Source organism: Astatotilapia calliptera, chromosome 18 (genome assembly GCF_964374335.1).
Source record: "Astatotilapia calliptera chromosome 18, fAstCal68.1, whole genome shotgun sequence".
Lineage (NCBI taxonomy): Eukaryota > Metazoa > Chordata > Actinopteri > Cichliformes > Cichlidae > Astatotilapia > Astatotilapia calliptera.
Window position 1 is genome coordinate 17,004,617 of NC_137439.1, and position 144,179 is coordinate 17,148,795.

At 40.0% G+C, this 144,179-nt stretch overlaps 4 protein-coding genes and 1 long non-coding RNA gene across 11 annotated transcripts; 3 read left to right on the forward strand and 2 right to left on the reverse strand.

The window, feature by feature from the left end:
• The first annotated feature begins 243 nt into the window (after window positions 1-243).
• Window positions 244-40,368, forward strand: st18 (ST18 C2H2C-type zinc finger transcription factor). Of its 6 annotated transcripts, none has more exons than XM_080293158.1 (22): window positions 244-495; window positions 18,436-18,551; window positions 21,525-21,576; window positions 22,432-22,462; window positions 22,641-22,828; window positions 26,650-27,360; window positions 28,048-28,182; window positions 29,082-29,172; window positions 29,268-29,360; window positions 29,893-30,101; window positions 30,387-30,586; window positions 32,459-32,704; window positions 33,748-33,857; window positions 34,451-34,513; window positions 34,826-34,894; window positions 35,162-35,224; window positions 35,562-35,642; window positions 37,086-37,307; window positions 37,461-37,549; window positions 37,701-37,804; window positions 37,903-38,049; window positions 38,189-40,368. In XM_080293158.1, exons 1-22 carry the CDS (start codon window positions 267-269, stop codon window positions 38,327-38,329), a joined length of 3,390 nt encoding a protein of 1,129 aa, XP_080149284.1. In that variant the 5' UTR covers window positions 244-266; the 3' UTR covers window positions 38,330-40,368. The 6 variants fall into 6 exon arrangements, with proteins under 6 accessions (XP_080149284.1, XP_080149285.1, XP_026005250.2 ...); XM_080293159.1 differs by having other exon boundaries at window positions 37,906-38,049; XM_026149465.2 differs by having other exon boundaries at window positions 245-495; window positions 33,745-33,857.
• Window positions 40,369-49,093: 8,725 nt separating this feature from the next.
• pcmtd1 (protein-L-isoaspartate (D-aspartate) O-methyltransferase domain containing 1) lies at window positions 49,094-69,596 on the forward strand. Its single transcript, XM_026149499.2, has 6 exons — window positions 49,094-49,324; window positions 59,908-60,364; window positions 60,706-60,808; window positions 63,296-63,467; window positions 66,216-66,339; window positions 66,684-69,596. Exons 2-6 carry the CDS (start codon window positions 60,058-60,060, stop codon window positions 67,055-67,057), a joined length of 1,080 nt encoding a protein of 359 aa, XP_026005284.1. The 5' UTR covers window positions 49,094-49,324; window positions 59,908-60,057; the 3' UTR covers window positions 67,058-69,596.
• Window positions 69,597-71,798: 2,202 nt separating this feature from the next.
• Window positions 71,799-114,439, reverse strand: sntg1 (syntrophin, gamma 1). 2 transcript variants are annotated; one of them, XM_026150064.2, is made up of 19 exons: window positions 113,869-114,439; window positions 102,785-103,104; window positions 102,084-102,133; window positions 99,373-99,507; window positions 97,342-97,398; window positions 97,097-97,154; window positions 96,965-97,008; window positions 96,585-96,626; window positions 96,114-96,240; window positions 95,480-95,562; window positions 95,047-95,177; window positions 92,367-92,496; window positions 86,466-86,504; window positions 79,790-79,906; window positions 78,088-78,159; window positions 77,495-77,647; window positions 77,217-77,309; window positions 73,769-73,879; window positions 71,799-73,638 (listed from the first exon to the last, which is right to left on the reverse strand). In XM_026150064.2, exons 3-19 carry the CDS (start codon window positions 102,108-102,110, stop codon window positions 73,456-73,458), a joined length of 1,602 nt encoding a protein of 533 aa, XP_026005849.1. In that variant the 5' UTR covers window positions 102,111-102,133; window positions 102,785-103,104; window positions 113,869-114,439; the 3' UTR covers window positions 71,799-73,455. The 2 variants fall into 2 exon arrangements, with proteins under 2 accessions (XP_026005849.1, XP_026005850.1); XM_026150065.2 differs by having other exon boundaries at window positions 96,138-96,240; window positions 113,869-114,437.
• A 3,496-nt stretch (window positions 114,440-117,935) lies between these two features.
• On the forward strand, window positions 117,936-120,213 carry snai2 (snail family zinc finger 2). The gene is made up of 3 exons (XM_026149620.2): window positions 117,936-118,208; window positions 118,447-118,968; window positions 119,260-120,213. The coding sequence occupies exons 1-3, from the start codon at window positions 118,130-118,132 to the stop codon at window positions 119,439-119,441; spliced, it is 783 nt and encodes a 260-aa protein (XP_026005405.1). The 5' UTR covers window positions 117,936-118,129; the 3' UTR covers window positions 119,442-120,213.
• Window positions 120,214-142,351: 22,138 nt separating this feature from the next.
• LOC145421931 (uncharacterized) lies at window positions 142,352-143,997 on the reverse strand. The gene is made up of 2 exons (XR_013903308.1): window positions 143,860-143,997; window positions 142,352-143,774 (listed from the first exon to the last, which is right to left on the reverse strand). It is a non-coding gene; the product is annotated as an uncharacterized LOC145421931 (long non-coding RNA).
• Window positions 143,998-144,179: the final 182 nt, after the last annotated feature.

Genomic DNA, 144,179 nt, shown 5'->3' on the forward strand with positions numbered 1-144,179 from the left:
AGCTTCCATCTACTGTTTACTGTGTGGGTACTTTGCAAAGTATTGTTTTATACTGTTTCAATCAGTACGACTCTCTCCACACAGGATTGCAAAATGTCAGGAGAAAAACAATGTCCAAGCGCTCTCTCTACAAAAGATGCCAGGGCAATCAGGAAATTTTCTGGAATGCTTAAGAGAATGCATATGCACACAATGCCCTAATTCTCTCTTACTTTGGGTTTGGAAAAGATGAGCCCAGGTTTATTGAGAGCCAAAAAAGGGGGCAGATGGCTCACAAGAGGGATAAACCTGGGAAGTCATGCTGTAAATGTGTTTTACAGAAAACAATGAAAGGAGCGGACAAAGCGATTGTGGCAAAGTCCTTTGGAAAATGGAAAAGCAGCTCTCTAAGGTCCAGGACCATGGAGAAGCCGGATGAGCCGTCCGAGGAGAGTAAGGAGAAGAGCCTTTCCAACTGCACCTGTGAAGCCCCCCAACTCGGCAAGAAACCAGTTGGTAAAAGTACACTATTTTCTTATTTCTAGTCTATTCATACTAATGTGTCTATCCACTTGTTTTTCTTGTGGCAATTTTAATTATTACTGCAGTGACTTGGGTTTTTTTGTGTGTGTTTTTTTTTTTCATTTGACTCTCTGGCCTGCCATATCCGGTGAACAAACAAACCACATTGTTGGGCAAGAGAATTCCTTTTGAGGGAAAGTGTGTCTCCGATGATACAGTGTTGCCAGAAAAAGACAAAGCAAAAAATAGCAAACACAAAAACAGTCACAGGTGCATGGGAAAAAGAGAGAACCGAGTGAATGGTCACTGCGGTCCCCAGGAGGTCTTTCAGTGTTAGCCAGTGCGGTGGGTGGACTTCTGACAAGGACGCTGGTTAGCAGCCAGGTGGAGTGTGTAACTGAGAATGCTCCTGTTTATTCTTTTCACATGCTAATGCGGCTCCTGTGTGACTTTAATGCGGCAAAACTTTTTCTTGGAGTTAACATTTTTGTTGTTTCAATACCTGCTCTTGTATCACAGCAGTGGACTGATTCAAAAGCTCCACACTCTTTTATAAAGGATTGGGACTGTGCCAGGGAGAGAGATACATTAAGTATGGGCTACATGGGGGGGGAAAATACACTGGTTGAATATTTTCAATGCAAACAGGTACCGACATTTTACTTTAAAATAGGCAGTCATTATTTGTGTTAAAATTATAAACGTGGACAATATTTTCAAGTTAAAGTGTCTAAATGGACAGCAGAAAGTGTCCATATGGGCTCTTTTGGTTTCGCTTATCTTGATTGCAGCATATTATCTCCCATACACTGAGTGTTTACATGCAGTATTATGGAGTTTCATCTACCCAAAAAATAAAAAATAGATACCAGCTTTCCAAAACTCTGTAATGAAGGACTGCATGAGGACCCACGTTTTGAGCAAATGCACCCCTATGTGGTCAAACTAAGAATTTGAAAGAAACACACAGGCCGTGCAGGCATTACCAAGCTTTTGTAGCCATGATATCTAACGTGCTCTATCAGTATTGCTCTAAATATTCAAAATCACATCTTAAGCTTTTATTAGTGCTTTATTAGTATACAGCCAACACAATATCTAATTGAGGAGCACAAAAAAGCAATATGGCTTCACACTATGGGTCTTTCCATACCTTGTAGTGTACAATCTGTAAATAGCTTCAAAGGCACTGCATCTGCCATCTGCACTTCTAGGAACTCTTCTGCATAACCATTAAAACAAGCTGTCTCAGAGGACATCATTCGTATTTCAGCCTCAACCCTGAATTACAGTGTGTTCATTATAATTATAAGGGAGGAGTGTTGCCAGGCTAGCCTGCAGAATGCCAGGTGCACACTTCCATAATCTACCATTTTAAACAACTCGGAGCATTAACAACAGTATCTACATGCTATTCAGCCATTAGTTCTCTTTGGCTTTCATGCTCAAACTCACATCATGCATCTGAGCATTTTGTATTCTGCAACAGACATACGAGCAGAAGAAAGTGCAATACTTTGTAGTGTTCCATTTTTCCTAAGCCTGCTTAGGTTATGTGACTGAGCCATGCCGCTGTGTGAAATTTTATCCCGATACTGGCACTGTATCCTTGTGAGGGAGTCTTGTAAAATAGGTTTACTTAGCGCCTTTGCTGGCATTTTCCGAAGATAGCAAATGCACACACACTGTCCGTGATCGGATTAACTCTTCAACAAAATGATGTAACTCTTTGTCTTTCTTGTGTGGCATAGGTTTCTGTGCTTAAGTTTAGTGGTCATCCGGTAGAGAATAGAAACACTTGAAATCCAGTCACAGCATTATAATCCATATATTATATATATAATAGATGACAGCCTTGGTTAATCATTCTTTGTCAGCCAAATGTGATATGTCACTGCCCAGAGTGAGTCATTCACCAAAAAAAGAAGAAGAAAAAAAATATCCCTAGATTTTTTTCAGATACTGCCTCAAACCGCACAGCCACAATCCTTAATTAAAAGCAAATTCTAATTTGTAAAGCATTTATATTTGAACTTTGCCTGGTGTTCCTCTGTCATGTTGAGGCACAGGATTTAAATTTCATGTGATAAGTGTGAACGATTTTTTAAGCATCCAATACAGTAAAAAGTATGCGATGCCAAGTACACGGAGAACATGAATTTGCACCTGAGGACATATAGCTTTACATCCGGAGTCGCAAGGTGTGTCAAGACAAAATGTTAATTGCACAATTTATGAGAGAAATCAGTTGAAATATCTCCACGGATCCCATTTATTTACATTTTAATTACTACTATTACTTATTCTTATTTTTTGGATGTGACCATAGCAAGCCCAATTCCTCCCCTACACTAGAAAGAAGCAGAATGACTGTTTTCCACTGGAGGTTTAGATGCTTGTTTATCACTTTTAAATACCATCATCTTTGCTGAAATCCCCTCTCAAAAGAACCTTTCACTTGCTGGAATAAATTCAAATTAAAATTTAAATCCCTCTTTGCATTTCTTCAGCCTTTTTTAAAATAGCTGCCTCCTTTTAGAAAGCTGTTTATGTAGTGATCTGTTCATAATCCAGTTTGTTTCTCAACAGCGAAAAACACAGAAATCGTATTATCACTATCTTGGAGAGATGATGCGAGAAATCAGGAAGTATAAATGTCTGGATCTGTGGAAGTTTTCAAAGTTGTAAAGCTGAAGAATATGGCAAAAGCCTTTAAATAAAGTAGTCAGTAACACTCCAATTTGACTTGTAAATATGCTGCAAGTAAATTGTGCCGCAATATCTCAAACATATTTCCCCAACCTTTAGCAAAGCTAATATAAGTGTGCTCATTCAGTGAATACAAAACGTTTTAGCATGTTTCAGACAACAGATGAACAACATTTCTCTTACAACTTAGATAGATTTGATATCAGAAATCTTGATATGTGTTACAAACAGCTACTGAAGAGAGAACTGGGGGATTAACCCCTGGCACTGTAGCTGACAAGTCATGCAGATCTCTGTAAACAGCTCTTTCTAATCTTAGGAAGTGCTCACCTTCCAGTATACCGAGAAAAACAATATCTAATCAAAAATGTAACAAATATAAACAGAAACAGCAGACATTTACATGCAATGCCTTTTGATAACAATCCATTTCAGATGTAAAATGACGCAGAAGAGGCCATAGGGAAATTTAATTTGCTCAAGCTAGATTGGATTTATTGTTTGGAAACAAATTATAATTGTGTCTCCAGAAAGTTAACCAAGATCTAAACAAAAGGAAATCAATGACCCACCCCCATTAATCACTCAAAGCCAGCTACTTGTGCTGTAGAAACTTACTTCATAATCAATTTCTTTGTTTTGCTCAAAGGGCATTTGCATTTTCGTTCATGTCAGCAAGCTTCCTGTATCTGGCGCAATCAAAAATTGCAAGCCATCCACATTAATGGAGTTTTTTTTTCTATTTATTCAAGTGCATATCTCTGAATACTCAAGATGATTTTAGCTTATTATGCAAACAGCCCTGCAAATATTTTGTTGAGTGATAAAGTAAACTTTTCTGATACCTAATTTTTCCAGTGTCATGGAAAAAAATCTTTTATTTTAGTAGCCTACATACATCTGACACATTTTTCCTTTAGTTTTAATGACCAACAATCTCTAATGAATATCTTATCCTTAGGATCTTGCTACGGAGCACCTCTAGGACTTCTGAGACCAGACACAAATGCCTCTTGTTAGTTGTGTCTAGACATACTATTACAGCCACCAAGGTCATTATCAAAGCATGCATTATACACACCTGTTACCATTGTGTAGATGCTCGTTTTTGGCTGAACATCCAAGCTCCTATCTCGCCATTTATAGGCGTGTCTGCTTCATTGTCTGCCTGCCTGAGTGAAAAAGATGGGCACTCATATCTGGACCTAACCTCTCAATGACACAACAAAGTGAGTCTACAGGCCTTTGAAAAAGAAGACATCGACTGACCAATCAAGTGCTGATTTATTAAATGTAACCAATCAGACACTCTCAGTTTAGGCTGGTAAATGTAAGAACCAGTTGTGATTGTTGCCACTGATACTTATAGATGTAAATATATTTAAACCAAACTCTTATTTTGTTATTATTTTGTTTCTATGACTGCACTTTATAGATGTGAAAATAATGTTTGCTTGATTACCTGCCCCGTTTTGTAAAATCTGATCAACATGGGAAAAAGAGAAAGAGGACAAACAATCGCTGACTAATGAGGCTTTTCACTGAAATTGCTAAATACATTATATAGATAATTGTGGACTCTTTGTGTTCTCACTTTTACATTGTTTGGGCTTAAGCTTACAATGGTAAAACGTCTTGGTAAATAGCAAATTGTGAGCTATGCCATATAAAACATAAAATAAAATGGAATCAATTAGAATTGTGATGCAGTCTTAATAATCACCGTGGTTTCTGGATTTTATGATCCCGTGTGCAGCTTTTCTGCCATACAAACCTTAAAGTTTGGCTCTTTGGTTAATTCATCAGTCAGATAAATGCAAAGCTAATAATAAAAGCTCCTTTTCATTTTGAATGTACTGGATATATGGATGCTAATGCCACTGTAATTATGTTAAACAACATTTCTTCCTATGTAGTTTCAGTAAACATTTGCAAGTGACATACAAGCTCACCTATAACCCTTTTCACCTCAAAAGTTTGGTCACCTGTTTCTTTTTTAAAAAACAGAAATTTGGCTACAGAGTAATTTGTATTAGTTCATTAAAAAGAGTATTTCACACCCTACTAGAGGAGGATTTATCAAGTTTGGAGAAACTTTTTCAAACTCAAATATAACCGTGGCCCTACAGTAGCTCCAAAGGCATTGGTTCAATGAAGAGATAAATAAAACCAACCTACATTTGTTCACAAAACATTCCAAATGTTATTGAAGTCTCTTCAAAGGACACTGAATAAACATATTGTAAGGTTGCCCACGGTCACACATAAATCGCCCAAAAGGGGATTGCTGGGAAGTAATCTAATCATTTCCTTTAACTGAGACACACTGACATGCAGTGTAGATAATGATCCCCATGAAAAATGCACTGTATTTTCAAAAGAATATTCCCTGTCTGTTGACATTAACATAAAGATAGTTCTACATCCTGGAGCCATATCAACAACATGTACTTATGTTTGGTTACCCATATTTGCATATGCAAATAATTTATTTAAAATTTAATTCAGTCCTTTTATGTGACTTTGTGGCGATGAACAAGCGGCATCAAGTGGTTGCACAATGAGGGTTCAGTACCACCAAGAAATACCATTTGTGTCATTTTAGACCGAGCTTGAAGCATTACAGCCGAAATTAACCACAGTTCAATATAGATTTCTACGTGTCTATCACATTCAATGGGACAGTGAATATGCATTGTTGTTTGGCTGTACGGGCTGCCACGCAAAATTAGTCGTGTTGCTTTGTTGAAATTACAGGGCGGGGTGTTGAGTGAGGGGGTTTGTTGAAGTTATACCGCTGACATTTTGATCCTGCAGTACATTAGAAGAATTCAGTTAAACATATTTGTGTAGGTTTCACAGGAGGAAGGTATAGTGCTCAAAACAACAGGGTGCTGTGACACTTCACTTTGCTTACATAATTTGCAGCAGAATGCAAAAAGCTTTTAGACACAGATGTGACCCATTGTAATACCTTTCTAAATGCAATCAAACACTTTCTACAAATATGAGCAGGACTTTTTAAATGTGAACCCTTGTTTGACATGTAATTTTGTCCAACCCACTCCTCTTTCATTTCTCCATCAGCTCTCTCCAGTTATGCCCACATTTTCAGTTGATGAAATAGCTTGACAAAACACTAGTTTATGTTGCATGTTGCCTCTGAATGAGTTCTCTCTTTTTCGAGATCCGAACAGATGTTATGGGCAAAAGAAAATGTTACATTTTCGTAAATGGTGTTGTTGCGCGGTCTTCAATATGCTCTCACAATTTGCCGGGACTGCTTAACACGAGTTGATTGTTTTTGTGTTTTCTTCAAACAAAGCTGATGTCTGGTCGTGGACATGAAATAATCATCCCTTAGAACAAGCTTGCCATGGCCTCACAGTGAGATTGTCTACATCAGGAATGAGAGAACATGCCATGTGATGAGATGCTTACATAGATGATCATTTACTTTCATATATTTGTACGATTATCAGGTACAAATTGTGGAAAAAAGAGGGTAAAACAGAGCATGTCTGCTCTCTTTGTATGTCTCTTTCACAGTGTACCATGAATTGGCTCTTGAAGACAGTTAGAAATTAGACTTTCAAATGAGGCATTAAACAAGGTGATGATCAACTGCCAAACCTTAAGTAATGATATTCTCCATCCTCAAGTCCCCAGCCTTGCATAACCAAATGCACAAATCACAGGAAAAAGAACTGAAAATTCATTATTATTACATATTGTGTTCACACGTCAGTCCCCGGGGACTGGGGGGACATCACCATCAGATAAGTGTGTTTGGGTGGCCTCTACCATCAGCTGGGGAAGGGCTAGGCTTGGATCTTGAGGGGGGGCCCCCTCATGGGTATCACTTATTTTAAATCCTGAGCCTCACCAACCCACCCCCCTCTTTTGCCCCCCTCGCCCCAGGCTCCACCCAGAAGTGTGGTTGCCTTTGTCATTGTAATCTGGCCCTGTTTGCTAAATGCTTCCACTGTTTACTCTCTGCTATGGGGGCTTGTATGAACAGGAGTCAGCAGGATGCAGGGTGACATCACTTTGGCTGGGGGGTGGTGGTGGTGGTTTGAAAAGCTGCATTTGTGATTTCTCGGGGCCCCTTTCTTCTTTTATTCTTCCCTGTCTCTATCCAGGCCTGTCGAACGCATGAGCTAACTCAGGAGGCTAACATGGACTACAGGGAGGAATTACACCTAATTACTTGAATAACTGCTAGGCAGCAGCTTTCCGTAGTCACCAAAAATCATTTCCAGGTCTGTGCCTTTTAGTGATAGGCAGACTTCTGATGACAGAAAAACCTCAGACAAAGCTTTTACATTGAAATGGTCCAAGAGAAACAAAACAGGCTGACAGGTACAAACACTAAAAAGGAGGAGAATCAAATTAACAGACAAGGATTTCATATCATCTATTTTTGTTGTTGCCGTAGCGATAAAGTCGCAGACATTGAAACTGGTCTGTTCAGCCATTGTTATCATCCCTGGCCATCTGCTGCTGAGGAGTGACATTCCCTCTCATTTGCATGATGAGTGATGTATGAGGAGCTTGGGAGGGCATATGCCCTGGTCTTATGACAAACCAAGGGAAAGTTTTTTGTTTTTTTAAACACATAAAACGAGGATCAATATATGAATAAGTCTGGATGAAGGAGTTAAAAAAAAGAAAAAGGAATAAATCATCTGTGAGTGCACCGTGAGTGTATATGTGTCCACATGTGTGTTTGCCTGCATGTAGGCTGCATCCTCAGTAAGCGCACACAAATCTGTGGTGCCTGCGTGTGTGTCTGTGTGAGAGTACGCGCGCATGAGTAGAGCCCAGTGCGCGCATCTGCCTTCTTGTGTGCCTGTTTGTGTGTTTTGCGGATGTGGGAGTAGAGCGAGGAGGGGGGTTGGTGGCTGTTGATGTGCAAATGTGCATCATGTTGAAGGGCTGTGAATGGGGAGGTGTGACGTAAAAAGGGACCCGAACGCAGGTGCTTATCTCGAGGCTGTCAAAGGCACAGTATGTCATATTCCTGGGGACTACCTTTCAAAGCCACAGCACCAGCTAAGCTATCAAGAGACTGGGAGAAAATCAAACTTTTTGGATCACAGCACTAGGTTGGTGTCAAAGTTCTTTTTATTTAATATACTGTCAGTTTGGTCAGCATTTGTCATCAGTGATATGCTGTATCGCAAATGTGAACGACAAGGCTTTTAGCTCACGCTGTTAGATGCTGTCCTGTGCGATCCAAAGCAGCAGCTGAAACGCACAAGTGTTAGAAACTTATTTAGATTTACACTTAGATTTTTGAATTTTGATTTTTTTTACTCGGCTGCGGAACTCGCCTCGTCCAGAATTTGCATGACTATGTGAAAAAGAATTGTGCTGGCAGTTGTTTTTAACTGTGTCAGGGAGTGTTTGTTGTAGAAAATGTTGCACAGATGAACATGAACACTGCTTTCCTGATACAAATCAGTGTTCTTAAAATCTTTGCTGGAAAGCGAGCGCAGCTTCTGTCCAGGTTTCAGACAGTTTGAGAGGAGATTAAATGGCTCAAACTGCTTTTTGAGAGGCATGACCTATTTTTGATCATCCAGATAGCATGAGATACTGTCTACCTAGATTAAGTTCACAGCATTTGTGTAGAGTATAAGCTTGTCTTAGGAATAACACATGTTCGTATTGTGTGTAGAGACAAAGCATTGTCAGGTTGCCTGTGGCTTTGACAGTGACAGCTGTACATACAAGACCACTGAGCCTAATGCACTTAAACATTGACTCTGTGTTCCAATAACGTGTTTGAGCAGTCAGTCAAGTATTTTATTGCATCCTGTCCTGGCTTTCTGTAATTTGTATTACAAGTCTGAAAAAGATATGTTAATAGTGATCATAGTTTGACAAAAAAAAAATATCCACAAATCAGCTTTTGTGTTATTGTCTGAGGACAAATCTCAGATTTAGACAAATTCACAGGGCCGAAGCACTACAGTCTGTTTTGAATTTATGTTATCATTTGCATCATAACTGTGGCAAAGTTACAAAACTATATGCTAATGCCAAATGTAGTGAGACAGTAACACAGTCCACTAGCGAACTTTTGTGGTAGACGTGGGCAAGACTTAGCTTTGACCAAATTGTAAGGGGTCAAAGCACTCAACAGTCTCCAGAGCAACTATTGATTTAAGAGGATGAATGCTGGTTGGAAAAGTTCATCATTTACTAGTAAGTTGGAGCACACTAATGCCTCAGAATCTGCTTGTATGACCCATCTTCAAGCTGATCCCTGTTTTTTTATTTTTTTTTTATTTTTTTTAATTTAAGGAGCATTTTCTTTTAAATGAGAGTCAAGAGTAGATTAGTGTATGAATTATTAAAACGTGAATATTATTTCTCTTTTTTTCAGCAAAAAAAAATCTAAATGATATAAGCTAAATACTTCAGTATTTCTATACAACTTATATAAATGTAAACTAAATCTCTTATATTTGCCAGTGATTTTTATTTTTGTGAGGGAAATGATTCTTTCTGTCATTGTTACATTAGAAGAATTCCCACTGATATGACTCAGTGGTAAAATATATTAAATGCCACTTGTCATTGTGCCTGTTTGTCTCCATTTGATCATAAGTTTTGTCATCATCTCATGACAGGCAGCACTCATCTCTTAATAAACATGAAAAAGACATCAGATGATACAGTATTGTGTAACACATCTGAGTAATCCTTTGAAAAGTTTGCCCCGTTATACAGAGATTAAAACATATGAGGAGAGCGAAGTTACAAAGTTGCACCTCCACACTTTGTTTTAATTATAAAAGCAGCAGAGTCTGTGGTAGGGCTGTGTGCTAAAGCAGTGATAAGTAAGAGGCATTATTCCTCTCTGCTCCACACCCTCCTCTTCAAAGCACAGGGAAGTTAGTTGCTACACAACACATTAACGTAACCTCTGTTTGCCTCCAGGAACTGTCCATGGTACCTGCTGCTCAACAAAACTGGATTCACAAACCCATTCACATAGCTGAAATACACTTTAAATGACCGTGATGGCAAATTTGTTTTGTACCTATTTTCATGTATTTAGCACACAACTAAATGAATGTTATTTAACTTCTGGCCTCCTTTAAAAAAAACACGAAGAGCTTGTCTTAATTATAAACAAATTGCCGTCGGGTCTTCACATTGTCAAGTATAAAATACATTTCAGACGAATACACAATGTGTTACCTGTTTTTCCACTGCTCAAACTTTCAGTTAGTTAATCCAGGAAAATGAATTATGTGGATTTAATTCAACAAGGTCTCAGAAATGATCCATCTGCTGTTGAGCAGCTGGTGAAAGGATAAATGTAATTAATTACTTAACTTTTGAAGAGTATTCCAGAAAAAAACAGTGATGTTTGTTTGTCCTGCTGGAGAAAAATGTAAAGCAACAGTGTTAACAGTACCTTTCAATATTATTATTTATTTCTCTGAACATTTGAATATAATTTGCCTGCAGTCTGAAAGTATTGTTTAAATATGCTCTTTTATAAATGTAAAAAGCCACAGTTTGTCACAGTGGAAATATGTCCCTTAAATTAAAAGAGGTGATATTGCATTGATTCAAATTGAGCCAGTAATAAAGTCAATATTATAATATTTAATGAGTTGTGCATAATTACTGATAAAGGCAATTTATGTTATATAAATTAAAACAGGTTTGAGCTGTATTTTTACTGATTGGTGCTTTAAAAGTGGAATGATTCTAACCAAAGCACTGTAACTGGGCATTTATTCCAAATCTTAATAAAATATTTGGAGCTGCTTATAATGTCACACATGTTTTTAAGCTTGTTGGTAGCATACAATAAAATGATCTAAAAACGTTAATGTTGAATCAGGTGGGATTTTCCTGAAAAGACAATAAAAGACAAGAGAAAAAAAGGAGGTTTAAGTGAATACATATATTTGCCTGACAGGGGCAAGACTATGAAATGTTCCCAATTATTACTACATGGGATTTTTTTTAAATGCCTTTCTTTCCTTCTTTTTTTTTCCCTTCTAAATATATTTCAGAATTTACCTTGATTGTAATGTACCTCATTGGCTGTGGTTTTGTTTGTTGGCCTAACTATAAAGGATCTGCTTATACCCTTGTGGGTTGGGAAGAATTAGGATTTATGAATTTATTTCCTCTGTTGTATTGTTTAAACAGCTTTGGTTTAGTTTTGATCCCTTCCTCTTGCCTTTGAGGCTGTTCCACGGTGTCAGCTGTTGACTGATAGTAAGAGAACTGCCTCACAGTGTGAATGAAAGAAAACTAGCGGTTGGTAAACACTGATAAGGGATAAATAGAAAGCGGTCAGGCAGAGATAGTTCTGTGGGAGCCCAGATTGTGTGCGGTCTGTTAAAATGAGATTCTGAGCCTGTCCTTTTTATTCTTCCTCCCCTCCCCTCCCCTCCCCTGTGCGGCGTTTGTCTGGAAAATCTCCAGTGACCCGGCTCGGCAGTCCCAGGCTGCAGTATTCTCTTTTTTGTATTTGTTTTGTTTTCTAACAAGGGTCAAGTTGGCCAATAGACATGTCCCTGATGCTTATAGACAGCTGTCATGACTTCAAGTACTTACAATAGTTACATTTTACATGCATTCAGGGTTCGGCAACAACACACCAGCAAGCGAAGTGTTAAATAACTAAAGCTGTACCCAGTTTTAAGACATCTATTTCTTTTTTATTCAACTATGGTCATATAATTAATCTCGACAGTCCTCTTAAGTTTTTTTCCCCCCTTTAAGTTGGAGCACAAATTCTAATGCATACTGTATGTATACCGTCAAGTATCATCATTCACTTTTGTTACAGTAAAACCACTCTAAATGACTCTTGCGTTTAATTATTTCAGTTTATTTTTATTATCCATTTTTTCCCCATTTTATTAATTATTTTATATATTTTTGTATTTATTTATTTATTTATGGGCTATCTACCTTTCTTTGGTTTAGAAAAAGACCTTCAGAGGTCTTACCTTGAAGATCACCATGTGGTGTATTTATACAGAAAATAATTCAGACCATTGTAGCCCAGCAGCTAATGAGATTGGTTGTTAAGTGAATGACACAAAGGCTACAAAAAAAGAGGGGGGAAAAAAGCTTAGCGTTTCGGGTGAATATAACAGTGTCCCTGCACACACGCACGCACACACAACACACACACATACACACACACACAAACCCCAACCAAACACACTCTCCTCAGCAGCGAGACTCTGGACTACCCTGTACCCCACCTCGGTATCCTTCTGCTCCGTCTACCTCCCCGATGTCCCCGAGAGATGCAAAACAAAGGCTAAAGGGGGCATGGTAAGTCGAGCTCGCGATTCTGCCCTGTCGGACATGTTAACACGAGTGCATTTAGATGCAGAAGACAAGTGATTGTGGCTGTGTGAGGATGCGATGTGCTGTGTAAGCCTCGGGCTCAGATAAGTAGATTCATGGCCGGGTCAATAACAGTGATGCTGTTTTATGTGGCTCAGAGTAAGATCACCACATTTCACTTCACCATTCTTAACTTCTCAATTCCTGCTCAAACTTTTTTTTCGTCTCTTTCCATTCGCCACAAGGCTGCTTGAACTTTATGTTAGTTTACATCGGAGCTATGACTTGGTTGTTATTCACGAAAAAATAGAGATGTTTATATCTGTGAAGGTTCTCAGTCATCAGAGATGTTTATACATATAATGGTTCATTTATTTTTGCGATGGTCAGATATCTTAATGTTGTTGTTTTGCTCGGTTTTGCCTAAAATGCATTGAGTGTTTAACGTAAAAAAGAGGCAGGACAGCACGAGAGAGGCTCGGTTGGTATCGACTGCTTTACTGCTTAGCTCGTTCAAAGTGAACGGACGTTTCAGTGCAAACACGCACATCTGAGCGCCGTGCAGATATCGTTTACCTTTCCTCCGACTCCTTATTTTGATCTTCACAATAGTAGCAGGCAGCGTCAGTAGTGGCTGCTGTAATACGAAATTTGAAGTGCATTAGCTTATCGTGCTCTTCTGTCAGGCTGGGAAGTGGGTGAAAGTCCATCTTGTATATTAAACCCTGGACTTAAGTCAAATTTACATTTTGTTAAAGATTACTCCTTTTATTGATGCATATAATCATATTCATGGACCATCTGCTGATTTGGCAAGCGTGGATCAAACTCACAAAACAGCCCTGCTAACCTTTTAAGTACAAAATAGTCTGGCTTAACTCTGCTATCCCAGAAGTCTGTGTGTGTGTGTGAGTGCGAGAGATTGTATGGATATTGGATAATACTTAATTTAGATCCTCCAGGCTGCTCATGCCATATTTTATTTTATCATGATCGCTTTGGTAGCAGACCAGGACTTGTGTTTGAACAACTGAGCAAATAATGTTTGCCTGACAATAAGCAAAGCAAAAGCTTGGAGTGAGGAATCTGATTAAACTCTTGACCACAGTGTACAGCTCTGAGTTTATATCTCTCACCATGGTTATGTGGATTTCACAGTGCAGCACTGCACACTTCCACCTGGATGCGAGCGGCCATACGGGTCTCACCTTTTGACCGTACTAAAGCACAGCTTCAGGCTTTTCTAGTTGTTCTGATGACTGATTTAGTCCTGAACTGTGTCCCAGTGTGTGTTTCACAGAAATAGGAATTCACCACTGGGCATCCTTACTGCATGAAATACTTATGTTCGACTCATTCCAAACAAAGCTTACGCAGATTGAGAATTCATATGCCAGAGGTAAATCCGAGTTAACACGGATTTATACTGGCATGAGTTAAAGGACTAGAGTTTGTAATCCAGGTGGCCGAGGGATTTTACCATACAGTGGCAAAAATCACTTAAAACTCCCCCAACATCCTGAGCCACTGAGCCCAGTGAGTAGACAGATTGTTCAGAATTGATGACAGCACAACTATTACAGAGCTGGACTCTGTCTCTGTGTGTGCATGTATGTGTATCCGCATGTTTCTGTGTATGTACGTATGCTCGTGTTTGTGTGTGCGCATATGTGACCATGTTTGCTTCCTATATGTGCTCAATTAATACTAAAGGGTCTGTTTAGAATAAGACCTTGACAGATTGGTCTTATTTTTCCTCAGCAGGGTAGGGGAGGTGTGTTGGGACTACTGCCTTCTATCTGCATAAACATCCATAGCATAAATAAAAATACAGCAACCTCCATTTCTGTGGCCACGACTGACTTGCAGTTAGACCAAAGTCACTTTAATATCTAAATAATGTTTTAACACTCTTTGATCACCGTACACAATGCACTAAATATAATGGGTAAGAAAAACAAAGGGGCATGTCCGTGTGCGTGTGGCGCAGTGTCAGTGTGTGCGTGACCGTGCACACCCGTGTGCACTTGTGCACATGTGTGAGGAGGACAGAGGAGCAGAGATAGAGTGGAGTTGTTTAATGACAGGAACAGCTGACTCATTTAGAGAGAGCAGTGAAAGGTAATTAACCCTGGGAAAACTACAGCTGCCATGCGAGCTGTTCACTTGAGCGCAATCTGATTAGGAATCACTGCTCGAGTCCTGACTCCTTTCAGACACTATGTGTTCAAGGTAAACTTTTCCCTCTGCCCCAGAGAGGCCCAGAGCGCCGGAGACCTGCCTTTTGTGACGGGGGATTAGCTGGAACGGTTACTACGTTTCTCCAAATTGCAGACCACCTGGTAGCATTCATGCAACCTCCTTCATGAAAGGGGCTCCTTGGGCAGGAACAATGAGCAGGATTACTCTGCTCATTGTTACACCGGGGCTGGAACTTCTCTCTCCCCAAACACCTGTCCCCAAATTAGACAGGTTTGAAAAACCATGTACATGACAGAATTCAAAGATTCAAACTAACATGAGAGCGGTTTGGCAGGCTGGAGACTTGCCAATGGATGAATTGTTTGCCGCTCCATTTATTATCCTATTGATGGATAGTGCAGTGAAAGGAGATACTAATTTTATTTGTCTCAATATTTTGGTGTCCGTAATTGGATTGAAATTCACAAATAAAATAGCATATCATCTAGCCTTTCATACGATGAGGGAACTAAAAGCAGCAGAAATTTGGTCAAAAACAAAAATTGGCTCTTTGATGTCAGAAGAAACAATCTGGACTTGGTGCCTCTGTGTGGTCCGGCTCCAGATGAACTCAATTTAGAGGGAAGGCTTTGGGATGACTTTGGAAAGCGATTACAAGATTCATAAATCACCTCGGCAAAGGTGTCACCATCTGACTCTTTTATGGGACTCTTGCTAACTCTGTCCAATAACAAGTTTCCCCTGTAGTTATGCCATCATAACAAATCATTGAAGCGTTAGTGGCTAGCCAGGCTCCTAATTGTCTGTTAAGAATTCTGTGAGCTGTGTTCTTTTATTGAAGCATCTCTGTCTTGGAGAAGTGATAAGATGCCAATACGCTTCTCTATAAAAGTACTCTTTGGCAAAAGGCACAAACACTTTGCTTGGCCGTCAGGGTAGCTGTGAGGCTGTTATATCTGAAATCGCAGTTGACTTCAAGATTTTGACTGTGTCTGCATGAATCCAGAAACCTCCATTACACAGAGGAATGCTCATAAATTGCTGGCAGATTCTTTCTTTTTTAAGATACAGTATTTTTTTGCACATACATACTGCACATGTAAAAAAGCCTAATACTTTTCTTTTTCTGAGCTCTTAAAGTAGAGTTGTGCAAAATATTTTTTTGTTAATATAAGGGGAAATGCAAGACTGTTCATCCTCTTTTGTCCCTAGATTCAGGTGAAAATATGTAATAATATTATGAACAAAGCAAATCTGCCAGCGCCGTGAAGTGTTGATAAACTGTCAATTTTACCATGAAGGTAACTGACAATTACACATTGTGAAATGTTAAAAAAAAACAAACCTATAAATTGCACTTCTAAAAATTATGATCACTTCACCTTCTAAATTACATATTTTTTCTTGTGTTCATGGAAATCTCTCAAAAAGACATAAAAAGTCGCTTTGAACAGAAGTTTATCCATTTTCCATCTGACATAATTAAAAAACAACAACAACAAAATCTGTCATTTTAGCTGTGCATACAGTTTTACCTGCTTCTACAGAGATGATGGGATCACTTTCCAAGCAGGTAGCTCACCCTTTAGCTTCAGCTAGGCAGGCTGTATGTCTGGCTGGTTCTCAAACCTCCTATAGGGTCAGTATGAACTGAGATCAGTTCACAATTTCCTCGCAGAAATTCATTACAAGAAAATATGAAAGTAAAAGGTGCTATCGCCTGCCGTTCACTCTTTATTATACACAAACAGAAAACACTTAGCATGTAAAATTAATGTGAAAATTATTCCCGGGGTAAACTATAAACACAGAAGTTACCCCGCACATTTACCCTTTTTTTCTCCTTCCCCTAGATCAGAGTGTAATTGCCAGTAATCAGGTCTGTTTGCTGCTGATAAAACCACTCTGAATGCGAGGAACCCTCTTTGTGTGATGACTCAATTATGCCAGAAGTGGCTCATCAAACCTGGCCCATCAGCTGCTTTAATAAATAAGGAGGAAAACTTGCTGCAGGCGCATTATAATTCCATTCATTCCATAATTAAATCCATTCCAGTTTTAACCCTTCACTCAGTGTGCTTCTGGAAGAGGAAACAAAAACAGGGAGCGATGGGAGGAGGGGGGGGGGAGTACACACCAGACAGTGACCTTGCACAGAGCACCCATCCGTTCCCTATAATTCAAAATGATACTGTTGAAGAAAGGTTAAGAGAAAAAGACTCGCGGAGAAAAGGATGGGAATCAGTTAAGACGCTGCTCCTGTGTTTTATGTATGCATTGTTTCCACACACGCACAGCCTTAGACAGTAATTATATTAAAAGAGTAATCTAATCATAACAGTTGGTTGGTTGAGTGTGCAGCACTGACATTTTGAAATCTTATTTTGTGTAATCTCATTTGCCTCTATCATCTCGCCTGTACCCCCCTATCTAAAGGAAATGTAAATAATGTAATTAATTTTATGGTCTCCAGAATCTTACTTTGCTACTCTGGCCCGCTTTATTGGTTTCAAGATGAGGTATCTGCTCAGAGTTTTTTTTTTTTTTTTTTTTACTCCATCACAATAATGTCTGCGTTAATTACACGAGAGCGTCCCAAGTGCACGGATAAGCTGGGAACAAGGGGACACAAAGACTCAAGGTCAGTGATGAATATCCACAGCAGCTGCACAGTATTAATAAGGCATTATTTGAAAATAATAATAATAGCATCACTTACAACAAAATGCGAGAGTGCGGTTTGAGTAACGTCAGGAGCGTTGGGGTGTTTTACAGACATTTGCTCTCCACCATCTCAGCTTGGATCCAGCCTCTCTGATAATGGTGCGAGGCAATGGTTATTCATGATTGCTGGACTGGGAAGGTCTCTCTCTTTTTCTATCCCCAGTCGCAGCCCATTCTCTCCTCTGTGGTGGGAATGCTAGCAGATGGGGTTAGGGGGGAATGGGCTGGGCTCAAGGACAGCTAGCAGCCAGATTAACACATAGAAAATCTCATGGACCCTCAGCATCAGGCTGCCTCCTTTCCCCCTGAGAAATCTGCCCTAGACGCAGGGAAACCATCCTCTGAGAAGCATTATTTATGTTGGACTTGGGGTGTGTGTGTGTGTGTGTGTGTGTGTGTGTGTGTGTGTGTGTGTGTGTGTGTGTGTGTGTGTGCGGGGGGCATAAATATGATTCAGCAGATGACGAACAAGCCCGAATAGTAGTGAGTCTTTTTCATATGCTAATGAAACTGAGTGAATAACCCCCACCCCCCTACTTTTTCCCCCAGTTTTGTTTTTCCGGGGAAACGCTCTGTGAGCTATAATTAAGAAGATGTTTTTTTCTTTTTTTCAAAGCTAACAGAAATAAATAATTCCATAATAAGATCTGTGAAGTGAAGAGGCTTAATGTACTCATTGTGTTCATCCTTGTTTTCCCTCTTGGATGTTTTGTATTAATTAGAAGCAAGCAATTTGATCCCTGTCAAGCAATCAATTTGCATCGTGTTCCTTATTCCATGTGAGATGTTAATATGCTCTTTCCACCTGTTTTCTGAATACATGTTCATGTTCACACAACAATTTAAAAATTTATGAATACAAATCCTCCAAAAGTTGGTTTTGGGATATGTGAAAAAGTTACAGATTGTGGGGTAAGATTTTAAACTTGTACTTATGTCTTTATTTTTTCTTCATAGATAATGAATTACATGATCATTTCCTGAAAGATAACAAGCGTGAAATCATCGACCAGGGTGAACAGTGTGGATCTGGCATCTTAGTCTACAGAGCGCTTGGGAAACTACAATCAAAGGTAAATAATCTGTCACAGACGTGGCACAGACAGAGCCTAGAGTGTAAACACAAAGTAAAAAATAAGTTTTGTTAGGGACAGAAAGGGATAAATGCTTGTGTAACAGTGTTTTGGATAAGTAGCATGCTAAGTGGTGGAGTGCCACTGCCCCTTTGACCACAGTGATCATAAAGTGAGATTGGTTTTTACTTATGCAGGGCTGTGGGTGGCTGGCAGATACTATACTCTTTACAGGCTATTGCTGAATCCGCTTTTTGTTAAGTGATGATTGCCTTTTATATGTCAGGTTGTCTCAACTGGATTTGTAGCCTAGTAGAAAGTTTAGAGAGAGATTTACTCAGCACTATTTCAGTGCAAGGACTTTAAAGACACACTAGTGTTTCACCAACATTAAAGTATGCAAAATGTTGATCACTTGCTCTTTTCCTTTTTGTGCTGCTTTTTAGTGTGTAGGTGTGGAACTCACAAATATATCAGTAAAGATAAATCAGTGACTTCATATAGACAAAATATAAATACAGTAAAAGCTTATTAAGCTTTAAAATTTACTGTTGTCGTTATTCTTTCCTATATTCTGTTCTAATCTGAGTGCATTTACAGCAATCCCATTTATTCCTCTATATTGTGTGCACAGTTGGAAGAAATTAAAAAAAGAAAGAAAAAAAATATATATATGTGTGTGTGTGTGTGTGTGTGTGTGCGTGCGTGCGTGCGTGCGTGCGTGTGTGTGTGATATAACTCTCTATATATTTATCTTTCTTTATAGATTTTTATTTTTAGATTTAGATCAGTGATCTAAACTTTTTCTGACTTGCACACCTTGAAAATCTGAAAAAAAGTCTCACCACCTACTTTACAATTTTTACAAAGTGGACTTTTTCATGAATTTAAGATCAGCAGAATAACTTAAACAAATTATATTTATTTAACTTGGTTCGACTGAATATCACTGACCAATTAATTTGATTTTTAGCAGATAATTACGGTGGTTAATATGTTAGAATTAGAATATTATACAGTAAAAATATGCATATTTTAAATTCCAGGGGTAAAATTTTATATTAACCTGTCCCTTTAACATTTTTAAGGACAGTCTATGTTTGCTAACATAAGATGTTTGTGAACAATTGTGACTTTTCCTCTCAGTACAGACAAGACATTATTACACCTGCCTGTCTTTGTGAGTGTAGAGGGTTTGGGGCTGTACTTCCTGACAAATATAAATGATAAATTACATAAATGTGCAAAATGTTGTTTATAAATGCCATATGTGGAGGTTTGATATAGATTATTATTATTACCCTGTACACCATCACAAGTCACCCTGTAAAATGTATAATCCACTAACGAGAAGAACTGTCATAGGAGAAAAAAAATGAAAAGGTAACTTACATAATGATTTTAGCCAGATTGTTTAGGGGATGTCAATAAAAGCTCCCATTTGACCCTGATTGTATCTATTTGTTCTGCTTTTGTAAACACTCCACATCACATGTTTACCCATGTTGTTGCCATGCCAGGAATACCTGTTAGGAAACCACAGATACCTAACAAGGCCTTCCTTGTTTTATTGTTACGTGTCACTCCTTGTTATATGGATTTGATACAAACTGTACTGTGTCACGACGACTGCTAACAGTGCGTCAGAAATGCCTGTGTGTCTCCATTTCGGAGCAGCGCTCACAAACAGACTCAGACTTCTATACGTGAAACTGATTGATTGAAAAAGAAGCTCTAGTTAAATATACAAAACAGCCACTAAAACTATTTATATCAAAATAGTTTTTACTGGTTAGGCTCACAATACTTACCATCTATTATTCTTATTATTCCTATTAATATAATCATTAATGTCATGAAGCTTGCTTACTTCACGTACATAACACACAATACTCTTGACTGATCAGAGAAAATGTAGATACTATAAAATAATATAAGAAAGTTATGTAAATATTTACATAAGATAGGCACATCTAAAATGTCACATAAAGAAAGGGGGGGAAAAACACCCTGGTAACATTATGAGTCAGCTGTGATATTTCAGTGCACTGATAACATCATTTGAACTTTGATTAATGTCCATGTTATAATCTCAGGTTGCATGATGCAAGACCAACATTTTGCCTTCAGAGCAACACATTTATACAAAATGTTAAAGCATGTCTGTGTGGAAAAGTGTTACAAACTAATGAGGTACATTCATTTTTACAGAATGTAATCTATAGTGTTTGGGAGTTGTTTGTCTCAATAGGCTCTAGTAATCAAAAGTAATGAACCTATTATGAGCAGGACCTCTGAGGGCCCGGCGTGGCATTAAGAGTGTGGCACATAAAAGGTTTATTAAAGGAAATTAAGGTCCATCACTGCCACACCTGCTCCCCTATTATAAATGTATGACAGGTCAGTGCCTTCAATCACAACAGCAAACGAGAGAGAGGAGTCATGTTTCCCATTACCAGGGAAAAGTAACAGCATATCCTATGACTCACAGATTTCACTGGCCTGTGACCACTATACGCCACCATCAGCCTGGAATAATTATGTTTAATAGGTTTTATTTGGGACCCACAAGCAACAGCCAGCGAGAGTGGATGGATTTTAGCAACTATTTTTGTCTAAACACACTCTCTGAGGTGCTGTCCGTACTTTAATGTCATTATTTAGTGTCATTACATTTTTACTCACCTTTGAAACTTTTTTTCCTGGCATTATACTTTATGTGTTTGCATATTACTGGTGTTTTTAGAGCTCTTTGTGATGTTGCCCCCCCGCAAAAAAAAAAAAAAAAGATTTTGAGGCTCAGTGGCTCTGGTTACCCTGCTTACCTGCCAAACAAGGCAAAAAAAAAAAAAGCACATTAATCTATTAAGTATTTAAGCCTTTTGTAATTTAAGAGAATTTAATTAATACACATTAAATGGATTAAAAAGGCTCTTTTAGTTGCTCATCTGTACATTTAATGGTTTATTGCAGATGGATTCTGAAGGTGAGGAGCAAACCTTGAAAACATGTGACAGTAACACAGGTGAGTGCAGCTTTCAGGTTTAGTTTGCTTTTAAATATGTGCACACACACACATACACAGATATGCACGCACACACACACACACGCATTCCACTTATCACCATGGGCTAGGGGTATCAGTTCAACAATCCAACTTTATAACTGTCAATTTTATGTATTATCTTACCGGTCTGAAGAGCACTGCACCGCCATTTCATTATTCAGAGGGGAATAACTTCATTAAATTGGAACACTGGCTCAAATTAGTTAAGGAGTGTGTATATATTGTGTGATTGAAAACCTCTAGACTGGATATGTCATTATGCAAGTGTTCAGGGCCTCTGAGGCCTTCCTGCTCACGCTGGAGCTATTACTACAACTGGGAAAATTCATGAAAAGTGTTATTATTGGTCGTGCTTCATGGGAGTAGGGGTAGAACTTGTGAATGAGATTTATGCAGGCCTCTGGGAAAATTGATTTACCCTTTTAGATCATGTTGTCAACACTGTCAAAAGATGAGCTACTGTTGGTTTCCCAGAGAATGAGCAGACTGAATGAAAAGCTTTTCAGATCAATGAAGAGACCACTTCTACATCCTTATGCTGATTATACCCGATGGCATTGTAAAAGGGAGTAAAAAATCTATGCTAAAAGCTTGGATAAAGCGCGGGTAGCCCATGTGGTATCACCCCTAAAACATTATCTACAAAACAAATATTTACAGTATGTTGTAAAATTTCGTGACTAATAGCCCAAAAGTAGTCAGTTGCCTTAAACCCTTAGATGAAAAACATGTTGACAGATGCTGTGCTGCTGCAGTGGAAATGTAAACACAACTTTTTTTTATCTGTTATTTCTTGGCCTTTATTTTTCACAGGGCTGGCTGACTCCATCACTGAGACTCACAGGTAAGCATTTTATGAAGTGCGCGCACATTTTCGCCTTTAAGCCAGAAAGGAATCACGTTCTTCCCAAATCTTAGATGTGATTGCTAAAAAAAAACTGTAGTCTGAAGTTTAAAATAGGCCAACTGAGGCCTCCGCTGACCCTGCTGGGTTTTTCCTCTATTCCCTTGTTCCCCTCCAGCCCATATGGGTCCATGGCGAGGAAGAGGAGTGCTCAGGAAGGGGTGCAGGGTGCCCCCATCAACAAGAGAAAGTCCCTGCTGATGAAGCCCCGCCACTACAGCCCCAGCGAGGCATGTGAAGAGGAGAGTGAGGACCTGGCACCGCCACAGGACAAAGAAGAGCTGAGGAACATTGACACTCCAGCAGGTAAACAGATGTCCTGTTGTTTTGTCTGTTTTGATGAACAATTGACGCTGAATTTTAAAATCCCATCTGTTGCATTCATATTTCCCTCCCTCTACCATCAGCCAGCAGCCGCAGTCATTGTGCAGTGGAAGTGAAAGACTACACTGCTGGGTCCACATTAGTTGTGTCTCACATCCACAAATTGAAGTTTTGACAGCTGATCTGCCATGATATTTTTGGCGTGGCTTTACCCTCTTTTGATGAGGCCAAATTTCAGACCCCTCATCTGTCCTTTTTCAATAGCCAGTCCAAATCAATTGAATCCATAGAATGAGAAACTGAATGGAGGCGTGCACCAGTTCACTTTGATTTAAATTAAACTTCCTCCATTCTTTTCTACAAAATTTTTATTGAAGTTGCCTTTTGTGAAAAACAGATGAGCTGTCACCGCTGCTTGGCTGGCGTTCCGCTGTTTTACTCTCTTTTTTTTTTGTTTTATTTCTTTTTCTTGTTTTTTTTTTTTTACTTACCCGCAGGGACACTTCATCTGCAGCAGTTAAAAATTGTTGATTTTCACTTATGCCGCTGTCCTTCTCACAAGCAAAAATGTTTTCTTTTTTCCTAATAAATTGAATTTTGTGCATTTTGGCAACAATGCTCGTGGTGTACATGTGCATTCTCGCCCACTATAATCTGCACTGATTTGGTATATTTTTAACGATGTAACTAAGCAACAAACGTAATTGTCCCTTTCAAAAGCTTTTGTTAGGCCCTCTAACACAGTCTAATACATAATTAGGCATAATGTCTACAGCTCATTATAGTACACATGTGTGTAGTTAAATGGACCAGGAGAGTAGCTCACTAAATTGTGTGGATTCATTGGAAATGGAATTTATTTGTTTCCTGGGTTCATATTACATTACAATTATCTAAGTTATTCACTGTGCATCACCAGTGTTTCCTTTTGTTGTTGTGTATTCCAGATACTTTTTCTATTTATCATTGATTGACTGCTTTATATATTTTTTCCCCTTATTTGAACCTGATATTCACTAAAACAAAACAAAATCAAGCCAGAATTTTTTTAAAAACTAAAAAAAATCTGAATGTGTCAAAAGAACACGAATATTGATAAACATATTCAGAACATATTTTGCTGTGATTGTCAGATGTGGGGGCTATTTTCCTGTGGTAAAAACAAAAATTGGAAAAGTGGACTGGAGGCAGTAAGAATTTTTGCAGAAGGGAGCTGGTCATATCTGCATTTTAACAAAAAGGGAGAAAAATAAGCCTCTCGTTTGGTTGAGCCACACTGTGTTCAACTCCAGCCAACTGCAGCCCTGCTGCAGAGTGCTGGTAATGGCTATTCTGGAGTACAAACTGTTCACCTGTTCCAACACACAAACCACCGGAGGGATCCAAGTTTTTTTCCTCCGTGTCTTTCCTTTTTTCATTGCACTGCTGTGTATGTGTGTGTGTGTGCATATATATACGTGTGTTTGTGTGTGTGGATGTCTGTGTGCTTGTCTGACTGTATGCGGCTGTGTCAGGCCTGGGAGTCCATCTGGATGAAAAACAAAACCCTTGTTGCTTGCCTCATAAATGTAAATATGTGTAACTGGCTTTAATTTTTCATTCAACAGGGTTTGTCTTTAGATGCCTCTTTCGAAATATTTTTCACAGCAGGGAACAGATAGTAACACACCGTAATGTCGCCTGAGCAAAAATGCATGTAAAAGCACAGACATGTCAAACCAGACATGTGCACTTAACAATGCAGGAAATCGTATATTTAGCTTTTTTTTTTTCATTAGTGCCACATAATTTCTGTCGTTTTTTAAAGCTGTTTTGGCAAGGATTAGGTTTTTGTGTCGCTCCCATTAATGAGTCGCAGCTGTCTGATAATGCCTGTATCTGTACCGTCCTCTGCACTGTGTGATCTGATTCTCACAATCCATCTCTATCTATCTTCTCAATCTATTGAATCCTACTTTTTGGTTTGGCCTCTAATGTGTGGCTACTTAAGAGGATATAGACTTCCCGTGCAGCCTACTGAAAGTAAAACCCCTCACAGTCCAAAGAGCTTTAATAGCGCATAAGTTTGTATGATTTTCGAGGATCAAGAGAGATTTTGTTGAATCAATCCAGATGATAGCTTTCCATTGTTAATCACTGACCATGACTTAATATGATCAGTGGCGTTAATAAAACGTTGTCTCAGATGCATTTTGAGGGATAACCCTAACCCTCTTTGTCTGTTCCACTGATCAGACTTTCAGTGCATAAGGTTTCACACAATCTTGTGGCTTTCTGTGCGTATGACTGGGATTTTTGGATTTATTCAAAAAGATGGCAGGCCAAAGGTCGGTGCAAATTGAATTATTTAGAGCACTCAGCAAAATAAGCCGGAAAAAAGAGATTATATATAAGAAGACATGCGTGCATATTTTATTCATCTGCACTTGAAACATTATATGTGGTTTCTTTAACACCCACATAGGATACAGAATGCCAAAAGCTAAACACTGAGTAATTTGCTTGATTTAATAAAAATCTGAATTTGTTGAAGAGCTTTTATTCGTTAAAACTTTTTCGTAATGAATCTACCTCCTACTGCAGTATCCCGCCTTTGATTTTAATCTCAAATAATATTATATGTGGTTCAGCTTCCCAGTAAGCAGCAAATATGTCGAGGCAAAAAAAATAAAATAAAGATCTTAATAAGCTCATTATATTACATGCACAAATTCAGGCAGCAAATAGCATGTAGAACATAGGAAAGGCTCGTATCAGCAGCTATTCTGTGCTCCGCATACAGTACACAATCACACATTGGACATGTAATTTCAATATTTCACAAACACCTGTTTTAATTTAACAGTTTCAGTCAAATTTACTTGTAAAAGCTTGATAATTTTTTTATTTTCAGTTCAGCTTTTGACACTTTGACAACCATTAATTTTCCATGTAAATGCCCTGAAAATTATTATTTTTTAAAGTGCTGTAATGGCTCTTTTTTTTTAATCTAATCAAATTAAGCCAAAGATTTCATATTTTCAGCAAGTTTGGGTCAAGTTCACTAAGTCTCTCATTTTTGTGGGCAAAGCGGGCTCCCGTTTGTACCCAACAAATATTATCATCAGTTTTGTGAGTGCGGTGTATGGCTGGCTTTTCCTAAATCAGGTTCTGCCACACACACAGCACCATCTTACAGAGATTTGTCTCTTTTATCTATTTTCTCTATTCTCTGTTTGCAGGAATCCTCTTCACTTTTCTTGCTCTTATCCCTCGAAACAAGATGTACATTATGTTTTTCAAATCGGTTTTTCGGATGACAACATGTTGCTGCTTGGCTTGCACTTTAAAATACACATAACTAATTATAAACTGATGTTTTCCACCCAACACTGTGTAAATCCTTTCATAATCTTGTCCTAAATCTATATTGGGTTGTTGCTCCAATTGGAAACAACAACAAAGTGAAAAAACAATTGTCTTCCTCATGTCTGGGTTTCATGTTGAACTAGCAGAATGAAGGTTTATGTATGTTATCTAAAATATGCTTGAGGAATTGCTTGGAAATCTGACAACCTTGTGATTATCTTTCCAGTGCATCATGTACTCTTTTAAATCCCATAAATGGTTATAAAAACATGTTTTTCGCAAGATATTTTTCATAGAAAAGTAACACAAAATCTAAAACCTTAAAAGGATTTACAGAAGATTACCATGGGCGCACAATTCTTATCATGCTATGTGACTAAAGGGTCACAAATGAGCAAGTTCAGCATGCAAAGACTTGAACGTGTAGAATAATCAGTGTTGTCTTATTGTTTTAGATGGAAACTTAAACACAGTCAATGGAGTGACTAACAAAAATGGCTGCCATGATGTGGCAGCAAAGTCCAGCAGTTCCCTTGGCTGGTCTGAAGTTACGTCTGTTGGCTCGCCACAGTGTGAGCCGGACACATCTGAACCTCTGATGGATGAAGATGACGAGGAGTTTCTTAATAATGAAGAAGACCAAAGTCACGACAGGATGAGCAGTACGTCCTCGCCACAGAGTCAATATGGAGACATGAGGGAAGCCGAGTGGGAGCCTCTGGCTCTGTCTGCCAAGGTGAACAGCTCAGACTGCAGTCCTTCCAGACTCTCTGAAGATGTTACAGGCAGGAATGGGCACGTGAAAGAAGAGCCTCACTTAGAATTAGGTGGTCCACTGGGCAGAGCGAACATTTTTCAGGCTGAAGCTTTACGATACAGGCTGCTCCCCACGGAGGCGGACAGTGAAGGGGAAGCAGAGGCAGATAGGCCGCCTCGGCTAGACGCCTGGGCTCTGGGCCTCCACGAGAGAGGCCTTGAAATGAGCCGAGGGAGGGTAAACCTGAGCCTGCTGGAGCAGGCCATAGCTCTGCAGACAGAGCAAAGGCAGGTCCTGCACCATGCCTACAGAGAGATGGACCGGTTCCTCATGGAGCAGATGACCACCGAGAGGAGGCACCACAGAATGATGGAGATGGACGGCAGACTCACCTATCATGGAGGAAAAGGTAATAAGAAATAAAAAGGTTGATCTAAAGAAAAATCCAGTTTCATCCAGTTTAAATCAGATGGACCACTTGTGATTTGGATGATTGGGCGCTCAGAAAACATTAAAAGGAATAAAAGAAGCATTTTCTTTTAGGGGGGTGGGGTAATCAGAGGGAGGAAATCCTCTTAAAGACTAAAAACATTTTGGCAACAAGTGAAGTAATAAATAAACAGTCTAAAATAAAAAAAGAACAAAATTTTCTGATGGAATTGCGTCTACTCAGAATATTGGATTTTGATAGGAATCAACTGGATATTTAACCATGACCATAAGTCTTAAATCCTCCTAAAGTACCTCTCATGTTTCCCTCTGATTCTTCAAATGACTGCAGCTAAATGTGTAATCCTAGATGTAATCTTTCGATGGGTGGGCATTAAGAAGTGAATGCTCTCCGTTAAACTGCAGCCATAACTAAAATGACAGATTAATAGATGGTATTGTGAAAAAAAGAGAGGCTGACTTTGCATGATATTTCAGTTTCTTTACCTTTGTGTAATATGCATTCAGAACAATATATACAATATAATATGACACTCATATTTCTTTAGTTCTACTCTTAAAGACAGCGTAGCTGCATTCATTTTGCCATCACTTAGTGGTTATGGTGTTTTCTTTATTGTAAAATCTTTCTTTATTGACTCTACAGATTCTCCACGGGCAGATAAAAAGGATATAAAGTGTCCAACTCCTGGCTGTGATGGCACTGGTCACGCCACCGGCCTGTACCCTCATCACAGGAGTCTGTCTGGGTGTCCTCATAAAGTCCGAGTCCCCCCAGAGAGTAAGTCACTAAGCGGTTCTGTGTGTGCAAACAGTGTAATGGATGGTTTACACTCACAAAAACGACCAGTTTTACATTTTACAATCAGCCAACGGTAATTGAAATCCTCTTAGCACGAGCCCAAAACAAGAAAGGCCTGCTTATACATTTAGCTGAATTCAAAGACGTGCACAAAACTTTTCAAATAAACTTAAAGGATTTTCTCTCTCCCCCTCCCTCTTTTTCTCATAATGTGTTGTAATGTGTGAATATTGAATTCTTTTTTTTTTTTCCCCCGCATTGGCGATTGTTAAGTCATTTCAATGTAACTCAACAAACATTCAACATTAAACAGTAATGTTACAAAAGGAACAGAAAAAGTAATTAACTTTTTCAAAAAAGCACATGCTCTTAGACTGGAGGCCGTATTTGCAAATCAAAGGGCTAGCTAACGCAGTATTCAAAAATAAATAGACAACTCCAACAAACTAATTGGAGGATATGTACAGAAGTTTCTAAGGATACAGAGCGGACCTTTAACGACGTGTTTGTTTTGAAGAATATAATCAGCTGTCTTGTTACGCTCTCTCTTTGCACTAAGCTATTTACATTTCAGCCACATTACAGCATTCCTCACAATGAGAAAAGCCGTTTGTGTGTGCGTGTGTGTTTTTTCTTCTTCTTCTGTCTCTGTAGGATCTTTGCTGTGTAGGCTCTAATGTGCCGGTTATATAAATCTTCACTTAATGCAGGAAAATGTATTTGTTTTATTTCCAAAATGCTCGGCATATATATACGTTGTGTGTTTACCATCCTAATCTTTAAGCTTGATTATGTCTCGCATGTTGCTAATTTAGAAATGTTTATCTTTGCTTATCTGAGCTTATGTCATGTCTGTCTGTTCTTTGTCATCCCCTCAGTCCTGGCGATGCACGAGAACGTCCTCAAATGTCCTACGCCTGGGTGCACAGGAAGAGGCCATGTCAACAGCAACCGTAGCACCCACCGGAGGTACATCCACAGGAGAAATCCATTAGAAACTCTGCACCCTGTTTATACATGAGTTACAGTATTAGGCTAATGTGTTTGATTTCCTCCCCAACCAGTCTCTCAGGCTGCCCCATCGCTGCTGCAGTGAAAGTCTCCAAACCTCAGGATGAGAGCCTGAAATGCAGACAAACACCTGACCGCTCACCGAGGTATTATGCCACATGACGTTTTCAGTGCTCTCAGTGTGGTCAGATGCAGGAAAATAATTACAGCGAGCTCTGTAGTGGACTGAAGTTCTACAGACATAACTGAGGTTATGCAAAAAAGTGATAAACACTATTACTGTTAAGGGCGGTGTAGAATATTTTTATTCAGCAATCCCAGCAGAACATGCCTATTTTGAGCTTTCCAAGCAGACATAAGCAATGGTTGCTGGTCCCTGTGAGTTCCTCTCTATTAGAGATGATAAAAGAGCAGAACTCTTTGTTCCCTGTGGATATATCATGGGCAGGATGCCCACTCCTACTATATTAATTAGTCTGGCAACCTGGCTGTGGATCTACAACACACATCAGATCCCAGACTCTGAGTGTACAAAAGCACTGGCATCCCTCAATGGTTAAAAACAATGTCTGCTCTTTACTGCTTTATATTAACTTTCTAAGCACCTTTCTCACAAGTTCCTAGGCGATTCTTTACCACGGTAAAGCATTTTATTGTCATCTGTTTTCCTCCTCGTAGAGCCCTCGGCCTAATAAAGAAATTTGAGATGAACCAGCTGAACTATAGGCTCTCTCACCCGGTAGCAGCCTTACAAACTAGCCTCACAAAAGACATGGACAAGTACAGCAGAATTCGCTTTGATTACGCCAGCTTTGATGCACAAGTCTTCGGCAAGCAGCCTCTGATGGGGACCAACCAGGACCCAGAAATGATGCATTACCCTGATTGTAAGTTTCACACATTTTTTGAAAAAAACAAACAAAAAAACACTTGTAAATAAGGATGTTGGATAAATGTGGATGCTTTTTTTTAGCCACTAATTACAACCTCTATCTACAAACGACACAGATCTACATTGTATATATTTGCAAAGACTGCCCTTTATTTAAATATCTGTGATTGATGCTAAAACAACAACAAAAAATCTCCTCTTTTTTCTGGGTACTTTTAAGTTTGGGTTGAACACCTGGTGTCTCAATATCTAAATGATTTGCTAATTATTTGTCTTTTAGCCCCTCAGCAGTATCCTGGCTTCCTTGGTGCTCCAGGTGGCCGCCTGCCCACCTCTGGTCAACACAGCCCGCCGAGTCAATTCAAAAAAGAAGACGGTCTCCAAGCCGCAGCAGCGACAGCCGCCATCCTTAACCTCTCCACCCGCTACCGGAAGAACATGGAGGCTGTCGCCGACCGGCCCTTGGCAACCTCCACAAAGGTAATCAAATTAGACCACTTGGAAAGGTATTTAATGTGGTCATTTTTAAAGGAACTCTGATTTGTGTATAAAAAGGGAAGACATCAAAAGACTGGATTTGGCAAAGAGAGCCTGGCACTCTGGTGGCACAAAAACAAGGAGGTTTCCACTCTATAAAGCTTTAATGTACACAAATGAAAATTTGTGTAATCACATCAAAAGAAGAAGTACAATCAGCCTTCTTTCTCAATTACAACTACTCGCCTTTTTTTTAAATAAAACATGTGGTATTGTATTTTGTTTCGACATCAGCTGGCATGTAAAAACCTTGAACTGTTGTCTGAGAATGCATCTTGCCCGCTGCAGATGGCAGAGGATATTTTGCTTAGTTATATGATCCAGCATAGGCTGTGTGTCTACACCAGATAGTCTTTAAAAGCATTTGAGTGGATTAAGCCCATCAGATAAAGGAGTTAACATAGCAAAAGTTTAATTCACACAAAATCCAAACTCTTTTTGGAGAAGAGCATAGATCCAAAATCTCTTCTGCTGTCATTATCTGTAATATGGCATTGTAGTCAACTTTTTTTCCAAGTCACTTCATGATTAATATTGATCGCATTCTGTGGGTTACATACATGCACACTGTACTGTAGATGATTCAAGGTTTCCACACCTACACAGCACAGATCCTTGTCTCCCAGCTTGTTGAGCTGAGAATGTGGCCCTGTACCAGGTACCAGCCCACTGAATGAATAAAACAGTGTTAGCAAGTTAATCATCTGTTCTCGTTTACAGCTTAGTTGTCTTGGAGAGACGTACAAAATAAAGAACAGCTTTCAAGTCTGAAAAAAAGGGGGCCATATTTAGAGTGTGATATGTCGTCTGGTGCTTTAACTTATACGCTTTGAAATATCAAATGCAGAAAAACGCTCGCTGAAAACGGAATAATTTTGCACGTTTAAAGGCCGTATTTACATGTCAGTTATATGGAAAAAAAACACATATAGATTTAGAGTCTTTGTTTTTAGCTCCAGCTGACGTTAGAGGGAAAATAAATCACAAAAAGTCTGCGCATCCTTTAGTTTTACAGTGATGTTATTTTGATTAGGTACACACACCATCAAATGGCTGGATAATTAAACTGGACGGCCTCATCCAGTGTTCATGAAAATTATCCCCTTTAATTAATTTGAAAGATCTCACACACACACACTTCTCTTTGTTACAAAAAATAATGATGTATAGGGTCTAATGAAACATATGGATTGAATAATTGGTTCCATTTATGGGAAAGGATTTTAACATCTAATGAGGTACAACTTTTAATACCATAAAACAGCCATAAGTCATCATGCTATTGCGTTTCAGCACAAAAACGACAAACACATCTGTCAGCGGGGAAACTTATGCCACATTAAGCTTTTTAATTTTTGCTATAATAATGATGACCTAAAACCAGCAGCCACCCCCCAGCTGCCATCTTGGTTGTGTGTCCCAGAAAACAGATGACACAGCTGTCACTGAAAAACTACACACCAGTGATTATATTTTTTTTTGTGTTCAGCAGAATTAACGCTGGCTTAGTTTGGTACTTTGTCTGGTGTGAGATAACCACCGTATGTATTATTTAAATACACTGTTTGTTTGCGCTGCTTTTCAAGTCAGTTTTCGTGTTTACAGAGAAATGTTACTGGGGTTCAAGTCTGCCATATTGCCTCATTGTCATATTAATGAGGTATTGTGCTGTCTTATTTACATTCCTGAGGCTGTAATTAGAGAATGCCTTTTAATTTTATCCTCTGGCTTATTTGTTTTCATAAGCCACATCCGATTTATTGTACTCTTCTGTAGCACATCAGATTTTGTGCATTTCACCTTTGTTGTCTTTAGGACATGCTCATAGAGGTGGATGAAAACGGCACCCTGGACCTGAGCATGAAGAAGTGCAAGGAAAACGTAAAAGCCCAGAGCAGGACGCCTCCCGACGACCTGCTGTCTCCCCCTGAGTCCGCTGTGGCCAAAGGTGGGAGTGTGCTCATCAGCCCCGCCTTCTACCAGCCGCTGTGTGAGAGAGACAGCTGGGAGAGCCCCATCCCTGTCAACTTCAGCAAAGCTCGCGTTTTACAGGACAAAGAGGTAAAAAAAGAAGTAAAATAAACAAGATTTGGATTATCCAAATCAGAAATGTTCGGGTCAAACGATGAATTTATATGCGAGACAAAATATAAATAAGAAAATAAACCAAATAAGTTAATGCCTGAACTCCCTCCAGGACTAATTAGGTTCTTTTTTTGTGTGTGTTTTATTCATGTATTTAGCTATTAAATATACCGTCTGCAGTCATTTCCCAAAATCTACCCGCTGAATTCTTAATTCTTCAGTTTCTCTGTCATTGTCACCAGATTACACAGATCTTGTAAGGAAACTGGGGGGAAAAATGAATTTTCAGGAATTTAGTATCCTGATATGTGTTACCATTTCATTTTCACCTTGATTGTTGTTTCATAGCATTTCCTTACCGACAGGAATTAAAACAAACAAAAAATGTATCAGTGCTGCCAGATTTACTCAGTTTTGCTCAATAGTTTGACTAAAAATAAACTTAAACCTACCTAAAAAAATTTTAAAAAATCCAAGTGTAGACCTCGCCCCCAGGCTGAATGACATGCAGTGTTTCTAAGAGCATTTATGGAGACATGTTCTAAGGCCAAGCAGAAGCTCGAGCCAAATCTGTTAATCTATAAGATGTATGAATTATATTTACACTGAGGACGTGCTTATCTATTGCCCGAGGGTCTGAATGAGTCTAATCTGGGCTCTAAAGGTTTCGTTTCTTTTGATCTCACAGGTGGTATTCATTTGTAACACGTATTAAGAGTTGTCAAATTTGCCCTGCTTTTACATCACACACAACATCTGGTGATGGCACAGAAAAGAAGGCCCATACGTCGAGTTTGTACATCACAAACAACACGTGGATTAAATATGACTTTAAATGGATGTGTGGTTTACTACTGCAAGTGTAATCTCGTCTGCGTCGTGCACCGCAACCCCCAGGACTTGTTTTAAGAGTATTATTCAGGGATTTTGTTAATTATTCACTTTCAGGTCATTGCAGAGTGATGTCTGATACTTCGGACAGTTAAGGTCATGCTGTTATTTTATTTCTGCCTCAGCAGGAGGATTATGATCAGGTCTCCTTGGAAGACCAACACTACCAGGGAGATAGCAGCATGTTAAGCTCCAAGGCCAAGCTGCCATTACGGGATTCGAAGAAAGAGCTTCTGAGGTATGTGGGATTAAACAGCAAAACATCTCGCAGCAGCTTTATCGAGCCAGACACGTGTGATGTGATCATTCCTTTTAGCTGGCAGATGGTCAGTATTAATAAGAAAAAGTGTCACTCCAAACCATACATTTGTTCCAATAGTGGGTCAAAACACTGGAATGAAACTCACTGTTACATATGATTGTAACTGGTATGTCTGCAGGTTCATGTGGAGAAGAAATGTATCTATTTAAAAAGTGAGTTTTCTCCCCGTATGTCCGACCTAAGCTTAACACAACTCTTGACTCTTTGTAGTTAGAGTGCATGCTCTGCTGGGTCTCCTCACGAGAAACGTAGGATCCTCTAGTTTCCGCAGCACAGCACCCCCCCCCCACCAGATCCCCTCCCCTGTGACATTCAGAGACATTATTAAACTGAATGTTGAGCAATGTAATGAAAAATTTCTACTAAACTTTCCGCTGTACTAACTCTTTTTTTTCTCTCTAATGAACATAAAAAGGTTCCCCCTGTATAAGAAAGATTCAGTTCAAGCTTGGGAAAGTCTGTGGGAAGTGGAGTAATCTGCGTATTAAATGCTTTGTGTTCTCATGCAGCTGTCCGACCCCAGGCTGTGACGGCAGTGGCCATGTGACGGGGAATTATGCATCACATCGGAGGTACTGTAATTAATTACACTCTCATTAGTACCAGCTAGCAGATATATAGACAAGGGAAACAATGCTTATTGTTTAATTATGTTGATTATTACAAGTGAAAACTTGTCACTTGTAGCTCGTAGGGTTTTTTGCAGCATATGTCATGTGCTAAAAATGTGATGACACAAAAAAGCTTTCTCGTGACGAACAAGCAGAATTGTGTTTTTTTAAAGTAATTTTGTATAAATATGCAGTGCATTGTATTAAGATTATTTAATTCAGTCGTGATCAAAGAGTGAATTAAAATGACTGTTAGCTCTTTATCCTCTCTAGTGTGTCTGGATGTCCCCTCGCTGACAAAACACTCAAATCACTGATGGCAGCCAACTCTCAGGAACTAAAGTATGTGTTCTGAAAACTGTTATTGTTGCTAAAGGATTTTTCACATTAAACTAGGCAGCTTGTTTTTGCTTCAGCTTGGGTCATCTTGTTTTCCTTCCTTTCCTTTTCCTTTCCCTTTTCACTTCACATTATGCATGATTTCCATTTACTCAACATGAAGTTGTTTTCTATTTGTGCTACTTTTCTGCATATTAGCATGAATCCCCAGCTCTGCTCCCAGTCTTTTGCTGTAAAAAGCACCTGGTCTCTGTGTCTCTCAACCTGCAGGTGCCCAACACCTGGTTGTGATGGATCTGGACATGTGACTGGGAACTATGCTTCGCACAGAAGGTAGCTGAGAGAAATCATCACAACTGAGCATGAAATACATTTGTCAGATGCATGGCATTCAAACAGATGGTGAAAGTCTCACTTTAAAAACACGCTGCACTTTTTGATTTCTTGTTTTTCTCGATTCATTTGACTGCCTTTTTATCTGTCTATCCATCTATAGGCACATTTCAGCTACATATGTGCTAATGCAGTAAAACTTATCTTTTTTTTTTTTTTTAAAACATGAAAAAATTGCAACTTCCTAAACCTCACGGCTGCCTGTACAATTCCAGCCTTTATTGTACCTCATGAATAGATTCTTTCAAGTTAACTCACTGTCTCCAACCATTTTCAGCTTGTCAGGATGTCCACGTGCCAGAAAAGGAGGTTTGAAGCTCACACCAAACAAGGATGACAAAGATGAGCAAGAGCTTAAGTACGATTTTTTCTTCTTTCTTTTTTCTTTTTTGCTCATCCTATGCTGTCATGTTTGTTTGTTTTTTGTTTGCTTTTTTTCTGTTTTAAAAATAAAACAACAGAAAACATTGGGAAAATGCGTCATGCTTTTGTGCCCGGGGGTATAGTACCTGGAGGCCATTAAGTTAAACAAAGAAAATAATACTTCTCTTGTCCTAACATTAGTGAATTATTTTCAAAGGATTAGTAACATGTTTTTTTTTCTGCAGGATTTCACCAGGGTTTTTGTATTTTTTTTCTATTTTCTGAATGGGATATCTGGCTTATCACTCTTCACAGAGTGCTTTCTTTATAATTATAGTATATTAAGAAAATGTTGAATTGCCGGCTGTGATGGCATTGCACTCATTTGGAGCTTAATCACTGTTGTCTGTTAAAGTGTTATTGGAAAAAAAATATAATGGAATTGATTTGCAGCTTAAATCCAAAGTCTGATATATGAGCCCTTGTTTACTTATACATCTGGACACTGATTTTTTTTTTTTTTTAATTACTAATGCAAGGGCACGAGCTTAGGAATTAAACTGGAATAGATCTCATACACATTAAGAGAGAAAGGAAGAGAAAGGGGGAGGGTAGCAAATGTCCCTAGATTATTGTAAATAGTGGGCCATATGGCATGCCTCCATTGTCCGGGTGCCTTGCATCAAGCTACCTACCTGTGGTAGATGTAAGTAATGGGACCGGTGTTGTTTTGTCCTCTAAGTGCTGCTTTGCTGTTGAGTAACAAAATGCTGAAACAGGCTTTTTGCAGCAGCACTCCACAGCATGTGTGCCATTTGTATCATCTCAGGTGACCTTTCACCTTTATCAATAAGGGAAAGGGTTAGCCACCTCCAAATTACATTCTTTCGCATGAGGGGATACATGACAATTATCTGTAATTCATGTCACTCCATTACTGACCTGCAGAAAACAGGCCTGAAAATGCAACTGACAAACTCTTAATGATATTCAATGTGAGTTGTGCTTATGTTTTCAAACACAAATACCATCCACCTGGAAATGTATACAGTGAACAGAGGGCCCATTCAAACTCAAGTTTAGAGGATTAGTTACTTACAGTTAATGTGATTTTTCATAGCCCATCTCTAGTTTTTGGCGACTTCATTTTTTAATCAGCATTTAGATGGATTAATCAACTTAATGGTTAACAAATCTTCCGGTCTAGTTATTGAAAGAGATTTTTTTTTTATTTTAATGGTCCCAGAGATTTTTTTTATTTTTATTTTTTTGCAGTTTGACAATAAAGCAGTTGCTGTTGTTTTTGCGCAGCTGGATGGATTTTGTTCAGTGGGTACCACAAAAAATAACAAATGTTATTAAATGCAAGCTAGTTAGATTTTTCCGTAGTGTATGCATGTTTTCAGCGCCTCATCCTCTTTGTTTGTCACTACGGTAGGTGTCCGGTAATTGGATGTGACGGACAGGGCCATATATCGGGAAAATACACATCCCACCGCAGTGCAGGCAGTTGTCCACTCGCTGCCAAAAGACAGAAGGAGTCGTCCATCAATGGGATGCCCTTTGCCTGGAAGTCCAATAAACAGGAACTGCCCCATTGTCCCTTGCCTGGCTGCAATGGCCTTGGACATGCCAATAATGTGTTTGCCACTCACAGAAGGTGAGGCCGCCTGTCCTCCATTTTATCTCTAAACAATACCGCTAGTCGACATGTTGCAGTCTTACTCTATCCACAGTCTTGAAGATGTTAAAGTTTAGTAGTTTCGGTGATTTTCTGCTGTCTAAAATTGTCATTTATGGCCTGCTGAACTAGTTTGTCCGGTTGCCCGCTGAACGCACAAAATATCAAGAAAAAGTACTCCGAGGAAGAGATGATGACTATCAAATTTAAAGCCAGCAGTGGTAAGCTACTCTGACATTTTGTGTGGCATGGCAAGTTTTTTTCTATTAGTGACACATATGCTGGTACAAAAAAACCCAGTGAATGAATAAAATAAAAAAATCTGTGATCTCTGCTGGAACATGATAAATTAGACTATCTCCTCTAACCCAGGTGTTGAAAACAAAGATGATATTCAACATCTGGATCATGAAATAAAAGAACTGAACGAATCCAACATGAAAATAGAAGCAGACATGATGCAGCTCCAAACCCAGGTAAGTATTTACTCTCACAAAAATCATTGGTTAAAATAAAGGCGCGAGATCTTTGCCCGCTCAATTTGATGAGATCCCTGTTGTTTTGTACCCGAAAGCAGATCTCCTCTATGGAATGTAACCTGAAGACAATTGAAGAGGAAAACAAGATGATCGAACAGCACAACGATAGCCTACTGAAGGAGCTGGCTCACCTAAGCCAAGCTCTTATTAACAGTCTAACAGACATTCAGCTGCCTCAAATGGTACAGTAAGCCTTGACCACAGTATCCACTCCAGCTCACAGTGTTTAACCTGTCCAGAAAAAAATAAATAATCATTTTCCTGAAATTGTCATTTCTGCTGTGCTGTTTTCACTAATAGTCAAACATGTTTTTGTTGCAGGGGCCCATCAGTGAGCATAATTTTGAAGCCTATGTGAACACATTAACTGATATGTACAACAACTCGGAGCATGAATACTCTCCAGAGTGCAAGGCCCTCTTGGATAATATCAAACAGGCTATTAAGGGCATCCATGTTTAAGCTGTGGAGCTACCAAGAGGTTTCTTTGACTTGGGATAATGACACTAGATAGCTCTATTTTACTGAAGAGTGCTGGCTTGGCTGCATGTATAAGACAAGGCTTTCGGAAATGTGTTTGGCATTTTCTGGTAAATACACTGCACTGAGAAAATTACCAGCCAGATTTGTAATGCTTCTACTGTTTCTGCATTCACTCGATATGTTTATCCTGGTGAGATTTGTTTTTTTAACCCCTCTTGCACTTAATTATTTTGTATGGTTTGCTTGATTTTAATCTGTATGTGTTCATGTCACTCTTATATTATTGCTATTTATTACTATATTTGTTCATCAGTGTATTTATTTCCTCGATTTTTATTTATTTCTAAAAACTGTAAATGCGTAATATTTGAGAAATCAGTTTGACTTTCTGCACATTGTAAATTACATAGAAGCACATTCCAATTTCATGGCATACTTTCGCCACCTAGTGTTGAAAAACCTATATTATTGTTAGTATTATTATTATTATCATTATTATTATTATTATTAGAACATAAGTTGAATCTCCCTTCAAAGTGAAAACCTACCAAAACTACTAAGCATCAATGTTTTTAAGCATTGCTTTCTTTCCTTATTGGAGACTGAATGTATGGTAAGACAAAGTGAACACCAAGATTTAAAAGAAAAAAAAGAAATTGCAATGCAAATGTACTGTACCTTTTTCTACTCAACCAATAACAGCTGAATGCAATGAGGAGGTGACACTGAGCAAAAATGCAACATCATTCTGTGAACTGAATGTCGGATACTGCTTTGCATAGTGTGACCACAAAAAGAGTGCAACAAAAATCAAAACGATCACTTTGTCAAGATGTCTTTCTTTTTTTTAAAAAACAAAACGAAAAAATATAGATATTAAACTGCCTTCTGTGCACACTTTTAGTGTGCATATAGTATGTGCCTAAATGTATATGAATCCATAAAAATATACAAGTACTATGTTTTGTGGTAGGACAGTATTATGTGAATGGTGTCTGATTTAATATACAGTACAATTATTTTCATAGGCGGAAACGTTCCTGATGACTGTTTGAAAGCCGTTGTCTCAGTAGCTGTAATCTCAGAGTCAGGTTTTGAAATATCATGACTGAGATTGAAAGTCTGGTGTTAATTTGTTTTGTTTTGTTTTCTTTGATAGCGCAGAGAGGGGGCAAATAAGAAGGAGTGGATATCTCTTATCTGCTTAAAGGCCTTAACATTTCAGCCAGTCTTACAGTTTGAACATCCTTGGGCAGATTTGAATAGTAGCTATTTCAAAACCGAGCTGACGACCACTGCAACCTGCATTTTAGTTTCAATCATTACAAGCAAAAAAATAAAAAAAATATAGAAAAATGATAGTTGTTGGCTAATCAGTTGTTTGTTTGCATCAATTGCACTTTTGTATATGAGTTATTTTGTGTTTTTAGTTGCCCATACTGACCTTTGATAAAAGAAAAGGACCGGCTGGTTAATCCCCAGATAATAAAAAAAAAAGAGAGCTATCCATTTCAGCAATACATTTCTTTTAATTTCTGCAAAAAGACATCAACAACATGTAGCCTAGGACATTTTGAAGATGAAAATGTAACAGCAGAAGAGCCAAATTACAGAAAAACAAGACCCTGTTTTATCCAAATACTCGACACATTTTAAACAATTTTAATCTTTTAAAAACTGAATCACAGTCTTTAAATCTAACGATCTTTTTCTTTGTAACTTCTTATATGTAATTCCTATACCACACATTGTTTGCTCAGGAAGTTTTGTGAATAATATTTATTTTTTTCCCTGTTAGTATTTGATGTTTTGTAATGTGAAATGCTTTTTTGTGGAACGATATTAGTATGATATGAAATTGTACTGTATTTTTCTTTTCTTTTACATTAAAATGTAATGCTTTTTTCAGTTAAGGTAGTTTGTAAATTTAAACTTCCTATTACTTTTAATATTTCATAATAAAGATATGCGCTGTGTTGTACAGTTTGTGTATGGTAGAAATAAACTTTTCAAATGGTTGTGTGGTTTCTCAAACGTTTTGAGTCCACCGTGAATTGACTGCATCCCGTTTTCCTCCCCAATAAGTCAGCAGGCGTCAGCTTTCACGATGCATTAGCATCACCTAGTGGTGAAAAACAGGGACTGGATCAGCAGACGCTGGCAGTTCTCTGTGTGCAGTTTTTGTGCCATTTGGGGCTAAAATGAAAATAAAGGGATATCATGGCTTTAGAGCTTTTAGCTGTTGACTGCCACAGGTTCAAGTACAGATATGTATCTTTGCTACATGCCAATCCTACCAATGAAAAACACTGTAGACCTCAATAATGTCCCATATGTTCAGCTTAGAGATGCAACTAGTGATCATTATTGAAGAAACGCCCCCAATATTCAATTATTTGTTTAGTATAGTGTATAAAATGTAAAAACAAAAACAGGTGAAAAATGCATTTCCTTTAACCAAATGTGACATCATCCATTGCTTTTATTGTCTGACCAACAATCCAAAGCACAAAAACACACATCTTCACACTTCATAACTTACATTAATTCAGTTTTACTTTAAAAACAACATAAAAGGCCAATCAATTATCGAAATAGCCAGCTACACAAAAAAAAGGAAAATATCAAGGTTATCCATCTGGACCAAGAGTCAGCCTTTTATTAAACAGAGATGTAATTATTTTAATAGAGTTGTGTCATTGCTGTGACAGCCCTCCTGTTGTCTCAATGAAAGTCCTGGCCTGTTTATAATGGTGAGTGGCTGGCATAAGGGAGACCTCAGCTAATGCAACCCGCCTGGGCTTTCCAGGTTATAACACCTGGATCAGAAAAACTGGTCAATCTCGCTCTTCCACTGCACTTGGCATCCACCCCATTTGATGTTTTATGTCTTGGTTAGCTTATGTTTGAACAATTATCTATTGTTCAAGTAAACCTTTTGTGTGGATCCCCTTTTTGTCACATAAATGCGACATTATGAAAGTTGTTATGGTCCACTGAAACAGTGTAAAATGTTTTGTGGACTTCAGGAAGAATACCTGCTGGATTGCTGTAATTAAAAGGCTATCATAGGGTGAGAGGCTGGGTACATCTTGGACACGTTGCCAGTCTGTCACAGGTCCAACATAGACAGACAGACAACCCTTCATGCTTACATTCACACCTTTAGTATCCCCGTTTAGCCTAACATGCATGTCTTTAGACTGTGGGAAAACCCAGAGACAACATCAGCTTTCTTTGAACACAAGATTTTCTTACAGTGAGGTGACAGTGCTAACCAGTGCACCGTCGTGCCACCCTAAACAGAAAACTCTTCAATTAAAAAAAAAAAATAATAATGATAACAAAACAAAAACAAAATGCAACTTTAATGAAATAATGTACATTTAAGAATGTCACTTTTTTGATTACTAAAAACAAGACAAAGAGGAAGGCCTTGAGACCGAAATAGGACCTGATCATTCCTAAAAACTTTAATCATTCAACAGAAAAATAAAAATATAAGTAAGTAAAACGTAAAATAGGCAAGTAAAAAAAAAAATTAAAATGACAAAATCACTGTCACTATTTTTCAACTTCAGTGTCAATATTATTGGACTTTACTTTTAAATTTTACTATTTCACTATTATTATTTTATTTTCTATTGCTAAAGTAAAGTTAATTCCAGCATTTAGGCACAGGAGACAAAGCGGGTTGTCTATCGTCAGAAGGTCAATGGTTCGATTCCCAGCTACTCTAGTCTGTCCCTGTAGTGTTGTTCTGCAAGATACTGAACCCCAAGCTGCTCCTTATGCATCCATTGCAGTGTAAGCGGGTAAGAAGGTGCTTAGGTAGAGAAAAAAGTCCTTGTATGAAAGTGTGGATGAGGCTTGTAGTTAAAAACACTTTGGGTGCTCAGTTATAGTAGAAACGCGCTAAATAAGTACCAGTCCATTTACTGTTTACTGTGATTACTATCAGTTAGATGGATCAGAGTTTATATCTAAAATGCCTTCCATATTGAAATGTCCTTGTTTAAAAATAAAAACCATCATATGTACGCTTATGCTGCACCAGTAAAAGAAATATGAGCTAAAGTATAAAACCAAAGTTCAATATGTGGTGGGAGAAAACCACATACAAAGTTTGAGGTAGGCATGCAGACAGACACACACACACAGTGCATGCAAACACATTTCCTGTCACACCACACAAGGTGCCGTCTTCCTGTAAAGGACATGTTGTGTGTAAACTGCGAGAACGTGGCAGATATCTAAAGCCTCTTGATGGCTACGTACACTACAGTCGGTTTGAAGTGAGTATAAAATTTACAAGGATTGTGTGTATGTGGAGAAGACGTGTGGGAACACTGTTGCTAGTAAACACTTTCTAGGATGATCACACTGCTGTGCACAGTATCACTAAAATCGCGAGCTGCAGACACAAATCATGATGCTAAAAACATGCTCTTAATGGAAACGTTGTTTGATTTACTAGTCAGGCCTATTTAGTGGCCCATGAGTGACATGACTAATGATCCTGAATGAGGTATTCAATTACTAAAGACCCTCGAATGAACCCAAATTAGAGACTCAGCTTCCTTGTGTATTTTGTACTTTTAATAATTTGTGGTTGTGTAATTGGAGATCAATACCTCCTGCTATATAATTAAATCACTGACTGAGAAAGTACACAATTTCTACACAAAAGACGAGCATCTGCAGGAGTGAAGGAGCTTGCACCACAGTAACAGAAAGTAAATTCAGCAGAGTCCAACCAGATCATGTCTTTAAATATATTCTGTTATTTTTTATTTCTATTTTATGTAAAATCAGGGGAAATCTACTATTTTTTTCATGGTTCCAGGTCTTTGACCCAGTGTTTGGTATTCTGGACTTTGTGAATCTTATTAATTTATTATTGCTTTGATCGTGAAGAGTGGGTTACATTTTCTAGTTTAGTTTTTTCTTATGAGTTTTCTCATTATGCTATTTATCTGATTCAGGGTTATTTTAGGTTCTCCGGTTTCCTTTAGCGCTCCCCTCTTTCTGTCTTTTCCTCAGAGTCTCGTCTCTGTTTATTTACCTTCCTGTGTCGCTCTCTCTCTCTCTCTGTCCCTTGCTCTCTGTCCATCTCTCTCGCCCTCTCTTGTGCCCTCTCACTCTTTCCCTGCATCAAGTTGTGTGTCTTAGTCTGCATTTCAGTGCGTTTCCTGTTTTATTTTGATAGTCCTTGTCTCTTGTGTTTTACGATCAGTTTCCTTCTCTTACTTGTTATGTCTAATTTGTTCCCACTGTGTTTCCCAGCTTGTGTATATATTGTCTCAGTCTCTCCGTGTCCCTTGTCGGAGTGTCTACTCGTTTGCCCTTGTGTCTCTCAAGTTTCGTATTTTTAGTATTTCCCACTTTAGGTTCTCAGTTCATTTTGGTTTTTCCTTGTTTTGTATCAACTTTAATAAATGGTTCGTTTTTGTTTACTGGTTCCTGTTGTCCTGCGTAATCTGATATTGGGTTCTCTCTCTTCCTCACATGACCTGCGGCCGCAGATATTGCCACTTTTTGCTTACTGTTAATTGAAAAATAAACAAACAGGTGGATCCCAGCCTGAGCAAAGACAATAAAAACATAGAGTTAAGCCCAAAAGTGAAACAACAATTTTTAGGTCAAGGGGTCTAAGAAATGCACTGCATTAACTGTTTAAGTTCCCATGTTCAGAGGCTCAAATGTAAATGGACAGTGGTGTCATGGTCAGGTGAGTGCTGGTCTTCCAATATTTTATGTAAATTAAAGCAGAAATAATATTTGAAGATAATGTGTCAAACTTGTGTTTTGTAGCTCTTCACTGGAATTCTTAACAGGAAACCCAAAGTGATATAAGTGATGGAGATCATCATTAGGTTGAAAAATTAAAATAAACCTACCACAGAGAGAGCAACAACTTCAGAAGTGGCCAAATCAACTATCTGGTTCAGTCTCGACAAGAATGAATTCACTGACCAGCTCAGCAGTGCCAAAAGATCTGAAAGATGACAGAAGACAACTGAAGTGGATGATGACAGATTATTTCCTTTGTTAAGAAAAACAATTTTACATCAACTTTGTTGATCTGACTGCATGCTTTCCACAGTCTAAAACATTACAAAGAGACAAGCATCCTACTATGGGAAGTAAAACCTTAGTACAATACAAAGCGTGTTTAGAGAGAGCAGACTTTAGACTCATGTGTGTCTGCTGACCACAACTGCTTCCTTATTAAACCTGAGGACCTTCCACTCCCACACACTTCCCCAACAGGCCAGAAACCATCTGCAGGCTAAATTTAGGCCTGCATATTAAGGGAGCTCCTCTTAAGGGAGCTGTGTGAGGTTAGAAGGTGTGTGGAGCTTTCCAGGATCTTTCTAAGTTTAGATTCTTCCGTTAAAGTCACGGTAATGAACAAGAACAGTGTATCATGAGTGTAACTTACATGCTTTAAGATCAAAACATCGATGGAAATTATATTGCTGTAATGCACATTAGGCTATGGGATGTAGCTTACAGTAAGTTTCTTATGTAATAGAAAGTATATCTCATATATTACACGAGCATCTTATCTGGTTTTGAAAATTTAAAGCTGAAAAGAAAAAAGAAGTTATAACCAATTTAACATGAGTGATGGCAATAATTAGTGATGATAAGGGGAAAAGCTCATTTTCGCGAGGTGTAATAAATGATAGATTTCTTGCTGTCTGGGGCAAAGAAGTGTGTCAGACTTTTTAGATAATAGATTTTTTTCTATCGACTTTGATATCTGATTCCTTTTATAAGGGCACGAGGAGAGGAATATATATATATATATATATATATATATATATATATATATATATATATATATATATATATATATATATATATATATATATATATATATATATATATATATATATCAGTTTCCTATAATGTTGGAGCCTGGCTATGATTGGAGGCTTTAGGACTCTTTCTATGAAGTCCTTGGTATAATCTACCAATTATACAACACCTGAGTCTGAAACACCTCCAGAAACTACATACACAGACACTTGTGAAAACACTACAGGCAGCTACATAGAACTAATTAAAAAATAAACATTGAAGGTGATTAGTTTTCTTTGTCACGTAAAAAGGATAAAAGTCATTTTAATATAAAGCATGACGGATCTGGGGAAAACAGTGTTTTCCTACTTGGACATGGAATACTTTCCAGAAAGATCCGTTGATTTTCATAACCATAAATCCATCCAGCCGTTCATTTTCTGAACAGCCTCTCCATTCGGGGTCACGGGGGTGGGTCTGCAGCCTGTCTCTGTCGTCAAAGGGCGAATGGCAGGGTTCACCATTTACAGGTCGCTAATCTATTACAGAGCCAACACAGAGGGACAGACAGTTTAGCATTACCAATTAAACTAGCATGCATGCACCTCGATTGTGGGAGGAAGGTATAGTAGCCGGAGAGAATCCACACAAGGTCCAGGTAAAACCTGAACCCTCCACCCAGAAAAGCCTCAGCCAAGAATCCTCTAGCTGTTTGGTGACCGTGCCAACCACTGCACCATAATGCCACGATTTCAAATAGACCTAACCTTAGATATGTTTTGCTTATATCTATTAGTGAATTTAAAGGCATCATAATCAGTGTGGTGATTGTTTTTGTCAGGGGTATTTGTGCATTACTAGTGCATCTAAATAAGTTCTTTTTTCCTAATTTATTTCTAAAAGATAAACTTTAATATGTTTTATATTTATTGCATGTAAATGTAAACATTTCAACCTTTTTTGCTTTAAATTTAATTTGATTATTATGGTTTGTAGCTCAAGATATTTAGCTATATTTCTTAAGATAGATCAAAAAAGGATTTAGAATAGAACTTCTGGAAAGCATGCTCATTTTATATGCTCAATACTTGATTATGACCTCTTTGATGAAGTGCTGCATCAATGAGGCGTAGCGTGGAGGGGATCAGGTTCCAGCACTGCTGAGGTGTTGGTCTGATAGCAGCCTTGAGATCCTCTGTTTTTCTGGGCTGGGTGATTCTCATCATCGGTACTCACAGTACTCAACAGAAATCATAGATTCTCTGTGGGATTCAGGTCAGAAAAGTTGGCTGCCCAATCAGACATGCCACACCATTTATTACTAGTTTTGGCACTGTGGGCAGGTGCTAAGTCCAGTTGGAAAAGGAAATCATCATCTCCATAAATGTTGTCAGCAGATGGAAGCAAGAAGTGGTCTGAAAGCTCTTGGTAGAGGGCTGTGTTGACTTTGGACTTGATAAAACACAGCTGACCAACCATCACCACCACCAGCAGGTGACACGGCACCCCTAATCATCACAGATTGCAGAAATGTCACACTGGACTTAAAACACCTTGGATTCTGTCCCAGTCTTCCTCCAGACTCTAAATTGTGTTTAAAACTTACTTTCATCTGAAACCTTTGGACCACTGGGCAGCAGTCCAGTTCTTTCTCTCCTCACCAGGGTCAGATGCTGCTGCTGATGTCACTGGTTCAGCCATGGCCTGATATTAGGAATGCAACATTGGATATCCTTTCCTGCAGATGTCTGTGCGTGGTAGCGCTTGATGCACTGACAACAGCCTCAGTCCACTCCTTGTAAAGCCCAAGCTCTTCAGTTGACTTGTCCTGACAATTCTCTCTGGGCTGCGATCATCTCTGTTACTATCACACTTTTCCCTTCCAGGCAACCTTCTATTATTACGCTTCAATACATCACACTGCAAACAGCTAGCCTCTTCAGCACTGACCTTCTGTGGCCTAACCTCTTTGTGGAGGTTGTTGTGGATTTTCATCTTGACAACTGTCAATCAGCAGTCTTCCCTATGATTGTGGTTGTGTCTAATAAACTAAACTGAAAGACACAAAGCAAAACTCCAGTGTCACCTCTCATTTCTTTAAATTTAAGATCTTTTATATTTTTATATTATATTAAGAAAATGGGAAATAGGTGCTGGGATTTATTGAAACATGTACAAACAAACATGGAAATACAGCATTTAAGACAAAAACGGAGGTTGTACAATTCTAATGAGCTTGAACATCAATAATTAGTATGACCACATTTATTCTTCAACACAGCCTAAACTCTGTCAAGATGATCCCGCCTCCATCATGTTTTACAGATGATTGTAGATACTGTTTTATCTCTACCTGACTTCCTTTGTACATATTGATGACAATTTGAACCAAAACATTTAAATTTGGATTCTTATTTTCAGATCAGTTCTCATGTGATCTGGCATATAACAGCATTTTCTCCCCTTTCCCCTCATTGAGAATGGCTTCTTGACAGCCATTCTTGAAATGAGACCATTTCTGAGCGGGCTTCAGTGAACTGGAACAGCTGAATGAACAGCTGCACCCCAGAAGGGGTGTCTGTAGCTCAAGAGGTAGAGCAGGACACCTACTAACTGGAAGGGTTGTGGTCCAGTCCTTGGCTGCTCCAGTCTGCATGCCCAAGTATCCTTGGGGAAGATACTGAACCTCAAGTTGCTCTCTGATATATTACTTATATAAAAGTATCAATGTGTGTAATTGTTAGATGGAAAGTCAGAAGTGTTAAGGAAAAAAGGACATGTGTCAATGAGTGCATGTTGTGTAAAGCACTAAGTGCTAGAGCAGAAAAGTGCTGTACAAGAATCATTGACTGGAAGACTACATTTACCATCTCTGAGGTGCTGTGTCTTTGCTAATTGTTTTTTTTTTTTTTAAGCACACGACTTTCAGACACTCTGATGCATTTTTTAGGCCTGTTACTTCTTTTGTTCTCGACATGTCCAGTTTCCTCAATATTTTAGGGAGGCATTGCACACCATGCTAAGATATGCCAAGTTTTCTGCACATAGCACTTTGGGATTCACCTTGTTGGTGCAAAAATGATAACAAAATTTGACACAGTTTATCTCTGGCATTTTCCATAGATTCAACTAAAGAAATTTGAACAAACGATTTTTGTGACAAGCTGCTAGCAACAAAATGCCTAAAAATGCCATTTAAAATTGTTTATTTGCTAAGTCATCTGTTATGTGTAAACAACACCGGTTCTTCCCTTTGGTAAGGTACTTTTTAATGCTTGGTTCATAGGTCAGGGTCAAGCGACTCAACAAAGAAACAAAAAACAAAAAATATTCTTCTTAAAATTATGCTTGTTTAAAGTTTGGAAGACCTCTAGAAAACCCAAAGAACTGTTATTTAAAATCAGCTTTTTGGAAGTAAAATACAAAGAAAGGTGAAAAGTGACTCAAAACCTTTGCACACTACTTTTTGCTCAAAACCATGATGAAATATTCTAAAAATCTGAGATACTGAATTTCTGAGTTTCACCAGCCATAATATTTAAAATTAAAACAGCAAAAACTTTAAAATACTCTGCTTTATATGTATTAAATATAGACTTTTTTTAAAATAAAAATGTGAAGCAAAACAACTTTTTTCACGACATTCTACATTTGTGAGATGCACTAGGAGATTTGATGTTGTGTATCTTGCATAAGTTGTATTTTGTTGCATTTATAATATACTAAATTTGTGCTGCTACTATACCTCGAATACGTCTCTCTTCTAGAAGAACTTTGATTTGAGCGCAACGTCCTGGTGAAATAAAGGTAAACAAACATAATTTAAACGCGCACACAAACATTAATAAAACAAAATCCCAGTTGGTTTTGCAAAGATAAACAGATAGCATAGATAGCAGCGAGAGCAACAGTGCTTCCTTCTAACGACGTTTTAAAACCACGTGACCTGTGTTTACATCCTCTTCTCAGCTGTTTCTTTCTTCTTCCACTTCGACACAACTGCTTGCTGTTGCTACTTTATCTCTCCAACCAACCAGCTGGTTAGTTAGCGCAGTAAACTAGTACTTAACGAATTGAAGAAGCTGCTGGTGTGTGAAAGTAGCTGTCACTGACCGTCGCACTGAACAGCACTTTACGAGGAATGAGTAAATGCGACACGGCATTGTGAGTATTTCTTATTTGGATTTCGTTATTTAGCCAGCGGCTGTTTGTGTAAGAGTTACACGCTTTGTGTTGTCGTTGGCAGCTGTATTAGCTTTTCGTGGTGTGACACTGTTAAGTAGCTGCGCTGTGTGTTTGCTAACTGTGTAACGGCAGGATAAAGAGGCGAGCTTACCTAACCTGCTTTGTCTGTTTTTAGTGATGGCGCACTCAGGCCCACAAAAAGCTAACGTTAGCCCGCTTTAACTGCAACTCGCATAGCGTTGTGTTGCACTGAATGATAACTCAAACCCTCAGGTTCTACCTGGAACACATAATTTCACATCTAAATTCGTATTCTGCTTTATTTCTATGTTGAGGAGCGCACACGCTAAAGCTGTGAGTGGGCCTGGGGTGACTTTTCTAACAGAAGTGCGAGCTTTCTCGGGCGAAATTATACTCCGAAAGATCTCTGATTTATGATCGTTTTTTTTCCTGTGAGAATATTTCTGTTATGCTACACGAGTCTGATATTTTATCCTCTCCTTACCAAACCGGTTTAGCTAGTTGCTGTTAAAGACTGGGGTTAATCGCACTGCAGAGAGCTGGCCAGCAACTGCGTTTTGGTCGACAAGTGGGAACAAAAGCTGCATGAAAGCCTCAAACACACCACAGCCTCTCGCTGTTTGACAGCTGCTTTAATAAGTGCTTGGCGTATGTTTCTCACAGGTGCGGACGGCTTTGATTGAGGGTGAGCCGTGATTAATAACGCTTGACAGGGTTTCATGAAAACGCCGTTGTTGTTGTTTTGCCCCATCGTCACACGCAGTGCGAAGAAAGTCTGACTGGCCGCTGATTGGCTGACGAGCTGCGGTCTGTGTGGCAACCGCGAACACGTGACCAGGTTGCGCGCGGATTGGCTTCACCAGGTGTCAGTTGTGGGAATTTGGGGAACATCTGTGTACACCATTGCATGTAAAAACCGAGAGACCAGAAAACGGCGCAAACCTGGGGACTGCATTCCTCCCATAAACAGCACCTCGCTGGGGAGGTGTCACTGATCATATCTTAGTCCATTCAACAGGCTAAAAAAACCAAATATATGTAGGTTGTGATACCTATATAGATATACAAGCACCACAACTTAAAAACTAAAGTATTTTTTTCTGAATTCTGATGAGTATGACTGCAACTATCTTATCAAATAACCTCATGATTATTAACTTAATACTTATATGAGCAAGGGACCAGAAAATGGAAACCTTCAGGCTAAGCCCTTGCCATAAACCTCATCTTATTTCATCGGCGTAACTTTGTGCTGAACATTGGGGGGTCAAGATCTCTGTCTAAATAAATAAATAAATCTGGGTAAATTCCCAGATGATTAAACATGCATAAATAGTCTGTTGATTTTCTTCACTCATTTCAGTTATTACCAGCAAAATAATTGCAAGATAATTCATAATTTTATTGGGAGGGGGTTATATTGGTTGGGTCTGATTATTGGGGGGAGGGGGGGGGGTCATAACCCCCCTGGAAATTACGCCCCTGTCTTATTTTAAAGTTGTGGTCAGAAGTTTGCATACAGGTGCGACTGTTAAAAATAATTTGGGGCTTTTAGTGATTTCTTTCAACTGTTCTTTTTCCAGGATGGAGCGATTGCACAGCGCACATGTAACAACTTAAAAAAAAAAACACAAATTGGTTTACATTTGTTTTTAATTTTCTCTTATCCATAAGGTCAGAAGTATACACACAGCTTAAATATAAATACACTATAACATACCCTCGATATAGTTGTTTTGGTCCGCAACGAAGTGCGATTACTGAGTTCACACCTGCACCAAGGATGAAAATGTACCAGTGTTGCTGCGATGAGAGGAAATGGGTTAGGGTTTTCAGGAACAACCCAGGAACCACCAAGGATGCAGACCAAGAAAGAAGCCCCTACTCTAAAATCAACACCTTCAAGCTTGACTGAAATTTGCAGCTGCCCACATCGACAAGGCAAATGCTTGGAGAAAAGTTTTATGGTCAGATAAAACAAAGATTCAAGTATTTGATCACCACGACAAGAGGCATGTTTGGAGAAGTAAAAGTGACGCTTTCAAACCTAAGAACACTGTAGCAACTGTCAAGCACGGTGGTGGTAACATCATGTTCTGCGGTTGTCTTGCTGCCAGTGGTACTTGTACATTGCACAAGGTAGATGGAATAATGAAGGACTACAAAAGTTTGAACTTCACCTTAACTGTACCAGCAGGCCATCGCTCAGTATCTGCATTTGCGCTTGAAGCCATTTATAATTCTTAACTTGTTTGATGTGCTGCTTACCACAACGAGCACAAGCATAAACTTTGGTCTTTTAACTGTATTTTCATAAGTTTTACTGTTTCACCATAAATAAATAACATCAATGTAACTAAAGACAATGCAGCACCTGATCCATTTATTAATTTCACACAGATACATACAGGTCATTTCCTAAAAAAGGGAAATGTACTATTAACATTCTATTACATGTATGTGATTATTACAGATGTAATTCATATTTCAGAGTAGCAATTGCAAATTACTTTGTGTAATCAAGATGAGAGACCACGGCTATAAAAGCGAAGGTGGATTTGGGAAGCCTGTCACAGCCATGTCCTGTCCGTATACGCGAGCCACCCATTGCGGAAGGTGCAAGATTGATAAGGAGAGTTTTCAGAATTCAGCGTATATTGCGGGACAGACAGGATCCTTTAGCTCAGCGCGACAGTGTGCTCATAGAGAGATATCGATTTTCCCGTGAGGATTTTATTTACTTAACCAACTTGTTGACGAGGGGGTGCAGGACCACCACCTGTCTTCTTTTGCTCTGCCCTTTTCTTGGTTGCTGTTTTAAACAAACAGATTATTCCAGGGTCTCTTTCCAAGAGACGAAAAGCAATATAAGTGATAAATATTACCATTCTGTAGAATATTCTTATATTTCACTTTTACCTGTTCCCATGTTCTAGTGGGTCCTGTTGTGGCTCTAATGTGAAAGGGGATATAATATAACATATTATAATATAATGTAATATAATATTGGATAATATAGTGTAATATAATAAATCTACCCTACCGCCTACTGGTGTTGGCCAGAGGGGCCGATGGCGCGATATGGCAGCCTCGCTTCTGTCAGTCTGCCCCAGGGCAGCTGTGGCTACAACTGTAGCTTGCCTCCACCAGTGTGTGAATGTGAGAGTGAATGAATAGTGGCATTGTAAAGCGCTTTGGGTGCCTTGAAAAGCACTATATCAATCCAATCCATTATTATTATTATTATTATTATTATTATTATTATTATTATTATTATTATTATTAAATTACTTACGAGTTTAATTTGTCAGCAACTTTCTGCCAGCCCTCTCTCCTTGCTTTTGCAGCCTTTGCAGTGTTCCCTTGCGTTCTGATTAAACTCTGAAACTCCTGAAATCCCTCACTCAAGAGTTCTTGCTCTGCTGCCGAAAAATACCGACATTTTCGCCGACCAATCAGAGGGTTGCCGATCAATGTTTCCACTATCGATGCGTAGCCCCTTTTACGACACCCAGTGATGTCACATTACTGCGTCCAGCTGTACTAATCGTCAACAGCAGGTGTGTTCGGGGAACCGGATTAGCGCGCTCACGGTTAGCGCGATGGTTTGGTCTTGGATGTGTCATTTGATCTTGGATGTAGTGAGCGACGTACGAAGAACGGGCCCCAGGTGGCCAGAAGGGGACAGGGGGGGGATGTCTCCCCTGCACCCTGGTGACACACCCGCACCCCAAGGCCCTACCTGTGTGGGTGGGTGTGGTGGAGTGGGAAGAGGGAGGTAGCCGGGGATGGGGAGGAAAAGAAGGGAGGGGAGGATGCCCCTCCCTAGGGCCAGCTCCCCCGCTGACCCCAGTAGGCACCCCCGTCCTCTGGTACCCACCAAGGCAAGGGAGCCCAGGCCCATCCAGACCGGGGCCTATGGCAGCAGCACTGCCAAGCCCCACAGGACCTGGGGCAGCCCACCCTACCCCACCGCAGAGGAAACTGTACCCACCCCAACATTCAATCATCTCCCAGACTACACAAGACAACAGACATCCAGGTTAAGTTTATTCTCCACCTCTCCTATGTCTCCCCCACCTGCAGAGTGGACTCCTGCAAGGATGGAACAACCTCCCTGCCAGTTGAAGAGCCCCCCAGTTAAGCCGATGCACAAGAGGCCCCCTGTGCCAGGGCTGAGCCCCTGTGCACCCACCCGCCCACAACCTCGGTGCCACACCGACGAGGACCGAAGCCCCCAAGGCCCAGCCAGAGCCCCAGCACGGAGGCGAAGCACCCCCGAACCCCAAACCCCCACGCCTGCCCCGGATCCACTCAGGAACACAACCCCCGGGTTAAGCCCTCCAGGGATAACGTCTCTAGGGGTCCTCCAGGCGCCCTAAGCCCGTCCCAACTCCACATCAACCACAATAGCTAAGGCGGGACCAAACCACGACCCCCTACCCCCGCTAGGTGATGGAGCCGATCAAAGGAGCCCAGAGGGATTGATCTAATGTGGTGGCAGAGGCTATATCGAGACTAATGTGATCTATTAGATGGTTTCTATATTGGCTAGAATTAAGATTATTTTTTATTTTTCCAGTTCATGAGGACCGTTTTCTTGGCGATGCATAGGGCAGTAAAAACCATGTGGACTGTATTAGTTTCTGTAGTGACATCATCCAATTTTCCTGTGCCGTTGTGTTCAATATAGTTGTTGATACAGTCATAAAAACAGACAGCAGTACTGTGTTCCAGGCTGATAGACCATCAAAAAGTCTGTGTTCGGGGTCCTGACCAGTGGTAAAGCTGCCTGTTGATGTTATTGCAATTAAGGTTTAAGCTCCACTGACCTGGAAAAAAATTAAAAAAGAAATATCTTGAAACAAAAGTAGAAAAACATCATTTCAGAGTATAATAGGAGCAGTTACAAAACCAGGTGTATTCCAAACCAACAATGGTAAATGCTGATAGTTCGACAACAGCAAGTTGCAGTCATAGTTATCTATTGATTACATTCTTATGTTTGAGTAAAAATCTATAGATTTCCAGAAAATATCCTTGAATATCTTGTATTTTTTTTGCTCTCAAACTGCTATTTTAAATGTGTTGTTTAGGAAACTGTTTAATGGATTTCAAAGGCAACATACAAATAACTTCATTTTAACTTCTTTTTTTCATCTAGCACCAAACTGAGATAAAGTAATTCCTACTTGAGTAAAAACATTGCTTTGATTTTGACCCAGAAATTCACTCTTGTCGTGGAACTGTGTGACTCCTAATCATAAGTACACAAAGACGGCAAGGGCAAAAATTAGAGGATTCAAGTAAAAATAGCTGGTGGATTTTAAAAAATATATATTAATAAATCTGAGCGGGTTCGCACGAACGAAGAGTCGGCCCCTGTTGTTAGTCTGGTACAACACACACCTTTACTGTCATGTCCTCTCGCTGTTTGTGGCTAATTAACACAGAATCCCGTGGTGAAATTTAGACACGTAACAAAAGCACTTTTTATTTGATTGCTACCACCACTAGCCTGATGGTGGAGCCATAGGAAAAGCCTCTCCATGACCTGCATGTGCGCGGGTTGTACATTGGTCAGCAGGTCGTCATGGTGAGCAGCACACTGGACTCCAGGATCTTAGTTTGTCATGCAAATAAAAGATTAAATCTTAAAGAGCGATTACCATTTGCACCATTTAGTGTAGAAATGCTTAGATCTGGCCTTTTCAGTACAACACGAACAGGCTCAAATCAAAAGTAATCCTAAATGAAAATTCTCTCACCATCATTGCAGCTTCTCATGGGACTTGTGCAGATCTTGCAATGAAATGTATTTACTGTATCGTTAGGTAAACTTCACATGAACTAAGCAGATACAGACATGGATATGACACAATTAGGTTGAATCTTATTGGGTGCACTCTTTAAAATGGAAAGGTCCTGACATTGGAGTGCATTGGTGGTCTGCAGGTCAGAAATATCATAAGAGAGATGTGGCAAATTAAACAATCCTGGCATTAAATCTAGGGGAGACATGACAGTGATGGTGGTAGAAGTGCAATTTCCCAGCGGGGGAAAAAGATTTTTATTGCCTTTTTATTTTGGGGAAAAATTGACTGATTTTATACGTGTAGTTCTGTATTGGAGACCACTGAAATTAAGTGCATCTTGCTTCCAGGAGGACTTTGTGCAGATGCTACGAAGCAAACCTCCATTTACATGCTGTAGTTATGTCTGACCTGGAGTCAAGTATGTTGAACGATCAGTAACGTAAGAGATCAGCTCATGCCACAGGGAAGATGGTAGTCATCCTATAGTGAAGTGAAACTCAGTGGAAAGACTGTAAACTGTTCACTGTAGCCAGTTTAATGTGGGTTTTTTTTTTCTTCTTCCTTGCACTTCCACTGTTGCTTTTTTTCCTCCTGTTCAAGCCAACTTTGTAAACTAATCAGCATTCAACCTATGCACAGCATCATTACTGTTGGGCAACGTGCTGTTAGCTTTGTGGAGGGCTGCATGCAAGTCCAGCCTCTGCCTTTGGTTGAATTCCAAAAATCTCTCTCTGCAGAGCAAAACAGACATCAACATTGTACTAATAATTACTTACATTAATTATTACATAAACACACAAAACGGGCAGTAGATGTTTGATCCTAACTTTTTCTGCTGCAGTAAAATTGAGACACAACTATCATAAATTTGCCTCAAGAAACTTAAATTAAAACAAAAGTTGAATCATGAATGTCCTCATCTGTCACCAGTACAAATGAAGTACTCGAATACCGCTTCTTATGCAGGTTTAAAGTCCAGCTTTACAAGGTAAATAATTATGTAGTTACATAGTGACCTTGAAGTTGGACTGCATTTTATGTCCAACTTTAGGAGCTGGTAGAAATTCAGTAAACGGGTAATAGAATTAACTTCACTATGAGTGTCAGCGAGCCTTAACATTATAGGTATCATAAAAGTAGACTTTATAGGTGAACAGCTTTAAGTCCTCCTATTGAACCTTGTATTTATTTTCATTGCTTGAATCCTAGCTTTACAGCATCAGAATGACTCCGACCTGCTCTTTATAGCACAATTGAGACTAGTTTCTGTACCTTTCTTACAAGATTTACCGATTAGTTTTCTGCAAATACAAATTCTGTTGGAAAAGTGCCGCGGTATTAAGCCACAGGCACATAGGCATTTAGTTTCTTGTTTTTTGCCAACAAGGCTGTAAATTGTCTGAGTTTACACACTAAATGCTATTAACCATCGGGATTATCAGTTTACCTCACATTGTCTGCTGATCGGTCGAGTGCTTGTGCTGGTGCACTGCCTAAACAGGCCTGTCGTATTTGGTTGCAGCTCCAGAGCTGATCCTGTGTTGCTGGAGGATCTGTTACACGTTCAGTGAGGTGTTTATAACCGGGTCAAGCAGACACTCATGACCTGATACACTGACGCACTTTCAGTTTGTGGGGGGCCCAACTCGGGACGTCATGTGTGTGTTTACCAGTGAATACTTGTTACAAAGAGGTATTTTTCTTTGCTTAAAATAAGCTTATTGCCTGGCTGGTCTTTCTTGATTTGTCTTTAAAGGACTTTGTTAATAATCAGAGGTTTGAGTGTACAGCAGTGCCCAAAAGCACTTTTCTTGAATACCTCCACTGACCCATTTTTCTGGATTTTCTTTCAATGCTTACAGAGTGAAAAGGAGGATTTAAAAAAAAAAAAAATACACCGCTGTGCATCAAGTGATGGTGAGCGAATCAATGGTTCCTTTTTTGCCAATGGAAAATTACCTTACTAGGCCTCCCACTACAAAGTCACCTCTGAATTTAATCTTTATTAGCTGAGTCAGATGTGGAGATGCTGAGGAGGCAGAGAAGGAATTCAGAACCTGTCTCCGTCGGCTGCATCACAGGGTGTGAAGGGTTTGATATTTTTTGTCATCAAAGCATTTATAAAATGATGAGAAACTGGCACATGTCAGGAGTTTTCTCTTTACAGCTACTGTGCTGTATTACATAGGAAATCCATCAGGTCATTATTTGTAATGTAAGCACCAAAACAGCAGTTCATATTTCAGCTGAAGCTCAGCCTTAAATGGCAGGTTTCACAGCTGTTTGACATCTTTCCTTCCTTATTCCTTTTTTTGACACCTCATCTTTAGTCTGAGCTTAGTTGTAAGAAGTTCAAATAAACAGCAGTTTTATTTGTGTAATTGTGTTAAGTGGCCAGAAGCAGCTTAAGTATCTGGTCAATCAACAGTAATAAAATATTTAAAGAAATTAAAATTAGAGCTGTTTTTTTTTTTTTTTTTTTTTTTTTTTTGTCTTTCTTTCTAAAGGGAAAACACTCCCACTTAATTTGATTCAAACTTGAGATACAAATATTTAAAACTATTGACTCTTTGTGTTTGATATGCTGGTCCTGTTGTGTCTTCACAAACTTCTTGAAACACTTTTGTTTTGCTTAATTATTTGACTTTTACCTTTTTCGTGGGCATAGAATCTCAGTCGTCTTGGCTAATGCTGATTGTAACCTGCTCGATGGTGACTGGGTGATGCATTTTAGGGCAGGGCAAAGATGCACCTGTACAAAAGATTTAGAAGACAAAAAATCCCTCCATAATATAACTGAAAATAAAAGTGGATCATAGGCAACATAACTGTATTATGTGCACATTCTTGCTTACAACTAAAATATTTTTATAGCCCGACTGATAGGCCGATATTATCAGTCGATATTGGCTATTTGTTTGTGATTTATCTACATAGAAATTTAAGTAAGTTTAAGTAAAGATATGACAGGATTTGATGCTGTGTAGAGGGCGCATGCACAACCTCTTGATCCAAGCAAAGTCAGGGAGAACAAGTGAATGAATAACTCCACACACGTTTAAAATTCTATATTGGTTGAGCTCTAAATGGCTATGTTTACAATGTCTGTCTTTGTAGATATCCATCCATTCTTGTTTGTTTATCCTTGTTAGGGTCACCGGGGGCTGGAGCCTATCCCAGCTACCATAGGGTGAGAGATGGGGTACACCCTCGACAGATCGCCAACCTGATGCAGGGCTAACACAAAGAGACAGACAACCATTTGCACTCACATTCACACTTATGGGCAATTTAGATTCTCCAACTAACCTAACTACTAACTGCATGTCTCTGAACTGTGGGAAGAAGCTGGAAGCCTTTGTAGATATCTCTTATCATAATCTATCATAAACAAACCTGTAATTTAATTAGCATCAGGCTAGTCTTTGGGCTTTGACATTTTGGTGATGTACAAACTGATAACTCTCACATTGCAGATTTTGCTGGAATGGTTGCATTAGGGAAGTTGTGTTTGGGTTTTTTTCTTTGAGATTTCTCAGCGTGCAGGCTTGTATAGCCAGTGCTGAGGATCAGGAAGTCTTGCACAAGATTTGGATATTATTTTTGGCTTGGGAAGGAAAAAAACCTCAAACTGTTGTGTTTTCTCATAGGGCTTTGGAGTTGACGTCACGCCGCAATGTATTGTGGGAGCGCGGCACCATTTTCGGGGTCTACGAATCAAAACAAACACACTGTGTTGGAACGACGATTACACGATGCTTAAAAGCAGCTCAAAAGAGAATGGACTGTATAGAGACCGATTGCGTCCAGAGGCGAAGCAGCGGTACTTGCAGAAAATAGCGTGCATCGGAAATGTGGACCCGTATGAAATACGGCTGTTTTAATGCTGTTTCTAGAAACTTTCATATGTGCTGTGATGGAAGCTTGTGTCCATCTTGCCCTCCTCTAATGTCAGCTTTCTGTTACATCACTCCACATCTGCCCTGTGGACATAACAGACTGCACAGTAGAATATGACATGACATTGGGGGCACAGAGTCTCAGCTGCAAATGCCTCGCAGCAGGTTTTTATTGTGAAAATATCTGAAAGTCAAAGGATCCAATGTGATTCTGAAAATATTGGTGATTATTTTTACTATTGATTTACTGGCAATTCTTTCTGTCCAGCACATTTTTGCAGGGCTCTAACAGTTTATAAATAGCATTTAAAACCTTAAATGATGAACTGTTGGCATTTGTCTTTTGGCAACAGCGAGCCATGTGTTATTCCACAGCCTCTGTAACAAAATTTAATTTAGGGTCACTAACTGTATTTGTGCTGTGACATGCCTGATATGTGTTGGGGAAAAGGGTCTACATACATTAGATAAAGCATAAACCACCAGTAGAGGGGAAGCCTGCTTGTCACTGTACTACTGGATTTGTTTCATCATTACAGCTTGATGGCCATTCTTTCACAAAGGCACTGCAGATTTAATACTTTGTAAATCTGTTTCATCCTGAAGGGATACTTAAAAAAATGGTAGTAAAATACATGTTTCATTCTTTTAGTCCCTTTCTCTCACTCATCAATTTTTCATCATAAGACAATCCCAGTTGTGGATTAATAAAACTGTTTTTATCAGCACTTTAAATCTGCACTTCACTTGTAGATTTAACCAGACACTGCTCCCTCACAGGCGTTAATGTCATAGTGTGTTCATCTCACTTTTTTGTGTTTCTCAGGTCACTTGCTGCCTGGACATGAACTCTGTCTGAACTGACACACGAGGAGCCACAGCGGCAGCACAGCCGTTCATCTCCATGCACCTCTGAGGACGAAACAGTCATCCTGAATACGAGTTCGCCCCTTAGGGTTCCTCTGCTCTTTTCACCATGGGGGGAGCTGTGAGCGCCGGAGAGGACAATGACGACCTAATTGATAACCTGAAGGAGGCTCAGTATATCCGCACAGAAAAAGTCGAGCAGGCTTTTCGGGCCATAGACCGCGGTGACTACTATTTGGACGGCTATCGGGACAATGCCTACAAAGATTTGGCCTGGAAGCACGGTAACATACACCTGTCTGCTCCGTGTATATACTCCGAGGTGATGGAGGCACTGAAACTGCAGCCGGGACTTTCTTTCCTCAATCTGGGCAGTGGAACCGGCTACCTGAGCACAATGGTTGGCCTCATCATAGGTAATCTTGGCTTACCCTTATTGTGGGAGGTGTTTAGATGTTCTCTAAAGTCTACATGGACAAATTTAGAGGAAATGATTAAGTAACTTCAATAAATGACATCACTGATGCTACTGAATATGGTCTTCATCGATCAATTGGTTTATAATACGTTCCCCAAAAATAGCACTAAAAACCTAATAAATGTCAGATAAGCAGTGTATATTTGCATATGTTCAGATTTGAGAAGCAGAAATCAGCAAGAATTGGTTTTTTTTTTTTTTTGTTTTTTTTTTTTTTTTTTTGCTTAACAGAGGCCATGAATTAATATGCCACATTTTTGTCCCCCCCCTCCCCCTTAGGGCCATTTGGTGTAAACCATGGAGTTGAGCTCCACAAAGATGTCGTTGAATATGCCAGAGAGAAACTGGATGACTTCATAAAGAATAGCGACAGCTTTGATAAGTGAGTATATGCTTATGTTTTTTTAAGCTCACTTTCTGACTACACATTCACCTGAATCGCTGGTGGTTGCCTGGTGAACGGCTCTCGGCAGGAAACCGCTATGCACATGACCGCCTGTAAAACGACGAGTAAGTGTTCAGGCAGTTTTTAGGCTGACGTTAGCCCTGCACCCAAAAAGCAGCCTTCTCATTCATTTAAACGAAGCCAGTGAGTCAGTGCAGCGGGGTGCCAAAAAAAAGGACTCCAGCAAAACAAGTCATTTGGCACAAAAAAAAAAAGTTGAACCAAGCTCAACTTTTGCTGCAAAGCATTGTCCTTGGCAAGGTGCCGCACTGGTTCCTCTCAGTATGCAAGTACTCATCCCTGGTAGATTTCTGCCTTACTGAAATACGGAATTTCTGTTTGTGATGCACCAATTTATCTGTCAAACATCAGAGTTGGCCAATTTAGTCTTATTGACTGCTGCTTGCAAAAAAGATTGAATACATTTATGCTTATTCAAAGATGGTAAGTTGAGGCACTAAAAGAGTCATGCAGTTATTTTGGTTTTTGGTGTGTGGGGGGGTTATAGTGCAGACTTCTTTGATCTTTTTTTTTCTTACAGAAAAATAGATTTTAAAAAACCCAAGTTTTATTCATTGCACATAATTTACTTATAATAGTTGTGGCTTTTCACAGTTTTTGAATGCTGTGTGTGACTTTTACAAAGTGCTCTGCTCTGTTGTGGCATCTCATAAGCCTTTAAATGCATTAATCTGTTACTAATTGTCACACCGGTGCAATAAATGGGTTAGCTGTGCTAACCACCTGCTGGCTCCAGCTGCATATTTATCATAAAGACATGAGAGTGAGAGTCAATCCTCTTATCTAACGCCCTGCCAAAAAAAAAAAGCTAATAAATGTATCCCCCAAATAGAGCTGGGCGATATGAGATTTTTTCATATCACGATATGTTTTTTTCATTTCAGGCGATAACGATATCTATCACGATATAAGCCAAATAACTATATTTGTAAGATTTAAATGTGCCGTTGCTCACAAGTAAAATGTGAAATAATCAGCAGCTTGTTTTTATTTAAATATTTATTTCCCATAATAAGTTCAACAGGGTAGATGTACTTAAGGAACATGAGACTTTTTCAGATAGATAAAGGCAAATATTGCAAACTACACAAAAGGCAGCCGCTAAAGCGTTTAAGTTTCAAAATAGAACAAACGAAACAGACTAAATTGTCAATTCCACTTAGAAACAAAATATTAATTCTAAAAATAAATCTTAGTTTGTTTTACAGAATAACAGACAAAACTGACTAACTTTTGTCAATATCAAATAAACTGAGAACTAAAAGGAAATTCTCAATCTCTCCTTGTTGTATAGCTTAGCTTTTCAAACAGTTTTAACAGTTACTTTAGTCTGACAAAAGCCGAATGACGAATTAGCGCTTCCAGTCAGAGACTGAGGCTACGTCCACACAGACACGGGTATTTTTGAAAACTGAGATTTTCCGTTTTCGTTTTAAAAAATAATCCCGTCCACACATAAAGGCAGAAATGAAGGAAAACGCTGCTATGAACATGCCAAAGCAGCAGGTGGCGCTAGACTCCTAACCGTGCAGAAATGTTGGCCAATCAGAAGTCTAGAAGCCTCGGTGGGAAAAAGTAAACAAAGCTGGGGCATAGAAGCAGAACAGAGTCGTATGTGTGGACGGACAGTAACTGTGTGTATATGTAAGCATTTAAACACTGCAGAGAGTAGAATTAACAGTAACAGTATTGTAGAAATTCATTTCACCGAAACAATAACGCGGCGCACAGTGTGACGCATGCACCAGTTTATTGTATTTCCAGACTTGCTTTCGGCACAATTTACAGTGCACGCTACTCTGTTTTTTGTCAGACTTGAAATAGCCGAAATACCTTCACACTACGGAACTTCTTTGGCTCTTCCGTTCGACAATCTCTCCGGCATTGGAACCATCATCTGTTTTCTCTTCGGTCACGCTCGGTTGATTTTTCTAGTCGGCACACTCATTTCCTCCATTACCCGCTGGCTGCTTCCCAAACAAACACACGTGCGGCTTGGCACTTGTGCTATACGGTAACAAGTCACGCGACGTGACGCTGCGGCTGTGATTGGTTCGGCTCCGCGCTACTTAATTTGGATTGGCTGACCTTTTTTTTTTTTTTTTTTTTGAGGACAAGAGCGGCGAGGTCTATCGCGATAGCTTAATTTCTCTATCGAGTAAAAGTTATATCGCGATACATATCGTTATCGTTCTATCGCCCAGCTCTACCCCCAAAACATAAAGTGTCCTCTTGAAAAAGAAGTAGCTGTTACTGAATAGGAGGCACTAGTGACCGTTTGCCGTCTTAAATAAGTAATCTCTCATGTATATTTCTGCCACAATCTACAAATGTGATGGGCTTTGCAAAAAAACCCCAAAAACATGATTTTATTCCTTACCTGTCTGATTATTTCTTTCACAGGTTTGAGTTCTGTGAACCTGTCTTTGTGGTGGGGAATTGCCTTGAAATCTCCACAGACAGCCACCAGTACGATCGCATTTATTGTGGCGCTGGAGTGCAAAAGGACCATGAAAATTACATGAAAGTACTGCTCAAAATTGGAGGCATTCTGGTGATGCCTATAGAGGATCAGGTAAGTGCTGCAAGTCACCGGACTGATACGAAATCAACACATTGTGATTGCTGCTCAAAATGCTAACGCACAAGGGAAAACAAGGGAAAATGGCTTTGACCTAGTAGGCTTAGTTATGAAACTTTCCCATGCATTATTGAGCCGCGGCTGCACCTGGATTTAAGCAGCCGTGTACAGAGTACACACAGTGCTGTATAAATAAATGTTTTATTTAAAAAGTACGACAGGTGAGTGTGGACAGTCTGCAGGGCATGTGAGAGGGCACTGAGGATATTTCGGGATGTTGGTGGGGAAACGGTTGACAGCAACCTTTTCCAGTAAGAAGTTTAAAGATTGTGACGGATTCATGGTCAGTGCGTTTGAGCCATAAAAGGAACTGAAGTAAAGCGAAGCTTGGACTTGATAAGATATCGTGACCCAAGGGTTGAATGTTTTATGTTAGTAGTTATACAGGATGGCACTCTGAAGTCAGACCATAGAGGGAAAACATGCTTAAAGGAAATCAATCAGATTTTATACTTTTTTTTTTCTTTTTTTTTTAAATAAAGTAAAAAGGGAGGGGAGAGGGGAGCAGCAAAGTTATTAATCATGGCAGAGAAAATAATTAACACAATTCTGATCTAACAGCTTGAAAGCACTAAAGCCCCAGATTTACCCAGGCCATGTTCACACTGATGTGGATAATTTTCAAAATGCATCTTTTTTCCTCTGTTGTGGCCTTTCATCAGCACCAAGCTGACATCCCCCATCTCCATCTCCTCTGGAGCTTTTTGAAATTACTCCCCAGAGTGGACAAATATGAAACACCCATTCAGTAACCGGAAAGGCGGTGTGGAGCTTTCTGAAAATGACACCCTTCAGCACTGTTCAGATATTATGCTGTGCGGAAGCAGCATTGAGAAACTTTATTATCTGTATCCATCCACCCCCCCCCCCCCCCCACCCCCCACTCATTTTATACATTGACACAAGGAAGTGAATTTTATGGATGTCCAAAGCAAACCATAAAAATCTTCATGCGTTCATTTGGGAATTACTGTTAGACTTGGAAAAATGTCAGAGTAAAGCCAAAGACTGCTCGGTTATGGCAAAAATACAGACATTGGGAAAATTGTGGATTTATTATGCTATCATAAAGAAGATGGTTGTCTTAATCACACAGAGACTTTGCAGTATGTCTGTGCCCCTTACAGATGGCTATGAATGGATGGACTTCACAGCCTCTTCTTTATCAGCTCCCCTCCAAGCCTCATCACACCTCCCCCTGCGAAGTTCTAACAGTGCACACTGAGTCAGCAACTTCAAATGACTTTAAACGTGTTTTGAGAACTGTCACAGTGCAGACTCGTTATGACCCGAGCCAACATAATGGGTGATTGATGTCTCATGTAATCATTTATGTCTCTTGGATTAATCTTCTGTCTTTTCATATTGATATGTCATGAAGCAAAAGGACAAAGACTTTAAGGCTTTTAGCTTTTCAGATGCAAAATGTTACTGTTTCAATTTTATCTTTCACATTAGAACCCGGCTGATTTATCAGCAGGTCGATGTTATCGGATGATGTCAGCTATGTGCTGCTACAGCATTTACAGTAGCCAATACATAAAATTTGGAAAAGTGTCAGGAGAAACTGTTCAACCAGTTTTGACATTGAATAGTTTGTCCACTAGAGGGCACGCCGCAACTTTCCTGTTGGCAGTACTTGTTTGGAACAAGCAGCTGAACCTAGCAGAGTCGTCAGATCGTAATCAAGTAAATATGTTAGCGAAATCTGTTTGTGTGTCATGTGTCTGCAAGAAGGTAGAAAGTAAGTATAGGCTTATACATCGGATTTTAAATTGACAAATATTGGTATCGGCCAGATTCTAGTAAGAGCAGCAGTGGAGTGCTTGCATTGTGGCAGGCTGTATATTGCTGCTTCTTTTCTCTACTTAACTCTTCTTTTGCAAAAGAGATCTGATTAAAATAATTAATTAATAATTAAGAATTGAATTTTCTGTGTGTTAAATGTCTTTTTTCAGGAGTTTAAATGCACCAGATTAGCGGTTGCTTTTAAATAGCCAAACAATTTTATGCAATGCTCAGACATTTTTGAGTCTTTGCTGGAAGCTAATTGTATTTGGAAACTTTCATGTTAAATTTTTTCTTCTGTTTATTTAAAAAAAAAAAAAAGTATGGCAATGAAGTTTAACCCACAATGTAAGTCCATTAATAGCTCATTGGAAATAAATGCTAAAAGTCATAAAACTAAATGATGTTTCTGGCTTGAATACACTGGGTAAAGGTGAGAAAGAACGAGGAGCACAGACAGAAGTCGTCTCCTTGGTCCTCTGATTTTTATTCAGCGCCTGCAGGTTATAGCCGCTAGAGAAAGAGATTTGGGGCAGGGATGTCTAAGCCTGCAGCTAAGTTTACAAGAATAAGCCAAATTTGGAAGGTATATGCAAAATGAAGCTACCTTTAGCTTGTCTGTTCAATTCAAATGAGCCTAACAAGCATGCTGTGGTTGTGTAAGACTTGGCGCGTGTGGATGGAAGCAGTTAGAAGGATGACTTTTCCCCATGGTGGTGTGATAGAGGCCTCTTATTGGATTGGGATTTATTACACCCACAGTAACAGGTGTACATGTCGACTCGAGTAAAAGTCATCTTTTGATTCACCTGAGTCCAATGTTTCCACTCCTTGCTAAATATGAAGCATTTGATGTTTTTCAGTGTAAAGTTCAGTTTTTGTCTCTTTATACAGCTGACCCAGATAACCAGGACTGGCCAGAGCACGTGGGAAAGCAAAAACATCTTGGCGGTGTCCTTTGCCCCCTTGGTCCAGCAGAGCAGAGCTGATGGAGAGAAGCCCGACACTGTCCATCTGCGTAAGTTCCCACGCCTCATCAAACAAACAAACAAAAAAAACCCCTCCCAGTTTTTGTGTTTCATTATCTCTAACTCATCTTGAAATGCAAAGCAGGCAATATTTTAAATTCAACGCGTGATGTGTCGAGTCCTGTAGCGATATTGGCTTTGACATATGAAGCTCGCCCCGAGGCCGCTTCCTAGACCCAGTTATTCCTCTCCTTGAAATACCGAGACACTTTTCTCTTTCACGTCCTCGCTCGTTTATGCTGACCTAGTTGAAGGACTGGTGCGGCTGTATGGATTATTCTTATTTGTGTGGCGCACCGCCCTGAAGCACCGTGTCATCTCTCTTTGTCCTCAGCCCCAGTGACTGTCCGCAGCCTTCAGGATCTCTCTCGGATCTACATACGCCGCACTCTCCGAAACCTGGCCAACGAGGACAGCCAGGGAAAGGGGACGACGCAGAGAGTCCCCCAGAAGCGCAAACGCAGGCGCTGTCGCAGGCGACGCATCAACACTTACGTTTTTGTAGGCAACCAGCTGATCCCGCGGATGGTGGAGAGCGAAGAGGAGGAGCACACCGAGGAAGAGCACAAAGAGGTGGAGGAAGAGGAGGACAGAGACATTGGCGACATTGAAATCCTCAAGCAAGTGAACGTGTTGAGAGACCAAATAATGGCTTTACCGCTGCCTGAGTCACTGAAGGCATATTTGCTGTATTACAGAGAGAAATGACTTATTCACTTGATATCCCTTCTTAATGGGTGCAGCGAAATGCTGAAATGCTTTTCTTCATCTTTTTTCAGTACAAATGTAGCATTATTTCCACTTAATCTTGATGGCAAAACTGTAACGGAAAGAGACGTCACAGATAATATTGGATAATAATGTTATGATTGTCCTGAGTGTTAATTTTTTTTGTTGACATGTTTGTTTGTTTGTTTGTTTGTTTTTCTTTTGGTTTATAAATGGAAAAAAATATAAAGTAAATGAAAATAGTTTCAAAAATCAATTTTGAGATTCAGATTTTATCGCAATGTCAGAATTTCTGCAGAAATGTGCAGATTAAAAATTGTATTAAAAAAGAGTTCTTACTATATTTGTTAAAATACGATCATGCTAAGTTGAAGACTTTTATTGCACCTTTTTTAGAAGCTTTAACTTACTTTCAGTGTGTGATGATTTAATGATACTGAGAGGAGACACTGAAAGGCAAATAAAGCCACTTTCTCCCATTTTTTTTTCTTTTTCTTTTTTTTTTTTTTTTTTTGTTAAAGAGAGTTAAAGAGTAAGATGTTCGATAAGCCCGAATGGGGCACGTATGTCATTACTCTTCTTGGTATTTCATTTCAGGTTAATGTGTTTTATAACTTCCTATTACAAGAGTTCACTGAAAGACCAGAGTGGTTCATAATTTTTTCTACAGGGCACCTTTTAATGAAACTTTTTCTACAGGGTGCTGACATTCTTGTTTCCTCACTACTACCTGATATGATTGGCTGTCGTGGACCTCCTTCTCTCTTTTTATTTTGCCCTGTTCTGGATTCTTATAATATAATATAATGATGTAATTCTTAGTATTTGAATAAACCACATCAGAGGTTTAAAATAAGGGTGACATGGATACGATGGTGATTTAAATATTCACCTAATTTCGAGGGGAACTGGTGAAGGCATGATGTTCATCCATAATGAATACATGCATGAATATATTGTATATGGGTGTTCCTGACTTTGCTCCTTGTGATTGGTCACTGGAGGTGATGTCCCAAGTGATCAAACTTTGAAATGTTTCTTTACAAATGACAACAAAAAAGGTTTCAAGATGGTGAACCAGATTGATGGCCTTGACACAAATCTCGAATTCTGTATAGTACTTTTCTTTTTTTCTTTTTTCTTTTTTTAAACAAAATCAACGACAATGCAAAATCTGACGCCTTTTGTATCACGGACAACAAAGCACCTTAATCTGCAGTCCTCAAGACAGAGAAAAAAGGAAAAAAAATAAAAATAAAAAGATGACTTTTTTTGGGCTTCATTTGTATTGTGGACTGGACTTAATGTAATGTAAATCCTCTTTAAGTACAATTTGCTTGCAGAACCTTCCTGATAGTGATGACTTTTAAGTGCCAACATCCCTCGCCCCATCACATTAGGACTTCTGTGAGTTTTCCAGCACAGTAAATTTCCCCCATAAAGGATGATATATTTCTACAAAAACATTCCACAGTGAAAAAAACAAAAAACAAAGAAAAAAACCAACAAAAAAAAAAAAACAAAGAAGAAAAAAAAGGGGGGGAAAACCCTAAAAACAAAACGGCACATCACTGATCCGACAGGTCACCGTTTTTCTTCACGCTTTACCATCACAGCATTTGGAAAGTTCCTTCATCTTACTTTGAATGCATAAATTTAGTATTCCAAAAGCTGAGTTGAATGTTGTTGATATTAATTCTATTCAATATTAAAGTGATATATCTATATATGTATTGTTATCATATGATTCTGCATACAGTTGAATTAAGTTGCAGTTGATTTGTTGTAGCGCCCTCTTGCTGTACTGTATCTTGACACTGGGAACTCTGTAGATCAAATCTCCACTGCTGTCTGTTAAATAGATAAGATATATTAGTGCTGTAGGTCTTCATTTTGTTCTGGTGTAATGACGAATATTTTGTTTGAAAACGGGGCTGGTTATTCTATTTAGTAGTTTTTGTGTGTGAAGAGGTAACATTTATTTTCTGTAAGGCTTTTTTTTTTTTTTAATAGATTAATTCATTGCAGAGCTGTGCAAGTAAGCAATAATGGAATAATTTCTCAGCTTATAATTACCAATAACAACATAGTCCCATTTTATTTGCCTGGTATCCATTAAAATTCACATGACCAATTACAGCCATGCAACAGTTTATATACCATTATCGAAAATGTAATTGCTAATTAGCGAGCACATTAAGTATTGAAAGCAGGGGACCTACAACCTCGACTCTCAGGTCGCGCCTTGCACCAAAGTTAATGGGACTGCTGTGATTACATTTAATGTGGATGAGATTCGACTACAAAAATGGCAGCCGGTAAATACCAAGTCATAACCAATTATGTGCTCTTATATTAAGATCATTTGTTCAGAGCCAAAAGAGTTCTATTCCTGTTTTTTTGTTAGCTTTTTTTTTTTCTTCAGGCATAGGTTGATTACTCATAGTGTGTGCAGTTCATTTTGAAAATGTGGTGTTTCTCCGTAACGTTTGGCACAAAAATAAAGGTCACGATCACATTATGTGTCTTCTAATCATTCTAATTACTCTGCTTTTCCAATCTTATTTATTTACCAATGATGTCTAAATGTTGTCTGTTAGTTACAATTTTTTTTTTTTCTCCTCGTTAGATTTCTTGCCGCTGCTCTTGTGTCACATTGTAGTTGTGGAGTGAATAATATCTGATGACCCACTGGACCATGGTATATTTAAGCTAAGTCGGCTAATGTTGGGTTTAATGGACTTTGGAAAGTTCGGTAAATTTATTGGCAGCAAATTTATGAATGTGAAATTTATGAAACTGTAAACTCTGCAATTAAAAAAAAAGTGACATGAAAAAGATCCATCCATCCATTCTCTTCACCTTATCCTTATCAGGGACTGGAGCCTATCCCAGCTACCACAGGGCAGGGAACACTGTCGCAGGGCTAACACAGAGAGACAACCATTCGCACTCACACACCTATGACCAGTTTATAATGACCTATAAACCTCCAGTTTCCAGTTAGATTTCACTGTCACATATGACTCCAGAATACTTGCAGAGCAGTTCGTGGTCAACTGAATGACTGCAAGGTGTCCAGATCCTGTGGATGCAAAACAAACACAAATAATTACCCCTTCACCAAAGTGCTTGACATGTGGTATAAAATTTGTGCTAACGTGTCGTGTTCGGTTTCTACTAAGCATGGCGCTGTGCATTATGGCCAAACATCTCTGCTTTAGTCTCACCTGTTCAAAAGAAATTGATCAGGAAAGTCATGCAGTTAGTTCAGATGTAACACTGGAAACTCAGCTTTGCTGCCATGTTCTTTTTATAGAGAAGAAGCTTTTCTCAGAGACCCTCCTAAACAAGCTATCCTTGTTTAGTGTTTTTCTATCATATGTGACTGAGGCCTTTAAAGTCTATGATGTACTAGAGCTCTTGGGTGATTTTTGCAGCTTCACTGAGCATTGTACAATCTGACCTTGGAGTGAATTTGCTGGGATTGTGGTGTTGTATTAAAACACAACTAAATGCTCCAGAGGGGCAGCACGGTGGCACAGTGGTTAGCACTGTTGCCTCCCAGCAAGAAGGTCCGCCATTTGTGTAGAGTTTGCATGTTCTCCCTGTGTTTGTGTGGGTTATCTCTGGGTACTCTGGCTTTCTCCCACATTCCAAAGATATGCAGTTAGTTGGGATAGGTTAATTGGCAACTCTAAATTGCCCATAGGTGCAAATCGTTGTCTGTCTCTATGTGTTAGCCCTGCAGCAGATTGGCGGCCTGTCCAGGGTGTATCCTGCCTCTAAGACAGCTCTAATAATATAATAATGTCTATATTTAAAATATGTGTTAATATAATGTGTTTAGCACATTATAGTTGACATTAATAGTAGAAAGTAATGTGGATTTGGCTGCCCAGTTTAATTATGCAGCATCACAGTGCTGCTTGTTAAGAAAATGTACACTTTATGAATCTGCTTTACCCAAGGATTTTTATATCTAAGTAACACTAGGCCAAAAACAGTGTGGAAAACTGTTTTGGTTAACCAAAATAAAGGAGTTTAAAGAGAAAAATGAGAAGTGTATTCCCAAGACTAAAGTATAAATATGTACAAAGTGCCCTCAGTTGTGTGTGTTTGTCCCATAATACCTGATGTAAACGTCTCAAACTTTGGGTCTGACATACACCATCTGCATTATAATAACGAAAAGCTAAAGCTAACAATGGAGCAATGTGAAAGAATAAAAACTAAAGTAAATGTGAGCTGAACTGAACTGAGAACAAAAGTTTAAAATAAACTAAAACTACTGAAAAAAAAGTCAAGTATATACCATTTGTTTAAAACTGATTTTTTAATTTGCACAAATATGAAAAAAAGGCTTCTCTGACTTTAAAGGGAGCTCAGCGGCGCACTGTGGGGACAGACAAAAGGCAGACACAAAGAAGAATATGTGAAAATGGAGCAGCGGCAGAGAAATCTTGACTTTGAGTACTCAATGGCATCTTTTATTCAGTGTTAAAAGTTTTTTATGAACCTCAGCAAAGATGAGTATAATGACATCTCTATTGCTGACAAAAAAAAGGAGAGTTGACAAAATTGCTGTATGCTGCGGATATGTACTAGAATTTTAAAATACAACTTTGAGGACTTCTCAAGAAAAGTAAAGTGAGTTCTCTTCGTAAAATCAGCGGCGTAGCCAGAAACTGTAAAAAAGTAAAGCCGACCACAAGTGAGCCATGATATAAAAGGTCTCATTTATTCATTTATTACACAGGATATTTGTTAATAAAACATCTGCAAAAAATAAAATCAACCTCACTCTGTAGATCTCGTGTTATAAGGGTATATGCGACCAGGATAATTTTAAAGCACAAAAGCTCAGACTTTCTTTGCATAGACTGCACCACCATTAGTTCCCATCAAACACTCGTATCAGCTTAACAAGGCCGCACAGTACAAAGCACTGACCCCGTTTAATTCGCAATCCTCTAGAGTTTACTTACCAACGGGCCCCTTGTGTTTGGATTCCTCTTTGTAAATGGAAGGTAAGAGCATCACTAATTGCGCTAATTGACCTGAACTCTTTTTGACTATGATAGTTTAGCTGTCGCTCTGCAGCATTACAAACAGTTTGTGCAGAGTTTAAAGGGGTGTCTGGAACATCTGGAGGCAACGGTGCTACATATTTCTATTTTCCTCCTACTTTTTTCTCATTTGTGAATGTAAAGTTCCTCTTTGTTTTATTTACAGGTCAAAAAAACAAAGGTAAAATATTTTCAAAAATACACCATAGCTGATTTTATTCCTCTAAATTGGTCCATAGAGTAAATGATGAAGAGAGCACAAGGTTATGAGCTATCTACCTAGTTGTCTAGGGTGCACATCAAATTAACAAATGCCTTAATCCCTACAAGTAATCCCTCAAGTAATCACCATAATTCATAATTCTTTGAGTTCATTTGAATGTCAGTGTTTATTTACATAATCAGGTTTGGGGGTAAAAAATCAAAAGTGCTATAAACATCGTGGAAGGTGTTTCTAATCATGTTTCGAGTGTTTTCGTCCCTTTATGGCTGAGCTGATGGTGAAGCTGATCATCAAAGTGCCTTCATAGTCAGTAATCCAAGACATAGACATATTCTTACCTCACACAGGTATATAAAGAAAAGAGGAAATTAATATAAAGAAATCCATTTCATCCAGCAACGCTGCCAGCGAACATCTGTGTAATTAAATTTTGTCAAAATTAAACTGATTTTGTGTTATAAGACCAGACTGATGTTGCCATTTAGCTTTTAGTTAGACTCTAATCTGAAAAATGGTTTTTCTTTCAGCAAATTGAATTATGGATAAAAGTTTCCACCTCAAAAACACACCAAAAAAAGAAAACGTAAGGTATCAAGTATCACAAATTACACACCATACCATCATATCCAGTGTCCACGCTTTACCTTGCAGAAATTCAAGTGATGTACCATCTGAAGTGGGGAAAAGGCTAGAATCTATGTTGCTTAAACTGCAAGTGGTCAATAAAATTACATAGAAAAGCAGACTGGCTTGGGAAAAGAACTGCATTTTCTTTTGTAAATGATTATAAGGATGTCTGAGACAAAATCACATTTAAAAAAAACCCTTTTGAGTCACACCTTATGTGTCCATTGAGTCTTTCTGTGAAGTTTCAGCCCACAGTTGTTCCAGAAATCTGAGAAATCTGCAGACACGTCAAGTAATCTCTCACAAAGAGGTCTTTTATTCCAGCAGTGCGCACAGCTGCCCCCCATAATGTCCGAGTTTGTACGTGTTCCAGGTCTCCTGTCCACCATCGACACAGGCCACATTCATGATTAAGTGCAGCGTCCTTTTTTAAAAGGGGTCAGTGAAAGCAGCACCTGTCAAGTGGCGTATTTCAGCTTAGGTGTCTGTGAATTACAGGAGAGACTGGAAAGAGAAGCGATCCCAGTGGTGGTCGCGGTGCCTTGGCTCTCCACAAACATCGGGTCCAGGCAAGCGACTTTGGCAGCGAAAAAAGCGTGAATACAGTGAAGCACTGCGAAGAGGTTTGAGAACTCCAGCTCCTGAGAGAGACAGAAAATCAATCCTCAAATCACACACGAGCGATTAATTTTTATAGAGCCGTGCTGCTTTGAAAATCTTGTTGACTTATTTTCTGGCATGCAACATTAAACATCCGTCAAATTTAATTACCTTTGCTTCGATAGATTTGGAGTCTTGATTTTGGAATAAAAACTTGATCTTGCTTTTCCCGTCGTCAGACGACCCTTTTAGTTGGGAGAACTTGTATCTCCACAGCACTGCCTGAAACGCAAACGCAACAACATAACTAAAGCAAAAACAATATGTCTTTATTTTCCGCGCTCAGATTTGTGAATCATTTCTGGTGTCACTTTTTTCATGAATAAGTCACGTTAAAATCCACGCGGATCCGGTGAGAAATGGGGCACGTCAGCAGATCAACCAGAAACTGGAGTGTTATTTTTACCACTGGGGAAATTTAACCAGCCACAGTAATTTCACCTGCATAGCAGAGCTTCGGTGATTCAATTAATGCCGAACCGAATAAACAAAAGCTGTGCATTGACTCAGTTTCATGGCTCCTCTTGTAGACAGCTAGCCAAGTTATTTGCACATTCCTATACTGTTGAAACAACTCCCACCAGCCTAATTAAAACTGCAACATCAGTCTGATTAAATCTTTTAGCCCTGCAATACAGATGAACATTTTTCATTTAACTTAAAGCAGATATTCACGAAGCATTTTCGGTGTGCAGCCACAGAAGTGTCACCTCTCCTCTGCTTTGCCTTTAAAATTCAATCTGGCTCCCGCTAACCTTGTCAGAGGTGCCGATATCACCATCTCCTTCATGTCAATCACTGCATTTCATATTCTGTATCTTTCTTGCATGAAAGATAAAGAACAAAATCAGCTTCCTCCTAAAGCCACACCCGACCAGTGCAATGCTCATTTTTATTCCTGCTTTTACTTTTCCTCTATTTTGTACCACAAAATCAACACATTAATTTGCAGTTCATTTACAGATGAAAAGAAAGAAGTAAATATTGATACTCTGATATGATTAAATTACCACAAATCCTGAACTAAATCAAAGCATCTCCATTTTGACTGCATGAAGCATTGAACCAAGGCTTGCACATTACTGTGTCAGTATTACAATCCAAAATATAGCAGTACGAGTGCTTAATGACCTGTATAATGAGAATGTTTGTAACAATCATTTATATTGCTTATTTGTTTTAAATATTCAGTTTATTGAAATCAGATATTATTTTTCATTCACAGGGCAACTGTAATGCTAGATAAGGAAAAGCTGCTTGCGATGAGTAGGTCATATACAGACTATATGAAAACCTATCATTTCAGTCTTGCTGTTCATTTCAGGGACAAATGATCTAATTAACTGCAAAATAACTCACCGCCCACTTTATTAGGCGAGTGTATACCCTCCTAGTTCCTTTCAGTATTGCACTAATTCCTCAGAGATTTGGTCTGTATTCACATGACATCATCACACAGTTCGGCAGAGTTGTCGGCTGCGCATCCATGATGTGAATCTGCCGTTCCACCGCCATCCAAATGTGCTCTATTGGATTGCGATCTAGTGACTGTGTTGTGGCCATTTGAGTACAGAGAACTCACTGTCATGTTCAAGAAACCAGTTTGAGCTTGTTTGAGCTCATGGTGTGTTATCCTGCTGAATCGATCAGAAGATGAATAGACTGTAGTTATAAAGGGATTGACAGGTTTAGCAACATTACCCAGGAAGGGTTTGGTGAGTAAATGATCAGTTGATATTAAGGAATCCAAAATGTGCTGAGAAAATACCCCCCAGACCATCAACACCACTACCACCAGCCTGAACGACTGATACAAGGAAGCATGGATCAATGCGTTCATATTGTTTACGTCAAATTCTGGCATTACCATCTGAATGTCAGAGCAGAAGTCGAGACTCTTCAAACCAGGCAACGTGTTTCCAGCCTTCTCTTGTCCAGTTTTGGTGAGCCAGTGTGAACTGTAGCCTCAGTTTCATGTTCTTAGCTGACAGGAGTGACACCTGGCGTGCTCTTCTGCACGCTGGTTGTAACGCGTAGTTATTTGAGCTACTGTTCCTGCTGCATCTGCTGCATCCTTTGATGCTCTTTACCCCAAAGAACTGCCGCTCACTGGATATTTTCCTCTTTTTTGGACCTTGTACTATAATCTCTAGAGACAGTTCTGTGGGAAAATCCAGGTTTTTGAAATACTCAGAGCAGCCAATGCTCAAAGTCACTGAAATCACCTTCCTTTCCTATTCTGATACTCAGTTTGAACTTCTGCAGATCCTGTTATGGGCTGATTAGATATTTTAGCTACCAAACAGCTGAATCTAATTAAGTGGCCGGAGAAACAGAACAAAATAAACAGCAAGAAGATTTTAAAGATGTGATGTTTTCAACGTTTCTCATTGATTGCATACTTTGTCTCCAGTAACCAAAGTTATCTAACATAGTGACCTAGTGCTTGGTATTTGCTCTGATTATTTTCTATTGTTTTGTATAGGTTAAACAGCTCTATAAGTGCCTCAGTTTTTTTTCTCCAAAAATAAGCACCAGAGTGACTGCATCAGTCATCAGTTTAACAAGAGAAAGAGTGTCAGCGGGAGCCATGATTTCTTTGTTTCCTATATAAATCACTGTTACAACTGTTTCTTCCAGGGTGTACTTCTTTTTTATGATACACGAGTGGCCCTTTGATTTAAAATCTCCAAAAAAAAAACAACCATCAAGAAAAAAATGATGTTTTTTTCTCATGTGTTTTTTTCACTCAGCCTGCAAAAGTGGAGGATGTGAATATTTGTGTTGCATGAGTGTAATAGTGCACTGTAGGCTGAAAAGAGACTGTCTTACACACAAGTTCTAGCCACATTTACATTATACATGTTCCTGTGTTTGCCATATTGTCTCCATATCTTATCTTATCTACTGTACTGATATCATACTGATAGCTTTCACCTTTTAATTGTATGTTTCATTAAGATTTTTTATGGAAAGGCAAATTCTGATGAATAAACACCTCAGTTATATTCCTGCCTTTTTTCTTCCTCACTGAAATTCACATTAACCTGGTTTTTAAATCCTGCCTTTTCCAGCTTTCAATCATGGAGTAATTCTGCTCCATGTATTTGTCTGCACTTGCAGTTTACATTTGGATTGTAATTTGTGCATTTCTGCCTGTAAACAATATTCTGGCAACATTTTTTATCATCCCTGGGGGACACTGGAGCTTCATATTGCAGGAATTAGGGCCAAAATCTTACAGAACAATATGTCAGTGCTTGTGTCCTGCTCATCCACATAATGTGCACCAGTTGAGTAGTCTGCTCTAAGACCTGGTGAAAGGCCAAAATGAACTGCAGGCAGGAGTGAGACGTTTGAGCTTGGGGGAACCAGCTGTCAAAACGAATGTGCTCAAACTCAAAATGCACACAGTGCAGAATAAGTTAGCAGCACCATAAAAAGGAAAAGGGGAAGCTGGGGTGCCGTGATTAGGTTCATCAAACTGGGTAAAATAATGAATCTCCTATTGTAAGTGTCCCATTTTTGTATTGATGACAAAACACTGTCCTTCACTCACCTTTGACGCAGCATCAAAGCACACAAAGCCCATGCCGAAGTCAATAGTGAGTCCCATAAGGTGGCTTTCCATAATACAGGCGTACGTTTTACACTGCATAACAAGAAAAGAAGATGTCAACCACAGGAGTTACATAAGGACACAAGAGCATCTTTGCTCTTCTGCTAAAAGTCATGTGGGCGTTATCAATCTCTGCACTAAAACAACTGAGAAGGAACCGCATGCAAGATTTAAACTGTCACAATTCCCGGTACATTTCCTGCCGTTCAGGCGCAGACCTGTATCCTCTCCACCTCCAGGAAAGTGGCCATCTGGAAAGCTTTCTCCCAGATCAGCAGCTCACACTCCAGCTCCACGCTGAAGAACATGTCCTCCCCACTCTCTGTCTGAACACTGAAGCAGTGCTTCCTCTTGTCCAGAAGGTCACTGTCCTAAAATAAGTACAGCAAGGCAGTCTCCTGAAGCGAATTACTAAAGCATTTTAGCAGACAATGTTTTCCTCTTATGGGTCTTTGCATAGCTTTACATAACCTAAATTGTACAGGCAGTCTAAGGTCAGCCTACTGTATATCTGATTGAATATGTGAATCTATATGAATTAGGTTTGCCATAATGAGTTTCTAGATAATGAACTCAAGATAAATTCCCACTATGAAATTCAAAGTGACCTCGAACCTGGAGAGAATGAACAATGAAATGTGAACCTTGAGTGTCTCTGTGGGACTGGAAAAGAACACATGCAAATTAATAAGTGAGTTATATAAGGGCATTCCTCAGATTCAGTTTGCTACTTAGTATTCTCAGTGTATCCGATCTGAGAGATGCTTCTGTAAATGTTCAGGGAAGCAGATTAAAAGAAGGACCGACATACCTTTAAAATCTTGCACATTATCTCGTACACAGTAAAGCTTTTCTCTGCTCTCGTCCAGTCCCATGTTGTCACCTGAAAATGTCACATCCAATTTTCAAATTTTATTTGAGGAATGTATTTGTTTTGGTAGAAATACTTTTAAATAATATTGCAATTATTTGCAACAAAAAAAAACAAAACAATGTCAGGACAACATAAAGATAAGTTTGTGTTTCATTCTTGAAATATAAAATCAAATAAAGAGCCGCTATATTTACTATAAACTCCAAAAACTGCAGTTCCTCTAATGACCACTTGAGGCTATCTCCAAAAGAGGGGCCAATCCCCATAGAAAGTTTACAACAGAAAGACACATGGATATTGACTTGGCCATTTTTCAGCCATCCTGTATTAGATTTGCTGATGTGATTGGGATCCCTGTCCTGTTACATGATCCAGTGTAACAGGACAAACTTTAGCTTCCAGAGTCAGACTGACATTCACGATGACTCAGTGACTGCAGGGTACCCAAATCATCACCCCTCCACCACCGTGCTTGACAGTCAGTATGAGGTGTTTGTGCTGATATGCTGTGATGTTGCACATTGTGGGTAACGTCTCCACTTTGGACATTGTCCCAGAAGTCTTGGAGTTTGTTCAAATGCAACTTTGCAAACCTAAAGCTGCCATGTTCTTTTAGAGAACAGAGGCTCTCTCCTTTCATACTTACTGAGTCTTTTTCTATTTGTATTATCATGAACATTTTTTGCAGTTTCTCTGAGCATTGCATGGTCTTATCATGTAGTAAATTTGCAGGGGCATCCACTCCTGGGAAGACTGGCATTGCTGATGATCAGTTCATTGTTTAGCAGCACCTGGCTCCTACCTATTCTATAGATTCCTACAGTGATACTAATAGGTAATATCATGCTGGCTCTAAAAAGTTTATATAGTCTGTTGTACTGAGCAAGAATTGTTTTTACTGTAATCTTTTACCCACTGATATAAAACAGTTGGTTAATGTTATGTAATTTAGAACAAATCCGAGGTTACACTGTAAGTAATAACACAACAGATAAACTCATTTATTAATCTTTTACACTTTAACGTTTACATTTTTGGTTTTGAAAAGTCTACAGAAAAGAAGCCACCAACCTATACTCTTTATAGTTTCATAGAAATGTTTGAAATCCAAAGCCCTCAAGGCTTGCCGTGCCCATCCACAGATTTCTAAAACATGACTGTACAATAGCCATTTGTGTCCACAGTTATTGATGAATGGTTGTCGGACTCAGCTGTCTCCTTGCCACGTGAATGGAAATATTTGTCACAGGTAACTTCAACAATAAAGAATCTGGTCGTCACTGCTGAATAGGCAGGCTCCTACATCCCACCATCTATTCACATTAGCATTTTCCATTTATATCAGCACATTCACATTGAGAAGGCAATTTCAGTTATCTATCAATCTTTTCTCATCTCCCGGACCATCGACAGCTTATCCCTCTTGTCATAATCACCTAAGTGGCTGGCAGAATGTAAACAGATTTAATGATCGCCATCAATCAAGTGAAAGATCAATGCAGCACAAATGATTATGAGTGAGCTGCTTCCTTTTTGCCTAAGCATTTTCTCCCTAAACAATACATTAGCATCAAATGAAAATCTCCCGATGGAGCTGAATGACATCCATTCAAATGCAGACGCTGGCAGGAAAACTTACAGGAGGTGCTGAAAACTTGAAGAGGGAGGAACCCCTCAAAGCGAGGAACTTTGGTGAATACATTCGGTCCTGAACGGAGTCCTGCTCCTTCTCGTCAACCCAGCCCATGTAGATAATCTATCAGAGGGTAAAGACAACAAAGGCATGTTATTTTATGCCACTCTGTAAAATCTAATGAATAGTTGTTGAAAAGCTCTAAAAACAGACTTTAGTCAGTTTAGTTTAGTGGTTATTCGGTGCTGCTATATTTGACCGAGTACAAATGGCTTGTACGGTAGTCATAAAAGCAGTGCACTGTAGTCTTTAAGAGAAATACTGATCTAATATTAAAGTTGAATAAACTTTATGGGTTTTATGATCCTTTAATAACAAAAGATTTAAATTAAAATCTATTTTCCATCGAGTTCAGATGTCTCAAACGTGTGGCTCCATGGCTACATACAGCTCTTTTTCCCATCTGCCTTTGGTTTCCTGTGGCTTTCACAAAAAATTAGATGAAAGGGAAAATAGCAGAGTTAATTGTTTAAAATTGTATTTCTCATCAAAGTAAAAAAAAAAAACTATAAAAAAAACTTTTAAAAAACTTAAAAAAGTATGTCTATATTCAAGGGTGTGTCCAGAACCCCACCATGGGGTGGCACCAGCCCCCCTGGATTACTTGGTGTATCCTTCCCACCAAAGCACTAGATCAGAGTACTGTTAATCTTGTGATCTCCAACACCATTAGAATGGAGCATATTAGCTCTTTAACGAGTACTTCAACGAGGTTTTATTTCCACGTTATTCTGCTTTTATTTTGAAAGCTTTAATTACTTGTTGTTTCGTTGTTAAAATGTATCATAACAGATCAACAACAATATAAGTGATTAAAATCAGTCATCAACAGCAGCAATATGAAGATTTACATGTCAGTAATTCAATATTCAGTAAATATTACGTATATGGCCCAGAAAGCGGTCATTCCACCTAATGAAAACATTTACTTTAGCTACTTTAAATATATTTTGAATATGTGACCTGTGCACTATTAAGCTACGTAAGTAGGATTGTAGCTTTTCTTCTTCTTATTATTATCTAAATACAGTTTTTTCACTTTACAAAACAATTTCCCAACACAAAATTATATTTAAACCCTTGTGCAGTGCCACTTTTCACATAATAATACATTTTTAATATGCCACAGAGATGACGGGGGGGCTGTTTCTACACTGACTCAGTTTAAATACTCGGATTTCCTGTGGGCCCCCCTGCTAACTGAAACAGCCTCTGCCTTTAAATTAATTTGTTTTGCTAACATAAATTTATTTGCTGGCTTAGTGCATCTGTCGCTGGGTTTTAGTCAAAATGCGATTAAAACTGGCTAACCCCACCTAACCCCCCTTTTACTATTTTAAAGCTATTATATGTTTTATGCTATATATTTTATTTTTGAGCATTATTGATTATTATTGAGTCGTTTATACAAAAACGTGCAGGACTCATTGAAGGAGTACACCCTGAACCTAGAGTTGCCAACGTCTCACAAAGCTAACTCTATAATTTCTTAAAAGCAAATAGAACATGTTATTATTCTAATAAAAATCCAAAGATAAAGTACCAAATTATCAATTATTATAAATAACCCAGTTCAGAATTTCCAAATTGGCCAAGATCAGTGAACAAACTGGTGACTGGTTTTCAGGGTCCCTGCATTTTGGACCCTGAGCTCTTTCTGAGTTCATGATTTGTTTTGGTTTTAAGAGATGATTTATCAGGTCTCTCCACTCTGCCTTCTTCCCTCATGTGTGTATTTAAGTCCTCAGTTCTTTGTCACGTCGTCCTCTTGAGCTGCATGTTCCCTTTTACCTGTTTTCTCTTAGATTCTGAGTCTCCTGCATTTTTGACTCCTGGGGCCCGTTCTTCGTACGTCGCTTACTACATCCAAGATCAAATGACACATCCAAGATCAAATCATCGCGCTAACCGTGAGCTCGCTAATCCGGTTCCCCGAACACGCCTGCTGTTGACGATTAGTACAGCTGGACGCAGTAATGTGACATCACTGGGTGTCGTAAAAGGGGCTACGCATCGATAGTAGAAACATTGATCGGCAACCCGCTGATTGGTCGGCGAAAATGTCGAAGGGGCGCGCTCGGTATTTTCCGGCAGCAGAGCAAGAACTCATGAGTGAGGGATTTCAGGAGTTTCAGAGTTTAATTAAAACGCAAGAGAAAACTGCAAAGGCTGCAGAAGCAAGGAGAGAGGGCTGGCAGAAAGTTGCTGACAAATCAAACTCGTAGGTAATTTAATAATAATACTAATAATAATGGATTGGGTTCATATAGCGCTTTCCAAGGCACCCAAAGCGCTTTACGATACCACTATTCATTCACTCCCACATTCACACACTGGTGGAGGCAGCTACGGTTGTAGCCAGGCTGCCATATCGCGCCATCGGCCCCTCTGGCCAACACCAGTAGGCGGTAGGGTAGATCTATCATATGACACTATATTGTCCAATATCATATGGCATTATATTATATTATAATATGTTATATTATATCCCCTTTCACATTAGAGCCACAACAGGACCCACAAGAACATGGGAACAAGTAAAAGTGGAATACAGGAGTATTCTACAGAATGGTAATATTTATCTCTTAGATTGCTTTTCGTCTCTTGGCAAGGTAATACTGGCCTGTAATACTCTGTTTGTTCATAACAGCAACCAAGAAAAGGGCAGAGGAAAAAAAGACAGGTGGTGGTCCTGCACCCCCTCGTCAACAAGTTGGTTATGTAAATAATACCCTCACGGGAAAATCGATATCTCTCTATGAGCACACTGTCGCGCTGAGCTAAAGGATCCTGTCTGTCCCGCAATATACGCTGAATTCTGAGGACTCTCCTTATCAATCTTGCACCTTCCGCAATGGGTGGCTCGCGTATACGGACAGGACATGGCTGCGACAGACTTCCCAAATCCACCTTCGCTTTTATAGCCGTGGTCTCTCATCTTGATTACACGAAGTAATTTACAATTGCTACTCTGAAATATGAATTACATCTGTAATAATCACATACATGTAATAGAATGTTAATAGTACATTTCCCTTTTTTAGGAAATGACCTGTATGTATCTGTGTGACATCAATAAAAGGATCAAGTGCTGCATTATCTTTAGTTACATTGATAATATTTATTTATGGTGAAACAGTGGTGGAATATCGCTGTTGCTTTCGTATAAATGAAGCGGACATACCTGCGTGGCCGCGATCTAATCCTGTTTACATAAAGTAAACCTGCTCCCGAGCAGGTTTACGCTTACGGCTCTGTTGCTATGACAGCAAGTCCCGGATGAGCTTCGGGGAACCGACTGATCCAGGATCACGCGAAATCGTCAACAATCTAATCCGGCTAACCTACTTAGCGAGGTACGAAGAACGGGCCCCAGCTATCTTAGTTTTTGCATTTTAGTTTTCCTGTGAGTTTTCCAGCAGTAAAGCTGTTTTGAGTTTAGTTCTGCTTCTAAATCCTGCAATTGGGTCCACACTCTGCCTGGTGCTGACCAGTGTTGTGTGTGTGACACGTAATTCTCACGAAAGACACTGGCTTGTTGTTTTACACTGTGGTTTTTTTTGGAAAGATTAAACACATAAGCTACAAGTAGAGCTGGGCGATAGAACGATAACGATATGTATCGCGATATAACTTTTACTCGATAGAGAAATTAAGCTATCGCGATAGACTCGCCGCTCTTGTCCTCAAAAAAAAAAAAAAAAAAAAAAAAGGTCAGCCAATCCAAATTAAGTAGCGCGGAGCCGAACCAATCACAGCCGCAGCGTCACGTCGCGTGACTTGTTACCATATAGCACAAGTGCCAAGCCGCACGTGTGTTTGTTTGGGAAGCAGCCAGCGGGTAATGGAGGAAATGAGTGTGCCGACTAGAAAAATCAACCGAGCGTGACCGAAGAGAAAACAGATGATGGTTCCAATGCCGGAGAGATTGTCGAACGGAAGAGCCAAAGAAGTTCCGTAGTGTGAAGGTATTTTGGCTATTTCAAGTCTGACAAAAAAACCGAGTAGCGTGCACTGTAAATTGTGCCGAAAGCAAGTCTGGAAATACAATAAACTGGTGCATGCGTCACACTGTGCGCCGCGTTATTGTTTCGGTGAAATGAATTTCTACAATACTGTTACTGTTAATTCTACTCTGCAGTGTTTAAATGCTTACATATACACACAGTTACTGTCCCTCCACACATACGACTCTGTTCTGCTTCTATGCCCCAGCTTTGTTTACTTTTTCCCACCGAGGCTTCTAGACTTCTGATTGGCCAACATTTCTGCACGGTTAGGAGTCTAGCGCCACCTGCTGCTTTGGCATGTTCATAGCAGCGTTTTCCTTCATTTCTGCCTTTATGTGTGGACGGGATTATTTTTTAAAACGAAAACGGAAAATCTCAGTTTTCAAAAATACCCGTGTCTGTGTGGACGTAGCCTCAGTCTCTGACTGGAAGCGCTAATTCGTCATTCGGCTTTTGTCAGACTAAAGTAACTGTTAAAACTGTTTGAAAAGCTCAGCTATACAACAAGGAGAGATTGAGAATTTCCTTTTAGTTCTCAGTTTATTTGATATTGACAAAAGTTAGTCAGTTTTGTCTGATCTTCTGTAAAACAAACTAAGATTTATTTTTAGAATTAATATTTTGTTTCTAAGTGGAATTGACAATTTAGTCTGTTTCGTTTGTTCTATTTTGAAACTTAAACGCTTTAGCGGCTGCCTTTTGTGTAGTTTGCAATATTTGCCTTTATCTATCTGAAAAAGTCTCATGTTCCTTAAGTACATCTACCCTGTTGAACTTATTATGGGAAATAAATATTTAAATAAAAACAAGCTGCTGATTATTTCACATTTTACTTGTGAGCAACGGCACATTTAAATCTTACAAATATAGTTATTTGGCTTATATCGTGATAGATATCGTTATTGCCTGAAATGAAAAAAACATATCGTGATATGAAAAAATCTCATATCGCCCAGCTCTAGCTACAAGGTATTAATCATTAAGCTTTAGGGATGTTGTAGGATTTTGTTATTTTTGGAAAGACTATCCTTTTCCCAATTTCCTGTCTCAACGCTGAGGGTGGTAGCTTCACGTTTAGCACAGAGAGTGAAATCAGAGTCTCAGAAAGGACAGCGAATAAGTGAATTTACTAAAATTACAAACTTTTCTTTTAGGATTGGAAATCAGTAGTCTTTCTTTTTTTCCAACAGATTGAAAAACCTGATAAATTAAGGTCACAAAGTAAACATAAAAACACAAGAAAGCAACAGTTTATTAGATTTGCCCACAAAGGTTTACAATGCCTATAGGTGTTTAATACTGCAGTATGACAGGTTTAGTTACCTATTAAGCTTTTAAAAACAGCATTTAATAAATAGTTTATAGCATTTTGTCCCATTGCTTTAAGCAGACACAAGACTTTTTTTAGGGGTTATATTTAATAAGGGGCCATCATTGAGCTTTTGTAGTGACCTACTGCAGGTGTTAGTTGTCGTGGCCCCTGTTGTTAACCTAATTTGCCTTGTAGGACAATAAACTATTGAATTGAACTGAGCTGAAATATATATTTGACCATAGCTTCATATCACCTGTAAAGCTATAGTGACTAGTATTTGATTGTATTAGTGCATTTTTTCTTCTCTGATGAATTAGTTTAAAGTTTATTAATGTGAGTCAAAAAATTAACCCGAAAGTTTCATTTCTCACACTTTACGGATCTGTTTATGTGTCCAATTACACAAGTACACCTTTTCAGTCCTTTATATTGTAGTCTGACCAAAACAATTACATGTGATGTGTATGGGTGAGGAAAGTTACAGAGAAAACTGACACTGATTCATGATGACACACGGCCATCAGCCACGAGATTAAAACCACCTACCACCTGCTACGGTGCAGCGTTCTGCTCGGAAAGTTTGGTGCCTGACATTCATGTGATGTTACTTTGTCTGTTTTAATGTTGTGGCTGATGTGTGTACTTCATTCTTTTGCGTACCCCAGCAAACGTTTTGTAATTTAGCACTCGCAGCAAGGACAAGCAGCTAGACAGACGGGGAAATGAAGAAAAAGAAAGCAAAGCCTCAATCGGCAGTGCTGCAAGACATCAGTTCAGATATTAAAGATATCATAGCATCACTCTTCAGGAAGCCACAGGTTGACTGTGCCAAGAGAAAATTATTTGTTTGCTTTTCTTTTTGCAGGTTTTTGTTTGTTTATTTGGGTTTTTTTAAAGAATTTGCAAGCAAGTGAAAGATTTGGGACAGGCACGTCTCACGCTGTTTCATTTCTTGAATGAATTGTCAAGTGGATTCATGTCTCTTTGTGGGTCAGAAAACCAGATTGAAAAAGTAACAAAGAAGAGCCTCGCTGTGGTTTTTTTAAATGAAAGATGACGCTCTGCGAGTTAACTGGCTGAAAGCGCTTAAACAGTTTTCTGATCATGTCTCAGTGGACGGACAAAAATGATGCAAACGCTCCTCTTGTGCTGCAATAGATGGCTTCTTTTTAATTTATTTATTTTTCTTGACTGGTTATATTCACTTCTGATTGTCAGGATAAGGATGAAATGAATGCCCGACAACGCAAAATGAAGATCTTAAGACGCAACCGCTGCAGGAGGAAAAACATCTTACCTGCTGGTTAACTGGAAAATTCCGGTTAATCTTCTTCACCTGTGAAATTTTGTGAGAATGTCAGTAACTCATTAAAATATCTCCTGCTAACAATCAGACACAGCTGACAAGGTCGACATATTTGCAGGAGCCCACGAGGCCCGCCAATCAGTGACAAAGCTTCCAAGAATAAATAAACATGAATTACAGTTTCCGTGCTAACATACTAACCACGGCACTGAAGGAAAACGGTTTGAGATACTTCATTTAGTCAAAGCATGCAAATTTCAAAATGAGATAGAGTCATTTCCACAAGGACCCGAGGCTGTTCCTAAAAGAAATCCTTTTTTTAAAATCCATTCTCTCTGTGGTAATAAAAGCGGGGGGACTACAGAGTGAGCAGTCAGCCTTTAAATTAAAACATTCTCCTCAGATCACAGGTATCGCTTGCACCTAATCCACACTTTACTATCAAAATAACTCTTCCTTAGGAGCTGAACACCAAATTAAGCTGTCCGGTCCTCATGCCATCCTCCTATAGAAGGAGGAAAATGTCGCAGCAGCTTACTGTGAGATGTAGCTGAAGTTTGGGTCCAGAGAGAAAACACGATTTTTGGTTTTTTTTTCCAGAAGATGAACTGTCAGGATGTGAGCCGGGTTTGAATATATGTGAGCGGTGACGGTGGGTTTGTTCAGATGGCAGGTCTATCCTGTTCTAACACAAATTAGGAAATTCTGAAGGGTCCGGTTTTTCAAGTTTTGCAGGAGCTTGTGCACATTTCACCGTATCTAAAAATACAAACAGGAGAAGTTTGACTGAAGTTTGTGGGCGCCCTGGAGGTGGCGTTTTCACACCTATAGTTTGTTCATTCTGCTTCCAATGAGTTGATGAGCTTGTGAACTTGCAGATTTTCCTCATTGTTTGGTTTCTTTTTGCACAAAGAAAACTCCAAGTGAGCTCCAAGTGAACCAACATGCGTCACGAATAACCAGTCTGCTTACAGTCCGGATGTGTCTGAGGCAGGAGCCATAAAAGTAAACACAGGAAGAAGGAACCATATTCTGGATTAGTGGAAAACATGGATAATTTACTCCTAATGAGTTTTTATTTATCTGTGTGATTTTTCAGGCACCCGAGGCAAAACAAACAAACTGCTCTGGAGTTTGCACTCTGAGAACTGAGAACACCTTCAAACGGACTCAGTACAGTTTTTCTGGTCTTTACCTGAGTATGATTACTGTGCCCACATCTGTACAAATGAACCACACCAAGGGGGAAAACAAAGCAATGTTTAAAGAGGCTAAAAACACCCTACGTCACAACAGGAGCTGGCAGTGGTGAAAGGAGTACTTGGACCCTTTCTTTGAGGGCATTTTCACACCTGCAATTTAAATCAGCTGATCAGTTTGTAAAGTTGCAGGTTTTTCTTGTGGGTTGGTTTCTTTTCACACAGAGAAAACTCTCAAAAGTGAATCAAAATGTGTCACTACACACCACATGAGAACGCTCAAGTCCTGTTATTGGGCAGATCTGTCTCAGGCGGGAGCAGCAAAAGTAAGTACAGGAAGAAGGTGCTGTGTTCTGGACTAGCAGATATCAAATGAGCCCTTGGTTCATTTTACACAGCTATGATACTTTTCCACATCTGGAAAGAATACCTGGCAACAGGATAGCGTACACCTGGTAGTTGGGTTGGATCAGGCTTTGATCACATTCTCACCTGAAATAAACCACTTTGGAGTTTGTTTGTAACCGCACAAAGACAACCCTCCTCCAAAGGGTCTTTTGGTGGTTGCTTGGTCCACAAATGAGTGCAAGTGCTGCACAAATGAACTGCACCAAAGGCTAACGAGCCCAGTAGCAAAAACACCCTATATTCATATAGTTATATAGTATAACTGCACAAATTTAGCCAGTAAGTGTAAAAATAAAAGTTATGATGAATTTACTGGATTACACATTACACAGGATTGCACTTCATAGTAGAAGAAGAATAGTATCCACTGGGTACCAGACTCTCCAACAGGTGATATATGCCAGTATATGATAAATATCAGGGGTTTTTAATAAATCTATATAATAAGCATCACTGTTCAGCAGAAGTGAAAAAAAACACCTTTTTTTCTTCCTTGTTGATATCTTCTAATTTACTTATTTGAAATCGTAAAGTTAACAGCTGCAGTTAAAACCTTTAAATGAATAAATATTGTTTAGTTCAAATGAAAATCATCAGAGAAAATATAAATAACTTTATATTTAAACACAGTACTTGTATAAATATACTTCGGTGCTTCCCACCACTGGGAGCTTGTGCTTTATTCGGTTGTTTCTAGAAACTAAATAACAGAGCAATTCAGTCTTCGGCTGTTATAAAAACAACTAAATTGCCTTCCAATTTAAGAAAATTGGCCTCAAAATTCATGACAGCACACTGTAAACCAAACAACTGCATAATGAAAGGTGAACAGCTCGCTGACAGAGGTGGACAGACACTTAACAGTGGAGCTGCTCAATGCCACTGAGCTACAGCTTTGAAAATTGCCTCGGAATCGAATCAGCACCTCTGAGCCCAAGTCTCGGCAGAAAATACTGGAACGAGCTGGAAAACCTGAAGCACAGCTGTGCTAAAGAAACCACAAGGTCAAGGCACAAAGACATAACCTGGTGTGGGGAGCAGTAAACAAGAAAGAAATGAGTCATGACGAATGAGTCACGATTCAAGCTCATTCTTACTTCTGATTTGATTCACAATTACATTTGGAAGGGAGGCGGCAGGACGAGTTCAGCCTACGATATCTGTTGCTTCGCTGTGCAGCTGACTAGTGGGAGTTGTTAGAAGCAATGGAGTAAAAAAACCTTCCCTTCCTAATGTTTCCACACTCCTTCAAATGATGCCTTAAAGTGCGCTGCTAAATAAATTAAAGAGTGGTTTCATGAACACTGGGATGGCCTCTCCAGTCACCAGACCTGAACATCACGGAGTCTTTATGGGGATTTGTGCAGTGCTGAGTGGATTTCCTCCTCCATCATCGCCCAGAGAACTGGAGGCACTTTTTTTGTGACGAATGCTTCAGTGTTTGAGTACAAACAGATCAGCTGAAATGTAAGCGAGCGAAGGATGACCCCCGGCCCCCATTAGAGCCTTAATTTTAATATATCTCTGTCTCGTTTCCATGATTTTCTCCGGTTCTTAAGTCACTCTATTAACATTTACTTTGAGCTCACGATGCAAAGCCACAAATAAGTTTGGCGGTTTTATGGTGTTTTTAAAATCTTTGTAGGACAATTTGTGGCTGATGTGCAGCACAATCAAGCAATCAATAAATCCTTTATTTGTCTCTGGAGCGTAATCAGTTTTATAGTGGTGGAATAACAACAGGATGAAACCACAAAGCACATTAGCATGTAATATAAATACAATTATTATGCAAATTCTAAAATATGCCAGACCCTGACTGGTTAAAGTGTATCTGGACTCACAATGTAGCTGGAAAACGCAAATTAAATAGTTATGTAATACTCTCTAATACTTACAGTATGTGTGGTTAGCTACACTGTGCAGACATGTTGGTCTGGTGATTTGCTCCAGACTAAAATATCTCAACATCTGCATCTGGATTTAGATTTTGGACAGATTTGTGATTCCCAAACATGCATGGAAGGAGTCGCCATGATGTCACCTAAAGCTTTATGTTCAACAGTTTCAAAGCACTAGCAGGAGGAGCCTTGATTTCTCCCGTAAGACAATTTTTTTGATTTGGATCATTTTTAAATATATTTTCAATGTAGTAATTCAACAGCATAGTGGTTTACACATGTGCCAACCATGGTTTGATGCTGTGAGGAGACACAAATTCCTTTGGGGTTGCGTCAGGAAGGGCATCAAATAGTCCTTTCACCATCACACTGCTTACTCAAAGGGGGCTGTTTATTGTTGGAGGGTCTTAACCTTACAACATAAAGCATCTTGAGACAACTGTTGTTATAAATTTGAAGCCATAATAATTAAAATTGTACTGAATTCAATTGAAAATATGCAGAGCTACCCACTGCAGTGACTCCTTCTGAATAGGGGACTAGAAGAAAGTGTTCTTGGGTTCAGTGAGTAGTGGGCTACTTTTCTTGTAGCCCTACTGCAACCTTCTCCTTTTTGTAATCAGATGAGTCGCCTCCTGCTGGCCATTAGAAAGAATGCAGCTTCCACTAGCTTTACCGTTCAGACCTCGAGGCTATATCTTTCAGTTAGTATAACAGATTTGTAAATCCCAAGAAAACAGAGTGCAATTTTAAGACAGGGAACCTCTGACATTTTTTCAAAGCCCATCTTCATCTTCTGACATTTGTGTTAACAACTGGACAGCTTGCACTCTCAGCCTTTTAGTCATCATCCTCTCATCATGAACTGTAATCACATTGATGATCGCATAGTTTTAAATGTGGAGTTTTAATTTATTTGTGTGCAATATTTCACTGCATTTTCCTCAATCTGCTCACTCCTACAACAGTGAAAGGTTGTAAATGATGCAGTGTAAACAACAACAATGCAGTTTGTGACCATGGTGAGTGGTGAATGGATGTGTATTTGTGTAACACTTTCTAGTCTTGCTGACCACTTAAAGCATTTTTACACTGCGAGCCACATTTAGCCATCCACACATCATACAGTGCTTTTTTCCAAGCACTTAAGCTATCACAGCAGCTCACACACCGGCGGAAATATCCAGGGCAATCTGGGGCTTAGTATCTCGCTCAAGGACACAAGGCCACCACCAGCAGTACCGCTGAAGTCGGTGATGCTTCATGAACAAATCAGTGCAGAAAAAAAAACCCCATCTCACATGGAATATTACACTGCATCTGGACATTCTCTGCATTCACATTCACATGCAATTCACATGCTGATGTGAATTACTCAGTCACATCAGCATGTGACCAAAAGACAAGTGACAAGCTGCAAAATGAACCGTAAGATCACTTTCTGATGAGTGAAGTCAAAATAAACATTTTTTTAAAATGTCATGCAGTAAGACACATTTTTTTTCAGCAAATCCATCTACTGTATGTTACCAGCTCACTCACATCCTTCACTAAGTACTCAGGCCAGAACAGGAATACATTCTCAACTGTTAAAACTGCTGGCAGTGAGTCATCAGTGTTATGTTTAGTATGTCCCTCACTTCGTCCACTCTAATTAATCAGGGCTCCATTATCCCCCCAAGACACTCTCTCTCTCACACACACACACACACACACACACACACACACACGATAATTACAAATCCCTGATTTTTACTGCTGCTCAGTCGGTCCCGTGTTTTTATCTATCTAGTAATTCCCAAAAAATACCAGAAGTTTCTACATGGAAATGAATGAAAATAAACCAAAATACAAAATGTTAAATGTATCAATTTTTCATATATGAGCAATGATGTGCAGCAATGGAGCTTGTTAAGCAGTATTGGTATTTCAGACCCCTGCCGAGCATGACCACTCATCTGAAAACACATAAACAGGTTTTCCACAAAGCTGAAGTAGAGCTTGGAAAATTGTATTCACAATAAGAGAAAGAATACAACGCAGTCATTTCTTTGTTTCTTTCTGCCTTGTGGTTTCATTTTAATGCAATATTTTTGGATGAATTATAGATAATATGAGTGCATACTGGCAGCTGGAAGGAATAAGTGTAGTACAGCGAGGCTGCTGTTATTGTGACTTCGAGCACTCAGGAATAAAATTTAACTTTATTCGTAGTGAGAAGGCCCACTAGTACGTGTCTACGGCCCTTAATGTTGTGACATTCAGAAAGGAACTGTTAGATAATCCACAAACTGCAAGCGTGTTGCATGAACACCCAAACCAATTTCCTGCTGGTTTACATGTGGGACCACGAGAGCTAACAACTGTTATTGCTTCTTACTCACATTGTGCTTGGTGAGGCTGGAAATGTTGCTTGCAATTGCCTGAAGCCAGTCCAAGCATTCTTCTGCTGTGGGAAACTGTATAACTCCACTGCAAACACCATCCACTGCTATGACCTGGAAAGCATTTTTCCTGAAAGAGTAAAAGAAACACAAGCCAAAGATCAGGGGAGGATTTCAAATATTTTACACATTCATATTTAGTTTCTGTTTTTATTTTAAAAGGGGATTAGAGACAGTTCATTGCATCCCAGCATTGGAAACTCTTCCTCTGGGATTCCTGTGATAACAAACTAAGCAAAACTGACTGTGGTGAAAAATGCTGCTGTTTAATAACTTGAAAAACTGAGCGTCCAATTTTCCAAGATTAATTAATTTAGCAACGTAAGCTAAGTGCAAGCTCACTAATTAGTTACTTTGCTTGTTTTGGCGATCCACATGCATAATATGAAAACAGATTTGGGGGAATTTATATTTCTTTCTCTCTTTTAATTTTTTTGAATACTGCACTACTTTTGGAACAGGCTGGTCAGGTGATCAAAAACCTCAAAATATTAAATGTTCACTTCTTTTTTTAATATAATCCAAAAGCTGTGCCTGCAATATGAAAAATAAATGCAAAAACATATTCAGCAATATGCAGTTATTGAGATAAAACCAGAACAGTTACATACAGTGGGGCAAAAAAGTATTTAGTCAGCCACTGATTGTGCAAGTTCCCCCACCTAAAATGATGACAGAGGTCAGTAATTTGCACCAGAGGTACACTTCAACTGTGAGAGACAGAATGTGAAAAAAAAAATCCATGAATTCACATGGTAGGATTTGTAAAGAATTTATTCCTAAATTAGGTCTGAGTGACTCAGGTGAGGTGGAGATGGGGAGGAGGTTGGTTGCACAAATGAGAGCCTGAAAGGAAGAATGACAGAGAAAACAGACTTAAACCATATAGAGTAGAGGCTGATTGGCTCCAAGAAGGTGATGTTGGCATTGAGTTTGATAGTGTGTGAAAGTGGCAGTGATGTAATGAACAGACTGGCAGCCTAGGAAAGCGGCTCGGTTCACTCTGGCACAGCTGGCTGCCGGCAGAGCCGGCGGGCACGCCACTGCAGCCCCCTCTGGCTTCTGCTTCGTGGCTACTGGGTGACCCCTCATCTGGGGCTCTCCTCAGCTCTTCTCAGAAGGGTGGAACGAATGTCCCTCCGGTGGTCCGACTTGGGCTCTCTCACTCTGGGGCCTCTGGATGTCTGGAGGCTGGATCTCCTCCATGCCTGCTTCATGCCCTGGGGGACAGGGTTATGGCTCTCTACATCCTCTAGCAGACCATTACACAGGGAAACCTTTTGAATACAAGCGCACTGATCCACACAGGTGTGCACACGGGTGTTCACTGTTCATAGACATAAACTACACCTTTATTGGCTGCTATTTCTAAGCACATTATGCGCTGTCGGTCCTGCTTGCTACACAACAACATTCAATATTTAGTATTTACTGCTGTTTACACTTAGCTAGATTAACGTGATGGTGTTCTTTTTAGTATGTTGCTCTGGTTTTTTTTTTTTTGCTTGTTTTCTCTTCTTTTTCTCTCAACAGGTGATCCAGGAGATCTTCTTTTCTTCTTTCTCTTTTTAAGTGCCCTTTCTCACTGTCCCTCTTCCCTTCTGTTTTTCTTTTCCTTCCTCTTTCTTTCTCCCTTTCCTATCCCTCAGTCATGTCTGTCCCGTCTGTAACAACTGAAAATAAAATAAAATAAACAATAACAACAAAGGTTGATCAAATGGACCAATACGGCAATGCCGTGATGATCCATTTGGCAAAGTAAATCCATTGGGTATCCTTGTTGGTCTTCAGACAACAATTCTGACGGCTAAAGAACCAAATGGGACAGGCAAAAAAAAAAAAAATTTTTTAAAAAGCAGGCTGCTCAGTGATTACAGATCTTCCTTATTGAAGTTATATATATAGAGCTTTTCTGCTCTAACTGAGCACTTAATACAAGCTTTGGGTGCACACAATCTGGGGTTCAGTATCTTCCACAAGAGTACTTTAAGGTGTATTTAACAGCAGCCAGGGAATTGATCCACCAACCTTCCGACTGGTAGATGATCTGTTCTACCTCCTGAGTCACAGGTGGCACCGGGTGTTTCCTACAGGGACTGTATGATTGTGGGAGTTCATGCTAATACTGCAGGGTTTTACTTTACACTGTAAAGCACCATCGGACAGCTGTTGTGAACTGGAACTACAAATACAGTGTATGTACTACTGTGTATATAAAATCGTTTCTTTTGCTTTGTGGTAAACTTCACTATCATGTCCCTTTTCTGTTCCAGACAGGCGCCAGGCAACGAACTATTGGCTTTTTGGTTCAGTTACTATAATCCTTTTCTCTGCGTATCCAAAGAGTTGCCCAAACTGACACGAGCAGAGGAACATAAATCTGGCTTTACTCACTAACCCAACCAAATCACAAGACACCAGTGAGGCATAAGTTAAAGTGTTAACCCAGCCAAATACTGATCGTGTGTTTAATGGTACACTCTACACAGTCTATTTATAGATGGAGCATTGCAGTGTGCTCTATTTGAAAATCCCCAAGCATTTAAAATGTAAGAGATCTCTGCACTAACATCTTAAGAAGAAAGAAACTGACACTTCAGCACGAAGTCCCAGAGCTCACCTGGAAACGTCAGAGCCGGGGATATACTGTGACAAGCGTGAGTGTAGCAGAGGAATAAGGCGCAGGTCCACCCATCTCTTCTCCCAGCGAAGCCCTGGGGACGTGGGCCAGGACGAGCAGGACAGGGTGTCCTGCAGAAGTGTGAAACCGAAGTTAGAAGAGATAGCCCCTTCCCACCTCCAGCATTTGAAGCTGTTCCCATGTCAAAGAGCCCGAGTCCTGCTGCAACTATACGGTTGTTGCGGATGCACAGACAGCACAAGCTGCAGATTAAAAGTGATTTGCCGTCCTCAAAAGATAAAGATAGAACATCCTAGCTATCAGCAAGCAGTGACAGTTGCATGGAAACAACTTTCTGGCATCTGCTGCTGCGTAGTTACAAAAGGACAGCTACTAAATCAGCCAATCAAAAGAAAGGCTAATGAAAAAGTACCGTGTTGTTAGGATGGTAGTTCAAGTGCAGGCCACTATCACACAGAGGAGAGGAGGTCCCACTACTCTGGTCACTGGGGATGCCTGCAGCATACAGGAAAACAACAATAAACCCACAGCTACACCCCCGTCTATTTCAAGGTTTCTAGCAGCAATGAATCACAGCCATCATCTAAAGCGTGTTACTTTGTTCTGCTGCTCAAGTCGGCTCCAGCTCTCTGCCAATTTGTATTCCGTTGACTGGCTGGATGGCCAGTCAACCTGCCCTATATACGCAAATGAAAGGATTTCATGAAATGCTTTCATGTCTCACAATAAAGCTCTGACATACGAGAGCAATCAATCCTGAGATTTTGTTAATTACTGCAGTTTAGTCTTTAGCATCTTTTCTGAAGCTTGAGATGGGTTTACTCCTCAAAGCAGCATCTTTACTCAGTGCTTAACAAGACAGGAAGTCCAAAATAAATGGAGCAGGAGCTGGGCGTATTTTTCTTTATTTCTCTCAAGTCGACTCAAATTTATTGTTTCCAGGGCGACCAATTCTAGACAGGAAAAAAAAACCCCACCAGCTATAAATACTCTTGGCCAATTATTTTCCACAGCGGTAATAGTGATTATGTACTTAGACCTAATACCGGGGTGAATGAGAGGGTTCTCACATGTACAGTCCTCACAAAGGGGCAGTTTCAAAAAGGCTGGAGTCTTCTTTAAGAAAGAGACCGTGAGAGTCACTTCTTCACCAGCATTTCTTAAAACCTGGACCTGGAAAGCAGAAAAACAAACAAACCTTGGGAATATTTTTTTTTTTTGGTCTTCTTTACAGAAGCTGTAAACTGTGAGGTTTTTCTCGCTGAATGCTTGCTGTGATGAAACATGGTGTGCCAAAGCCTCGCTAAGAATGGAAATCCAAGATAAGGGATTTACAGAGTGCAACTTTTATGCTCCTTACTCACACATATTGCTTACAGATGAATTTAGGCAGGAATGAAAGAGAAAAAAATGGCTTTACATGTCAGAAAGATACAAATCATGAAGTGAGACAAGATAAGCTGTTGAAAGAGTTGTTGCAGCGGTGAGAAACTATGAGATATGAGCTGACAGCTTACCACTTCCTCGTGGCGATAGCTCCTGACATTTATTCCATTTATCTGGAAACAACAATAACACGGTTAGCCTAAATGATACTGCTGGCATCATATCACTGTAGCTTTATCTTCAAAATGATTAATGGGGCCAGCATAATAATTGTTATGACATCTGCGGCAAAAACTGTTGCCATGTGGGAGATTTTCTTTAATTGATTTATTTATTTATTTTGGGTGAAAGAGATGCAACAAATTAAAGACCTTTATTAGCCTATAGGGACGCATAATTACGCCACACAGTTTTATGGACATGTGGCGCATGAATTATTAAAGAACGAGGAAACGTGTTAGCTCGCGGTGTGGGATGAGATGTGTAAACGCGCATTAATGCGGCGTGTTACCTGAAGGATGCCGTCTCCGATGAAAAGCAGCCCAGACAGTTCAGCTGGAAAGAGAACAGTCGCTTTAACGCAAACAAACAAGAGGAGGGGGAAAATGACGGGAAGTGGGGAGAAAAAACCCTGACGTTATACCTTTCTGCTCCTTTGATATTTTTGATATCACAACAGGGATTTTGTGCTCTGCTCCACCCTACAGAGAGAAATCAAAAAGAATTGGATTACGAAGGTATCACAAATGGAGAACAAGACTCTTGAGATCAACATCCTTGGCTGACACAGTTGTTGCACATTGACAAGGAAATAATCAATGCCACTTGTTCAGACTTAATTCTAGGAGCTTGGGAGGAGCGGCCCTAATCTGCTGGGATCTAAATTACCTTGATGCTCAGACCGAACCCTCCAATCGTCTGTCTCCTGATCGTTACAGTCCTCTCCTGCAGTTAGAAAGACGAGTTTAGACTGCAGGACATGATTTCAAGCTGTGGAAATGTGGAATTAAAACGATCTAACTCCTGAAGCTTTTCTTTAACTGTTTTAATGATTACAACATTTTTTAATACAAAACAGGAAGGTGGTTTATTGATTTCAGCATAAGTTTGAGCATTTTACAAATATTTGCCTTCTTTTGGTACTTTTTGTTGCATTGGGTGTGTTTTCTTTTCTCAGGTGTAGTTTATGGATTTTCTTTTACAGTGCCTTACTGGCCACTTTAGTAGGTACACCGGTTCAACTCTTCGTTAATGCAAATATCTAATCAGCCAATCACATGGCAGCAACTCAGTGTCTTTAAGGATGCAGAAATAGTCAAGATGAGCTGCTGAAGTGCAAAATGAGCATCAGAATGCAGGGGAAAAGGTGATTTTGAAGTAGTCTTGATGTAGTGTGGTTGTTTGTGCTCAGAAACATGTTTCAGAAACTGCTGATCTACTGGGATTTTCAAACACAGCCATCTCTAGGGTTTACAGAATGGTCAGAAAAAAGTAAAAATATCCAGTGAGTGCTGGGTGAAAATGCCAGGTCTGAGGAGAATGGACAGACTGCTTCCAGCAGATGGAAAGGCAAATATCAGCTAGTTACAATCAAGAACATTGAAAGACGTAGACTACAGCAGCATAAGACAACACCAGGTGATATTCCTGTCAGCTACAAGCAGGAAACCGAGGATACAGTTCATGTTCTTAGCGGGCAGGAGATTGGAAAACGTTGCCTGGTCTAATGAGTCTCAATTTCTGCTGCATTATTCAGATGGCAGGGACAGAATCTGGCAGAAACATCATGAAAGCGTGGATCCATCCTGACCTGTGTAAACATTTCAGACTGCTAGTGGTGGTGTAATAGTGTGGGGGATATTTTCTGTGTTTTTAAACACCACAGTCTACCTGAACACTGCCACACAGAAGACCACATCCATCCCTTTATGACCACAGTGTACCCATCTTCTAGTGGCTGCTTCCAGCAGGATAACGCAGCATGTCACAAAGCTCAAGTCAGACTGACAGACAATAAGTTCACTGCAGTCAAATGGCCCCCACAGTCTCAGTAGAGCACCTCTGGGTTGTGCTGAACAGGAGAGTCACATCGTGGATGTGCAGCCAACAAACCCGCCGCAACTGTGTGACGCTGTCGTGTCAACATGGTCCAAAAGATGATCTCTGAGGCAATGTTTCCAGCACCTTATTCAATCGATGCCATGAGAATTTAAAGAAGTGTAGGTGAAGGTGTACCTACCGTACTAACGTCACCAGTGAGTGTATTTTATGTTTTGCAACAACTTTTGAAGTTAAAAGTTGTCTCGGGTGGGCTCTGATACATTTTTCAATGACAGTCAGGTTTGTATGGCATCGAATATGAACACTCTGTTGCTCAAGGTGCATGCATGCAGCGTATTCAGCAATTTCTTAAATGAAATGTAAAATTCAATCCAAATATTCAACTGAACTTGGTCACCAGCACTTGGACTGATACGTTGCAGTTGTATTTGCATACCGGTGCCTTTGCCCTTTTCGCTGATTATTAATGATGTTTCACAGGACACAAACCTCCATTTGTCATTTGAGGATTTTTATCCAGGAAAATGTTATTGAATGAATAATTCCATTTTGGGAAAGGTCACGGTCTCGGGTCTCAGCTGAATATTTTTTTTCGCACAAGAAACCCGCGCAATAATTAATGTGAAGGAAAAGTTGTCAGGGGTGATGACAAGCGAGAGCTAAATGTTAAACTCAGTAGGTGAATTATTATTTAATGACTACACTTGATTTATGAGGAATAGATTCACTCATGTAGGCTTTCCATTAACACAGACACTGAGCTGTGTTCTCAGCACTTTTGTGTTGTAACCTTCATTACCCCGCGCTGCTGTATACGTTACTGATTTCAGCGTCTGTAATTATGACTGGGTTACTTACGCTCGAATAGAAAGGCTCTCCTGACACACAGATGACATCTTGCTCTTGAATGGTCAGAATATCTTTGGCCAAGTGTAGTCGAATATTAAACGGCTCCTCATTACCTTCTTGCATCAAATAAATCCCAGTCTTTGTCTGTGAACAGTCAGAGAGATAAAATCATTCATCATCCCTCCATGACTAAATTAACTGGCCATGAAATGAAATGTCATTGAGAATACTCGCTGCAGAATGAACATGGAAATTAGGAAACAGGGTTTTGGTGTCTATTATTTTCTTCTTTTTTTTAAATTACTCTTCTTGTTAAGGCTAATGTCGGACCAAATAACCACAATAGCAGCTCTGAGTAATAAACAACCAATTTGGATAACAAAATATACAAGAAAACAATTGATATATGGCTTATAAGCCGCATTCTGCGAGTCCAAATAACACTTTTGTACCCTCTGTTCCACGCTGAGACACAGAAACCCAAATTATATCATCACATTGTATTATTATATCAAATGGTGACAAATTAAGAAGCTGTGAAATTCAGTGGCTCAAATCAAATCGACCTCTGCATTTGAATCTCCCTGCTTTCCACGAGCGAGTGTGAGAGCGGCGTGTGTGTTTCCAGTGAACCGTTTAAAACACGCTAATCTGCATGCATTTGCATTCTGCGTATCCTTCCTCATCCCCAGCTAATTGTGATGCCTGTCCTGTCCTTGACTTAAAAAGGTCTACATGAAAGGAGCACCTTCACCTGACAAGACTGCTAATAGAAGAAAGCCACCAGTGTCAGCATCCTTGTCGCCCAGGATACGCCACTCATCGGTTCACAAGACAGGCTGGTTGCATGACTGCTATTCTCAGACAGAGAGACAGCGAGAGTATCTCTCAAAATTGCGGGTCGAACTTGAATCAAAGTCAGTTTGCGGAGCATATTATCTTTCACCCTAAATGAGGAACGTGAAGAGCCAAGCCCTCGCCTGCAGCTGCAGCGTGAGAAATGAAATGAGGGAGCCATTAATTCACGTTATTTGAGGTAATGCGTGTCTGTGTGAAAGTCATTAGCCAAGCGAAATGAGGGTAGTAGTGTTTGTATATTAGCCGGGTCAGACAGCATCTCAGGTGACTGAGCATTATTTGACCCGCTGCAGTGCTTGTATTGTACATAATGAACCTCATCCTTTATCCTATTTTATAATTCACTATAATTCACACCAACCTCCGAAACACCCCACCATTATCAGCTGTAGTCTGCTGGCGTGCATGTGGCAAACTATGAGGGAATCTTCTTTTAATCAAGGACCATTACAGCGAACGCCAAACGAGATTAATTTTTTTTTTAAAGGAAAATAAATTTTTCTGATGTTTCCTATCAAGAGGACCTGCAGTGAACTTTGTTGCATTTTGAAAAAAGACGGTCGAGGAGCAAAAACGGACAACCAGCTTGTCAACATCGCGTGCCTCACATCTCAGCATCTCCCAGCTGTGAGATGCGATGCAAGGCAGAGATGTGAGGAAGCTGCCCAAAGAGAAATCCTCGGTTCCTCGGGTCAGTCTTTAGCAGCATCAGTTACTTGTGATGTGCTGCAAAACTGTCAACCCCAGCTGGTACGAGTGCCCAAAGAGCCTCTTCTCTAACATAAAAAAGAGGTCTTTATTCGTTTCGATGCACACTTTGATCAACATGGCTGCTCTGTAACAGCAGAATCACTGTTAATGATTTAGTTATCATTGAACATTCCTTTTAATCTTCTAAGTCAGTGTTGCTGGGGTGGGTTTTTTTGTTATGATTTCTGAGCTATTTATTTACTTGCAGCACCATCTGCACAATGATGCACCATACAGCAGCGTCAGATTGCAAATTCAAAAAATAGATAAATAAAAAGCTGTGGCTTTGATGATCTGTATATTTTACATTTCCTCATTCATCCATTAAGCGAGTGAAAAAAGCTGCGACTCTGTGACGCCAACACATTTAGCAAGTAATCAGTCTGTATATTCTGAACTGTCAAGATTGATCACCCTCCCATGAGTGTGTATTGTGTTGCATCACAACTGCAACTTTGTTCTGTCATAGGCGCTGCAAGAAAAAACTTGCAGCATGTATACATCATTCCAGCATATAAAAGACTTCAGCACAGGGTACACCTGTGTTTCCTCACTCTTACTCATCCAGAAGCCTCCACTCGCCGTGCATTTTCCAGGTCAGGGAAGGAGAGAGGATGCAAGTAAGCAGAAGTTAGCATGATGAAAAGCACAGAGGGTTTCGGTGTGCCTTTGTGCCGGCATGTTACATGGCTAGCCTCGCTAATTTATGATAGCTGGGTGATAAATGAAGCAGCTATGGTCTCTGCTTGAGAAACGCTATCAGAGAGTAAATCAGCTGCAGATCCATCATCACCACCTTCCCTTGTTGCTCAGGATGTCAGATAAGATGAGCTCATAAAGTGAAAGCTAAAAGACATTAAGTGGTGTGTTTTGTTGTGTAGCTTTACTTGGTTTTTTTTGTGGGGGGAGTTTGCAGTTGACAGATTAAAGGGGGATAAAGGGGGCCCAGTGAGACTGCACATGCACAAACTGCACTGTATGTGCCCCGCTGCTGTTGTAGCCACAGGCCCTCAGATACCTTGCATGCTTTAACACTGTTTCCAAGTGCCTGAAAATGCCTCGCCGCTTTCTATAATCTTGCTCAATTGTTACATTGATTGAATTCTACCAACCTCTTCATTTGAAGTCTTGAAATCCATGTGCTACTATGCAGTGAGGGATACTGCAATAGAGAAAAACAAGACTGAGTTAGTCGGAGGAGACAAATGCTTAAAGACACGACTGGCCTGCTGCAGCAAAACCACAGAGCTGATTTAAACCAGCATTGTTAGCGGGATGCCTATTCTCATTATAGTCTCATACAAAACACAGACAAAGGAGAGAAATGTTTTTTTCATCGAAACGTGCCTCTTCTAAGCGACAAGAACGAAAGAAAATCCTCACTGAGCAATGTCAGGAGACAACCGGAGACCATTAAGGGTTAATGAATAATTGATTACAAAGGTGAGAGCCCAGGTATCCTAATAAATGTTTCAATATCGAATCCAGTGCTCCCAGAAATGAACCGTGTTACTGGTGGAAGCAGAAGACTGTGGAAAGTGCTACTACAAAACTACTACAGATTATGTGTTTAGAAAGTAAAAGTGCGCTCTGCCCAAAATAACATGCACGCATTTTTAAATTATCTGACTGCTTCCATACAGACGCAAGTAGTCTTTGAGTAATGTTGTGAGAAAGCCGCATTTACATAAACCGGTTCCACTCAGTTATAATCAGACATGACTGCCACTTGACTCAACAAAACGAGCGCAGAGCAAAAATGGCTCATACTTGAATTATAGAACCTGTGCTGCAGAGGGAGTCGGAGACTTACCTCAGCAGAAAGGCCCCCAGCTCTTTGTACGTTCAGCCCTAGCCATCGAGCAGTGAGTTGATCCCCGATCTGAGTCGTAGCAGAGGGCCTTCCCGGATCATGGCTGTCAGACTTGGGTGGTGGGGGAGCAATGCTGTCACCTCTCCTGCTACTCTGTAAGTGCTGCAGGATTATTCCCAGAGGAGCCGGTGCTGGAGAGCAAAAAGAGGCTATCGTGAAGTGAGGTTTCTCTCCTCGAGGTCCCTTATCGGTGGTCGTGCTGCAGTAACAGGAGGAGGATGTGGCTATGGTATCATCCTGATCCTAGAACCACTCGAGAGCTGAAACAAACAAAGAAAAGAAAAGAAAATGCAAGTCTTCAAGTAATGCTCTGAAACAAGGCTGACTGTTGATTACATGCTTTTGGCTACGACTCAAAAGATGTAATCTTAATACAGACAAGTGTGTTTTCACTGCAAATGCTGCGTTTATGTGGGATGTTGAATCAGAAGCAAATTCACAGCTTTTTTTTTTTTAAATAACCACCTGGTTAAAAAAAACAAACAAAAAAAAGCAGAGATGCAAACACAAACTCACAACTGTGAATCTCGTTTCTCAGTCTAAGATGAAGGATGCACTCAAACACCCCACTGTCGATTCATGAACGCAAATGCCGAAATGCAATTAACTCATATTCTTCGCCTTTCTTGTGTTTTTCGTATGCTAAGCACACATGACTATCTCAACACGTTTATTAACTTCCAATTGCTCATCCTTGAGAAACCCTCCTCGTTAGTATGTATTTTTGGCTCGTTGCCACCCTTTTGTTGAGTTGCGGCGTTGCTACTTTGATCATTGTTCCGCGCGATTAAAAGAACTCACAGTATATGCATTTGAGGCCACATTTCATGCATAAATCACTGACTTCTGATTATACTGTAAAAGTAGACTTAGTGAAACTTGCAAATGTTTGTTAATCACTGGAGAACAGAGAAGGGAACAAGAGCGCGAGCACCTTTAAGGAATATGGGCTGAATCGAAACAGAAGAAATTTTCAGAAAACTCTCAAATACTAATATTATGTCAGAATCAGCGCAAGAACTCAATATAGCTGTGTGATATCATTATTCTTTTAAAAAATGATCAGTCTCAACAGATCTCCAGCTGCTGATTCAAGCTGTTGGACAGAAGTATTGGGCCTCACCTCTTACTTGAGTCTGGGAAAGAACGGATCATATTAAAAGGCTTAACATAATCGAGTGTGGTAGTGTAGGACGCCACCAGTGCAACAAATGAGTCTGAGAAATCTTCTTCTCTCCTAGATGGTCAGCTATCAACTTTAAGAGGTTTTATTGCCAAGTGGAAGAGTTTAGATAAGCACCTCAGCAGACCACGTAATGTCACAGAGCAGGGTCGCTGGTTTTGGGTCCCAAAAACCTCCTCTGACATTAACAGCAGAACAAAAACTGTGCGCTGGGAGCTTCGTGGGATGGGTTTCAATGGATGAGCAGCTCCTACGGGTGCAGCGTCGATCTTTTAGTCAGTTTCTTTTAAACTTTCTTTCTCATGCTGTGTTGCATTTTGGAAACTTGAATGTTGAACTCTTTAAAATGAATAATGTCTGTTTAGTGTTGATTCTTTTTTACTATAGCTTAGCTACACAGTTTTCTTTCACCTTTCATTGTGATGATGTGAGAATGTTTTTCTGTTACATGAGTGGACACACAAACAGGTAAAGGCAAAGTAATCCTGAAGAAACAATCATTTACTGAGTATCTACTGAGCAAGATGCTTTATTATCTGAGGCGGCGTGAAAACAGTAGCTGATAATTAAAATAAGTAGCGGATCATTATGATCTAATTATTAGCTAATGACTCACCGATATCTCCTCGCTTGGTCTTCCCTTAGAAAGTGTTTCCAACACAGAACAATCAATACACCTAAAATAGATTAAATACCAGCTAACACAGTGTAATAAAGCCCACAGTGACAGTTTCAGTATTTGTTTTCTGTTGAATGTGATTCAAAAAGGTGTTGATTTAACCTCTCCCAGGAGAGAGGAAAAGTCCTCACACAAAGTCTGAACTGGTGACGACTGATTTCCAGCATTAAGCACCTTAATGCTGGAATGAGCTGCAACACAGCTTGAAGCTGTGAAGACGTTCATTTCTCTGGGTAGCTGTAAAACTTTACTGGCCCATATTTCTCATACATTGTGTGTGTGTGTGTGTGTGTGTGTGTGTGTGTGTGTGTGTGTGTGTGTGTGTGTGTGTGTGTGTGTGTGTGTGTGTGTGTGTGTGTGTGTGTGTGTGTGTAGCGGATTATATTACTATAGAGGTTTTGTGTGCAAAAGAGGTCTTCATCTCAGTGGGATGTCCTGCATAAATAATCCTTCACTAACTAACTATAAATGAGGTGGATTTTTATTCACCTCTTCAATATTATTAACCTCAATTTATGGCAAAAAGATCCATTTGTTTGTGTACATGGGCCCAAATTAGCCTGTGTTTATAACACAGTCAGCATAGCTTTGAGTCTTTCAACGGGAAGCATGTTTCCAGCCTGAAACATGTATGTTGTGTGGTCTTCATAGTTACCCTGGCAACCGAGAAAGTGGAGATTTGAAAAAGTGGCAATCATTTTTGGACCTTTCGTTGTTTATTTGAAATTATAATTAAGTACTATTTTTCTTTTGCAAATGTTTTATTTGGAAATTTTTAAAAACAAAAAACAAAACAAAACAAAAATCCTTGTAGTCCTAGCTGGTTCCCATGAGCTGTGAAATGATTTAAGCCACTTCCAAAGAGGACTTTTCCTCTTTTAAAGGTGGGAAATCTTCAATTCAAGTTCATGGACATGAATGAATGAATAAAGCACTGATCTGATGCAAACTCATGCTCAGGTTAACAAAAATAAGGAGGTAAGATTCCCGTCCAGTAACATGAATCACACGTTCAGGCTGTTTCACAAACTGCAGTGAGACTGTGTTGCATGAGAATATACTGCACAACATTTGCTTTAACAATATGTTCTTAATAAACTGGCATCTGACTGTAGTCTGAAACTGTTCTTTACAGTGTAGCGTGAACTGTATTGCATTATAGTACCACTACTAGTTAATAAGAAGGATTTATCTTTACCAACTTTGATTCGATTTTTTTAATTCCATCATTTAATGATTTTTGTGCTTTTCTCTATGTTTTCCAAAAATAAATTGATTATTGGTAAGATTGAATGAATGTTTATTAAGATAAAACCAGCTTAAATATGCAAAACCTGGATCTTGTGACTCCCAATATTAGAAATTTCCTGATGCAGTAAACTGAAAGGATGAGTGGGAGATATGGAAAGCAGTAGTAAAGGTTGTAGTAAATTAGATTTTAGCATCTATGACATGAACTGTCCTGTTTATTTCTGATTATTATTACAGAAGAATAAATGTTGTTGTTTTTTTACCTATGACATGTTTTTTTTCTAAATTTGTGAAAGTGTGTTAGTTTCACTGATATACTGATTGTGCTAAGCGCTGTTGCTAACTTTAAAGGTTGAACTTTTTAAGGCTTTTGCCTCCACTTGCTCTCCAAACTGTCAGAGTCAGGCCGGCTGTGTGTAACGGATGTAAGAAAAATCCTGACATCATTTGCAGGCCTGCTTTAAAAATGAATGCCTTCACATGGTCAGCTGAAAAATGTGTCTGCAGCTCTGATATGAGCACTTTGTCTTCACAGGTGCCCTCCTGTATATCCTGTCAGATGCCAGTGCTTCTCCAAAGATGAAATAGGCCAAACCTTTTGTGCCTTTTAAGTCGAGTCAGCAGAACTCCTTTTACAACCACGCCATCAGATATTTTCAGTCCTACCAATTTGCCAAGCAATGTTTTTCAAATAACGCTCTTGTGTCTGACACAATGGCTGAAAACACAGCAAGAGAGCAGCGTGAGATTAGCTAGATGGTGTGGAGATTGTAACATGACATCTCCATCTCGTAGACCTGAGGACAGCTGTGGCCCATACAGGATGATAAATGGCCGTTTGTGCGTAGGTGGAGCAGCTGTCTGCAGAGTGCTCCGCCACACGTAGCTTTCCCTCTCGAAAATTGAGATGGGTTTCACTTACTGTATGTTCATTTGTTCTGCAACCTGGAACATATGGTGCCTGAGAGTGCAGCTTTTTTAATTTGGAGAGCGATGATAGGAGGTATTATGTTACTCAAATATTATGGCGTCTCAGAAGCAGTTCCACTCAACAGCAACGGCATTGCACTGATGAGATTTCACAAGATCTGCCAGTTCACGTGAGAAAACAATGACACTTCTGTTATGAGCTGGCAGCTTCATCTAATGCCTGATATGTTTACCTTCTGAATCCAGCCTATAACTTTTAAAGCTGTAGAGTCAACGTGGGCAAAGTATGAATTATATTTAGCTGCTTTGTAAAGAAATTTACATCATCATATCATCATCCTCCAACAGTTATTTCTGATCTGTGATCATAACTGTTTATCATTACAGACAAGCAAGCAAGAAACATGACTTGTCTTGTTTTTTAGCAAGGTAGAGTCATTCATTACCACCAGCATTACAAAATAATATTTGGATTTAAGAACGTCGCTGCAGCACAGTCATGGAAACCGTCTTGTCAGTGCTCTGTGCGTTGAATATTTAGCAAGTGACAAAAACACGACACTACAAGTTTTATAGTTTTATTCATGTTTACATTCACTGCTGCTGTCTTGAATTGTTGGCTCAGGGTTAGTGGAGCAGCTCTGGCTTTCTGAGAAGGAAATCCGAGGTTAAGGGGGCACCAGAGAGGTAAAAACTGACTTAATCTGGAAAGCACCAATATTCTGATATACTGCCAGATTTATATTTATTTCAGATTCTTGAAAGCTAAACAGTTTTTTCTAGCATTTGTTACGTGTGGTTATTTAATGACTCCTTTACGCTTACAACTGCTCGGATCAGCTGGTTGTTGTAATTGTGGCACTCCAAACACGTGTGGCCAAAAGGGAAGTTACAGATTGCCATTTGGTGGGCAAACTATGCAACATGAACAGTGATAAGATATAGTCCTTTTCCACTAGAACCTTCTCTGCTCGGCTTGGTTCGTTCCACCGATCGGCCAGTCAATAACATCACTCGATGGATCATGAGAGCGACTCCTTAAAACCGCCAAACCCGGCAATAAAGCAAATGCGTGCACACAAATCACGGGTAACCAAATCTGACAAACGCCATACACAGGTATACCATCACCTCCTCGTCCTCCATTGTTGTGTTGTGTTTGAGTCGCATACAATGACATAACGGGACTTTTGCTCACACTGCTATAACCAGGGGTGCACATACGTGGTCCGCAGGTGCGCATTCGCTGTCAAAATAAAAGACGCGCACCAGATAAGCAGTTGCAACGCGCGTTTGCGTACATACGATTTTCTGGAGGAGTACAGACATTTTTTTAGAACTCTTAAAGATGTCGAAGAAGCAAGCTCCTGCAATTACTTTGGTGTTCCTCAACCTCCAAAGAAATGTCAGAGGGAGTCCGAACCGCAAAAGAAGCACGTATTCTCAGAAAAGTGATTCCAGGAGGTGAGCTGGCTTCAAACAAATGATGGACGCACAGAGATGTGATGCAGAATATGCCGTGAAAACTCTAGAGGACAAAAACAGCGCCTTTTATATGGACGCAAACGCACGTTGCAACTTCTTATCTGGTGCGCGTCTTTTATTTTGACAGCGAATGCGCACCTGTGCACCACTTATGTGCACCCCTGGCTATAACAACCCCATGCACATTTGGTGGTACTTAACTGTAACGGAAAACAATCAAAATCAAAGTGAGCCAAGTAGGTATTTCTCTTGTCTCTTCTTGTTATATCCGTTATAAATGCCGATACCAGTAGATCAGTGCACAGTATCGGTCTGCTGATATCAGCCAGGCTCGATCAACTCAACACAAACAAAAAGACAATCATCTTTATATTTGGTTTGGTTGGGTCTGTTTCCTCTAGGTAGGTACGAATTAAAGTTTTAAGAGCCAGCACAGTGATCGGCTTTGACTTTGTCTTCTGGTGTATGAACTATATGCTTCATAAAAAACCGAAGAGCACATAAAGAAAACCTTCACCTTACTACACTTGACTTTATAGCTATAATTTTCTTATAAAATACAAAAATTAAAATACAAAAAGCACTGAAGTTTCTGGGATCGATGATCCATCACCCAAATAAATTCCATTTTCTACCAAAGAAGACCAAAAATGCAGCAACAATTACATTTAAGAAGGTAAAATCTACGAATTGTGATCATCTGTGAATCAGCTGTTACTTTCATAATAACAGCAGGCAGCTCGAAGCAGTAACAACAAATGGACACAACTCTGAAGCCAGAATAATTCTCTGCTGACTGATTATTTGGTTTTGACACGAAGAATTGTGCTAAAACTGTTGTGTGCTGGCTTGTCTGCTGCTGACGCTAATAAGCTCACCCCTCAGCCTTACTCCAGCAGTGAACAGGCTCATGTCAAGAGGCAGCTGTTTGAACAGTTGCGTATTTACAGAGTACATCTTGTATTCAACAGGGCCTGTTTTAGTGTAACGCTGGAGGTGCTACACTTCTTTCTTTTTTCTCTGATTACGTTGGAGATCGATCATTGGGGCGAGATGTAAAGAGCATCTCCCCACGTTTTCAGTTCTTTTAGCGTATTTGTCAAAAAAAAAAAACGTATTTTATTACCTCGTAAGTCGATACCTGAGATCTCCAGTTACAGCCAGCGGCACTCTTCATGCCAGATGCTCGTGAATGATAGGCAGAGGAGTAAATTAGTGATAGACACATTTATAGACTGAGCTCATGACCTTCCTGACTATGATTTATGTTTTTTGGCAGCAGGGAGCCACCAGATATCAGGTAGGTGCCAACTTAAATCAGTGAGAATCATCTCACAAACTGGTTCCCTATTACATCGCTGGATATCTGGGGGCAGAAACAGGCACACGATGGATAACAAACTCTAAACTAAACCGATCCCGCAGCATGTTTGCTGCTGACAGGTTCTTTAATTGAATTGCATTTTTTTAATATATATTACACATGACATTATGATGCAATGCCTAAGGATAAACAGGCTGGGCAATTCAAGCATGATATCGTACACGAGGGTCTTAATTGGGTTCATCAAATGAATGCCACAGCTTTTATACCACACTGAATAATAGAATTCACTCTCCTAATTATGAACAGATCCTAAATATATATACAATGTGCATGTCATCATTTTTAGATTTTAACCAATGAAGCCTGGAGTGCCTCACAGGGGAGGACTTTGGGTCCTGGAAATGGCACCATGCTGTGTGTTGAGTACACGAAAGGATTAAAAAGCTCAGCATATTGCTGAAGGCTGGGCTACGCTGAAATGATGCTACACAGTCGAGGGACGCAGCTGTTCACTTACTAAATATAAAGTAGAAAAGTATAGAGCCATCTCTCAAACGCTTGGACAAATTATTTATAAACTCATAATGTGTGATGTGAAAATTACTATCCTGGGATCGGGTAGGGGGATTGATGAGCGTATATGTATGTTGTGCATGGGTAAATCTTCTGTTTGGAAGATTTTTATATGAATTAATACAGGAAAAAGCCACAGAGATATGAATGATTCCTCTGTGGTCATTTGATCTGCAACATATTTACCAGAAAACTGCTCTTAAAAAATCCCTTTGCATTATCCACAAACATTTAATTCTATATAATATGGGGAAATAGTTTAAAATGCTCATCAGAGTAATATCTTCAAAAATGCATTAAAGTCAACATGATTTAAAACACAAGAAGAAAACAGTAAATCCTCACAATCGAGAAGCTGTAGCAGTATTAAAGCTTGATTTTTTTTGGTGATGTCTCACTACTCTGGAGAGATCTATAAGGCTCATGCTTGGTGGAGCCTTTGCAGGAGTGCAATGATCTAACCTTGAGGTCTCTGCTGAGGCATCTTTAATCAGTAGGTACCAAAGACCAGCCAGGCTTCCAGGCTGCTTATTATCTAATTTTAGAGAACCTATATGTTCTTCCTTTTCTGCTCTTTGTGGAAGGATGTACTCGAGAACCGGATGAAAGTCCCTAATTTTCCCCTTTGATATCACGTATTCCAGTAATAAATGTATCTATATTTTATCATTTACAGCTGCTGAAGCTCTTGAAGTTATTCCTGCATGAGTGGACGCCACGGTGTTTCATGGCTTAAATAAAATAACTTTGGCTGACTAGCTGCTTCACCCAGACATAAACTTGTGGTGCGCACCGATCCACAGTTGTTTAAGTTGGGCCCATAAAATTGTTCCACAACTGTAAGTAAAAACTGTGCAGCTGAGGGCTGTTTTACTATGTTTGCCCTATTTTACTATTCACATGTTGAATGAACTGCAAATCATTCACAAGGAAACACAACACCGCAGTTTACAGTGCACAGGATCTGCTTCCACTGAGGCTGATTTGCGACTCTGGCGTGCTGTCAGGGCAGCAGTGCTTAATGAACAAGCAGATTCTCCACATTAATCAAATGTGACCTAAAATTGTCCAGCCTGGGCTCCTTACAGGTTGTAAAGCACAAAGGAAACACTGCTCACCCTCAACAGAAATCCACTCGTGCCGGTATAAAGGTTCTCTACACTGGGTTTTGTTACTTCCAGCATGCTTGTCTCATTTTATCATTATTGGTATTATAAGTTCTTATTGGTTTTCTCAAAGCAGTCATCATCTAGGTGTAGCTTTCAGTGAGTTAAGTCTACATTGCAGTCTCAAAGCTCTAAATCAGATGGGCTGGTATATGAGGTGCATATAAATGAGAGTTGTGTCTTCTGTCTTCCCCGCCATGAAGAGTTTGGTGCGCATTTGCTTCATTAGCCATCAGTCTCCGCTAAGCCAGACTAATAGTTTTCCTGTTGCATGACAGTGACTTTGTGGCACAGCCCACTAATATATTTTCCCCGCACGCTCCCTTGGAGAGAAATATATACAGTTCTCTTTTTATTTGCGCTGCTCATACATCACGCTGCAAATAAAAGCATATGGCTCCTCCTCTATGGATTCAACATCTGGAGCAGTTCGTATGGATGGCTGGACAAACAGTTGCTGTAAAAGCCCCACAGACACATCAGGTGTGATACATTTTTCCTCTCTGCTTTTTGGGCTCTGGGGCTAGATTGTAATGAAGATGTCCGGCCTTTCAAATGCCTTTCAGATAGAACAACTGCTGGAGGTAAAATGTCAGAAGGACTAAAACACTTCCTTTAAATGTTTTTATTTTCACCTTCTATTTTCCTTACCCTGGCTGCCACTATCTGAGTTTCCTCTGCCACCGTTGTCAAGAAATTTGTGCTACGTTTTCAGCCCGGCACTCATTTTTATGATCAAAATAGGTCACTGAATAAAGCCATGTGGCATTTTAAAGAAATGAACTTCTGCCTCGCTTAGAGTACAGAAAGTGGAACCCTTGAATATGCAGAGTAACTCTTATTACATATCAAGCTGCTGGCTAATGCTGGGGGAGTATAACAGCACTTCGAATGTGTTAACATGTATAATTAATGGCAATGTGTACATTCCCTGCTTCTAGTGATGCCTTAGAACGGCTTCTCCCACTTGTGTATTTCAAGACGTTTAACTAGTCCCAATTTTTAAATGACCCAGTGGGATACAGCTGCAGGAGGAACAGCAGATTATTGATTAGTGTGTGGAGGAACACTTGGTTGTGCAGTGCAGACATTGTTTCCAAATCAATCAACAGTGTGTGTATATGTGTGAAGGTTTTAGATCATGATTTTGTTGGGTACTACTCAGTGTCTAGTCTCCAGTTATCAGCAGATCCGGAGAGCAACACAGCAGCGTGGAGGATTCAAACAACTTGTCCCTGGCTATCTCGCGCCTGACATATGAACCAGACATGAGCGACAGCGTTTCACTCAGGCCCGATTTCCTGACAGTGTACCTCTGCCGCCTTGACCCAACACCTTTTTGATTTAGAACATCAGCACAAACGGGATGGGAGGGAGGCATGTGCTAGGACATAAAATCATCAATGACATGTCAATGTGTGTGACCCCTCTGTAAGAAGTGAGACCCACAGTATATCAAACAGATTGCACCTGACCTATGACCAGGGAATGGAGCAGCTCAGCTCAATATGCCTGTACGAGCAGCGAGCTGGACACACTGAGGCTACAAGCCTGAAAGCACTGAGGTGAAGCCTGATTTCTACATCTCAGTGAGCTCCATAGATGCACACTGCACTGACTGTCTGTCAGCCCATAATGGATTAAAAGCAAGCCTTCCTTGTAAGCACCCTGCCACACCAGCTTATAGCGAGAGAGGCATCGTAAATTTTGTGAAACACTCAGGGATTCAAGAGTTTTCTGCGAAGCTAATAAAGCACACAGGGCCAGCAGCATCATCCTCATCAGCAGCAGCAGCAGCAGCAGGCTGAAATACTCCTCAGGTTTACCACAGATGGACGTTTGCCTTGATGCTTTCTGTAAGAAGCAGAAGCTGGGAAGGCTCGAGAAAGAGGATACAGGGATGATGATGGATTTGTGAATAGTTGAGTGACGTTTGAGCTGTAAAAATGGCCTTTTTTTAAAAAGAAAAGTGGGAATGTTGTCGATTACTGGCATCCAGGGCAAAGAGACTACTTTAACGCAGCTGAATAGCACTATGGAGGTCTGCTGCCACTGCACTGGCTGGAGGAACTGCGGGTGCTGCCTGTGTACCTGCACCGAGCCAATGTTAAAGGTTTCTACAAGCCCATATATCGCATGCATGTCATCTATTAAGGAAACTGATTTATCACGAGGCCCATCGCAAGTTCCGCTAACTGCATCACACAAACGTAACTATTGGTGGATGCCACGGTTTATTATCCATTACACCATAGGTGACTGACAGATACATCTCAGCGCACCATTAACGCAAATAACATCTCCACCAAGAAAAAGTGCATTGCGCGTGGGTTAATGCTTCATTTCAGAGATGCTGGACATTATAATTAAGTACCAATGCTCGTCATGGGCTGTGAATGTAAAAGCGACAAAAAGGTATGTGAGGCTTACCTGGTTTTCTAGTAACAGGTGGTGATGTCCTATTAGATTCCTTTGGACTCCAATCAATCAATCAATCAATCATGTGATTGTTTTTTTCTCCTTCTTCTTCTTCTTATTTTAATTTATGCATCGGTTGCTAAAACATCTCTGCGAAATCACAACGTATCCCTTGTGGCAGCATCGCCCACACGGCATCCTGGTCCACTACACTGTAGCAATATGCAAAAACCGACAGAAAACAGCCCGCACTCGCACGCCGAACCAGATTTGTCCATATTTCCTGGGCAGCGGTGGTTTCAGGGATTCCTCTCCGTCGACATCTCTGGCAGAAGGTCCGCTTTCATAGCTCCGCGTCTGTCTCTCTCTCTCCCTCTCTCTCTGTCTCTCTCGCATCGCGCTGCCAAAATGACTGAGGCTGGAGATCACATGCGGCTGGTTCAACTCGCGCGTCAATCGCCTTCGTTTACCCAAGGCACCCGCACAACTCCGGATCCATAAATATTACATGATTCTACTTTTTTCTTTGCTGTTTTCAGGGACGCCCGTCGCTCTGTCCCACATTACACACACTAATATATCACAAAGCATTTTTTAAATTATTTCTACCAATCACATTTGCGTGCACTGCGGTCCTCTGTGCTTGCGTGTGCTTGTGAGCTCGTACGTCTATCTTTGTTAGGACCGGTTTGAATTTTAGACCTTGGGATGTGAGGACATTTGTGAAATGTGAGGACAACGTGGCCGTTGCTCACTTTTAAAATAGGGGGTGGGGGGGTTAGTATTTGGTTCATTATTTGGAAACTACAATCCAAAAGTGTGTGTTTATTAGTATTGCACATGTTGTGCAGACATAAATCTGTCCAAACTGTCACATTGTGGGGATCTGGCTAAGATTTGCAAGCCCCTTTGACATGAATCACTGATTTTTTTAGATTGAAGCTGTGGTCAGGATAAGGTTAGGCTTAGATTAAAGGGTCAGGTTTCTGATAGATTTTTCTACCAAGCTATGCCCTGGTGCAGATGACCAAAAGAAAAACATAATTTCATGTCTGCTTACATGTTTAGACCATTCTTAAAAATGATTGGCGCACGTGAGTTACAATGCTCTGAGCTGAATGGTTTATAAAAGGGAAAAAAGGCATGGGTGGATTTTCTCAGTCTTGCACAGTCAGACACTGACTCAGTTTTTGCTGTCAGTGAGCACATGCACATACACACACACTGTATATGCATTCAGTCACTTGGTAGTATTTGGATTCTCTCCCTCAGGCCCTCTCGTGAGCAGCTGTGCAGGCTGACCAGGTGCTCCTTATTTTCCATGCTGTCATCATGCCAGCTGAAAGATCCCGCTGTTTCCCCACATGAAGCAAGTTGACTCCTCTGACGTTTCAAGCTGCCTTCTCGGGCAGCACTTACTCATAAACTGTGCAGCACTTGTACCACATTCCAGTCTGAAGTCCACATATACCGGATTTCCAGCCTGTTAATTAAGGCTTGTTAATTAAGGGTCAAAACCTGCTGCACTGGACGGCACAGTACTGCTGCAGCAACCTGCAGCTGCTCTCTTGGTTCTCTATGCCAAGGGGAGACGTGTGATTGGGAGATAATAAATGGAAGTGCTCACTGACTTCACACTTCACTATACAACAGCAGCCTCTATAGGTGTCTTCAGCAGTAAGGCTGTCCTCCTCAAAAGCTTAACTGTGATCCATTATCACCAAAGCTAATTCACACCTTTACTAATGTTGTTATATATTCCTCAGGTAGGTCCCAACAGAAGCCTTGGAGATATTTTGACCTCATTACAACTTTAATCTATTTGACTTACAGTTTCTTTGGCTATGTCATTAAAAATTCAGACTTTCCACCATCACTTGCAGTAATTCTGTCATAACTATTATGGCAGCTGACTCAGCTTTACTGCTTTAGCAGGCAGGCCATACAAGTTATTTCAATGTATGCCACTCCCTAAAGACTTTAAAATCAAGAAAAATTGGCCGCTGTGTCAGATTAATCTGCATTTTAGGTACACCATCAAAAACTGGACTGTAAAAAAACAACAACAACAACAAAGGTGGAGCAATGGATCTATACCCATTTTCTTAATCAGCTTCTTACTATGAGCGATGAGGGTCTGCACGAACAGACAGTTATGTGCCAAAACGAGGACAGCTGCAGTTATTTCACATGAGAGGTTTCTGTGCGTGCGTACGTGTTCTCGTCTGTGCTCTCCTCATTGGTCCAAAGTGGGAAAGGCTCATTAGGAAAATGGTGATAACATATTCGTGCATTGGTTGGAAATTGAATTTGAATTCAAATGTGATGAGAGTCATTGATCGTTTCCTATTTGCTGGGGAAAATTCTTTGGTTGTGATATGAAAACGTGACACTGGGAAAACAGTTTGAACCTGTACTGTCCTGATGGATCGCACTCAACTGCAATGAAAAACATGACTGTGTGGCAGAAAACACCTGTGCTTGACCACACGGTCCTGTTCACATTTTAACCGAGCACATTTAATTATTTATTTATTTTGCTGGCGTTACACTGTCCTGATTTGACATAATGTAGGGCCAAGGATTCAAGGCTTCCTCTCCGTTAATTAATTTTAGAGCTCATGAAGTACAGCCTCTGCTTTTCAGAATTAGCGATATGATTTCAGTTGAGCCCCGAGCTTCTGCCCACCCTCCTTCATTACTGTCAGTAGAACAGCATCCTCATGCTCTGAATGCAGAGAACATAACTGAAGCATGAAAACTGCAAGGAGACATTTTTCACCTAAGCATGCACGCAGTGCTTCACTTGCTTGCTGGGTAATATTGATTTCAAAGCATTACCTTCTACAGTGCACAATGTTTTCTGCTGGATCACCACCAAACACCACCATTTCTCACCCATCCTACGTGCCTACAGAGTGCTGAATGTGTGACAGTAGCCGGGAGTTATTATGCACAGATAACCTTCCCTTCCCTTTATAATCCAAGCAGGCACAAAGGGAAACTATTCATGATCTGCAATTATGTTTTCTAGATAAGATAAGCAGTTCACAATTAACTTAAGGCTTGCCCCAGACATAAGGAGCTTTTCATATCTGCTGACCCAGCCAATCAAAGTGCTCCAGGAGCTGCTTTTCAATATCACCATAGCTAAGCCTTTGCCTTTGTGGCTTTCTTTTTTTTCCTGCCCTGTTAGTTTAGATGTAAGACTCACACCCTGTCTCTTAGAACTGACTCCAACACAAGGGGGCGTACACTGCTAAGTTTGCCTCTCCCTCTCCAGTTCAGCAGCAGCAGGGATAAATTTGATTATGGTATGATGCTGACCTTGAGAGGGAACTACACTTAAATTTACATTTAAAGGATGAATGCCTTATTGCATTATTGACAAGGAAATGTGTGGCTTTCCCCGCAGAAAACTGCATTAGAAAGGGACCACTCTTTGCCTTAGCCAGTGAATGAGAATGTGGATGGCAGCATGCAGTTTTGCCATTCGATGGTTTGCACTCTCCTGGAGTCACTTGCCTGGTTAATAAACATGTATATATAAATATGTGTGTGCACTATAAACCTCCCCTTTCCCTTCAAGCCATTTATTATCATCATCAACATTATTATGCATGCTGGTGTTGGTGGGAGCTTCCCCCAATTCAAGCATGCCACCCATAAAGGATAATCAAGTCCCCAGAGGTTTATAACACAACAATCATCAGTGACACTGTGCACACTCCGTGCAGTGATTGCATTAGCGATGGCATTTTAAGTAGCTAATCTATGTCACCCTGAAGTCCTAATTCCTTTTCTTTCGTTACTTCGATATTTTAAAAAAAATACTCTGCTCCTTTTCCTCATCTCACTGCACTTAACTAACCCACTTGCACGCTTGAATCACAACCAAGTTTTTGCACATCTATGCACAAAGCACCTGTCTTACTGGAATAAATGGCACTAGCCCAGCCCCTTAGGGGTGTGCAAGCACTACCATAGGCTACACGCGCATTTTGCAGTTCAGCGGTACACACGAAATGTAATTGGTTTGAGCTTCCAGTTTATGTAAATAGCAGTCGGTGGCTCCTCCCATGCACCTGATAGGCAGTATTTACAGCTCTTTACAGCTACACTGTTTCCAAGTGCGCAGCGACGCAGGATGACACTCCACTGGACTTAAGCAATAAGGATTTCCGTCTTCGCGCAGCAAACTGACACTCATCTCCTTTTTACTAAGAACTAAAAAAAAAAAAGTTTGCCAAAAGTTGACTTCTTGTTTTCCAAGATGCCACGCTCCTTTCTGGTCAAGAAACACATAAACTCCGCAAAGAAGCCAAATTATAGTGAGTTGGAAAGCCCAGCAGGTAAAGTTTCGTTTGATGTTTTTTTGTTTTTAGAAATAAAGCAGCAGTGTTCACTTTCTAAAAAGTTTAAAAAGTTGTGTTTCCCACAGGCAGACGCGTTTCATGTTTTTTTTGTTTTTTTTTTAACTTTGCAGAAGTTAGTTTCGTTTCAAACTCACTGGACTACCTGCTTTGAAATCTGTGCTTTTCACTGAAGTCATGACAGTCTCATAACCCTTGCTGTCTTTTTTTTTTCCAGTGTTCATCACACCGCACATCTACAAGGCTCTTCCCCTGTCAGTCATCCCCCAGCCAGAGATCCTGAGCCCGGCGGCGTACAGCCCCATCACAGTGTGGACTACCAGCAACTTGCCGCTATCTCCGCTCCCCAGTGACCTCTCTCCCATCTCTGGATACCCCTCATCGCTCTCCGACACCTCCTCTAAAGACCACAGCGGCTCCGAGAGCCCGAGGAGCGATGAAGACGAGCAGATGCTGCCCAAGCTAACAGACCCTCACGGAGTTGAGGCAGAGAAATTCCAGTGCAGTTTGTGTAGTAAATCCTACTCCACGTACTCTGGACTGCTCAAGCACAAGCAGCTGCACTGCGACGCCCAAACGAGGAAATCCTTTAGCTGTAAATACTGCGAGAAGGAGTACGTTAGCCTGGGGGCTCTCAAAATGCACATCAGGACTCACACCTTGCCTTGTGTTTGCAAAATATGCGGGAAAGCTTTCTCCAGACCGTGGCTGCTCCAGGGACACATCAGGACGCACACTGGTGAGTTGACTTGGTGATAAGAGTGGGGCCTGCTGTGTGAAGAAGCAGCTTTAGATTCATCAGGATCAACATGCTGATATATGATGTAGTGGTTCTAACAGCTCCCCACTGTGTTGTAGTGAGACTGAACTCTCAGACTGATATTCTTTTTTATTTTCTTTTTCTCCTTTTGAGTCATCAGCAGTGCTTGCCTTCTAAACTGTGTTGCAACCATTACAAAAATATATAGTCCACAATGTCTCTGTGTGTGCAATCACTGACAAACTTCTTCCCTCATTTCTACTCCAACAGGAGAGAAGCCCTTCTCCTGCCCTCACTGCAACAGGGCGTTTGCGGACAGGTCCAATCTCAGGGCTCACCTACAGACCCATTCGGATGTGAAAAAATACCAATGCAAGAACTGCTCCAAAACCTTCTCCAGGATGTCTCTTCTGCACAAACATGAGGAATCTGGTTGTTGTGTAGCACACTGAACTGGGATACCTTTTCCACCACCACCAAAAAAACAAACGAAAGAGAAAAAACACCCTCCTCTCTTTCTTCTTTATTGTTTTTTTTGCCCAAACCCAGGAGAACTGTCAGGGAATCACACCAAAGTGGGTTTGTTCACAAATTTACAGACTTTTTTTTTTTTCTTCTACTACCGGCCGATTTCATTTCAGAGTGCGAAATAGCTCAGTGCTCGCAAGCCTCTCGTTTCAAGCAGTGTTTCTGTGATTGCAATCAGTGTCGAGCTTTGTCAAACCATGTACTCACCTACCTGTGCTATTCATGCACTTTTCTGCATGTCTAGAAGTTTTATATGCCTTCACAATGTTATCTACAGTGTTTGTACCAATGTCTCTCTCAATGGCTGTTAAGCAGTTTATTATTGTTTTTTTTTAATACAAGCAATACCAAAAGGTGCATTTGGAATGAATGGCAGTATAACCAGAGGAATATGGAAGCCATTGCTAGATAGGGAACAAGTGCAAACTTAGACTTAGGGTGAATTTATTATAACTTTTGCACAGTCTTTAGAAACAGTTCGCCAGCACTCAGAAAGCAATAGAAGTGCCTCAGATTTACTCAGCAATAATATGCATTTTCCAGCGACAGGTTCCTTTTTCTATTTTTCTATATTGAATGTAAGTGTGACTGAGATGATTGTATATTAACAGTGAAAACTGTGATGCTAAATGATTTTTGATATTTTCATATTATCATGACACTTTTGAAAATAAAGTTTCATGACATTTTGTATAATTCCTTTGGCATCGTGCATGAGTTGCTTTTTCCTCTGTCAAGCCTTCTTTGATTTACGAGCAGCTCCTTAGACTGATCGTCGCACGCTTCAAATGGAATAACGTCCACAAAAGTAAATGATATATAATCCGGCTTGCGCCATCCCGTGCTATGAAGATGTACAAAAAGGGAAAAAATGAGGAGAGAGGTGACTCAGCTCTGAATCAGGCCTGAACCTGTTCCCTGTGAACCTGTCCAGGCATCAAACAATCTTGAAATTTAACACATACTGGCTATATTGATCTGCACTCACTTGTTATACCCTCCGAGGGCCCGCGACACCCTCTTTGCCCGAGTTTGTGTAAGCTGTAACTGTGAGGGGAGTTGTTCTTATAGAAAGCCGTCCTCGCTTTTGAAAGCCGTGCCATCAAAGTAGATAAACCAAAGCAAAGTTGTCTTTCTTTTATGTTCCTGCTCAATCACAACAATCACTGCAGGGTGCCAGGGCATACCGATCTCCAGGTTCTAATATGTTTTTGCAGAAAGATCAAATTTGCATCTGCTTTGACGACCTCCTTGAATTCTGGGATGCTTGCCATAAAGGATTAAATAGACTTCCCCGGGCTACGTTTTGTTGTCTTTTACCATATGCCGTCTTGAAGCAGATAGAGATTAGAGCCCGAAAAAAGAAAGTGCAATGCCTTCAGGGATACAGTCAAAGCTGAACTCTTTCTAACAAACCCCAGAGTGTGCTCCCATTTGCCCTAATGCCCCAAACTTGCGGACCAGAAAGATGTGATCTGACAAACAGACACTTGTTTTTCTAGCTGCGAGTGGCTGAACTCCCCTGTAGGTAGATTCTCCTCGCTCTGAGTCATCGTCAAGCTATTCCAGGTGCTCGCTGCAGCTCTTTGGACTGGGCCAGGTGGCTCCAGGGCTCTTCAACCTCGCTGAAAAGCAGGTGCAGCTAGAAGGACATTAAACTGCAGTCACCACAGGTCTGCTGATACTGTAGAAACCACAGCCATGACCTAATGTGCAAACGTTACAAGCGGCGGGCCCTGTTATTCAGATCATTTGCCTCATAAAAGGAAAGTGCCATCAAGAGGGCACTCTAAACTATCACAAACACCGCCTGTCCTCGCTTTTCTTTGGAGAACCTAATATCTTCTTTCCATAGGCAACACTTTATCATTCTGGTGTCAGCTAGGAGAGGGGAGGGGGGAAAAAAACGATGCTTGCATAATGACTATTAGCTTCATAATCTTGCAAGATTTTCCTTTTACAACAACAATTAACTGCATGACTGATTTCTCAGATAACAACAACGTGTTAAGCGCTTTCCCCTCCAACACGAATATTTGATTCAGCTGCTGTGATAGTAGTGGGTGGAGATGGGGAGGAGAACGAGCAGGAACTCATTTGTTCCAAAGCATATGGCTATTAGAAGATGTGCTAAAGGATGTGATATCAAGTATTTGTTAGGTGTGGAGACCGTTACTAGGCGCGCTAGTCTGTTTTAAGCTGCAAATCTACTGAGGATAAATGCAGGTAGATACCCTGTGGGTGTTTTTGCGGGTAGATTCAAAGGGAAATGAAAAAAATGTAATGTTTTGAAGGATAAACTAGAATAGTCATTTCTTCCCGGTCTGTTCTTCTTTAGCTTTCACTCAGTTTGGCCGTGTACTGCTTTCATTTGTTTCCCCAAAAAATCGAATAAAATGAAGAATTTAATTAGGCAATTTAGCACATTTAAAACAACCTATTAGCCCCATTTAGTACAAATCAAGGCTGCGACTGGCAATTGCATCATGTTTTATTAATTAATCTGTTGCGTCTTTTATTAATGGATTTTTTTTTTTTTCAAAAAACCTAAAACTAAATAATTTTCCTTTAGCCCAAGGTGATGTATTCAAATGGTTTGCTTTCATGGACCAAAGCCTCAAATCAAAACGTATTTAATTACTTTGATAAAGGACAAAGAAAAGCATAAAATCCACATATTTGAGAAGCTGTCACCAGAAAATCTTTTTTCCTTGAGAAATGACTAAAATGATTAACTGGATATCAAAACATCTGTAGTAATGGATTCATCGGCTAATCCTAAAATAAGATTTTGCCACTCCTTTTCTTCAGATGTTATTTAATTATCACTTCCCGTCATTTTCATCATTGACCACCTTTAAAGCCTGCATTCATAAGGCTGTTTATTTCATCGCAGGCATTAAATCACACATAAAATAAATGTCCTCACTCTGTGGATTTACGCACCCACAGCGACATATTAAAGAAGCCTCAGAGAACAGTTGTGCTGAATGCAAAGCGGGGCATGACTCCCCCCCCCCCAAAAAAAGTCTGCTGACTTTATGGTGAATCGGGGAGTGTGATTCCTTTATGACAATCAAGTGGAACAAATACAGTTGAGGGCGTCCTCTGAGCTCCAACTGCGTTGGCCGGAAAGTGATCCCCAGCCCTCCTCTCTAACCCCAGCACATCAGAAAGGAGATGATTGTGTATTCCCCTTCGCTCCGACTGCCTCAAGGAAGGTTTGCCTGCTTATTGAGCTCCCGCGTCTTGTTAAAGACTATTCTCTTTTATTTCCGTTGCCTCCTCAAGTGACTGGGTAGCTATTTAGAATGATTCTGCTTTCTTTTAGCGCATTCTCCAGATAATACCGTTTTCCTCTAATTGTATATTGTCCTTTTTGTTTGTTGATAAATTAGATTCATGTGGATCAAGCCAGCGTGATTTAATCAGCAGGGAAGATGAATTCTTTTGAATTTCTTTTTCGCTTTCTTTCAGTTTTATGTCTTTATCTCGTTAAAGTAAAATAATTAATTCAAACAGTTGTTTAAAGACTGAAGAAATTGGATTATAGTTCGATGGAATAAGGATCAGACTGCCTGTTTGATGTGCGCCAGGCTTGAGTCTTGCACCGAGGGATGGCAGCTGACCCTCCATGTAGGTCATAAATGATTTTTTTCTTCGGTACGTCATTACGAGCAGTGAAGTGTAGAGTCCAGCAGAGACAAACGGCGCTCTGTTGTCTTAATCAATAGCTCTGTGGCCTCTTTTTGTTGCCTTCTTCTCGAGCAGAGGTCAGCTGTCAGAGAATCCTGTGATCATATTTACTTGATTGTGTTTCCTCCTTAATGTTTAGCACTAAACCCCATGACCACAGCTGTAAAAGAACATCACTGTAAACAACACGGCCCTTTGTGACCACAAAATGATCTGAAAGGCTTCAAGGTGCCCTTTTTTTCACTCTCTAACAGTTTTCGCAACTCACATGTTAAACTCTCAGATTCTCAGTTTCTTGCAGCATTTAAGCGGTAAACAAACCAGCAATAAATGATTTAAAAACACAGACGCATTGTAAGGCAGAGATAAGAGTTTATTCTTTGATCCATTAGAGACGATCCACAAAGTAGGGGAGCTCACTGTTTTGGTCCCTGCTTCACAGATTAATCTATTCTCTAAGTATTTTTAAGTAAACACATCTGGAGGGTAAATAAATCACAATAGACTGCAGCCTTGTTGTTGGAAAAGAAAACCAGCTTCACCCATGACTCAAGAAGATGTCTTACCACCAGCTTATCGTGTCACTTAAGACCGTTACTGACGAAGTATTTCTGCATGTGATGTTTGCACTTTAACTGCAGCATAGAATTATTTTTCGAGTTAATTTTAAACAGATGGGTTTATAATTCTGTTATAAATCAGCATGCATGTTAGAACAACCATTAAAATCACGGTGTAAAGAATTCAAGTGTGCTAGAGCAAGTTAAGATTACTAGTTGTAAAATTATCATAGTATAAAGCCTGACAGTTAGCATTTTAGACTGGTATTAATACACTTTATACACTTACAGGCCTATACTTTCTGAGGAATGTAATTCCAGCAGTGATGGAGCCAGACATTTTTATTGGAGTGGACAGGTTGAAGCCATTACTTACACTGGGGTGGCACGGGGAAAATTGGGACAGGTAAATGGCTCTGTAAAAGGTTCTGCTATAAAAATAGCAGTTATTGCATAAAACTTCAGTTTTAAGTTGGTGCACACCCTCCGAGCTCCTCCCCTAATGGGCTTTACTATTGGTCACCTGTGGTGGAGCATGACTAGCCTCTGACCACCTGTTTGCTTGACCCCTGAATACCAGCAAGGCTGTTTTTGTTCTGATTCTCGTGGCTTCTGGATGAACAAGATACGTTTAATACATTTCAAAATTAGATTCACTGTAGAGATTCACAGCAAAGTGCATAATTTTTACTAGAGTCAAAAACCGAGGGTAGTTATAAAGCTACATTGTGCTGAATTTAGCTGTGGCTTTGATCATGTTGTTGACTGTCTTGATGCTAGTGGAGAACCAAACAAAAATCATTAAAAATTATATTTTTTATTCATCAATAGAATATGGTTTAGAATTAAGCATTAGCTATCTGAGTAGCTCTGTTCTTTTAATGCCATGGGGGTTTTTCAAGCTCACAAGCTGAACAACTGCATCGCACGATCATACCTCAGCTCTGGGAAACTACCCTGACCGGCCACTTCACTAGTTACAAGTCGAGTACACTAGGTTGGAAACAAACATCCCTCATAGACTTTGTTCCATACTGACATGGCATCATCAGACATTGCTGCAGATTTGTTGGCTGCATGTCTGTGATATGAAGCTCTCCTTCCAGTACATCTCAAAGGTAATGCATTGGATTGATATGATTGTGGAGGCCATTTGACTGCAGTGAACTCACCATAATGTTCAAGAAACCAGTTTGAGATGATTTGTGCTTTGTGATCTGGTGCGTTATCCTGCAGAAGATACACTGTGGTCATAATGGGATGGACATGGTCAGCAGTGATACTCAGGTAGGCTGTGGTGTTTAAATGATCCTTGGCCTGAGCTCAGAGACTAAAAGTGTGCTAAGAAATATATCCCCCATACCATTACAGCATCAGCATTCTGAACCATTCATATAAAGCTAAATGAAATAAATGAGCTAAAATTGATCCATTATTTTATACATCAAATATTCTATTCAGTTTGTTGAATCCATCTGAATTATAGCCTCAGTTTCCTGCTCTTATCCGACAGGAGTGACACCCAGTATGGCCTTTTGCTTTAAAGTTTAATGTGCTGTCTGTTCAGAGATGCTCTTCTGCATACCTTGGTTATAAAAAGTGGTTATTTGAGTTACTGTTGCCTGACTATCAGCTCCAAGCAGACTGGTGGTTCTTCTCTGACCTTTGACCTCCCCCAGAGAACTGAGCCTGGTTCTCCTGGAGGTTTCTTCCTATTAAAAGGGAGCTTTTCCTTACCGCTGATGGGGTTTTCTCTGTATTATTGTAGGGTCTTTACCTTACAAAATAAAGTGCCTTCAAGTGCTATATAAATAAAATTCAATTGAATTGACCAAAACTCAAGTATTCATACCACCCTGCCTGTCACCAACAACCATGCCACTTTCAGCAGGTCATCTTGACCATGTCTACATGTCTAAATACACTGAGTTGCTGCCCTGTGTTTGGCTGTTTCAGAACTGGGTGTAGCTTTTTAGTTTAAGACACTGAGTAGGTTTGTTTATGAGTGTAGATGAATATCATTCAAGATTATTCTATTTTAACAGTGTAACAAATGAAACTGCTGGGTTAACAGTTAAGGATGTTTCAGAGGCTGCTAATGTAGTTGATAAATAAACCCATGATCACAAATGCCTCTTTATCTCTGCAAAACTACATTACAGTGTGTTAATAACAACTGATTGAGTTTGCACACTTGTTAGCTTGAAAATAATGCTCTGCTGCAGTATTTTGTATGGCATCACTCCATTGTGAAGTCACTCTGAGAAACTACTTTTCTGTCATCTGTCGCTGCACCGACTCGACTTGTTAAACCTACAAAGAGCTTAAAAGCTTGTAGTGTTTTGGTGGCTAAATTACAGCCCTATACCTTTTAAATTCGGCAAGTTTTCAATACAGTTGTGCGAAATTCTCCACGACAACCTGTTCTTCATGCAGCTCAGTCCACTTCCTTTCCATCCTACAGGAATAGAGACCATCTAGGAGTCTCCTCTACTGAGTTTTAGGACGAAGTAATACTGGATGTCCGTCAGATGGAGAAAATTATAAACCCACAGATCCTCCTTGAATGGTTGTCAGTTTCACAATGTGGTGCAGGAGACTGGTGGTTTGACGTAAATCTGCTGTCACACTAAGTGGGGTGAGCCTGCTTTTAATTTGAATAATGATGATGACATTTTTTGAAAAGCGGATGCAGCAAATTGCTCATTTTTAATCCTTTTAGTACTCAGAGCTGCCTTTGACACCATTGATCATCCAATTTAAATTTGAATGCCGTAAGCACTGGGTGGTATCACCTGTCCTGTGCTTGACTGATTCATCTCCCTATATAACAGAAACTTTTATATTACATATGGGAACTCGTCTTTCTCTTCAGTGAACATGATATTTGGAGTTCCTCGGGGCCTGTGCTCGGGCCAGCCCTCCTTTCATTCATGCTTTATTCAATTTGCAAACACAATGTTTGATTTTGTTTTCTACATGTTCTTTTAAAGCCTCCTAATCCAAATATTGGTGACATTTAAGTCCCATAACTGCATCTGGCAGCAGATCTGTGCAGATGTTTTAGCACCCTCTGAGCTTCGAGGTCAGCAGAAGCCGAATTTTGCTTACTTTGTTGATCCATTAAATTTTTCCTCTAGCGCTACCATGAAGTTCATGTGAGATTAAGAGTGAAATGACTTGATAGCCTTTGGATGGATTCAATGGAATTTGCTTCAGAGATTGGTGCTCCCATCAGAGTGAATAATAAAAACTTGATTTCAGTTTTAAAAGTGTATAAAGATGGTGTCCTGAAGGCCAAAAGACCTGCTCTTGTAATTTGTCCAATACTACTTACACGTCACTTATAAGCAAAAACCTGCACAGCTCATGCCTTTTGGATCAGCCCCAATAGTTTGTGATTGATGCCAAATGAAAAAAATCTGTAAGCTAACTTATTAAAGTTTCATTAAACTCATTAAAGCAGTTTTTAACTGACATGCCATCCATCTGTATTTAAGGAGATTTTAAGCATGTTAGTATGCTAAAAAATATCACAGAACCATATATGTGGCCAGAGTCATTGTAAAACAAATATTAGACCTCATTCACAGAAGCCGTAAGACTGGTCGGCAACCATCCAGCACTCACTGGTCATGACAGAAAATCTGTATTCGCTGACTGGTTGGCGAGCGGTTGCTGAGGTGAAATCATCCACAAAGAAGACACTGCACAAAAATATTCCTTGTGATTGCTGTGGTTGCTCACAGTTTACATAAGAGACACCAACTTGACTGCAAGTTGCTAACTACTGGGTTAGTGGTAGTAAAACTTGAAAAATCATTCAGAAAAAGTTGTGTCTCACTGCTACAGCCGACACATTGCAACAAGTTTTCCATCTTTGATTTGCATCATATTTTTCATAGGTGGTTACCACTCAGAGCAACTGTAGGAATCTGCTAGTGACCAAAGCAATCACAAGGAAGTTTTTTGTCCAGCACTGTATACCTCTTTGCAACTGGTTTCAACTTGTGAGTGCCAGCAACCTCCAGCAACCACTGGTTTTCAGTGGGTTGCTGATCAGTCTATAGGCCTGTATGGCTGGGGCGTAATGGCTTAGTCACATTAGAATAAAAATAGGATGACAAGCCATTTGCAACTAGGAAAAGTTGGTGATTGTCCAAACTGAAGCTTTTCGTATTAGGCGAATGACTGAAAATAAGTTGCAGTGACCAACTTCGGCACAGGTCACCCATCGGGGGGCAATGCATATCCAACCAATCGCAGACAGATTCATAAACACAGAGAGATTACAAACACATTTCAATCAGTCTCAGCCAGTCTGTTGCGATGAGCATCACGTGTCTCTTTGCAGTAGGGGATCTGACTTAACTGGTTGCCAACTGCTTGTATTCCTGTTATATTCTATGTAAAACCAAGGTTGCTGATTTGCAGTTAAATCGCCAGCCTGCAACACTTACATAACTAAATTTATGTTTCAAATTTATGAGGTTCTGGTTGGACTCTAAATAAGCTTTCAAACAACCATTCAAAGGCAACAGAACATAAGTTTATTGCGCATGCTCGCAATATATTTGGTCATGCTGTGGTCTCCAACCACTGTTTTCTCCAATGTAACTGCAGCATAATCAGGGCATAAAACAGACTGAAGGTTTGAGGAAGAAAACAATCACAAGCTGCATCATCAGTTTAATTGTATTGCATAGCATTTCATTTATCTTTTCTTGTTCGGCTGAGACCGGGATATTTATTGCTGACCTTTGAAACAAACGTTGACAAAAAGATCTCACCACAAGTTTCATGTAGCTGTTCGGGACCTTTTTGATTATCACTTCTCCTGTGAATGGAGCTGAATTTAGATTTAAAATAAATTGAAAAGTTCCTCTCATCTGCAGAAACAAAACAGTGCTGATTAAATGTCTTTTTAAAAAGCTGCGTAACTATAAAAGAGTTCACGTGATTGAGCCATCGGGAAAAAGGGATACACCAGAAGTTTTCTTTGCAAGGTGTATTTTTTAAAAAGTCTGGTTAATTCTCTCTGTTTACCATTTTTTAACTAAGATTTTCCCAGTCTATATATATTGTCACTATCTGTATGCCACTTGTTTCATTTCAACACTATAAATAGATCATGTGGAGGTGTTTTGTTTCGCATTCGCATCTCAAAGAAGGTTTTGATCGTTATTTTCAGCAACTGAATTCTCAAAAACATGAAATATTAATATTTTCTTCATTTACTAAGCCAAAGCAAAACTTGGCATGCCTCTTCCAGAGGATGTTTTGACAGCGATCGGAAGCTACAAGTAAAGTGATCCCACTGGAGCTTCACATACAGTCTGTTCACACAGAATGGTAGGTTCACAGTAATTGGTTATCACAATAAATTTCAAGCGCTGGCTGTTTTGTCTTCCACCAAACTCAAAAAAGCTTAAACACTAAAAGGTAGGAGACAGGTAATAACGAAGGTAGTTCAACGGTTAAATGACAAATCAGGAGAACAATAGCGTGGGTTTTATGAAAGAAAGAAAAAAGCTTCAGCTGTAAATAAGCTGGTAAATGTTTATTGTGAAAGCACATGTGGGTGTTTGCCCTTTGGGATCTTAACTCAATCCAGCTAGAAGAACCAAATCTTGGCTCTCCACTTTCAGACGTGATTATACAATTTTACAATCAACTCTGCTCTGAGCAACAAATTAACGGTGGGAAGGTCCGAGCCAGTTGCATATTTACCAGCTGTTTGTGTCCAATAGCAACTGGGGCTGCATTCATTCGCATCCAGATAAGGAGGAAAAATGAGAGAATAGAAACAGACGGACTTTAGAAGACAAATGGAAACAGGATGTCCTCTCTAATTGTACAGCTGTGTCCCGAGTCACTTATTGAAATTACTGTCCTCACTGTTGTGGGCCACATGTTGCATGCCAGTGCGTTTATTTTTCAATCTATCTGTGAATAGATAGATAGAAAATCTCACAGGGCGCTTCTCATAAAATCCACTGATGAGGAGACACATAGTAAAAGCTATTATCCTACATTGATTCCAATCTCCAAATCCATAATAATCACACCGGAGAAGACTGAAACGCGGAGGACGAGATGGCGTCATAAGACAACAGTGGCACTAAATAGAGGGTTGCAGGTAAGAGGAAGATTACTGCGCATTCATTGTGTCTTATTTTTATCACTGATTATTTCTGAGCACTGTAGACGGGGCACAGCGGTGTATGTGAGGGTATGAACGCGAGATGATCCCTGAGAGGCCAACAGACAGAGCCAGTGACCTAATTATGATGAATCAGGGCTGGGAGAAGCTGTCTAGCCACCAGCCGTGTCTAAGTGGTTGCGCACGCGACACCAAAGGGATGCACGGCCTCCACACACCAGCAAAACACAACAGAGATGTACTCAGCACCACAGAGGTGATCAGGGAAGTTTCATGACACTTACTGTTATTATTGAGCACAGGAAATGCAATGAAGGAGACGTGAGGTGATATTTTGGTGACACTTTTTTATAAGAGTAAGCGAGAAACAGAATTCCAATTTTGTGCAAATATGAAACAAGCAGTGGCTCATTTGCTTACTATAAAGCCTGGAAACAATTGCAAACAGCTAGCCAGACTGTGTGACAAAATCCACTTAGCAGCACCTGTAAAGTGCACCAAAGGCCCATGTTCAAGACTCCCTCTTGGCTGGGTGCAGTGATGTTCTCTGTTGTAGCCTGCAGTGGTCATCTGGCAAATTCATAGCAAGAACAAGACTCCAGAAAGCCACCGATCCCATTGGAAGATAGACATTGTTACCATGATGTCACCCACTGGTCTGTGAAGCTTCAGCAGTCTTAGGATTTTGGTCACTTCTATGTTTGTTTGTGTTTTTTAACAACAGAGTGGACCACATCTGGAGAGGGTGGAATGAGTGAAGTTTTCAGCTAATCCTAGAAAGCTTGTGTTTTGACTTTCAAACCTGTCGTGTCTGCAGTTTTTGTAATCAGAATCATGATCTAAATGCTGTTGTGCCAGAAGTATTCGCTTTGTCAAGACAAGCTCTCTAAACTCTTAATAGGCTCGTGTTATTAGTGTTTATCTTTTCTGTATTTATCTATTCATTTTTATTATTATTCATACGAGTAAACAGTCGACCCCGCCTATTCACGGTTCGGTATATATAGCATATCTAAAATATTCACTAATTGCTTCCAATAGGATGACAGTTTAAGGTATATTTAGTGTTTGAACTATTAAAATAGGCAGCTATATCCGTTTTTAGAGAGAGTCTCAAGTATTTGTGGATATCAGCTAATCGCAGGCTGTTGTCATCACTAACCTCGACTGTATAGCAATGTCTAATATAGCAATGCCAGAGCAGCATTGCATGGGTGCAAAACAAAGCAAAATTATTATTTCACCCACCAAAACTGGAGCACACACTATGTGGACAGGCTGTAAGTATAGTTAAACATAATGCCATGTTACTTTGTAGTAATAAAGATGGCATCAACACCACAACAAGGCTGAAGCGGTCTAATTAAGTGAGTTGAGGTTAGCATCAAACTGTCATATAAAAGATGTATGTAGCTACCTTGACCGTTTAAAACAGTTTAAAACAAAATCCTTAGTGATTATTCTGAACTATTTCATATTTGCTTTGTAAAGCAGCTTCTACTTCATATTTGCGTTTAGCCTTCTCATTTTGGAAAGGTGCAATACAAATATAAAATAACATAAAATGTTTGTATTATTGTATTCTTGTTTTATAATCATTGTCGTCTTATTTTTTAAATTGATTAATTCATTATTTTTATTTATTTGGTTTTGAGTCACCAGGATAAGCAACAGGGCTCATACCATGCCGTAAGCATGCCCAGCTAAAGAAGTGACTATCCTCTTATTTATTTAACTTTCAACTAAAAAGTAAAAAGTAAAGTTAAACTTTTCACTTTTACTCTTTATTTTTAACTATAAATGGTTGGACTTTACAAAATATAATTTATTTTTAAATAAATCTCAAAAGTAGCAACTGAGACATTAAACTTCCCCCTGCTGGCCATTAAAAATAATGCAGTCTTACCCTTTACTCTACGTCCATCTTCCATATACAGTTAATGTCCTGACATGTGAACTTTTTAGACGTTTGCCTCTCTTTTCTGTCTTTTTGCTAACCTAAACAAACTGTAACTTCAAATTTAAGAAATACCTGAGTTGATCTTGTCATCAGACTTTTGACAACATGATAAATAAATGCATTTACAAAAACATCAAACTATTCCTTAAAGACAAAGAAAAGATCATATTGGTCCAAATACTGTGAGCTTGTGACTGGAATATACCTATGCCCATTGAGTCCTCGGTAGCAACATCAAAGAGCAGCTGTTCAGGGACACACACATTACCGCATGACCTCTCTTAACTTAGAAGTAAATAGTGAAACTGAATCTTCTTGGGGTCTTGAGAAAGGCCCTCTCTGTAGTTTGGCATGACATTGGGCCCCTGAGAGGTATTAAGAAAAAATCCACATGATATTTAGGCCTTGAAAGTGTTCTTTTGGATTTCTTAGCTGGATCTTTTAGCCCTAAAGCACGATGCAGTATGAAATCATACTATAATATCCACTATGACACATTCTGCAAAGAGCCAGTGGCAGCTAAGGGTTCTCTGGAGATGGTTTGGATTTTTTTTCCACTCTCCTTTTACTCGTTATCTGATCATCTGTGGAGGGAAAAGGTGAGTATGGAGTGTGAACAAAAGGTGCTTGAATAAACTAGCTCCCGGCCACATTATTCAGACTCCGGGTATTGTACTCGGCTGACAAGCCTCAACAAGACACGAACCTCCAGAGAAGCTTCTCTAGGGATGAGTGCGACTCCTTTGCTTGGAGATCTCAGTGGATTAAGGGGGAAAAAAGTGTGTAGATGATCTGTATCTTTAGTTCCACATAATCACAACTGTTGTAGTACATTAAAAAAAAAACTACCTCGAGGATGTTATACAACTTCACACAGCAGCCTTGAAGTAAATACTTTCCATTAAGCTGTTACTAACAAAGCTGCTGTGCGTTGACTTAGCGGTGTGTCAGTTTGGACGGTTGCCTTCGATTATGTATAGGTGTTACGCTTTAAACTACAACAATGTAATCAAAACAGATATAACTAATCTAGACATTTAAATGGGCCAGTAGCGCTTTGCAACCTTTTTGGTTGGAGTTAAAAGGAAGCCAACAGGTAAAATCAGCCAGGAAAGCACAGGTGAGTGTAAAACTGTAAGCAACTTTGTTCTGTGTCTGTGTTTTTCCTCTTTTTCTATCACCTTGTTATTCCTCAGATTTACTTTGCAACCCACTAATTGCAGCGACCCCTTGACCTTTCCTCATGCCTAGCTTCACATTTACACAAGCCAACGCCTCAAACGCACTGTAATGCTATGGATATTTACCCAACACTTTCAGTTCCCAGCCAGGAAATCAATTTGGTGTTTGATGTCTGTTATTAGAGCGTTAATGAGTCGATGAGGCCTTTAATAGTCTGAACCTTGTTATCGCTTACAGAAAAGAGCCTCGTTGTTTTCAGTCTACCTTTTTACTTCCTTTTGGTGTGTTTTTATGTACACGGCTGCGTGGAGCAGAATTTGCCCCTTTCTGATTTCTTTGTTTTTTGTCCCAATAACACGTTTGTGATCATCAAACAAATTTTGATATTAGACAAAGATAGCCTGAGTAAACACAAAATGCAATAGGTATCCAAACATAGCTGGCCCTGTGTGAAAAAGTAAAATTAAAAACTGGTTGTGCCAACCTTGGCAGTAATAACTGGCAATCTTTTGCAGAATTGTTTTAATTATCCACATTGAAGGGTTTTCAAGCTTGAGCGGATTTTGACGAGGCCAATCTAAAACCTTCATTTTGTTCTTTTGAGCCATTCAGAGGTAGATCGCTGTGGTGCGGCACAACCCATGTTTTTAGTTTCTTTAGCTCGTGGCTCGATATGTTGAGATCTTTTAACTTGCTTCACTTTGTCAGACAGGTTCTGTTTAAGTGATTTCTTGATTCCACAGGTCTGGTAATAATCAGACCTGGATGTGGTTGGTGAAAGTGAACTCAGCTTTCCAAGAAGCGTGGTTAATCACAGTTAATTCATGATTTAAAAGGGGCAGCTTTTTTCCCTTAACAATGGCATTTTTTATTTACTCAGTTTGTATTTGTCTACTAGTGAAATTGGTTTGATGATCTGAAACAAGTGTGACAAATGTGTGAAAAATGTAATTAAAATAAATAGGAAATCAGGGAGGAGGCAAATGCTTTTTCACAGCGCTGTACAGATCATATTTTATTTTTTAAAGATTTATGGACTGAGCGCTTGTACTTCTCTGCCACGTTTAACAAAACTGTTGGTTACATAATCACAAAAAGACAACTTCAGTATGTGTTTTTTTTTCTTTTTAACACAGATCTCTCTGTGATCACTGGAACAGAATAGACATAACAATGTTTACAGCCGCATCCAATAAAACTGCCCACGGTGAAGTGTAAACTCCTCAGGGACTGCCGGTTTTTATTTATGCTGAACAAAACTTGCTTTTGTTATTTTCCTCTTTTTTCAAGAGGGATCGGAAATATTTCAGCAGTCTAAGATTTCAAACACAACCCAGCAAGCAGCTGAATATTTGTATGGAGCGATGTTTTGCAATTATGAGTCTTATAAACACTGCATCAATATTACAATCCCCCTCCGAGAAACAGATTGTTTGTCTTTCCAAGCTAGTAGTCACAGCCTTCCCTGCCATAAATATCTTCTGTCTTTGGTGCATTCCTCTGCTCTCACCGCAGCCTTTGAGTATTTTCGGAGATTGTCTGGTCTGCACCAATGCTCTCATTCCAGTGGACTGATCACAAGAGACCAGATCCAGCTGTGTCATGAGCCGCAAAGAAAACCACAGCTGATAAGAGACAGAGAAGACGCGGAGTGATGTGGGATAAGGCGTGCCTTTAAAGGCAACGAGCATTTGGATTGCATTAGGAGATAGGGCTAATGACGTTCAGATTAAAACAAATTTAGGCCGGTGTGATTGAAGTAACACTAAATCAACCAATGGCTGGAGATCACTGATGATAGCGTCGACATGAGACATGCCGCTGAGCACAGGAATGGATATGGATCGAGGGCCTGCAGGGGCAGAAACGTCATCGTTGAACAACAGCAGCGCTGGTTGCCACAGACAGCTGGAATGTTCCACCGGGATGACAGAAGGTGTGTCCAATCACAAAAACATCCCCCCCAATCTCTCTCAACACCACCCTTTCCCATCAACATGCCTCCTGGTTGACCCACACCCCCAGGCTCTAATCCCTCAGTCTGAGGTAACTGGTCAGTCGAGACAAATGGCGAGAAGCTGCCTAGTAGTGAAGACGCAGCAGGTGCTGCGCTGTCAAAAAGCCACTTCACACTTCTTCTCTCTCTCTCTCACATCTTCACCACTATCAGCCCTCTGCAAGCCCTGGCCACCCTCACCACAGGAGGGAAGAGCAGGGCTCTCCAGGGTTTAGTTTGTTATCAGCGTACTCCAGCTTTGAAGTGAGCTGGGACAAAATCTGGACTGTGTTTACTTGAAGCCATCTCCCTTGTTGTGTGTGTCAGCCCGAGGTAATTACAGCTCAGCGAGTTGCCCTGACCGTGATGACACGGTGTGGTAGGTGTGGAGAAGTAGGCAGGGCTCAGTGTACATCAGCGTCTGGAGCTGCTCTTACTCACTAGGATGTGGTTTAGACAAGAAAGCTTCCAGAGGGGGGTGGACGATTTGTTAAAAAAGACGACCATGGCCAATATTGTCCTATAATTGTATTGTTATCATCGAGTGCAGGCCTGCTGTGATTTTTTTTTGACTCTGTAGGGTGTCACATCAAAGCAGTAAACTGGAAAGTGCCATTTTTGTTGCATAATTTAAAGGGGCACAGTGTTAAAGTGGTTGTTTTGGCATACTGATGTTTGGTAAAGCACTTTTAACTCATTCTATTTCACTGTTGGACTCTTACATTTTGAAATCTTATTAAGCTTCTTACTTGACTTCATACCAAGAGTAAGTTTGTCATGCAAAATACAAAACTGATGGGAAACAGACAGGTTTTGTGTACGCTGCGCGCTGTTTATGTGCAGTTTATGCATCCGAAACTTTTAAATAAACTACATTTTTCTAACAAACACTGAAATATCGGAAAGTCCAGTTGTTCTTGATTGCATCACTGCTTAGTTGTTCATGTGCGCAGCTGGGAGTCTCCGTCTGTGTCTTTTTGTGTGCTGAGTCACATATATGCTGAATATATTTTACATGTGTCTAATACTTGCTGATCTTTCAGCTCCAGGTCTAGAAAACACAGAAGCTTTAAAAGAGAGTCATAAAAATAGACAAGTGACACATTAAATAAAAATCCTGCATCTTTGACCTCTACAATGAGGTCACCATCTAGGGTTTGTCCTGGTTTGCGTGCACTTATTTCCCTTTGAGAGTGGAGGATCATTGCAAACAGCCATCGTGTTATGATGAAACACATTTCTATCCTGATAGGCGGGGTCTCGTCTAACATCCACGGAGCACAAAGGGTCACTGAGCGGTCTGGTGAGTGTGAAAAATGGTCAAATCTCAACCCAACTTAACAGCCGTGTCAGATTTTGGACTGATAACTACGACTGTGCTCTACCAAACAAAAAAAAGCAAATCTAAACACGTTTAACATAATGAAAGAGCAGGTTTTATAGTTTTTCTGACAGTAATTTAGGAGAAATACGTGGCAGTATAAGGGCTTCTAATTACGCAGGCAAAACTTGCTGGTTTTGCTCAATTAATAGGATTGTTGCAAAAAATACACCCGTTACTATTCTTCACTTGGAGCTTCAGCTGCATCACAAGCGTCCTGTGAGATTATTTTTGCATTTCAGCAGCTCTATTTCTAATAAAGGACTCAAAAAGACAAGCCAGATCTATCAGCGTTATTCCAAATACACTGGGCACACACTGCTCAGGCTCTCTAGTGAGTGTTATATGATAATGAGGTTTTCCTCCCTTCAGCCTGTTTAGTAGCCAAGACATGATCTTGGTAGCTCTCAGAATACCAATTAACTGCAGAAGCCTTCAGAGCTGTTGGGGGGCAAAAAAAAAGGAGAAAAAAGAAGAAGTGAATATGTATATTAGAGTAGTCAGGTTTAAATGTCACAGCATGCGCTACGATACAGGTTTTTATCATCGATTGTGCTGTACAATCTTGTTTCCCCGACTCCAAACATGCTGATGATGTCACTGTTAGCATGAAGTCAAAGGTCAGATTCCACATAATGCTGCTGAAGCCTCGCAGAAGGGCGGACTCGCAGACCCAGGCGCACGGACTCTGTAATCTGGAACTAAAGTGCTGCTGGAGCTTGGTGCATTGCAAAAGGCCAGATATCCCCCTGCAGTCCTAATGCAGTTGTCAGAGAAGATGTGTAAGCGCTCCATCACAGTAATACCACAGAAAATAAGTCTTGCATCATCTGTAATATCCTGTGAGGTAGATTCTTCTAACCTCGTGCATCATTTGAGCATATTACAGGGTGACATGTTATGAAATCCTGTCCTCTTTGTGCTGGCTGAAGATTTCACTTTATTTTGCTGGTGCACGTATAAAAAAGAAAAGAAAAATCTGAGCACAGTTAGGATATTTATCTTGTCACTCTCTTTCTTTTTTATCTTGCTACAATAAATTTTGATTGTTATCCCGATTTAATAGATTGTTCTCACATCTGAAAGACTAATCGTCCTTCTGCTCTGAACAGCGCTGCAGCACACGGCTAATTTGAAGAAAAACGTAAATGAAAATCTCTTTACCGAATAAAAGCTTTCATTTTAACGACGTGCGTGCACACAGGTGACGAATCGCACATGGCAGGTGATTTAATGTGACAGTGAAAGCTTTTCTCTTTTTTTTTACTTTCAAAGTGAGTACACACACAGATTAGGGAGGATCTACAAAGTGTATCGCAATCTGATAAGACTTGTGGTGTTTTCATTGGTGAGTGTCCCTGCTTTTATCTCCCACAACTGCCGAGTTTCTCTTATCATGTGCAGCACAGTCTGGAATTCCAGCCTCTGATAATTGTCTTGTAATCTTTGGTCAGCCGAGCAGAGAGTTAAACTATTGAGGACTGTAAAACACTTCAAAAAAACAGATCAGTGAGTCACTAAATTTACCACGAGGGATCTCTCACTAATACAATCTTTGCATTTTGTTGTTTTCCCCAGACCCCTCAGCTAGATCTTCTGGTTATGATCAGCTGAGGAATGCAATTGAGTTTGGCTGTAAAGGAGCAGCAGAAGATAAAGATGCTGCAGAGGGAGGCTCTGCGTACGTACAGCCTGAGCTTTAAGGCTTGTTTCGGTTCGACGTGCTTCGCTGACTGCTTTTCTCTAAAGTGAAAGAACATTTTAGGGATAAACATCATTACATCTATTATAATAATCACAAGATCATAAGTAAATCCTTTCTGTGCTGGAAGAGGTGGCCGATCATATGCTGCGCCTTTTGAAGTCTGTTCATTGCTAGCAATTTTGATAATCAATTCTTTGAACTAAATTTATCAAATAAGAATATCAAACAGTTGCTATTTTCCAGTTTCCCTCACAAAAGGATTGATGCCACTCACGTACGCAGCTTAGTTTCCGATTAGCGCAGACTATGATAACTAATCTGCCTTCCAGCACCTCTAAAGCCTCCTAATGAACATGCTGCATGTATTTCATGGATTTATTTGATCCATATACAAAACTAAAATGTGAAGACAACATGTTCCGCTTCAGCTAACTCACCTGCTGCAGGCTCTAGCTACACAGAAAATACAGATATAAGAGAGCTATTGGTCTTCTCATCTAAGTGAATAACCTTGACCATGTCATTACAATGTTCTGCTAGGAAATCTTGGGTCTTGTCATTTCTGTGGATGTTACTTGACACATAACATCCACCTGAACATTATTGTAGACCAAGCACCCCCCCCCCCCCAACCCCACCCCACCCCACCCCTCCCCTCCCAGTGGCAAAGGCACTCACCCGACAGAGGCTCTGTACCGCAGCAGGACAGTGTCCCCATCCACATCGCAAAAACTGATCAGAAACGACTCGAGGAACACGACAGAGCGCCCGAGGTGTTTGCTTAGTCTCCAAACTCCCCGGATCCCAATCCGATCAAGTGTCCCATGGATGCTTTCTGAAACAGCCAGAGCCACATGTGGCCCAAAGTCAAACACTACAGGAAGGCTCCAGTGGTCCCTGTCAGGTCAGAGCATACACAGTACCAGGCAGGTGGTTTTAATGTTGTGGCTGATCTACAGTGATTAAAGACTACAGTGATTTCATATGTTGTACTCCTTGTGATCTTTGAACCTGCTGCCAGTGTATTGTTATGTTTTGCCAATAAAAAAAAAAGTCTCTAATAAGAGTTGGAAAATATGTATTTCATAAAGTGTTTTTTGCAACATGTTTTTAAGGCTGGTTAGATTTTCGATCTCCCGCTGCAAAATAAACCCGCTAACAAGAAGCCCGGAGGAATACAGCTTGAGCGTGAGGTAAAGCTCCTCTGCCTTGATGCCAAGAGAAAGCCGAGGCAATGGCTGACCTTGTCCTTCTTTGCTGTTGGTCTGTGGGTTTGGGCCAGGGACAGGAACTCCCTGTACAGACACTGTGTCTGCGATTGCTAAAACTACTCCACAGTAGAACGCTTTGTTCACTGCCACCAAGGAAAACCTAGACAACAAAAACACACACACTCTGGAAAAATGAGCACTTGAGAGGGGCCGTTTTCTCCCCAAAATGTCTTGCTTGGGTTTCAGTGGTCAATAGTATTCCCTTCAGAAGGGGAAAATTCATGCAGCTTTTTCTTTCTTTTTTTAAAGGAATACCTCAAGATAATGCATATAAGACCTGTTGTTATCAAACCATTAATCCATCTTTACAAGTGTTGAAGGGCTGTGATTGCATGTGTTAAAAAAGAGCGCATAACCGCACAAGACTCAAGTTGTTTAACTGCGGGGGGAGTGTGACTTGAGGGGAAACTTATAACTGATACGGTTTGGGGGTCATGTGGTTATTTGTATCACTTATCTTAGCGATCTTAGCGTGAGCCAGCCAAAGGAAATAACAGCATAGCAGTAGAGTTTATTAGATAATTAGATTGTATGCACAAATATAATCTAATACTGGCTCGGCAACTCTTGTGACAGTATATTTAAACACCAGATATTTGGCAACCGCACGCTAAAATAAATATTAATGTTACAGCAACAGTTGGTGCTGTGCGGGCATTCAGCATTTGTCATTCACTTCCAATCCAGCTGACCAAATATCGCTGGCAAATAGTGTCATTTCAATCACAGTGCCCTCAAAGCTGATAGGTTATCCAATTATGTGTGTTGATGCATTTCCTGTGAAGCTAGGACATTGCTCATGACCTTTTCTTGATAGAAATGAAATTTTCTCCCCCTCAGGCTAAGCAAAATCTCACAGCACTCCACCCTTTGAGTGAGTCATGCTGGGATAGTCAAACAAGCCTACACGATGATGAATCTGCAGACGTTACTCCTGGAGAAGAGCTGTTTAGAAATCAGCCACCGTGCTCTTCGATGTGTCGCATGGCTCTCTTTCCGCACTGGCGTGTCTCGGGGCGTTAGAGAGTTGTCGACTTTGGGGGGGTGGCGGCGGCAGCGAAGGTGGTGGTGGCGGAAAGTCCTTGCCACTCTTTGCTCAGCGTCTTAGAGCAGGTTATCTCTCCCTGCAGCAAGCCGCCACGCGCCTGTTGCACCTGATTGTCTCATCGGCACATTCCAGGTGAGGAGGCCTGACAAGCCAGGACAGAGCACCCAGACAGTGATACACTTGTTCAGCAGCCGCAGGTGTAGCTGTCCTCTTTTTCTCAGCTCTCCCAGAGGTGTTTGGCGTCGCGGAGGAGTGAGAGTAATTTGAAGCCAAGACAGGGAAAAACCAGTGACAAATTACTTTTTTTCTATGAAGCACAGTAAGAAAAGAGCAGCCATTTTTTATGTGGTCATCTTATTGACCCACATGCCCATCCATCACTCAAAGTAGAGTCTGGAGTAAAAAAAAATAGTAATAAAAAATACAATAATTGACTGAGTTCAGAAAACATCCGCTGCGAGAGGGAAATTTTCAATGTGCACATTCATTCTGCAACTGGGTCGAGCATTATGACATTGTTCAGTCAAGAATTTGAGTGCAGCAGACTATAGGGGCAAAATAATAGGAACACCTTATAACACGGTAAAATCCAAGCGGGAGTTAGCTTGAGCTCGCTGTTCTATATTGTTTTAGTCAAATTAATAAAATAGCTGTAATTTTCATGCACAAAAGCAGCCACCTCGGCTTACGAGACTTATTCAGATAATATAAGTGGGAACAAGAATTTGTGTCAACCACATCTACAAAAAAGAAAACCAATAAAATACCAGAAATCAACTCAGGATGGCCCTTTAACAGCACGCCAGTCCCCTTGTTCTGATGTTCTAAACCGTGACCGCTCAGTAATCACCAGTACTTCATGACATCAGCAGTCGTGAGTCAAACCACACATGTATTCACACTCAGCGTTCATCTGCAGCTCAGCTAACGACCTGTTTTGTGTCTGTGTCCTGCACATCTTTGACGCTGTGTTGTTTAAAATCTGTCGTAGACAAACACCTGCCAAGGTACTAAAAACCACCTTTTGTGGTTGTTCCCACTACAAAACATCATCATGACACACACACACACACATATATATTCACAAGCTGGAAACAATACCAGCCACGTTGCCATGGCTGCTAATTATTCAGGCCTCCCTGTTGACAGAAAACAACCGTAAATTATACATCGTATAATTATATCATTAAAAACATCATAAGAAAAACTAATAACGAGCCCATCTTCTTTTACAGGTTTGTGAGAGAACAAAAAAGTAGGTTTCGATATTTACACTAGAATATTTCAGAGGTTTTGTAATTATTTTTTTATTTTTCCATACTTAGTGTGGCCTTTATATCATATATCTGTCTGCAGTGGAAGCTCTGTTTAATCTTCTTGTGGTTTGTTGTTTTTGTATTCTTCCAAAGTTGTGTTAAAACAATTACTTGTGACGTCAATAAGTAGGAAAAGCACCAGCAATTTTCATCGTGATTTCATTACCTTATTTATCAAGTAAAAATGTCCAACATTTGCTGTCTGCTTTAAAATTAATAGATCGAGTTATAATATTCATATCTGTAGGGTGTTGCATATTAAAGGTGATAGGTTTGTAATAAGCTAAAAAAGATTTATTAATGAAATCTGTGAACTTAATTCTCTAACAAAGCATCAACAAAAACATGAGCATATTATACACCCCTATTATCTTTTATATAACGGTAAGGTGTTCCTGTGGTACCACTCCTCTACTCCTGCACCTAAAATAGTTTCTGATTAGAAATTTTATTCCACCCCTCCGAAACCAAATAACGATCCTACGCTGTGTCCTCCCCCCCAACATTAATAACGTCTGTTCATCCCCACTGGTACGTGCACCTTCTAAATTTAGGACTTCATGGGTCTGTTCGGCCGTCGCTGAGGGGCGATCAGCCATTCAGGAGGAAGGAGGAAACAGGAACTGAAGCATTCTGATGATGTAATTGGCAGCAGATGTGGGGGAAGACAGAGATAAAGGAGAAGGAATTCAAAATAATATCTGTTTGGGCATGCATGAGGGAGTTATCATGAGCGCAGTGGGATCGTGTTTTGACTTTTGTTTCACTGATTCAGTGTTGCCCAAGTGCTTTCATTTTACAGTGGTCTGAGCTGTGGAAATCTGACATTTCAGTCCAGAAACAGCAGTGGAAAGATACCGAAAGAGCCCTTAATGAAAACATAGCTATACTTCACTGATCAGCGCGCACAGAGGGCCTGGAAGAAATAAAGTGTATATACTAATACTTGTTTTGAGCTGTCGGGGAGCTATAACATCAACTGAAAGGAGGATTTTAAAACCTGGCTTCCTAATGCAGGAAACAAGCAAAAAATAAGCTCGCATGTGAAAGTCACGGCAAAGACAGCGACTGAAGAGGGTCAAGTAGCCACTTTTTTCTGCCTTCCTTGTGGTCTGACAATGAGGCGGTGAGAACAACAAGACAGGACTGAGTAAGAGGATGCAGAGGGGGGCGGATGCAGGCTGGGACCTGCTTCGGCATTAAGTTATGCCTTTGTAAGGCAGAAGCACTTGCCTGTGGCAGGTGCAGGTAGCAGACGTGACGCTGCTGAGGTGTTTCTATTGAGAAGTACCCAACCTGCTGAGTTGTCGGGACAAGTTAGAGGACTCAGTCACCACCCTGCTAGAAAAAACTAACCAGATCCGCACACTATGACTTGCACTTCTAAAGATGCGACGGAGGAACTGGAAAATCCCAGGGCTTGAACGTAAAATTATAGGATTGTTGCGACGCTTGTCATGGAAGCTAATGTGGAAGATAATACATCATAACAGCAATTACAATCTCAGGGATTGTCTCTTTTATGTACCACCCAAAAAAAGCACTAAAGGCAGATTTAAATAAAGGCATATATCATCCACGAAGTGCTCAGCAGTTATATTTAAAATTCGAAATGTTAGCTTTTATGGGAGTGGACTAATCCTAAAGCTTGGGTTTAGAGGGATACATAATAACCAGGGCACTTCTGAAGCTTTCCAGGAGAGGATTCACATTTTCCACTGAAGTCCCAGTCAGAAATGTTTCTTAATAAAAACCCATCCTTCCTGTTCATCGGGGCCCTCGCGGTTATTTGTCCTTCTGGCTCTGTGTGCGAGGATGATTAAAACTCAGCCTCCCCTGTATTCAAGCCACAGAGAGGCACCTGTAGCTGCCGTCATACACTGCAGCGGATCGCCAACAAATGGAAGCTTGCAAGCCTAGCCATGTCAGGTGGGATTCCTGTCATCGCGGCGCAACAGTAATCATCGTCACAGAGGAGTCTGAGTGAGGGAAAAAACAGGAATGAAAAGGTTCAGTGTGTTAAAAAAATGCAAAGAAGAAGCTTCTGAAGAAGACGTGACTCACCATGTGCAGCACTTGCTCAAAACATTTTCTTGTTGTAGGAGTGGCAATGAAAAGCCCGACGCAATCATTTCTCATCAAAGATGCTGCTTGCAAACTTGTTTCTGACATACTGCAGAGAGAGAGAGAGTGGGGGGGAGGGTTTCCTTGATGTGATGGTGTTTAGCTATAACTTATCAAAATTCCATATCAGGATGTTTGCAGTTGAATCTGAGCTCTGATATTTAAGATTCAGAGCCTGTTTCAGCCTGTGTTGAAAAAAAGAGAGAGAAATCCCCCCAGAGAGATGATGTGAAAGATTTTTAGCCCTCATGCTGGTTTAG

Bases quoted from the DNA above. Each gene is read 5' to 3' on its own strand.
- sntg1 (XM_026150064.2), bottom strand. From the start codon at position 102,110: ATGGATTTCAAGACTTCAAATGAAGAG. The intron at 86,505-92,366 runs GTGAGTAAGAAG...AAAATTTCACAG, and splicing joins CCAGCCTCACCAAGCACAAT to GTGAAGAAGATTAACCGGAA. The intron at 77,310-77,494 runs GTCTGCGCCTGA...CTTGTTATGCAG, and splicing joins TGGAGGTGGAGAGGATACAG to TGTAAAACGTACGCCTGTAT.
- snai2 (XM_026149620.2), top strand. From the start codon at position 118,130: ATGCCACGCTCCTTTCTGGTCAAGAAACACATAAACTCCGCAAAGAAG. The intron at 118,209-118,446 runs GTAAAGTTTCGT...TTTTTTTTCCAG, and splicing joins TGAGTTGGAAAGCCCAGCAG to TGTTCATCACACCGCACATC. The intron at 118,969-119,259 runs GTGAGTTGACTT...CTACTCCAACAG, and splicing joins ACACATCAGGACGCACACTG to GAGAGAAGCCCTTCTCCTGC.
- st18 (XM_026149465.2), top strand. From the start codon at position 267: ATGGCTCACAAGAGGGATAAACCTGGGAAGTCATGCTGTAAATGTGTT. The intron at 32,705-33,744 runs GTAAAAAAAGAA...TTTCTGCCTCAG, and splicing joins GCGTTTTACAGGACAAAGAG to CAGGAGGATTATGATCAGGT. The intron at 35,643-37,085 runs GTACGATTTTTT...TCACTACGGTAG, and splicing joins AAAGATGAGCAAGAGCTTAA to GTGTCCGGTAATTGGATGTG.
- pcmtd1 (XM_026149499.2), top strand. From the start codon at position 60,058: ATGGGGGGAGCTGTGAGCGCCGGAGAGGACAATGACGACCTAATTGAT. The intron at 60,809-63,295 runs GTGAGTATATGC...TTTCTTTCACAG, and splicing joins AATAGCGACAGCTTTGATAA to GTTTGAGTTCTGTGAACCTG. The intron at 66,340-66,683 runs GTAAGTTCCCAC...CTTTGTCCTCAG, and splicing joins GCCCGACACTGTCCATCTGC to CCCCAGTGACTGTCCGCAGC.